This window comes from Theobroma cacao, chromosome 9 (assembly GCF_053813885.1).
Source record: "Theobroma cacao isolate CCN51 chromosome 9, ASM5381388v1, whole genome shotgun sequence".
In the NCBI taxonomy this organism is placed as follows: Eukaryota; Viridiplantae; Streptophyta; class Magnoliopsida; order Malvales; family Malvaceae; genus Theobroma; species Theobroma cacao.
Window position 1 is genome coordinate 44,024,612 of NC_142647.1, and position 121,896 is coordinate 44,146,507.

At 32.9% G+C, this 121,896-nt stretch overlaps 11 protein-coding genes and 1 long non-coding RNA gene across 14 annotated transcripts; 7 read left to right on the forward strand and 5 right to left on the reverse strand.

Moving 5' to 3' along the window:
• Positions 1–18,415: 18,415 nt before the first annotated feature.
• Positions 18,416–21,156, reverse strand: LOC18590109 (Cysteine proteinases superfamily protein). Its single transcript, XM_018127479.2, has 2 exons — positions 21,007–21,156; positions 18,416–19,614 (listed from the first exon to the last, which is right to left on the reverse strand). Exon 2 carries the CDS (start codon positions 19,589–19,591, stop codon positions 18,905–18,907), a length of 687 nt encoding a protein of 228 aa, XP_017982968.1. The 5' UTR covers positions 19,592–19,614; positions 21,007–21,156; the 3' UTR covers positions 18,416–18,904.
• A 332-nt stretch (positions 21,157–21,488) lies between these two features.
• On the reverse strand, positions 21,489–24,683 carry LOC18590110 (NADH-ubiquinone oxidoreductase B8 subunit). The gene is made up of 3 exons (XM_007015444.3): positions 24,417–24,683; positions 24,223–24,329; positions 21,489–21,787 (listed from the first exon to the last, which is right to left on the reverse strand). Exons 1-3 carry the CDS (start codon positions 24,500–24,502, stop codon positions 21,684–21,686), a joined length of 297 nt encoding a protein of 98 aa, XP_007015506.1. The 5' UTR covers positions 24,503–24,683; the 3' UTR covers positions 21,489–21,683.
• Positions 24,684–38,300: 13,617 nt separating this feature from the next.
• VHA-A1 (vacuolar proton ATPase A1) lies at positions 38,301–50,851 on the forward strand. Of its 3 annotated transcripts, none has more exons than XM_018127413.2 (18): positions 38,307–38,812; positions 40,561–40,605; positions 41,640–41,762; positions 41,931–42,038; positions 42,595–42,708; positions 42,809–42,976; positions 43,166–43,303; positions 43,683–43,790; positions 43,971–44,078; positions 44,207–44,355; positions 44,844–44,997; positions 45,673–45,833; positions 46,451–46,657; positions 46,753–46,936; positions 47,032–47,115; positions 49,113–49,306; positions 49,393–49,452; positions 50,051–50,851. In XM_018127413.2, exons 1-18 carry the CDS (start codon positions 38,660–38,662, stop codon positions 50,253–50,255), a joined length of 2,463 nt encoding a protein of 820 aa, XP_017982902.2. In that variant the 5' UTR covers positions 38,307–38,659; the 3' UTR covers positions 50,256–50,851. The 3 variants fall into 3 exon arrangements, with proteins under 3 accessions (XP_088666029.1, XP_017982902.2, XP_088666028.1); XM_088809902.1 differs by having other exon boundaries at positions 38,674–38,783; XM_088809903.1 differs by lacking the exons at positions 49,113–49,306; positions 49,393–49,452; positions 50,051–50,851 and adding an exon at positions 48,020–49,046 and having other exon boundaries at positions 38,301–38,812.
• Positions 50,852–51,318: 467 nt separating this feature from the next.
• On the forward strand, positions 51,319–61,866 carry LOC18590112 (Transducin/WD40 repeat-like superfamily protein). The gene is given in 7 exon segments (XM_088810153.1): positions 51,319–51,497; positions 51,907–52,158; positions 52,391–52,534; positions 52,923–53,012; positions 53,014–53,607; positions 53,687–53,949; positions 61,789–61,866. Coding segments are annotated over 6 exon segments (1,449 nt in total). The 5' UTR covers positions 51,319–51,374; the 3' UTR covers positions 53,933–53,949; positions 61,789–61,866.
• Positions 61,867–62,770: 904 nt separating this feature from the next.
• On the forward strand, positions 62,771–69,447 carry LOC18590114 (uncharacterized). The gene is made up of 12 exons (XM_018126902.2): positions 62,771–63,053; positions 63,143–63,328; positions 63,438–63,679; positions 63,781–63,866; positions 63,997–64,157; positions 64,428–64,564; positions 64,693–64,956; positions 65,067–67,690; positions 67,817–67,978; positions 68,122–68,230; positions 68,491–68,571; positions 69,105–69,447. Exons 1-12 carry the CDS (start codon positions 62,906–62,908, stop codon positions 69,186–69,188), a joined length of 4,284 nt encoding a protein of 1,427 aa, XP_017982391.2. The 5' UTR covers positions 62,771–62,905; the 3' UTR covers positions 69,189–69,447.
• Positions 69,163–71,086, forward strand: LOC18590115 (uncharacterized). Its single transcript, XM_018127464.2, has 2 exons — positions 69,163–69,271; positions 69,958–71,086. Exon 2 carries the CDS (start codon positions 69,978–69,980, stop codon positions 70,842–70,844), a length of 867 nt encoding a protein of 288 aa, XP_017982953.1. The 5' UTR covers positions 69,163–69,271; positions 69,958–69,977; the 3' UTR covers positions 70,845–71,086.
• Positions 71,087–71,565: 479 nt separating this feature from the next.
• LOC18590116 (protein NRT1/ PTR FAMILY 2.3-like) lies at positions 71,566–75,065 on the reverse strand. The gene is made up of 4 exons (XM_018127431.2): positions 74,595–75,065; positions 74,286–74,503; positions 72,951–73,489; positions 71,566–72,641 (listed from the first exon to the last, which is right to left on the reverse strand). Exons 1-4 carry the CDS (start codon positions 74,686–74,688, stop codon positions 71,792–71,794), a joined length of 1,701 nt encoding a protein of 566 aa, XP_017982920.2. The 5' UTR covers positions 74,689–75,065; the 3' UTR covers positions 71,566–71,791.
• A 3,169-nt stretch (positions 75,066–78,234) lies between these two features.
• On the reverse strand, positions 78,235–82,287 carry LOC18590117 (protein NRT1/ PTR FAMILY 2.7-like). Its single transcript, XM_018127491.2, has 4 exons — positions 82,033–82,287; positions 81,713–81,930; positions 80,656–81,200; positions 78,235–79,071 (listed from the first exon to the last, which is right to left on the reverse strand). The coding sequence occupies exons 1-4, from the start codon at positions 82,115–82,117 to the stop codon at positions 78,240–78,242; spliced, it is 1,680 nt and encodes a 559-aa protein (XP_017982980.2). The 5' UTR covers positions 82,118–82,287; the 3' UTR covers positions 78,235–78,239.
• A 10,797-nt stretch (positions 82,288–93,084) lies between these two features.
• On the forward strand, positions 93,085–95,441 carry LOC148761006 (uncharacterized). The gene is made up of 3 exons (XR_016028259.1): positions 93,085–93,253; positions 94,096–94,188; positions 95,197–95,441. It is a non-coding gene; the product is annotated as an uncharacterized LOC148761006 (long non-coding RNA).
• Positions 95,442–107,457: 12,016 nt separating this feature from the next.
• On the forward strand, positions 107,458–110,865 carry LOC18590119 (non-specific lipid transfer protein GPI-anchored 12-like). Its single transcript, XM_007015460.3, has 3 exons — positions 107,458–108,096; positions 109,891–109,947; positions 110,492–110,865. The coding sequence occupies exons 1-3, from the start codon at positions 107,730–107,732 to the stop codon at positions 110,623–110,625; spliced, it is 558 nt and encodes a 185-aa protein (XP_007015522.3). The 5' UTR covers positions 107,458–107,729; the 3' UTR covers positions 110,626–110,865.
• Positions 110,866–119,043: 8,178 nt separating this feature from the next.
• LOC148761007 (uncharacterized) lies at positions 119,044–119,484 on the forward strand. Its single transcript, XM_088809727.1, has one exon. The coding sequence runs from the start codon at positions 119,044–119,046 to the stop codon at positions 119,482–119,484; it is 441 nt and encodes a 146-aa protein (XP_088665853.1).
• A 1,053-nt stretch (positions 119,485–120,537) lies between these two features.
• On the reverse strand, positions 120,538–121,629 carry LOC18590121 (hyccin). The gene has a single exon (XM_018127453.2). It carries the CDS (start codon positions 121,627–121,629, stop codon positions 120,538–120,540), a length of 1,092 nt encoding a protein of 363 aa, XP_017982942.1.
• Between the last annotated feature and the right edge of the window lie 267 nt (positions 121,630–121,896).

Below are 121,896 nucleotides of genomic sequence, written 5' to 3' on the forward strand. Positions count from 1 at the left end.
TATGCCGTATCCCATGGATCTCTTTAGCGTTTTAATACAATTAAAACAAATCAAATATTTTGAAAATAATATTACCTAACAACACATGTTGGCAATATCATTCAATTATAATTTAAGTGACCTTAAGATCACTAATTGAATACTATAGACTATAAGCGGTATCCAACAACACATCATTGCCACCTAATTGTTAGGAGAGTCAAAAGGTTTTTTGACAATCTTTCAATGTACAGTCTATTAGTGTAATTCATTCATTCATCATGTATATCCTAGAAGGAATAAGAGCCTAATACAGTGTCTATTCTCATATCATTTTATGTTACTTCTCTTAGGCTTCACCACCAGTTCTATTTAAAACTTGGAAAACTTCTTTCCTAAGCTCCAAGTCGCCTTGGCCAAAGTCTTCATATGGCTAGTGTGAACAAAGAACAAGTAGGATATGTCCCCTAAATCACTTAAGGTAATGATTATTATCTTGACCACTCATTTGTCTTCATGTGCTTGATGCTATATCTAATGTTCATCCCTTTTAGGCATTTTTTGTTAGGATTCTAAGAGGTGAAGTCAAAGCAAAACACTCCATATATAAGATGACCAAATTTCTTAAGTCTAGGAAGTACTTACACGACTGATGCATGAGAAATGCTCCACAGATACTACAGTGAGTTACCAAATAGATTTCATATGGCGAGTCATATTTAGTGAATTTGCATTCTATGTAAACATCCACATGTTAGCTCCAAGTGTCTCTACATTTTAACCTATGAGATTGGTTGCTTATTTTACAAGTAAGAAGCATAACATGTGCCAACCTTTAAGCATTATAAATGTCTTGTCTTGATAATATAAAGGCTAAGAACTGTTTTAGAATGTTTTAATGCATAAAGATATTACAATTATAACTCACTTATAATTCCTTTGAAAGTGTGACACCCAGTACCCTCGTATAGAAATCAATATGACCTTATCAACGAGACAAAGGGTCAATAGATGCTGATTTAAGTGCCAAATGATGGAGACGGGTGAAAAGAGTATTTTAAGATAAAATATTTCGCAAGCGAAGAAATAATAATATTTCTATCGAGGAAAAATTTACGAGATAAAATGTGATTCGGATGTGAATCGAGGCAAAGTAAGATGTTTTGGAGCCTTAGAAGGCTACTGGAAAATTTTCAAATAAAATAATATTAAAATATTGATATTTTATTCGATGTCGAAATTTTTCATGAAGGAGAAATATATGGTCAATCTAAGTGGGGGAGAAGAAGAACGAGAAAATTTTAGAGAAAAATGACGTTAATGGGGCCCATGTATCTTTATTAAATAAAGCTAATACGGGGTAAATAAATATTTAAATATTACAGTGTTATTGCGTTGAATCATAAATTTGATATTTTATTGAAACAAGTGTTAAGGGAGAAAAATGGATAGAAATTGGAATTAAAAGATTATGAGAGGATACAATTAAAAATGATGAAAACCTTATAGGGCAAAACGGTAATTTCTCATAAAGCTTGGTCAAAGCTTCCTTTGGAAGCTTTGACTCTCCATCCTTATCCCATGGCCGGCCATTGTGTCCAAGGCATCTTCTTCCTCCTTCATCTCTTCCCAAGCCATTTTTGTTCATCCACCATAAAAATCAAGATTTTCATTTTCTTTTCCTTGTTTTCTTTTCTTTCCTTTTCTTTTCTTACTTCTTTCTTCTCCTAACTTTTTAGGCATCAAACTTGCAGCTTCTAACCCCAATTTCCAGTACAGCTAAACCTTAAGAGAGAGAAAAAAAAATATCTCTTCCTTTCCTTTATTTTCTATTTCTACTCCACTTTCAACAACACTTAGATTTTTGGCTTCAAATTTTCATTTTTAAGGCTAAAAGGTATATATTTTCAACCCTTGAATTTTTGAATTTATGGGTTTGTAATTTTTAGACTTTATTTTCTAAGTTTCTTCAAATTTTCTTTCCTTGAAATTGCTAGGTTTGGTTGATCTTTATACTTTCAAGCACCAAGGTAAAGAAACTTCAAACTTGAACAATTAGTTTAATGGGTTTGTGAATTAGACTAGAATTCTTGGTTAAAAGTTGGGTTAGAGTGTAGATTGTAAAGTGTATATTTATTAGAATTATTAAATTCAAATTATGACTTGATGGAGGTTATTATGGCTTATTGGTAAATATAAGTTTTAACGGTATTTCGGGACTACCTAGATTAAGACTTTACGGGCACTAGTCTTGTAAGGTGACATTAAGGTGAGTGAATTTGCATTAAATTGTTTTGGGATAAATGCATATGTGTTTGGTTGAATCATTTGAAATATTTTACTGAACTTTTCTCAAAATATGCATGAGAACAAGCCCTTGATGAAACGTTGTATGCTGTGAATGTGTAATATGATGAATCCTTGTGCTCCTATATTATGTTGATATATATATATATATGTTTTGTATTGATAGTTAATATTGTGTGATAATTATAACTGCGCATGTGCGGTGTGGGAGTGCACATGCCGGCGATGATGGGGTGCGGGAGTGTGAATGATGATATTGCCTGTGCGCAATGTAGGGGTGCACACAATGGCATTAGTTGTGAGCGATGTGGGGGTGCACACGATGGTATTAGCTGTGCGCGATATGGGGGTGCACACGATGACTTTGGCTATGTGCGGTGTGAGAGTACACATGAGCTAGGTGAGACGGTGGTGGCATACGTGTATATATACATATATATATATATATATTTACTATATAGAGAGGTTTGGAATTAATATGTGATTGCATTGATTGTTGAAACTTGATTATTGTCAAATGTGTTTAATTTGATTTTTGTTGCAACAAGATTTTATTTTTATAGTAATGAAAATTCCCTAAATTCCATACCCAAAAATTTCGTTGCAACAAAAATGCCTTTTCGTTGAGCGAGAAACTTTCAAGTGGATGGCCTTAACCCTTGCTTTGGATTTCGCTGTAGCGAAAATGCATTCTCGCTGCAGCTAGAAACTCTCGGGTTGTTGGTTCAAAATTTACCCTGAAGTTCCCTGTAGCGAGAATGCCTTTTCGCTGCAACGAGATTCGCTCTGCTAGGCTTGCCTTGCTGGAACTTCCTAAATGTTTTAAAATGAGTTGAAAAATAGCTTGTCATCGAGTTTGTTCATAATATACGAAAAAAAATTACATTGTTTTTAAACAAGTGCATCATGTTTTCTAATAAAAGCTCTCCGTATCATTTGCTTGTTTCCTTCCTATATTCACTCACTGGGTTTATACTCATCCTTTTCAACTTCATGTTTTAGTTTTCAAGTTCAAAGATAGTTGGATCTTAGGTAGAGGCGTTTTCTCCTGTTCATCTTATGGTAGGTTTGCCAGAACACTCCATGATATTATCCACGCAAATGAGTATGAGATGTGATTAATTAAATGTAATTCCTGAAATTTGTTGTAAACACTGTATGTTTGGTTTGCATGATAATGTCACCACAAGTTGGCATATGGTAATATTATTTTGTGAATGGTATTGTTCAGTTGTCATGATTTATTTTTGAAAGGAAATTATTTTTGAAAACAATGAATTAAGAACTTTAGAGGTAAAAAAAGGACAGGTGGTCTAATAAACAAGTTTTCGTAGAAAGGTTTGCTTGGGCTTAATGGGCCACACCTATTGGGTCCTTGCGCAGGTCATGGCTTGGGAATTGGGCTGTGACAGTAAGGCACATTTGTTCTAAGGGTTTTATCTTTATAAGTTAAGGTAACTAATTACAAGGCAATTTATGGATAAAGAAATATCTTTTATTATATTAATAAAATATCATAATATATTAATTAACAAGGAATACCCTTTATAATCTATGTGATTGGCTTTTAGGCTCATTCCAACATGCAGTAGGTCTAACAAATAGAGGCCTCCTTGCAAGTGAAGCTCCCTATGCACCACCATAAGTAGGGACACATCTAGCACCAGCACCAGCACCACCACCAAGTCCTGAAGCAACAGTAGCAGTAAGTCTTCCTTGCACTTCAGCAGGTCCTCTTGAAGTTCTTGATACAACATCTTTTGATGAAGACCCAATAGCTCTTAATAAAGACCCAAGCAAGGTATTTTGCTTCAATTTAAAACGCAAAGAATGTATTAGATTCATTAAATTGCATGTTTACAAAGAATACCTAAATGCAACCAAACATAAGATTAGTAAACCCTAAAATATGCAATCAATCATTGTATACATGAAATATGTTGAGACACCTTTACATGAAATATTCCAAACACCAAATGGACAAGTTACCCTACTCACCCTCAAGCTGACAGTATATATCCTACCACCTTAAAACATACTCAACTCAGAATTTGAGGCAGGCACAACCTTACAAAACCTGCCACTATACTTGGCAAAAACCAACTTCTTCTTAATTTTAAGTGTCACATACCTTTCCCATGTGCTGGCTTTCTTTGACCGATCATAAAGCCTATTATTATCTTGACTCTAATTTCTTCAAATAAAGATAGAATAAGTTTAGTCCTCACAAGCCTAATCCAATGGTTAAAGCTCTTGGCCATGTTGTTGGTCACATGGTCACTCTTCACAGTTAGGACAAAGGTATGCCTTGTGAAGGGAGAAGGCTAGCCATGCATCTCAATGAAACAAAAATAAAACAATGCAGCGAAAACAAAATAAAACGTAAAAAACCAGCCTCACCCACCCAAGGTCACTTTCAATGGCCTTTTGAATGTCATTAAGTAATTTTGCAACAAGCATATAATTATAATTCATTACCATAAAGATAAAGGAAGATAGATTTTTTATCTAAACACCCAAACAACCTTTTGATTGACCTCACACTGAGCTCGGCTGTAGCAAACCAAAACTGTTCAATAGGTTCTTGTGCAGCCTCTAATGAAAGTCCACACCAATGATTTTTGAAAATCCTTCACAAGGATTGGGATTACTCTGGCCACTACAAAGTGCTAGCTAGGTTGATTACTATTAGATAGTTTGTAATATTAGAAGTCTTATTCAGATGTGACTGTTCAAAATTAAATATAACTCTTAAAATAAGAGAAGTGTTTCAACAAACACAAATATTGAAAATTGTTTAGTCGACACGTTTGTTGAAACACAACAGACACATCAATAAACACATCTATTGAAAAAACACAGACACAACTTTTCAGTGTCTATAAAAGAAACATACTTTCAAGATAAACTTCATTTTTCAAAAACATACCACAATAGTTTTGTTGTATCCTAAAGAGTCTTTATTTGTAAATCCCCATAATAGGCAACAACTCTTTAAAAGTGGTGTATTATAGCACGCCTCAAGCTTTTCTCTTTTTCTTTTACACTATTTTTCTAACAATTTTAAAGAATTGTTGTCAATGGAGTCTAATCCAAATTTGAGATTTCAATCCATGAATCAAGAATTCATCAAACTTGACTAATTTGATAGGATCAATTTCACCCACTAAAGGGATAAAATGTTGTTTTTGCTCATAGCCTTGAAGATTTATTATGTTCTAGATCTGAATCTTACTACACTTTCAAAACCAACTAATGAGGATATTGATGCATAAAAGATAAAAAGGAAAAAACATGAAGAAGAAGAATTGATATGTTGTGTACATATCCTAAACACTTTGACAAATCGTCTATATGACTTTTACTTTAATCTTAAGTTCCTTTTAGAGCCTCGAAGACTACCTATAAGAACAAAAAATAAGGTACTGACAAATTTTGGTCCTTCAAATATTTTGAGTTTAAGATAAGTGACAATCTCCCTATAATGGATCAAGTACATGAATTATAAGTTTTGGTTTCAAAACTAAAAGACCTTGAGGTTAAGGTTCTTGATACACTATAAATAAGTACAATTATTTCTGAACTGCTTCAATCTTGGAATAATTACCAAAAAACGGTTCTGCATTCTGTTACTTCTAGATTAATAGAACAATTCATGACTCAGATGCAGTAGAATGTGAAGCACACACACGTGATGCACTATTTCAGCCATCTAATTCTAATGTGCATCTTGTGAGTCAAAATTTCAATAATTTGGAAAGAATCAAAACTCTAACAATTCTATGAAATGTAAGTCATTTGCACTGAAAGTTTTAAGAAAGGCCTTTAAGAAAAAAGATAAGAAAAATATAAATTGTTTTCGCTATGAAAAGAAAGGCCATATGATTAGTGAGTGCAAATCAAGGAAGGTAGGAAAGAATTATGGTTCTAAAAATCCTAAAAAAATAAACTTAGTAGAAGAGGTTATCAAGAAATTGGTTGCATGGTTTTTGCAATGAATATTAGAATGATAATAGAATTGAATATGATTGATTGTTCCAATAAAAGTAAATATTGGTGGTTGGATTCTGGTCCTATAATTCATGTATGCAATGATTGAAAATTGTTCAAGGCTTATATGGAAGTTAATAAAGTAGAAGATATTTTAATGGGAAATCATGTTACAGCCAAAGTTGAAGGAAAAGGAACTGTTGAGTTGAATTTCACTTTTGGACAGAAGCTGACATTACTAAATGTATTCCATGTTCTTGAAATTTGGAAGCATTTAGTTTCTACTAATTTGCTTAGAGAGAAATAATTTAAAATTGAAATAGAATTTGACAATGTAATAGTATTCAAAAGTGACCTATTTGTAGGAAAATGATACTTTTGTGTTGCCATGTACAAGGTTAGCATTAATGAAATAAATTTGATTTCTAGTTGTATTGTTGAGTTTAATTCTTTATTATGGAATGCTAGACTAGGACATTTAAATTTTGGTTTCATTAGATTTATGTTAAAAAATGGTTATATTGCATGCAAATATGAGTACTTAGAAAAATGTGAAATATGCATATATGCAAAAATGACAAAGAAATCTTTTCATAGTATAGAAAGAAACTCACAATTATTAGATCTTGTGTATTCTGATATATGTGAATTAAATGAAAAATTAACTAGAAGAGGAAAAAGATATTTTATAACTTTCATAAATGATTATTTTAGGTTTTCTTATGTTTATTTAATTAAAACAAAAGATTAAGCTTTTCATATATTTAAAGAATACAAATTTGTTGCAGAAAATCAAAAATTTATAAGAAGTGATAGAATAGGAGAATATTTTCCTATAGAATTTGATCATTTCTGTGAAGAACATGGTTTAATACATCAAAAAAGTGCTTTTTATTCACACAACAAAATGGTTTGCACATCTATCTCATGATTTATGGGGTGACACTGTTGGTATGAGCCTTGTAACAAATTGAGATTGGTTAAGACTTGATTCTAATCATGCAATAATATCATTCATGTTGAATGGTTAGACGTTTTCCTTCGTTAATAAGACGTTAGTTATAATAGGTTGTATGTCTAATTAGATGAAGTTCATGAGATTAATATGACTTGCAAGGGAACTGTAATAGGTTATAGTTATGAGATCCTTATGCATTAAAGCATAATCTTTAAATATTCCTGGTCGATGTATCATTGAAATTGGACATCAATGATACATAAAGACTAGTACATTATATGTTCCTTACTTGAGAAGTAAATAACTGATTTCATAGGTTAAAGTGTAGAGATACTTGGAACTAGAATGTAGGTGCTTGCCTAGAAGAGCAAGTTCACTGACTATGACCCGCCATGAGAAGTACATTTGGTATTTCACTCAAGTGTTTATATAATATTTCTCATGTGTTAGTTGTGTAAATACTTTCTAGACTTGAGACACTAGGTTATCTTATGTGTGGAGTACTATATTTTGATTTCATCCTTAGGGTGCCTAACCAAGGATGCCAAAACAATATGCTTTTAAATATAACATAAAGCATGTGAACGCAAATAAATGGTCAAAAAAAGAGTCATCACCCCAAGTGATTTAGGAGACATATCCTAACAGTTCTTGGTTGATATTAGCTTGTTGAAGTCCTTGGCCAATGCAACTTAGAGATTATGAAATAGAGTTTCATAAGTCTCTATAAAATTAATGATATAACTTTAAGAACGACTATGGAGATAAACAAGAGTAGACATTGCACCATGCTTTTATCATTTTTGAAATAGATGATGAAGGAATGAATTATACTGATAGATTGTACATTAAAAGATTGTCAAAGAACCATTTGACTCTCCTAACAATTGGGTAGCCATGATGCTTTACTAGATGCCAATCTCGATCCATAGAATTACATAAATTAATTTACTGAAAAATATAATTCAATTATATTACCAACATGTTAAGAACCTAATAGGTTGCATACAATAAGTTGTATTATGAATTAAATTGGGAGTATGATGATTTAAGTTAGACTTAAATCATACACTAGGTTTTTAACTTTTAAGAACTTAATTAAAATAGTTTAATTTAGTATAAGGTTAAAATTATAATTAGTTATAATATTAAAGCCTTAATTACAAACAAATAAAGTAAATTAAATTAAATTTTAATTTACAATGACTTAATTAAAAAGGTTTAATTAAATGTTGGGCTAATATTATAAGGGGTTATAATATTGAGGCCTTATTTACAATTTAAGAAGTTAATTAACCTAGATATAAATATCACTTTTCAGCTACTTCTTGTAGACACCCATTCAAAATCAGTCAAAAATAAAAATAAAACAATAATAAATCATAAATCATAAAAAAAAGGAAATAGAAGAAAATAGGGAGAAGACTGAGCGTGTACTCAGCCCCCCTCTCCGATACGTCATTACGGGGCACTTAAGTCCCCTAGAAAGTAGCCAAATTTTGAGGAATATTTACCTCCACAATTAGCCCCCATTTATGCCCGAGCCTTGTAAAATCATGCTCTTCTGACATGATTTCATCGTTGGATTGTCAAAATTTTTGGACAATCCAGCTCTTAAAAGAGGGTCGACAGTAGGCAAAAAGGGGGAGGCTTTTTGGGTAGCTGAAAGGAGAGAAAGGATAGGTGTTTGCTACCGGTGCAAAAAAGAGAGAGAGATCGGTAAAAAGGGAAAGTGGGAGAATAAGTAGAGTTTGGAACCTAAAACTATGGTGAGAGAGAGCCGGAGAAGAAGCAGAAAAGTGGACGCTTTTTAGAGAAAGGGGGGTTGGTTTTAGAAGGGAAAGAGGAAGAAAAAAAGTTAAAAAAATCAGTTTATATAATTAGAAGGAGAGTTTCCAAACGGCGTCACATTAGCTGGAGAGGGCTTTTTCTTTTCTCCCAAGCGGTGCAGCAAGAGCAGACTTACCTTTATTACACCATACAGTGCGTTTCACGAGGCTTAAGCACCTGAAAGTGGAGCAGATTGGTGCTGCCCCCTTGGAGCTATAGTAAGCTTGTAGCTTACTTGGAAAAATCAGCTTTTGGGCATTTGGTTGGAGCCCATCAAACCAAAGGTCTTTGGGCTTGTTTTGGCCCGTTAGGTAATGGACCTTTTCTTTAAATGTTGATTGGACTTATTCTTAGCCTTGGCATTTTTTGATTTGCATGTTTATGATTTTTCCCTTTGTTTAGAAATTATGCAATAGTTTCCATTTTATTAATATATTTACACATATGTGTTATAAGCACAAGATAGAACTTTGAAATAGTATGAGTCATAAAAAATAGACCAAGTAAGATAACAATAATAAAACATATAACCACATAGAAAGGAATTAAATAAATAGAAGAGAAAATATATCTAATAAGAATAAATTAATTATATAATAAATAAAAAATACATGATGTAAATACAATTATTATAAAAATGAAATAATTATTTTGAGTGATCCGATGATAGAATTTCACCTAAAAAGGGTAAAGAATTGCCTCTTTTGAGTGAATTTCTTAAGTGCGAAGTTCGAGATGAATTTTTATCAAAGTATCGGGATAAGTCCAAACTCCATACTCCAATATTCATTAACTCAAATAATCGTTGTTAAAAAATAATATATATTTTAAAAATAAATTTACATGAAGTTCGAGATGAATTCTCACCGAAGCGTCAAGATGAATTCGAATTCTATACTCTAATACCCATTAACTCAAATAATCATTGTAAAAAATAATATACATTAAAAAAATCATAAATAATAATAACTATATAAATAAAGTAATAAATCACCTTAAATTATTAAACATATTATTGTGTGAGTAATGAACCAACTAAATTAATAAACGTGTTCATATAGATATTATCTCTTTATCCCGTCATAGCATACCACATTTATTTTGTTGTTAAGGTGATAATTTCGATGATGGGATTCCTTCGAAGAGCTCGTAGAGACGAGTTCTTTCGAGGATATCCTTAGGTGAGGAAAACTTCGAGACTTCACCAAAGAGTTGGGATGGTTTACGGATGATTTTTCAATAAAAGATTGTCACTCTCATTATTTAAAATTGAATAAATCATGACGTCATTTTTACGATTGCATCACGTGCATCCGTGAAATCAAATAAAAGACTCAATCAACCGACATAATAAAGAATTAATTAATAAGTAAGGATTAAGGAAACATAAGAATAAAATCAATGGTAGGCTGCAATAGGATAACTTAAGATTAAATGGTACCGTTGGTGGAACGGGCGCCACGGAGGTGCTAACCCTTCTCCGTGCGTAACTACACTCCCGAACCCATCTCTAAAAAATGTAGATTAGTTCTCGTTTTTTCGACAGATTTAAAATTAATTTAGGACTTCGTTGATTAGTATCGGATTAATAGGTGGCCAATCACACCTAAATAAAAAAAGATTGGTGGCGACTCTCAAATATTTTATTTTCGCCAGCGTCTAGCGATCGGGTTCTCGGACCCGCACGTTACGACACTTCTCATAATACGAGTGAAACACAAAAGTTAGTTTTTTGAGTCGTTAGAAAACTAACAAGAAAGCCTAGCTGCACACTTTTTTGAGTAACTTGAAAAATAATTTTTCAACTTTGTGATTAGGCTAAAAGGAGTGTCATTGTGTGGAGAGGACAAGTTGTTGTCCACCTTGCTAGCACCAAGGCATAATTGAGAAAGCTCCCTTATTGTGAAGGTTCAAGTACAACTGTGTGTGCAATCATTAGAGGTCAAACGTTTAGGTGGCTTGGGTTTTTTCTCTCTTTGTGGTGTACACAAGCTTGAGTAGAAATAAGAATAGTGTTGTATTTTCTCTCAATCAAGAGGATTTGCCATCGTGATTACGACATCACTTGGCTAGGTAATAATTTTTATTACTCTTTATTGTGTTTGTATTAAAATCACCAAGGTAATCCATAAGTGGCGGCATGGTATGATATGTTTAAAATTTTTATTTTCTATTGCGTATGATAATTGTTATCTATGAGTTTCATACCATTCCAACAAACACTTTATTAATAGCATGTCATATAATTAATAGAGTTCTTTTCAAGAGTAATAACATTACACCTTATGAATTTCAGAATGAAAGAAAACCAAACTTTGAATATTTAAAATCTTCAAAATTGGGGAATTAGGATTTGGTTCGAGAATTGGGAATTTAAGGAATGGTTGTTGTCTTTTGTTGATGTGGTGAAGGCCCGAACCCAAACACTATCCCTAAATCCCCATTTCCCAAAACCAAACCTTGATTCTCCAATTTAAGGATTTAGGGTTATGGGCCTAGGTTACAACCCAACCTTCAACTCGAACCTTAATCCAAACCCTATTCCCTACCACATCAACAAAAGACAACAACCCTAAACCACAAAACCCAAACCCTAACCTTGGACACAACAACAAAGGGATTTAAATTTCTAGGTTTGGGTTACAACCTAGCTTTCAACCCAAACCTTAATCCAAACCCATTATTGAACTTTCACCACATCAGCAAAAGATAGCAACCCTAAACCACAAAACCTTAACCCTAACTTTGGATACAATAGCAAAACACCACAATACTTACCACTGGTTGATGATCGATGAACCTTAATCCTTCACTCTCTTAGTTTCGATCGTGGTTTAAAGAGTTTAAAACAAGGATTTGGTTTAGGGTTATTTCGTTGTAGGATGATGTTTTTCATAAGAGCAAAAGGTTAAAAAAAACCATAATCCATCAATAAGAAGAAGTGATTGAAGAGAAGAGAACGAGAAGAGATAAAGAGAGCAGCTCTAATAGTGATTAGGGTACACTACCACGTGATTAAGCTTTATTTATGCATGGGTAATTTAGAAATTTCACATTTGCCGTTAACGTCATTTACACATTTGGGGTAAAATATCAATTTTGAATACTGATGGACCCGCGTGGAATTATGAACAAAACTTACGAGGTTAGGGTATTTTACCATATATTTTTTAATATGAAAAGTTATAGCCATTCAAAAGTCACATCAATGAAAAGGTTATGTTACATAGTATGACATAGTTTAACTATTGGATTGTATATGGTTTTTAATGTGAATAGTTATGTCTCTTGATAAAATAATATTTTAGGAAAACATATCTAACTTCAAAAGTTATGAGACAATTAAAAACACCATAACTTAAAAGTTTAGATATGAAAAGTGATGTTTTTATATTGTAGCTTAAAAGTTATGTCTTCTAGAATGAATAGTTGTCTTTTCATATGGTAATTATTGAAATAATACCTTTATCAAAAGATTGTATCTTATAATATATAAAGGAGTCTTTAAGACATAGAGGTGTCTTGATGAAAAGGTTGTATCCTTAAAGAAAAGACACTTACAAGTTTATATAAAGAACTTGTTGCCAACCATTTTTACACATCAAAAACAAATAAGACGAGATCAAAAAAATTAAGAGAAATGTTATATTCTAAAAATAAATATTAGCACTTGAGTTCCTATCATTTACCAAAAGAGTCTAAATTCTTTCTAATCAACTTGTAGAGAATAGGTTTTAAGGCCAAACAACTTTGCAAACCTTCGATATGTGTCTAGCGGTCTACTCTCGTAAAAGTCTTAAATGAAGTTAGACGTTAGCTTCATTTAAGACTATTCGCATAATTTTCCTTTGCATACTGAGTGGTAGGAGCAAAATAAGTCTTAAAAATAGCGTCAATTAAAAGGCACATCTTGAAATCAATTTTGCTGGTTTCTTTGAATTCCAACTAAACCCCATTTGTATCAACACAAATAAGCCTTTATAACTAACAATTAACTAATTGTCATTAGTAAAAATGTCACTTATCATTTTATACTCACATGGTAGGTGAAATGTCTCATGACCATGACATCATGCCACATCAGCATGACATGTCATCATCCATTATGACATGTTAGCAATGCCACGGCAGTGTCACATGGCATAAAATAACAAGTGACATTTTGACTAAGTTAACCATTAGTTATATAGGCTTATTTGATTTGAAATAAAACATAAGGATTCATTTAACTCCAAATAAAAGTACCAAAGCTTGATTGAACGTAATAAAAAAAAACCTTATTTGAATTTTTCTAAATAGTGTACATATTTTTTCAGATATTTTGCCTAAATATATTAATCATTAATGTATTGATCATTAATTCCAATATACATGAATGTTTTTGAAAAGTCAATATACTTGAACATGATTAATGCAACAATAATTAATGTATTAATTAATTCCCGTGATAACATGCATGAAATTACCATTTACCAACATTAATATTAATTCCACAAATTATACAATCAAAAGTCAAAATCATGAAATTAATGCAAAGGAAAAAGCATAAAATAATTTAAATTAGAGTCATTATAGTGCAATAAATGAAGAAATTACCAAATGGGAAATTTATGGGGAAGTTAGGTTTCAGCCAACAAGGGGAAGGGAATGCCAAAACAGGTGCAAGAAAAAAAAAAGGCAAGTTAGTTGGCAACAATAGTCGTCGATTGATTGGCAACAAAATTGAAGGTAGCAAGTGCGCAAGGCAATGGGAAGAAAAAGGGGCTTAGCGCTGAAGAGTGAATAAAATAAATTAAGAAAAAGAAGAAGGAAAAGGCAATGAAGTTGGAGAGATCGATCGGTGGCAAGATAGTGATGCTAATAGGGGCTTAGGGGTTATTGGTTACTAGGAGTTAGTGCTTAATTGGTAAGGAGCTTAGGTTGAAAGTGAGAAAAAAAACATCTTGAAGAAAGAATGAGGAAATGTCGGGTAGCTTAAGGTAAAACACTAAAACTCTTAAAATTAGAACAATAAAAAATAACTATAATATATATAATCAGATATTTAGTCGAGTTGGTTAAAAAATTTTCCCATCAACAATCAACTGAATAAACTAAAGAAACCAAGGTCCCTAAATAGGATACCCGAATACTCAAATACCTTATTAGCTTGACTCATTTGACTCGAATTGAATTTGTGGGTCTTGCTCACCCCCACTCATATTTTTCTATCTCTAAGAGAAAAGGATATACTCATAAAAATTAGTAATCAAGTAATACCAAATACAATTCAAATAATTCTTTTAAGAAAATAGTAGTGGTCAAAAGTTTTTCATGAAATAGAATAAAATGCAACACATCTTAATCTTAATCAAATAGTTTAATTACATTACATAATTTTTTTATGTGTGCACATGAATATTGTTTATTTATTTATTTTTTAATAATAACACTAATAATGAATAAAAATAAATATTTTTAAAATATAAAAGTTGAAGTATAGATAATTAAAAATTTATAATATTAATCTATAAATAATTCAATGCCATCAAAATTAAGAAAAATATTTTTTAATAAACATCATTTAATCCAATTACCATTTTTATTTACAAATATGATAAATCTTATTAATATTTATTTAAAAATATTTAAAATGAAAATTTAGAAATATAATAAATATTTATCTTTTTCATTGATCAAAAAGTTTATCAACACTCATGCTTTACGTATGTTATAGATAATAAATTTTAGATTATAGATAGTTTGATAAATTTATTATTTTTTTATGAAATTTTAATTAAAAATAAATGATCATGTCTCCTATAAACAAATATCATGTCAAGTAAAATTGATATTTGGTTTTAAAGTCTATTTTTTCATACAAAAAGAAAAGTATGAGGTTTTAAAGGTGTATAAAATAATTTTGGGTACATAATGGTGTGTTAAAAAATTGATATTAGTTAAACAAATTTTTGTAAAATATAATAGTTGAAAAAATAATTTAAATTTGATTGGATTCGTGATACACATTATTGATACGAACTTGTCATTTTTTCTTTAAGAGATTTTTAATAACTAAAGTCAAATTGGAATTAGCATTTGATTTATATGTTTCCATTTGATTCACCTGTACAGCGATTTTTCTATCTATAGCAAAGATAACCTTACAACATCTCTCATTTCATGCCATCGGCAATCCTCAATAAACACCCCAAAATTTTGCTTGATATGCAAAAAATCTTCCAAGTTTGACCAAGAAACAGTGTTTCCAATTCTCAAAAGGGTCACGAAAGACACTTCCCACAGGAGATTGATGGCATTAGGTTTAATGAGCTCCATTAATGTTGAATAGCAACCAATCTTAAGGCAATGGAGACCATCAGATCATCAACTTTACACTGGATTTATTAAGACCAACATTTATGGGAAAAGCATGACCAAGAATGAATAGTATCTTCAAGATACTTTTTAATTAAGATGATTTTTTCGGAAGTAACTATGTTGTGGTGGTTAAATATCATTTCATTCCTCCACTTCTAAAAAAACCACACAACAATACCAAACAGCACACTCAATGGGTTTTGCATGACGAGAAAATCTTATTAGTATAAATAGAGTTTAGTTGGAATTCAAAGAAACCGACAAAATTAATTACAAGGCATGCCTTCATAGATATTATCTTTAAAACTTATTTCACCTCCATCACTTGATATGCAAAAGGGAAATTATGCTAATAGTCTTAGGGATACAATGGAACCAACTTATAACTTCGTCTTGCACTTATGAGAATAGATCACTAGATACACCTAAAGGTCGTAAAGTTATTTAACCTTAGAGTTTACTTTCTACAGCAAGTAGTTATAAGGAATTTGAACACTTTTGATAAACGAAGGGAACTCAAAATGTTTATGTTTTTTTCTAAATTTTTTATTCAAAACATAGCACTTCTTTTACTCTTTCTGCTCTTTTCTTGTTTGTTTGATGTGTTGAAATGATTAGCAACAAGTTCTTTATATAAACTTGCAAATGTCTTTTTGCCTTAAACGCACATTTGTATGTTACAAGACATAACCTTTGGATAAAAATATTATTCCAATAATTACTTTAAGAAATGACAACTATTCGTACAATAATACATAACCTTTAAGCAACAATATGAAAAGGTAATTTTTCATATCATAACCTATTAATTGTGGTGTTTTTCAACTGTCTCATAACCTTTAGATTTAAAGGTGTTTTTTCAATATATCACTTTACAGAAGACATAACTTTTTATATGAAAAACTACTAACAATTCAACATTCACACTATGTGATATAATCTTTCAATTGATATCTCTTTCCAATAATCACAACTTTTCATTTTGAAAATACACAACAAACCTCTATTGAGATTCTAATTAAACCACACTTAAGTGAATATCTTTTATTATAGAAATTCATTCTTAAATTTAAAAATTGTATAATATCTTAAAAAGTCCCTAACTATTTAGAAAAATTCAAATAATCCCTTATCTTTTAATTGCATTCAATTAAACATTTATACTTTTATTTTAAGCCAAACAAACCCTTATATTTTTATTTGAGTCAAATAAACTCCTATAATTAATTATTAACTTAGTCAAAATACTATTTGTCATTCTATATCATATGGACATGACATATTAGTATGTTATAATGCATGTTGGTGTGACATAGTGACATGATCATATTGCATTTCTCATCTTCTACATCAGTGCCTTGTGAGTATAAAATAATACGATATGTTTTGATTAATAACAATTAATCAACCATTAGTTATAAGAGTTTGTTTGATTCAAAATAAAATATAAGAGCTTAATTGAACACAATAAAAAATAAAAACTTATTTAAATTTTCTTGAATAGTTAGAAATTTTTTCGAGCATTACAACTTTAAAAATTTTACTTATGAGTGTACAATGTAGTAATCTTTATTTTTTTAGGTAAAATATATTGACCCTCTAACTTTTGATTGTAATTACATATAGGTCCATTAGTATTCAAAATAGACATCTACCCTAAACGTATAAACAACATTAATATCTAAATGTAAAATGTTTAAAATACTCTTCTTTTTTCTCCACTCTTTTCCTTTCTCTCAAGTTGGCTAAAGGCACTCCCTTATACCAACGGGCCACCCCACGGTTGGATTTGGCTATAGAATGTCAAATTCAGCTGGATCTCCCAAAGGGAAAGTGAGAGTCGGATCTCCCAAAGGGAAAGTGAGATCTGACAGTGCAACCCAGATTTCATGCTCCCTTGAGGAGCGTTGGTCTGGTGCTCCCTTCGATTTGGCTAGATTTGGCGCTTTTTAGCTGAATCCGACCTCAAGGCGACAATCAAGAGAGATTTTTTTTTAATAAGAGAGATAAAATTTTAAAAATAAAAACTTGTAATTTATATAGTGATAATTTTTAAAATTAATAAATGATAAAATTATCTTAAAAATATTACCATGTCTTCAAACTAACAAAAATATTGACAGTAAATAAACAGTAAGATTTATGTATTCAACGAAAGATTTTTTTTTGAGATGGATTATCCATTTTAAATACTAATGAACTTGCATGTAATTATAGTTAAACGTTAAGAATCAGTATATTTTACTCTTATTTTTTATATATCATGAAAGATAAAGATAATAATTTTTTAAAAGTGTTGGATTATACATAATCATCAGTTAAAAAAATGACATAGCTTGAATAGTCCAAACCTAAATGATTCAAATTCATAATAATTCAAATTTGAAAATAACTTGATCTTATTCATCCTATTGCCATTTCTATTCAATAAAAACTCTTTTTTGAGTTTTATTGACTTATTCACTTTCTCATCTTAAGATATATAAAATTTAATTAAAATTAATCATTTTAAATTAAAATCTCAAATTCTAACTACTAATCGTGAATTGTGGTGATACGATAATAATTACCTATGCTAAACTGCATAATAAATGAGTCAATGCTAAACTGTATAATAAATGAGTCACTTGATCAAAAAATATAATTCGTTATTATCTTTCTTGTTTTAGTAGATAATAATAAGGCATAATTACCTTGTTTAGCCTATTAGATTGGATTTTGGAAGTAGAAACTTCCAAAATTATATTTAGAAAATCATAAACATAATGTTTAAAAAAATCATTAAAAAAATTCAAATAAATTTCTTTTTTATTACATTATATTAAATTTTTGTACCTTTATTTTGAATAAAATACACCTTTAATTAATCTATTAATCAAAATGTTACTCATCATTTTATGCTCACGTGACATTAACATAAAAAGTAATAGATTATAACATGCCAATATCATATCAACATTACAAAATATAAAATTATAAATAACATTTCAATGAAAAAATATTAGTCAACTATTAATTATAAAAATATAAAAACTTGATTGAAATAATAAAATAATAAATACTTGAAACTTTTTTAAATATTTAATAATTTTTTTAAAAATATTACTCCAAAGTTGTGTTTTGTATGGTTATCTTGGACAAATGGTTCATCCCTTACCTTCTTACATTCCTCTTAAGGGTGCACTGCTACATGAATGTCATCTTCAAGAATTCAACAATCGAGAACAAATGAATCAAATAGGCCACGCATATGACTGCCATCAGTTGCTGCTTAATTAGCAGATCAAATAGGCTATGCATATGGCTGCCATCATTTACTGCTTAATTTGCAGTCAGTCACTGCTTAATCCGCTGTCCAGAAAACACACCAGGTCTCCGATATTGAAAGGGAACCTGAAATTCAAATAAGATCTCTGGAATGAACTTCATCTTCTTGCATGGTGATCCCATTTTTTGGTTTTAACTTATGAATTAGATATCTTATTTCTTCGCCATTAGATCCTTAATCAGCCCCAGTATCTCCTTTCTCATCTCACTGACCACTGATGGAGTTACCTGCTCCTTTACAGCAGACAACCACAAATCAGTAGCATCTTTGTTTTCACTGCTTTCATGCCAGCAGTGTATTGTTCTTGCAGTCACTGTAACGTATAAGCCACAATCATAACCATTAACTTGCTGTGGCGTGCCAATGCATTCCAGATACTTGGCATTACATGCTGAACTGGAGTCCCCGACAAAACCAACAACAGATTTAAACAGCCTCATGGCATGCCTCTTATTCATCTGCCCATTGCTATCATGATGAACAAAGACATTAGCACTTCTGCAGTATGCAAGTAAGCTCCAGTGACTTCCACCTTCAGCTACGCTCACATCATCATTATTATTGACAGGAAATATCACCAATTTCTTATCTGGCAGTTTAAGGGGTTCCAAAAAATCTTTGAGACCACCAACATCAGGACAGTTAGCTATCCAGAAAGCAATTGATGGTGAAAGCAATAGGATGTCCTGTGAAGGATGACTTGAAGATAGGAGACTGAAATAAAACTCAATGATTCTATCATTCAAATAATATGGACCACTGAGGATTTCCAAGTCTGATTGCCTGAGCACAACATCATTGTAACTGAGAATCTTTTCATCTGCAGCTGATTTTCCCATGCTCTAGATATCAATCTGTATTCCTGAAAAATAAACAAACATGATGATTTAATTTACTTAAAAAGAAAAGAAGGAAGAAGAAGAAGAAGAAGATTCTACAAACATAATAAGAAACCAAAAATTATATCTTAAATTTTTTATCTAGAAAGTAGGGAACATCAGCAGCAATGAATACAACGAAGAGACTTATTAGCTAATCAAGAGCCAAAATTGGTTCAACTCTAAGTCCTGATCAGTAATATGTAACCCAGTAATCTTCAAAAAGACACATCAACCCTAAACATCCAGCAACTCGTAATGAATCTTAACTTTTTCCTTATACTTTTCTTGCATTATAGTAGCTTTAGAGTTGTCCAAGCACAAAAAAGGGGGGAAATAGGAAAAGACAAGACCCTCCATCCCTTAAGTTCATCAATTTGTCTCTAAATTATATTTTCAGCAGAAAGCACCTTCTTCCTCAAAGACTTTGCAATAGAGTTACTAAAATAGAATAGGACTGAAGCAAGATTTTCTAACTGAACGTGCACACACAAGAATATATGATGAACAAAACCAACCCTAGTAAAAACTGTAGTTCAGTTCCACATTACTTGTTTTATCTAGAGCAAAATAAGCATGGCCTATGCTAAACCAATGCTACAATTTACTTGTTTTATCTAGAGCAAAATAAGCATGGCCTATGCTAAACCAATGCTACATTTTACTTGTTTTATCTAGAGCAAAATAATCATGGCCTATGCTAAACCAATGCTACATTTTACTTGTTTTATCTAGAGCAAAATAAGCATGGCCTATGCTAAACCAATGCTACATTCTACTGATGACATATTGTAATACAAGTTAGACAACCAAGTAAAGTAATCCAGATATTACCATTCAAAGGCAGACCCAATTAAGGTCAGCTCTATATGGACTGCAACAATTTATTCAGGCCAAAGGCAGCTCTCAGAATGAGAAGCCTTTCCCTTGTTAACCAGTATACCCCTTTGGAATAGACCTACCTTTCTGTACTTCAACCCTTAATGTAAAATGATCAAATGAAATCCACCAAACAACAAACCCAATCAATCCACTTGCGGAAGACTAAAGAGACAAAATGAAGTAATCCTTAATTCTCACCAAGAAACAGAAACAAAAATCACCCAAACGCTGTTTTCTGGTTTATTGATAGTTAAAGGGTAAGAATCCCTTGTACAATAATCTTGTATCCTCAGTTTAAACTCTAAAGATATCTAATCATAGGTAATTTTCCCTCACTAATTCATTCACGTCGGATTAAACCTTCTGGTCCGTCTAAAGAGTAGATAAAGCATTATTATTAGTATCATTCGATGCAGAAGAGGAAAGAAAACCTTAAGAAAAAAAAAAAGAGCCAAAACAAATTGAAAACTTAAAAATGAACACAACCCACTTACCCAAAACGACGCCTGAGGGTAAAGCGTACGCGTTATTCCCTTCTTAGATTATCACCGCCGACAGAACTATGAACATCAAGCACAGATGATTTTCCCCGTTTCTAGAAATGGACCAAGAAAGAAGAAAAAACCTTAGAGTTAGAGGCAGATCTAAAGCCCAAAACCATAAACAAACTAAATGGGCTTTTGAGGTTTTATTGGGGCTTCGTTAACCTCGGAATGGGTTTGGGTTGGGCTTTGGGAGTAGCCCAACTGCTTCAATTATTTGTTTACGTTTCCCTTTTTTTTTTGGTCCAAGGTGTTGGCAGCCACTACTTATTATCTTTATTATGTTTGGTAGAAGTAGCATGTATATCTCGCACTTAAAACACATATAAATATAGATTCTGAAATACAAATGCCACCTTCATTTATACTATTGGTTACTGATGATGATTTTCATAATAAACATGTAAGATGAGAGGAGAAAGGGAAATAACAGAAGCATTCAAAGGGTAGTTTCTGCTGTGTTTGAACCTCAAAATGGCAAGAGAACAACACAAAAGTACTAAATTTTTAACAACCATCCTTCAACATCAGCATGATAGCTGGAAAATAGAGGAACAACAACGAAGGAAGCAATTTCTGGTGGATGTCAATTTATTTCACAACCATTCGATTCAATAGCAGCAATATTATTAGGCTTTGAGGGATGCCCCTGCTTTCACAAGGTCTTCTAGTGCCTTCAAAATCTGAGGCTCGGTCAAACCTTCCAAGCGAATGCCCCTCTCCACGCCCATATCTGCAAAGAAACCAAATTGCATCAGCTGGATCTGATGCCACAAACTTATCTACGTCACTACATGCAGACAGCTTAGAACAACAGCATGGGGAAGAAAATAAGCTGTGTGGCACCCATGACACTCCCTTAGCTAGCTAGGGTCTTGCACAGACACTTAGGATAAATAAATACAAAGCAAGACAGATTTCACACCAAGATTCTGCAATCATTAAAGTAGTAAACAATTAAACTTTATTACTGCTACTATATGCTAATAATAAATAAAAAATTTATCCAATCGCATTTAGGCCTAGATGCTTAAATATATAATCTTTAATGTATGTGTGTAAAGAAAAGGCTATAAGAAAATGGATAACAATGAACTAAAAGGTATTTGTCGACTAGTATTAGTTTTGTTATCGTCGGCACAGAGAACAGTATTTCAGATAATCTCACTGCACAAAGACAATAATGGTACCAAGTAGAAGATCATAAAATACAACATAAACTAAATAGATACAAAAGCAAGCAACAAACATCATTGCCTAACATGAATATGTTCTACAAACACTTCCCCTTGGCCGGTGGCTGAGCTACACAATGAAGTCAAAACCCCCTCATTCTAGAACGCCACAAAAGTTAATGTTGAGAATAATAAAATATAGTGAGTAAGTAATTTGAGTCTGATTCTTGTGTCCATGACCAAATGAACTTACTAGGCAAGCTTGCAACATCATGCAACATTCGAGGATAATCTTACGGGGGAAGAAAAAAGAGAAGAAAGAGAATTGAGTTCACCAGTCTACCACAAATTCACATCATAGAAATCTTGAAGTACCTTCTAAATCAAGCAGTTTAACCAAGCATGCAAAGCAATAACTATGTAAAAATTCTAGATTTGACAAACCATACATATTTGAAGTACTTTATAGCATGTTTTCTCTCTTTAATGAGTGATCACCCTCATTCATAGATTACCAATAGCTTGTTTGGATAAGGAGGGCTCTTCCAACAAAAAAAGTTTGCACCCGAGCATTTGGCTCATTAGTTGGTGCATGATCCCCTGTCTAAAAAGCAAGATTCGAATCCCCTTTCCCCCAATTATTAAAAAAAAAAAAAAAAAGTCTTTTTGGTCCATCAATTTTGGGCACTAAAGCATCTTTTTAATTGCATTCACTTGTTCAAATTTAGCAAATTGTCTGTTCTGATCATCTGGTAGAAAGGGGCCCTGATTGTGGGCCATTGGGACGTATTTAGTATATAATTGTCTACATGCAGTGCAACGTGGAAGAAAGAGAAATTTGTGGGCGGATCTGTTTGACAATGAGAAACAAGGAGGTAGGTAGTTGGTGTTGTGTGGGGGTTTTATTACAAATAGGACATAGCAGAGAGATTGGGATGTGTCTCGGCAGGGTTGGGAATTGGATTGTGGTGTTAAATCTGCATTGTCCATCCTGCATTGTGAGTCTCACATGTCGATGGGGAGCTTCATGATATTTGATTTGGTTCCAGCATGGGGCGTTTACATCTGGGTAATGGCAGTTTGTTGATTGCAGTGTACTGTGCACAGAAACCAAATAAGCACATGTAAACAACCCTAGATTATTGCCCTTCCTTCTCTTATTCATGTTTAAACCTTATCCATTATATAAACTCTTTCACAAACCTTAATTCTACATGCTTTCTAATGCATTTCCCCCTAAAATCACTCAGCCAAAATTGATTCAAAACTCACATCTCGCAGCTGTCAGGAAATTATTAACCTCAGGCCCAGTTTTCAGCCACTATTTTGTGGTCATATCCTTACCAACCTAAACGCAAACCCCACTTTCGACCATAACTAATTTTCCTAAACCAACTAAGGCAGGTTATCTCAAATTCGCTGTACATTACCCATTGAACATTAAATTTTGGAGCATATCACTTTGAATGATGATAGAAACCAAAATTGATTATAAACAGAAATCAGTCCCAACCAAGCAATTTATTGTGGTTTTACAACAATTGACAAGAGCACAACATTTCTCTATTCAAAGGGCCATTACATTAGTAATCATTTCAATTAAAGTTTTCCCTTGTTTCTAGTTCCTGCATACCCAGTATTCCCTGAAGCTCATTTTTTCAATTATCATTAGAACTGAAACCACCTTTGATACAAGTAAAGTAGCATATAATAGCATCTTATGCTAGTAATGCTTCGAATACCTTGACCAACATTACATTGCAAACAGATGATGGCACGAAAAGACAGCAGGGAAATGCCGCTAAGGCGATGATTTAAGAAGTGTTATAATAGATATTCTCGTTATTTTGAACTATACTTAAAGTCAAAAACACTAGTTATTTACCAACAGTCCTCTTAAATTCCTAAATCAAAATTGGAAAAGCCAGCTTCGAAAAGAAAAACTTTAAAGATTGAAAAGGAAACCAAGAGAAACGGAGAGCAGAAGATATACCATATCTAGCCCACATCTGGGGCTCAATCCCACTGCATTCACGGACAAGGATTGGGAATTTCGGGTTTAACGTCTTGAGATCCTTGTAATTTTTCTCCACGAATGACCTATTACCAATAAAAAGAAATTTATTATATAAATTTAAAAAAAAAAAAGAAATGTTCAGTTAGATTGAGGAAAATAGGAAAATAAACCTAGCGGAGGCACTCGAATCGGATTTTTGGCAAAACAGAATTCGTAGTTCTTTGAGGTTTCGAGATAATTGGCCTCTCCACGCCATTCTTTCTTTTCTGTACTATCTGATAACAAACTTAACACTTGGGTTCGAACTACCTTGAAAAGGTGGTGGAGCGTTTGAGAGCAGAGATAGAGGAGACTCGGGAAGAAGAAGAAGCGCTCAAGATGACAGAGAGGGTGTGGGGATAAATATGTAATTTCAACCTAATTAATCTAAGCAAGTGAGGGACACGAGAGTAGTGTAAATTTTTAACAAATATAAATAAAGAATAGTAACTTCCATTTTTTTTTTTTTTATAAAAGTTAGCCATCAATACGTAAATATATAATATTTAAAAGTTAAAAAAATTAAGTATTTATTATTATTATTTATGTTATTTCTATTTTGAATATAACAAATTAATATTTGTGTGAGTTTTAAAAATTAAATTTTCTTCAAATGCTATTAAGTTTATTCATTTATGTTCATCAGACACAATTGAATTGGATTTAAAACTTGTATATAATTATGGCACTTCTTACCTAATTTATGCCACATATTATATTTATTTACAATTAATATAATTTTATATATTAGAATTTTTTTAATTTAAACTTTACATTAAGTTTTATTTATTAAAGAGATGTGTTAAGTTTTTTTTTTATCATTGTTCTTAACATTTATGTTAAGATTTTATGAAAATTGATTTGAACTTTACATTGATTTCCTACTTGTTTACGTAAACCTATTATCAACTTATATGTACTTATTTTTACCTTCCATTATGTTTATAATTAGCATAATTTATTTTAAATTATTACGATATTATTTACTCATGTTATAGTAAATGTGACATGTTTTTATCTTTATTGTCACATGTTTATTATAATATTTGAAATAGTTTAATGTTTATAATTATAAGTATTTATCTTAAGTTAATTATAACACTTCTTACTCATTTTTATATTAAATGCTATGTACTTTTACTTTATTCTCATATATTTATATTAATATTTTTTAGAATATTATTCTTTAACATTAATATTTTATTTAAATACGTAAAATTATATTTTGTTTGTAAGAATTCTTAATAGCTAGTTTGAGGGATACAATTTTTTTTTTAATTTTTGAAAAAATTAACTATTAAAATTTCCTATTTTACATTGAATGAGATAACATTTTTACTTTTATTATTATATATTTACGTTAAGTTTTTTAAAAAGTTAATTTCAATTTTATGATTCATCTTATGTATATACGTCAAATGTTACAGTTTTTTATTTTTATTCCCAAACATTTACATTAAACTTTTAAAACTATTATTTTTTTAACATTAACATTTTATTTAATTGCATTAAATTATAATTTTTGTGTAAGAATATTTGGTTACTAGTTTGAGAAATATATACAAACTATTTTTATTATTTTACAATAAACTAAATATTAGATTTTTTTATTTTATAATAAATTATATGTTTTTTTAGTGTTATTATTTTAAAAAAGCTAATTTAACTTTACAGTGTGTGTTACTTATTTACATTAAACGACAATTAGGTTATACTTCTTATTACATTTCATTACATTTAAAATCATTATAGTTTTACCTAAAATTGATTACAACACTTTTCAACCATGCATTTCACATAAGATGTTACATATGCTTATCCTTATTCTCATATGTTTATATTAAATTTTTAAGAAAAATGTTTTTTTAAAATAATATTTTATGTAATTACATGAAATTACTTATTTATTTTATAATAATTCTTTGTAGTTAGTTTGAGAGATACAAAGTACTTTAAAGTTTTTTTTTAAAAAATCTAAATATTTAATTTTTTGTTTTACCATAAATGATAAGATTTGATAAGATTTTTTCTTTTATTCTTGCACATATACCTTAGAATCTTGGGAAAGTTAATTTCAATATTATGGTGCATCTTACTTATTTACATTAAACTATAATTATGTTATACTTACTCTTACTTCCATTACATTTAAAATCATTATAATCTAAAACAGATTTGTTAAAATTTGGTGATGCTAATTCTAATTTTTTCCATATTCGTGTTGCTCATAAAAGAAATAAGTATAAGATATTGAGATTGCGATATTCGGAAGGGAATTGGTGTGATGACCAATTGTTACTTCAAGATCATGTAGTTTCATTTTTTTAAATAGTTGAATTCAAAAAAGAATGGTGATGTGTCGTGTTATCCTATTAGGGATAGTTTCCTAATCTTTCTATGAATAATTAATTGAATTTACTAAGATCGATTAATGAGCAAGAAGTTCATATTGCTTTGTTTGAAATGAAACCAATGAAGGCCCCTAGACTAGATGTCTTGCATGTGGCATTTTTTTAATCTCAATGTGTTGTAGTAGGTTGGAGTTTGATTATGTGTCTAATGTGTTTGAGGGGTGTGAAATTGGTGAAGGTATGTGTAGTTCTCTTATTGTTTTGATTTCGAAAATAATTGCTTCAAAATTCATATCTTAGTTTCAACCGATCAATTTATTATTTGTTGTTTTCAAAGTGTTAATGAAAGTTATCACCAACAAATTGAAACTTGTGATGAGTTCGATAGTGGCAAGTACACAAGCCAGTTTCATTCCTAGTAGGCAAATCATTGACAATATTATTGTTGCTTAAGAAGTGATGCACTCATTTTGGAAGAAGCGAGGTAAGATTGGTGATGCTTAAAATCAATTTAGAAAAAGCATGTGATAGATTGAGTTAGGATTTTCTATATGCTACTTTGTTAGATGCCAAAATTTCAGATAAGATTGTGGACTTACTGGTACGTGGTTGGAGAGGTAGCAGTACTAAACTATTATGGAATGGTTCTCATTCACCTGCTTTTACACCTTCATGAGGAGTACGTCAAGGTGACCTGTTGTCTCCATATTTATTTGTACTCTATTGCATACGGGATTAATGCAGTTGTTGCACAGGGTTTGTGCAAGTCGATTAAACTAAGCCCCAGATGTCCATCTTTAACTTATTTGTTTTTTTGCAAATGACTTGTTGTTGTTTATCGAAGCCTTGTTGATCAAATAAAGGTTAGCAGATTTTTGTGCATGTTTTAGACAAAAAATGAGTGCGGATAAATCATTTTTTATTATTTAAAAATGTGATCATTGCTTGTGTAAATAATATGCAGAATTGTTCCGGCTTCCATTACTCAAATGATTTAGGTAAATACCTTGGGGTTCTATTATGCAGTGTCCGAAAAGGAAATAGCACTTTTTCATATTTGATTGATAAAGTGAAGAACAAACTTACTGCGTGGAAGGCATCAACACTTTCATTGGCAGGATGTTTGATTCTAATTAAATCAATACTTCTGGCTATTCCCACTTATGTTATGTAGACTACTTTTATTTCTTAAGAGTTTGTAAAAGGATTGAAATGTTGCGTAGATGTTTTTTGTGGGGTATGTATGACAATAAACCCAAAGTATATTTAATTGGGTATAATGACTTGTGTAAGCCAAAGGATGAAGGCGGTTTGGGCATTAGACATTTGAAGTAGATGAACGGTGCTTTTCTTTGTAAAATACTCTAGCAATTGATAAAAAGAAAAGAATCTCTCGAGGTACAATTGTTAATGGGCAAATATAATAGTGATTTATCTAGGCGTCCCATGTCTTTTTACAGAACTGGTGCTTTTAATTTATGGAGTACTATAAGCAAATTATGGTTGGCGTTTAATTCTAACGTTAGATGGGTTTTAGGGTATGGAATTTCAATAAATTCTGGATGGATATTTGGTTGGGAGACACTTTGTTGACTACATAAGAGTCTATACTAGAACAGTTGTAGTTGGAGACGGATACTATTCGTGATTATATTCAACAAAATGCTGAATGGAACAGAGCACGAGTGGCAAAGTATTTATTTGAGGAATTGGTCTTGAAAATGGTAAATTCTTTCCCACCTTTGTTATTGCTTAAACATGATATCCCATATTGCGCGTTAACTCCATATGGTATTTTTACCATATCATCTGCCTATCATTTTTTAAGTCATGTTCCTCCAATGAGTTCTACTTGAGTCAGTGGGTTATGGAGTTGTGCTTGGAAATGCCAAGGTGCCTATCAAATTAAGATGTTTCTATTGCAATATTTGCATGGGAAATTATTAACTAATGTAGAGAAATAAATCCGACAATTAACAAAGGATCCTAGGTGTGTGCAGTGTGAGTTAGAAACTGAATTAGTTTTTCATGTTTTAAGGGATTATTTTGTGGCAATAATGGTGTGGTCTCGACTTGTTCCTTCCCAAGATAGAAGATTCTTTTTTACACTACCATTAACGGATTAGTTGTTTGCAAATTTAAATGACAACAATGTGATGATGTTTGATTGACAGTGGGCCATCATCTTTGGTATTACTGGCTGGCTTATGTGGAAGTGGCATAATATCTTTATCTTTCAAGAAAAGTTGTTTCTATGGTGAATCATTTGCATTTGATTCAAAGTATGTCATTTCAACACATATCTTTTTTATTGAGTTAAACAGTTTAACTAGATCTTTGGTAAATAAGAAAGAGACTTTTGTTGGCCAGCAAACTCTCTCTTCTAGATAGGTAACTCTAAACACAAATGGGGCGTTTCGACACTCAATCTATAAAGCCACTGCTAGTGGGGTTATTCGGTGTCATGAGGGTTTTTGGATAAATGGATTTGCAGGAAATCTAGGTTCATGCTCTTTTTATAGAGCAGAACTATGGAGAGTTTCTTACGGGTTGAAATTAGTTAGGGAGTTAGGGATTTGTAAACTTTAGCTCCAAGTGGATAACAAGATGGTTGTGAATGCTATTTCAATGCTTGTTGTTACTCTGTGTGTTAATATGGACTTATTCATAGCAATTCAAGAGATGTTATAGAGACAATGGGAGGTTAAAGTCACCTACATATATCGTGAAGCTAATATGGTTGTTGATTTCTTAGCCAGTTTGGGATTTTTTTCTAATATTTCTTATGTTACTCATAATAATCTACCGATAGGAGTTAGAAACTTATTATTGTATGATATGATAAGAATATGTTTTCCTAGAATGATTCCAACTTAATATTATAGCTTCTCCATTAAAAAGAAAAAAAGTAATTATAATTTATTTAAAGTTGATTACGCCATACTACAAAATTAATGGGCTTTTCCAAGGAAATCAATTTTGTTGGAAACATTCTGTTAGAGTTTTGATAGAATAAAGACTTCAACCTTTTCAATTGAATTTTGATGAAGTTTTCCAATGAAAGAATGTTGGTCGAAAACTAGTTGAAATCATAAATGACACCAAATAATTGAATATGACATTAAGATTTTCGACGGATATTTCATTGAAAGTTGGAAATTTTCATCAATTTTCGACAAAATAATCTGTCAAAGATTTTTGTGGCCAAATGCTTTTATTTTAATATTTATATTTTTCTAGACAAAATTTTCGATGAAATATCCATCGAGAATATCAAATATTTTTTATAATCTTATAAGTTAAGGAGGATAAGTAATCATTTTAAAATAAGAAGGATTTTTTATTTTATCCCTGAATCATGTGGCTATAATATCTAATATGATACTAAATGGTACAAATCAAGTTGAAATTGTTGCAAGATACAACATAAAATTTGATATACAACACACAATTTAAAAAAAGATGCATTTCATGTCATGGCAACTTACATATAACTAATCATTATTCCAACTCTTATAACTGACACGTAAATAATAGCATTAGGCTTGAAATTGCTTATAAAATAAAAGCATCCTCGAGAGTGTTCACATCAGCAATCTCTTTAAAAAGATCTTGGTAAAAGGAAAACCAGCTAACATTTTATCCTCAATGCCACATACTCATGTCTACCCCTTATAATCTTGAAGTAATCCTCTTATAATTCAAATCATATGAAAATTGATAATTAAGCAAACTCCTAAAGACAATTTTTGCTAAATGTAAATGGAGATGCTTGAAATTTGCAGTTCATTTGTTAATATAAATGGTTTCATCTTGCTTTATTTTTTTTTCATGTTATGTTTTGTAAGGTTTTATAAGAGAAGAACTTAGCTAAATTAAAGGTTGTTGTGACTTTGACATCATTAGTTGATTACATATCTTCAACATCAACATTGAAATTGTTCTTATCTCTTGTAAGTGGGTGAATCCAAAAACAAAAAAGAAAAGAAGAAAATAAAGAAAGAAAGAGAAGAAAGAGGGTGGAAAATACAGTGGGGACAGAAGATGTGAAAACCCAAAGAGAGAAGAAAGAATCCGGAAGCATAGGGAGAAAATGACATAAATGCCATGCTAATTTTTTGAAAATTCTAAAAAAGCCTTTTGCAAAAAAAAAATTGTAAAAATACTAAACATACACATGGCATTTAACCACCCTAGCCACGTGGTGTAAACTTGTACCTCTCTCAAGGCTTCTTTTAATATACAGATATTGATGTAAATTATTTAAAGGCTACTCAAACTATACAAATATTCTTAGAGAGATTAAATCAAGAGTAGTTATACCCATCTTCTTTTAATAAAAGTGGAGAGTGTGATTCATGTGCCATCCACTGCCAATGAAAAGTGAGGAAAAAGAATTTCATAAACGAAACAAGGCATAGGAATAATAATTAGGGTTGGTTGCTTGGAGGAATGAAGGCGCCCATAAAGGAATAAGGAGGAACGTGCACCTATTACAAGGAAAACACTAAAAGACAAAAAATAAATAAATAAAAGAAATCAGAAGACTATGGAGACTGCTCACTTCAATGAGTTTTGCTCGTTTTTTAAATAAATTTTAATTTAATTTTAGTTAAAAGATAAACAATCAATTTATATTTGTCAATTCTATAATAAAAATAAACTTAATAGATTACATAATGGTTACAAATTGAACAGTATTAATTAATGACTTTAAAGTAAGGTCATCAAAGTTAAACTTTGTCAATTCTATAATAAAAATAAAATCAATAGATTACATAATGGTTACAAAATTGAACAGTGATTAATTAATGACTTTAAAGTAAGGTTACCAAAGTTAAACTTAGTGTAGAAGTTTAAGAGGGAAGGAAATGATGGTGATTCCCCTCAATGCCCTTTGACTTGTAGTAGGTTTATCTTCATTTTTTTGAATAATAAAGGTTAAATGCTCAAATTGAAGTTAAACGTTTGGGTACTTTTTTAATTAAGGGCTAAATGTTTCAATTTTAACAATCAAGAGCCAAACGTTTTCGATTCCTTACAATTAAAGGCTAAGTTGATTGGTGGATAGGGTGTGTATTACATGCGATAAAAAATCGCATTGAAAATATAATTATTATACGTCGTGTTGAAAATTTAGTTATTACACATCATGTTAAAAAATGTAGTTGTTACACGTTATGTTGAAAATTTAGTTGTTACACACCATGTTGAAAAATGTAATTATTACACGTCATGTTGAAGATTTAGTTATTACACGCCATATAAAGATTTAGTTGTTACATGTCATGTTGAAAAATTTAATTATTTTACGCCATGATGAAAAAGTGGTTACATGTCATGTCATAATTTGAACTGTTTTGACTTTATAGAGAAAACTTTCTGATAAAACTATCCTTTTAAGTCAGCGTCCACATATGTGCTAATCCTACATTCACCAAACATCTCTCATCTTAGCTCTTAATTGTAAGGAACTGAAAACACTTAACCTTTAATTGTTACAATTAAAATGTTTAATCTTAATTTGACAAAAACTCAAAGATTTTGGTCCAAAATTGAGCATTTAGTCAATAATTAATAAAAAGGTAAACTTTACTTATGTTCTTTATAGTTTGAGATTTTCCCAATTAACATTTTTACATTTTTTTTTCATTTGACATTGATCTTATTTAATTTAATAATTCTTGTATGAGGTAATGACATTAACTTATTTAGAAAATGACACCAAAGTCAATTTCTTTAACTTAAATTTTAAAAGATTTAACATTGAACCTATGAAAATTGGAAAATTGAACATTAAATTCCAAAGAGTTTAAAATAGGAATAATACTTGAAAAAAATTTCTAAACTATTTAAAAAAAAATTAAATAAGCTCATATTGTTTTATTGTGTTCAGTCAATTCTCTATACTTTTGTTTTAGGTAAAATAAACCCATATAACTAACGATTAACAAATTGTTATTAGTCAAAATGTCACTTATCATTTTATATCTATTTGGAGTTGATATAACGTAAATGTGGAGGGTGAAAAATATCATATGATTATATAATCATACCACTTCATTATCCATCATTCCATATCAGCGTCACGTGACATAAAATGATAGGTAACATTTTGACTAACAATTAGACAATCATTAGTCATAAGAGCTTATTTGGCTTAAAATAAAAATATAAAAATTTGATTGATTGTAATAAATTTCAAAGTCTTAATAAAGTCTTAATATTTTCAAAGTCTTCCTAAAATAACTTTTATAGCGTAAGAGTAAAATAAATTTATTCATATAGTAATAAAGATAATTAAAGTATGAAATTTCATTTATAGTGACACGTGGGCCTCCAGCTGACTAAGCAGATGTAGAGCTACGAACCCTTACTTTCTAGGATGCAAATCCGAGATTAATTCTCGTCTTAATCAACTATCAACAAATTGTCCTGAGCCTGAAAAATGGATAGGAAGAGGGGTGAGATAAAATAATCCCAGTGAGTAAACAATTACCATCAAAAGCATCTAAAACCGAGTAGATGGAGACAATATAAAAACGTTATATCTCAATAATGTTCATAACACAAAATTCATTTCAATCTATACCAAATAATTTCTTTTCATCAAAATTTCCCGGCTTATGAATTTCTTAAACTTGACCTCTGCTCGAATCATTCTCGCAGGTACCTTCGTCAAGGTATCCCACTGAGACCGCCAAGGCTGTTTAATGACCCATACCCGTAAACATGTTTTCACATCTAACACACAGTCGTTCCTTGACGTTGGCTGAGTCTCACTCTCACGTGATGGCCCGAACGTGAGGTGCACTCAAATCATACATCAGGAGATACTTCACCCAACATCTCCCCCCGGAGGCAAGTATATAATTGAGTTACCGTACCCCTTTCATAGGTAGTCCACGAAAACCCCCACCACTGCAGTGACCATGAGGTGCATTCAAATCTTACCTCAGAAGATACTTCATCCAACATCTCCCCCCGGAGGTAAGTATATAATTGAGTTACCGTGCCCTTCTCATAGACAGTCAATGAAAACCCCCACCACTACAGTGACCGTTTAATATACCAATAGACTCATAAAATTTTCAGTAGCATAATATGATGAATAAAATTTAATACAATCTACCGAGACCAATCCAAAACTGTTCATATATTTCATGTCAACCCCAAAAATTTAGCCATCATGCTATCATAGTGTCATAAGCCTCAATTTCAATAACATATAAAATCATAAATTTCAACACAGTCTCCATATACTCAATTTTCCCAAAACAATATTTGATTTCAAAACCAATATAAATCTCATTTTTATTAAAAAAATATTTTAATTAGAAAACATTATATTTTATAATTTAAGCTCATCATTCAATAAAAATATCAAACAAGTATAATTACTCTAGATATTTAAGACGATAAATTGTCCACTCACAGTTCTAGGAGTCGATGTACTCCTAATCCCAGTCTTCAAGCACAATCTCTGTACTTTTACTAGTGTAATTTGCTCACCACCTACCCACAATGTACAATACATAAATCACCACATCAATGCTTGACAATTATAAAATTAATTCAAGCTCAGTATATATGCATGATATGACATGCAACTTATCCGACTACCGCTTAAATGCGGTGCTGACCTAATTCGACCTATTACCCGATTAAATTACTAACGCGTCCAATTTAATCTCAAATTAGTTATTTTCAGTTTCTATACCTCAATTGCACCCAAATTGACTTAATGTTCCTCAGTGTGATGCAAATTATCAGTCTCGATAGCAAATTACGAAAATACCCCTAGTGGGTAAAAATTCGTATTTTTGCTCCAAAAATTCCCATTGTTTTTCTAGGCTCATAATTTATCATTATTCATCATAATTCCTCAAATAAACATCAAGATCAACAGCCAATATTCCCCTAAAAAATTCAGCCAATAATGGTAATGGAGGAAAATAAATTCTTTTCTTGTTGTTTTGTTCATAAATATGCTAAACTAACTTAAAACACTAACATAACTTAGAATCAAATTAATCTAACAAGTTTCTCTCTCCTAACCCATTTTTTTCAGAATTGAATTCATTCTCAAATCACATGATTCAACCATGAAAAATGATGGAAAATGCATGGAAATGATAAATCTTAAGCGAAGCTTAAAAAATCATACCTTTAAACACTTGATTCCTTGAAAAATCACACTTTTTCTTTGAATTTTCTCACTCTAGGGTTTGTTCTTATTTCTCTCTCTCTCCGGCTGGTTTTGGCTGACCATCCCAATGAAGAATTCTGGAATTTTCAAGCCTTTTAATAGGTTTAATAAAATATTATTATTTTATTTACCTTTTGAATATTTTATTATTTTATTTTTTTCTAGCTATCTTTTTGACTTTTTTTTTCTACCACTCAATCCTCTTCACTTATCCATGTCTTCCATGAAATTTCTAGACTTTTCCAAAGTTTTGGTGGAGCAAATTTTTAAAAATTGCACTTTTGCCCCCGTAAAGTGAAAAATTACATTTTTACCCCAAAAACTGAAAAATTGCCCATAGACATATTTTTCATCCCTTATACTCATACCATTATCCAATTTGTCAAATGTGATCTAAATTCTCTTAAAATCTCAAATTTTATCCGCGAGTGGAAAAATTACAATTTTGCCCCTAGATAGTGAAAATTCCGGTTTGACTCCGAATTGATCCTCGAACTCCTAATTACCATTTTGAGTCATCCCTAAACTGTGAAACTCTTAATTTCACCTTAAAATTCCTATTTGAACTAGTTCGAGGGTTAATCGACTTAATAATACCATTAGGAGCAACATCGTCTTTTAACGATTTCTCGAACTTCCTAAATATACAAACATTCTATCGAGCATGTGAATGACATTATAATTATTTTACAAAGCAGGGTTTGACAATGTCACTTATCATTTTATATTTATTTGGAGTTGATATAACGTAAATGTGGAGGGTGAAAAATATCATATGATTATATAATCATACCACTTCATTATCCATCATTCCATATCAGCGTCACGTGACATAAAATGATAGGTAACATTTTGACTAATAATTAGACAATCATTAGTCATAAGAGCTTATTTGGCTTAAAATAAAGTATAAGAATTTGATTGATTGTAATAAAAAAAATAAGGATTTATTTGAATTTTTTTAAATAATTCATAATTTTTTTAAGTATTATACATTTAGGTGGCATTTGGTATTTTATAGGGAATATGATTGTTGGGAATGTGATTGTTGAGAAGATAACTTTACAGCGTTTAGTATAAACATGAAAAAATAATGATTATAGAGAATGTGATTGTTGAGAAGATTAGATTGGGAATGTAATATAAATTTACACAACTACTCTTATATATGAAATATAAAATTGAATAAATTAACATTCTTTTTTTAAAAATTTTTGACTTCAATTTATTCCTTAAAATAATAAATAATGTGAAATTACTAAATATTTATTTTTAATAAATTAATTAAGTTTTAAAGAATTAAATTAATTAATTTATAAACATTTAATTTTTTTTGGTTTACTCAACAATTAGAATTAATTTATAAACATAGAATTTAATTAATTTATAAATATTTACTCCTATGTTTTGCTCTTTGTACAATGGGCTTGAGTATTAGTATTGGAAATTTTTTGTGAGCCAATACGCCATGGATGAGCCATTCACAATCATGGATGTTCATCCTTCTTTTGTAACCAAGGAAACTTGCTATTTTTGGATATGAAATCTACCATCGTAATTTTCAAAAAGAAAAATAACTCCACTTTCCCTTTTTTTTTTTTTTTTCCTTCTTCTCCTATCTTTTTTCCCTCACCTTCCTCCTTGCACCCATCTTTTTTGGCAAACATTGGCTTAAAGAAAGGTCAAAAAAGAAAAAGAAAAAAGAAGAAGAGGAAGTTCAAGATACCTTGCAAAAAAATAATTAAAACTTTATTACAAATTTTCTTTAATTGAGGAAAAGTAACATTTTCCCCGTGAATTAAGGGAATGATATTCCTTTAGCTAATTGTAATGGCATTTTCTTTGTAAACATATTCTCTTTCATTAGGACAAACCAAATGCTGCAAAATCATTACAACCATTTAAATTGTAAGCAATGTCTTTCACTTTTCTTAAACCAAACATCTTTTTAAAATATAATTATCAAATCACAAATTTAATATACAAAACAATTAACATAAGCCATGATGTCATTCGAACAGGAAAACAAAATTAATAAAATTAAATCTAAACATTTTAGAACAACTTTTTGTTTTGAAAAGCAAGCTGACTTTATTAATTTGAAAAAGTAAACCAGGTAATACATTATTAATCCGTAATTGTATAAAACAAAATTGTCGTCACAAAACCCATTGTGAAAAATTAATTACCAACAATATATTTTGGGAGCCTGTTTAGTTTGACTTTTTTCTAATTTAAAAGTTATTATGAAGTTCTTGTAAAAAATAATAGTTTTTAAAATTAAGCTAAAATTATTTGGTAAATTTCTTTTTATAAGTTATAATTTTGATTAAAATTATCGTAAAGGGTATTTTTTTTAGAGGGTAATATTATAATTATTTTTAACAGATGAGGTTATTTTTAGAACAAAAATAAAAATTCTTTTGCATTTTTAAAAAAAGAGAAGAAAAAACTCCTCACAAGAACTTTTCTTGAAGTTTTTTTTCAAATTTTTATTCTTTAAAAATAAGTTACTTTTTTTTTAAAGAACTTTTCAAAATTTTATGTTTGGTTTCGTTTTTACTTCTAAGAAATAAATAAGCTGAAAAAAAACTAATTCAAACAAGCACTAAATTTGTTTGATGTGTCAATTTTGGCGAAATCATCTCTCAAATTACTCATCATTCTTGGAATGCGTTTGATTTGCCATTTTCGATTACATTAATATTATAATAATAATAATAATAATTTATTATATTATTATTATAATAATTTTTATGACATAAAAGATTAGATTAAATTTGAAATCACGATCAAATTGGATAAGAGTCAATGAACTGTAGTTCGAAATTAGAGTGAAGACAGTTGATCGAATAAGGATGCTTGTAAAAAGAAATAAGATAGTAATTTTGGTTAATTTACTGTAAATTTAATTATATTTAATTAGGGAATAATCAATTTAATTAAATTTAAATTAAAAACATAATTGATTCTATTTAATTGGAGTTAAAAAATTGAGTCACTTTACATTTTAAAATTTGAAAACTAAAGCCAAATATTATAATCATTTGATTGCTTGTGTAATTATTGAAAATTTTAAAACTTTTCAAATTGGTAATGCTTTTTTTCGATGGTGTTTATTTGAAACTTAAACGAAAAAATTAATTTTAAAAATTATAAAAAATTAAAGATATATATTCATCGATGGTAACTTTGATTATGTTCCATTAGAATTAATTGAAATGAATATTTTTAATAAAGACATTTAAGAGACTAATCGAATTAAATAATTTATTCATTATTAAATGAAAAAGATTTAATTAAATACTAGAATTTGATTTAATTTTTCAATTTTTGAATTTTTTTAACCTTGAAAGAATACGGAAGAACGTTGAATTTTTTTACTCAAATCCTGTGCGAACCATTAGAAAATTCAATTGCTTTAAGTTTTAAGGATCCAAAAATCACGCAATATTGGGCCATGAGAACTTCTTTGTGGACGCTGACCTAAAATTAGCTTCCACTAATTAAATAACTAATTTTTTTTAAAAAAAGAGAAAAAACTTCTTGTTTTGATTTTGGTATTGGAAAGAAAAAAGTTTTTATTTTTTATTTTTTTAATTCCACTTGAAAAAGAAAGCGAATTTCCCGATTCTGAAATTCCAATTTTTTCAATGGCAGTTGCGATGGGGAAACTGAAACCAAACGCACTCACTCCCTCGTAGACCGAACCAAAAAAGAAGACAAGATAAAACTACAAGCTGTCTTAGATCTAGAAAGTCAGATCCAAACTTCATATATTTCCGTTTGATTCTCGAGAAAGAGAGAGGGAAAAATGGAAAGAATGGAGAAGTTCATAGATAACTTGCCTCCGATGGATCTGATGCGGTCGGAGAAAATGACGCTTGTTCAACTAATTATTCCCGTCGAGTCCGCTCACCGAGCCATTTCTTATCTCGGTGAGCTCGGTCTGCTTCAGTTTCGTGATGTATGTCTTTCTGTACTCAGATCCGATTTTTCCTTTTATTCACTTTGCTTTAATTTTAAGCATTTGTTAAATAATTCTTTTTGTTTGTTTGGCATTAATTGGAAATGGAATTTCACGTTTTGAGTAGTCAAATTTTTTGTTCAGTTGCAGTAAGATAGCTTGTTATTCGATTTTTAGTTGCTATTGTTTTCCTGCATTTGGAACATTTGTTGGAATTGATTAAGTTTTGTTTCTGTGGTTGAATTTGACGAGGATGTGAGATCTTTCCTGAATTAATTTTGTGTATCAGTTTTTTTGTTTGAATTGAGATGTGTTGGAGTTGCTGGATCTAGTTAGGATACGAAACACTTTAGACTCTGAGCAAGGAAGTTATACTTTTTCTAATGATGGTTTTCTCCTTTAATAAGGAGTTTTTGATGCTGATAATTGCGTGGTTTGCTTGAAGAGTTTTTGGAATCTGAGTGTAATTCGGAGTTGGCTAGAACTTATTGAAGGAAGTTGAATTTTATGCTTTTTCGTAGGTAATACTGTAATAACCTTAGACTTAGCTTTAAGTTTCCCTCTAAAGCAAAGTTACATTTAGTACTTTCAATGAGCTTGCTGTTTTTGGAAATTGAAAATGTAATATGTATTCGTACATGTCTTAAGTTGACAGGTGCTAGAAGCTGAATCATGTAGAGGAGCAATTTCATGCCAAAATATTGAGGGATTGTGATTAGATAATGAATCTGAGCTTTCTAACGGGTGTACTATACTAAGTTAATTTGAACCACTGTATTAGCTGCAAATTTGTGTTGGGATTTAAAATGATCTTTTAACATTTCAATTCAAGTTATTCTGATTTCATCATGCATGCAGGGTAAACCTGAAATGGTTTCATTTTTTTTGGCTTTATGTGTTATATTATTGATAATGACTGTTAAAAGATACTGTTTATACTATCATTTAAAATGGAGGTTTTTTAAGAGTTGGGACCATGATCCACCTAACTATAAGCACTATTAACTGAATTGGTTATAATCCAGGTGAATAAAAGGAAGTGTTTTAATGATTTTGTATGAATTTGGCATGGGATGTAAAAATATGTTACTTTGGCTAGAAGAAATGCTTCTATTATGAATCAGTGGTCAAGACTGAAAAGGTTCTCTTGAAAATATGCATAGTGGTTCTGAAATTATAATCTGCTGGTTTCATGGATATAAGGATGAGCATAGGAGTAGGGATTCAGGTGATAAATGGTCAAGGGTTGAGACTTGCTGCAAAGGGGCTATGGGGTGGGACCAAATTGCCTTCTGAAAGGTTCTGCTTTATTGAGACCATAATTTGGAAATAATCCAATTTTCAGGAGTTTTCATAGTATTGCATAAGATCTTATGCAATCTATCCAGTCTTAAGTAGAAAAAGATAGTTTCCCATGGAACTAGGTGCTCTGATATCAAGGGGTTTCTCTTGGGAATGAAAAACATGTCCAAATGTCTAATGATCTTGAATATTCTAAAGTCCTGAGTGAGTTTTGGCTTTGTATTCTCAGCATATATGTTCTGGTAGATGATGGCTAACTTGTTATGTTTTTGCTTTACAACGTGTTAAGTCTGTTTTTTGTTCATCTCCTTATTCTGGTAAAAGAGGCCTATGGTATTATATTTGTAGAGATATCTGCTAATTGGTAAATAAATTTAGTACTTTGCTTAGAAATCATCAATTGAATATGCTAATGGTTATATTTCTTTTTGTCTCCCCTGTGGCAGCTAAATGCTGAGAAAAGTCCTTTTCAACGAACATTTGTTAATCAGGTATCTACTTAAGCCTTGATTTAATTTTGTGCTATAAGTTGTGGCCTATTTCAATTGTTAATATGTAGCTTAATAATCAGAATGTCAAGTATTAATCAATGTCTGTGCAAGGTCAGTTGATATAAGAGAATCTGCCAATTTTTTATATATTCTTTCCTTGTATAAATGATTGTATGTACAGCTTAGTCTGTGAGTGAATCAAACTGAATATAATAGCCTCTTTGGATGTTCATTTTGTGGTTGTTATATCAGTGAATAGTCAGGATGAATAAACTGATGGTTGCTGATAATTTACATATTAAGCATCAATTTTACTTTCTAAATGCTTTTCCTTGTAATCATGAGAGGAGAAAACCCTCAAGGCAACAATTTTGTTATATCCTGTGGCTGGGCTATAACAATAGGGGTGAGCCCTTCCCTTTCCTTGAGTTAACCTCCCAATCCTTAGTAAAGGCTGGATTTGACCCTGGTTCTTGGTGTAGCAACCAAATGACTTTACTGGCCACAAAAGCTGGCACCATTTTCAAAGGTGACATTATGAGAAGTGATGGAGTATTTTTTTTTCCTATGGTGCAATTGAGCCCTTCCCTTCCCTTGAATTAACCTCCCAATCCTTAGTAAAGGCTGGATTTGACCCTGGTTCTTGGTGTAGCAGCCAATGACTTTACTGGCTGCAAAAGCTGGCACCATTTTCAAAGGTGACATTATGAGAAGTGATGGAGTTTTTTTTTTTTTTCTATGGTGCAATCTGACCCACCTGAATCTTATCTACTTTGCATTTGTGGATTGTTAATTTTGTTATGCTTGGAGTAACACCTGTTTATCAGAGCACCTTTTGCTTCTGACATGGCAGAAGTTGGAATGTGATTGGCATGGGCTTATGTTCAATTTTTACCAAGACAGAAGGAAATTGCTAATCATGCCTCATTGACGTCTAAACTTCATTTCTGATTTCTCTCTATCGAGAATGACATTAACCACAGTTGCTGATTATCAATGTTGTAGATGCTTTAATTTCTGAGAAGTCTTAACAGGTAAAGCGTTGTGGAGAAATGTCAAGAAAGCTACGCTTTTTCAAAGATCAAATTAGTAAAGCGGGTCTACTATCTTCATTACACCCTGTTGTGGAGCCAGATGTAGAATTGGAGGAATTAGAGGTTCATTTGCTCTACTCCCACCAAAATAATCATTTCTTTCCCCCTTTGACTTGCCTTGCATTTTTGTTTTTCCAGCAGTCACATAAAGTAATAGTTTATTTAAAGTAAGCATTAGTGGTCTTTTCCAGAATCAAGTGTGCATCATTTTTTGCGTTTGTTCAATTTCAGATACAACTTGCCGAACATGAGCATGAGCTAATTGAAATGAACTCAAACAGTGAAAAACTTCGACAAACATACAATGAACTTCTGGAGTTCAAGATTGTTTTGCAAAAGGTGAATTTCTTGGCTCATTTCTTTCAATTATAGACTTATCTTTAGGTTCTAGGGACCATTAATTGCATTTGTTTCTGGATTTCTTTCCCATCTAAGGCAGTCATTTGAGCGTTTACTTTTCTTGTCTTTTTTTCCCCCTTAAATGCCCTTTAATCTTAATTGTTCCACCATTTGGTTGATTTTACTGTAGCCAATGTCCTTTAATCCATGGTTTAGAAATTAGTACCTGTATATTTGTATCAAGTTGGTTGTCAAGCCATTGTTCTTAAACAATTAAGCTCTTTGATGATTCTGGTGTGCTTTGCTCATTGAAACATGATATGAAAGTACTAGGCAAACCAGAAGGGAAGAATTAAAAGGAAGAATAGTAAGATAACAAGGGAAATAACAATATGAAGTGAATAAATTTCTCTCAGTATTGATATGTAACCTTATCAACTCCATGTGACCATTTTGAATGCTGCATTTTTGGAAAGATTTGGGTTGAAAAACCTTTTTACCCAAATGTTACTGTTAAATGTTGAATGCCTTCTCATACATACTGCTCAAATTCCAGGCAGGTGGTTTTCTTGTGTCAAGTAATAACCATGCAGTTGACGAGGAAAGGGAATTAAGTGAGAATGTATACTCAAATGATGGTTATGTTGAGACAGCATCATTACTTGAACAGGTATTTGTTGATCCTGCAATTGAACTGCTTTTTCCTTTTTTGTCTTTTTTGCAAACCTGTTTCTTTGGTTCCATCTATCATATGGTTATTCACTGTACAGGAAATGAGGCCTGCAGACCAGTCTGGGTTGAGATTCATCAGTGGCATCATTTGTAAATCCAAGGCTCTTAGATTTGAGAGGATGTTGTTTCGTGCTACCAGAGGCAATATGCTTTTTAATCACGCACCAGCTGGTGAAGAAATCATGGATCCTGTATCTGCTGAAATGGTTTATTTCCCTACTCATCACCATCAATTCTTTTGCTAAATCTTGCTTCAGTTATCTTTTCATTTGGAAATTGTTGCTGTCATTTGGTAACATGCCATCTCTGCCTGTGGCCCGTCTACATCCAAAGATGTTTATGGTATATCTTTTATATAAGTAGATTGTTACAAATCTTTCTGTCGATCTTTTCAGGTTGAGAAAACGGTATTTGTAGTTTTTTTCTCCGGGGAGCAGGCAAAAACAAAGATTTTGAAAATTTGTGAAGCATTTGGAGCCAATTGCTATCCTGTACCTGATGACATTAGTAAACAGAGGCAAATAACCAGAGAAGTAAGTGCAGGGTCATGGAGGTTAACTATTTTATATTTCCTTGCATCTAGAAAATTGGAAGCACAATTATGTCAACTGCCATTTATATGGCAGGTGTCCATTGTACTGATTGAATCATGTTTTGTACACATTTGTTAATGGTCATTTGATCTTCACAACTGGGCTAATATGACATGCTCTTGATTCTTCGAAGACATGACCTAATAGTTATGGTTTTTTTTAATTTTGGTCTGGAGAGCAGATACAAACTTTAATTTGATTCAGCTCTCTTTTTATCTTCCTCACTTGTGTGTCAATATGCCTTGCACACTTGTTATTAGTTGGAGCTATGATGGAAATATCTATTCTACTGGCTAAAAGTTTTTGTTTTTGGTCACAGGTTTTGTCACGTCTTTCTGAATTGGAAACCACGTTGGATGCCGGTATTCGCCATCGGAATAAAGCTTTGACTTCGGTTGGATACCATCTAACACATTGGATGAGCATGGTAAGATGCACCTAATGCATGTATCTTTTCCTGTATATTTGTTGCCTTTGCTGTGGCAATGAACATCACGATGTGCAAAAATATCTAATCTAGCATATCAACATCCCATAAGTGTGGTTTTTGTGATGCTATGATATTATCATCTAAGACCCTTTTGATTTCGTTTTTCTTTTAAACCAGGTACGAAGGGAGAAAGCTGTATATGATACATTGAATATGTTGAATTTTGATGTTACAAAGAAATGTCTCGTTGGGGAGGGATGGTGTCCTATATTTGCAAAAGCTCAGGTATATTGTTATGCATCATTACTCTAAATTCTTGTAACTAACATTCCTCAGTTTTTTCTCTGCACTGTTGATCTTCTGTTAGAATTTTGAAGCCTTAGAATTGAGGACCAGGTTTCTTTGCTTAACAGATTCAAGAGGCATTGCAACGCGCAACATTTGATAGCAATTCCCAAGTGGGTATAATATTTCATGTGATGGATGCTGTGGAATCACCTCCTACGTATTTCAGAACAAACCGTTTCACAAATGCATATCAGGAGATTGTTGATGCATATGGGTGAGTTCTAGCATGAAGCTATGCTGCTTTAGCTTATGGCTGGCATGCTTAGCATTGATACTTTTGAGGAAAATGTATAAACTACTCATTTTTTAGGATGGCTTTCCTGTATCAAGAATCTTGTTCTATTTATCTATATCATAGTACACACTTTGAAGTATATGGGTGGTTTATGTTTTAGATGGTAAAAATAAGATGCAAGTGGGGAATGACACCTTCTGTTTCTTGGCCAACATGATTTGTTTTTTAACAGTTAAGCTACTTGTTAGAAGCTGTGTGTAGTTGAAAGGTACTCCATGGCGAGACGACACTATGATTTGTCAAAGTTCAAGTTTCTCCTCCATATCCTAAGAGCCTGTTTATGCGTTCTTGAACAATTAAACTAATCATTTTGACTTTAGGATAAGCTTTTTATATTATTAGTGGTGAAATTTTTTTGTTACCTATATAACTTACTAGAATATTGACATGAGACGCTTTTTTTTCAGTGTTGCTAGATATCAGGAGTCAAATCCTGCCGTTTACACTGTTATCACTTTTCCGTTTCTTTTTGCGGTGATGTTTGGTGATTGGGGTCATGGAATATGCTTGTTATTGGGAGCATTGGTCCTCATAGCTCGAGAAAGCAGGCTAAGCACTCAGGCATGTCTGCAAACATTTTGTCTACACTTGAAACTAACATGCTAATGTTATATGTGCATAACACAGAAACTTTTATCATTATAATAGGAATTCTGGACAGGATATTGTTCTTAAGGGGTTGGATTTCTTATTGGGACTGTTAAGCAAGGCTTTAACACTGAATATCTACATACAAGTTTATGAATATCTTCTAAATGGATTTTCCACATTTCTGATGTTTTCCTATCTTCTATTTTGGTGTAAATAATTTTGCAACATATCATTTCCTCTCATTAATGTTTGGCCTAATGATTAAACTACCCTAGTCAAGGATCCTGCTACATGTGGGTTCTTAGGAGAACATAGGACAATAGGATTTCATTTTACTTTTCAGTGAAAAAGAAACGTGTTTGATTCAAAGTGAGAAATGACTTGGAATGGGACTGATGCGGCTGACACTAATAAGTCGATGTGGACTTTATAGTATGATAATTATTTTTTTTTTCTTCTCTTGCCATGCGTAGATCACTCGAGAAATTCTGTATATACTATGTGTGATTTCTTGATATGAAAACATTGTATTCTCTATAATTTTGCTGCAAAATGGGTATAGTGGTTGTGTCTTGTAGCCCTGGGTAAATTTTATGTTTAGCATGTTATTATTGTAATCTAATTTGCACATTTGATGCCTTACAGAAACTTGGAAGCTTTATGGAGATGCTATTTGGGGGGCGCTATGTACTCCTTTTAATGTCACTTTTTTCCATTTATTGTGGGTTAATTTACAATGAATTCTTTTCTGTTCCCTTTCACATATTTGGTGGTTCTGCTTACAAATGCCGAGATGCTACCTGCAGGTTTGTATTACTACTTTTAGATCTTTAAATAAAAGTAGAATCTCATTACCCAGTGTTTACTAGAAAGATGAAAAATGTGTTCTATTTTCATCTGATGTCTTCCTCTGTCCTACAATTTTCTCAGAAGCACCTCCTTTATAATTTTTATAACAACTATTGTGGATGTAAATTCTTTGTTGGTTTTGAGTTCTCAATTGCTTTATATTTCTTTCTGTTCTGTAAGTATTTGGGTACATAGTATTTGCAGCCATCTTTGCACTACAGTTGAAAGAGAATTTGACTTTTACTTATATGTTTCTGCACCATTGAATCAAATCTATGTAGATCTTAATAGACCAAATTAGGTTTTATTCATTTTTTCTTTAAGGCATTGATCAACCTTAAATTAGTATTTCTAAGTTCGTGCATCTATCTTCTTTGTAACTCTAACATGTTAACAAAGGGAGACTAGCCTAGTTTCCACCTGCTAGCTTAAAGCATTGGTTTTGAGTTAAGGTTAGAGGTTCAAATTTGCAATAGTTGTGCAGACTAAAAATATCTCATATACTGAAAAAAGAACATTCTGTTTCTTCAACTAATTTTACTCTACTGTTATTATGTATGTTTGTTTTGGTCAGAGATGCACAGTCAGCTGGTTTAATCAAATTTCGTGATCCGTACCCATTTGGTGTGGATCCTAGCTGGCGTGGAAGTCGTTCGGAGTTGCCTTTTCTGAACTCTCTTAAAATGAAGATGTCAATTTTGCTGGGTGTGGCCCAGATGAACCTAGGAATCATATTAAGTTATTTCAATGCACGTTTTTTTCGCAACTCTCTGGATATTAGGTGTGTTTTTCCTCTGACTTTATACCCTGTTTTAGTGTTTTCCACTTGCTTTATTTAAGTGATGAAACTAGAACATATTTTCATCTTGATGTTAGGTATCAGTTTGTGCCACAGATGATATTTCTCAACTCCCTTTTTGGGTATCTTTCACTTCTCATCATAATTAAGTGGTGCACCGGTTCTCAAGCAGACCTTTATCATGTGATGATCTATATGTTTTTGAGTCCCACCGATGATCTTGGTGATAATGAGTTGTTCTGGGGCCAGAGACCACTTCAGGTATGATTTTCTCTCTTCTGGCTACTGTTGCAGACTGTTATATGCCATGTTTTTTCGTGTCAGGTCTTCATTGTGATCGATTGTTGCTTGTGCAGATCGTACTGCTGCTTTTGGCATTAGTTGCAGTTCCATGGATGCTCTTTCCTAAACCTTTTATTTTGAAGAAGCTTCATTCTGAGGTGCTATGTTGTTGACTTTTCTTGCTTCATGCTTTACTAAATTTATTTTGCTAATCTTTTAGCTTCTATGACTAACATTTACTGTTTATGGTACTTATCATTTGAAAACAGTATATTTAGAAGAATTCATTGTGCAAAAAAAGAGAAATCCTTTAAATGAGCCAACTAGATTGTCTAACTGAATGCATATCCCATTTTGCCTTTGTCATGTGAATCTTGTTGACTTATCTTCTGGTCCTGAAAAATGTTTTGTTATTTCTCACACATTAGATAATGGTTTAAACACGAATGAGTGATAAGAATTGTATCTATGCAGGGCAATCGAACCACCTGTGGTGTAGACATTCTCATCTATGTGTGGCATGTGCATTCCACATGTTAATAATGTGTTTGTTAGTTTAATTATAAATTACATCTGGTGTAAAAGAAGCGATGGATGTGCTCCTCAAATCACCATTTTTGGAACCAAGCATTTGGATGACCACAACCCTTTCCAGCATGTTCAAGCCTCTGGTCCAACATTAATATAGTTATAAATTAGAACAGAAAACTTTAGTTTATGGACAAAACATGATTTGAACTGCTCTGACTTCAACTTACTCTTTGATGAGTGATACCTATGAGGCTATAATGTGGACAACAGAACCTTGTTTTAAAAAATTGGGAGTGTAAGATGGATCCAATTAATTGTTGAGTAGTGTTGTAGATATTCTGTTAGAAAACTGGTTGTCTGGTCCTTCCTCTATACTCTGAGATTATAACAGGCTTCTGATTTGGGGCTGCATGATGACAACTATGACTTTTCATGTTCCTTTTTTGCATTTTTGAATTGTTTTTTGGATGCTTTTTGTGCTTTATTATTGCACTACTAAACCTTTTATTGTTTTCAATTTTTGCTATAAAGAGGAAATATGAAAGCTTAGTAACCAGCAATCCATATTCTTGCTTGATGTCAAAATGATCTCTCTTCTATGGGAAGTATGGTGCTGTTCCCATACTTTGAAGAGCTAAGTATTTAATCACTCAAGATACTTGTTTGAAAGCTCTTATTTTTCTATTTTCTAAAATGCTGAACAGTTTGGGTACCCTTGGAATATATTGTAGGCCCTTTCCCATTGTTGTCTAGTATACTAGTAGGCCTTTTTTTTTTCAATCATTAGAATATATTTAGAAGAGTTCATAAGCAATCCATAGTCTTGCTTGATGTCAAGATGATCTCTCTTCTGTGGGAAGTATGGTGCTATTTCATACTTTGAAGAGCTAAGCATTTATTCACTCAAGATACTTGTTTGAAAGCTCTTATTTTGCTATTATCTAAAATGCTGAACACTTTGGGTACCCTTGGAATATATTGTAGGCCCTTTCCCATTGTTGTCTAGTATACTAGTAGGCCTTTTTTTTTTTCAATCATTAGAATATATTTAGAAGAGTTCATAAGCAATCCATATTCTTGCTTGATGTCAAGATGATCTCTCTTCTGTGGGAAGTATGGTGCTATTCCCATACTTTGAAGAGCTAAGCATTTATTCACTCAAGATAATTGTTTGAAAGCTCTTATTTTGCTATTATCTAAAATGCTGAACACTTTGGGTACCCTTGGAATATATTGTAGGCCCTTTCCCATTGTTGTCTAGTATACTAGTAGGCCTTTTTTTTTTCAATCATTAGAATATATTTAGAAGAGTTCATAAGCAGTCCATATTCTTGCTTGATGTCAAAATGATCTCTCTTCTGTGGGAAGTATGGTGCTATTCCCATACTTAGAAGAGCTAAGCATTTAATCACTCAAGATACTTGTTTGAAAGCTATTAGTTTGCTATTATTTAAAATGCTGAACACTTTGGGTACCCTTGGAATATATTGTAGGCCCTTTCCCATTGTTGTCTAGAATACTAGTAGGCTTTTTTTTTTTTTTTCAATTATTAGAATATATTGAGAAGAGTTCATATGAATATATTGTTATTTATTTGATCTTATTTCCTTCCAATATGTTTTAGAGATTTCAAGGTCGCACCTATGGCATGCTTGGTACCTCTGAGTTTGATCTTGATGTGGAACCTGATTCTGCACGGCAACATCATGAGGAGTTCAACTTTAGTGAGGTTTTTGTGCACCAAATGATACACTCCATTGAGTTTGTTCTAGGTGCTGTCTCAAACACAGCATCGTATCTTCGACTTTGGGCTTTAAGGTAGAGCTATGGTTTTCTCAGTTTGAAAGTTTTCACGCTGTCTCTTAAATAAATGTTAGTTAATTTCTGCTTCTAATACATTTCAGCTTGGCACATTCTGAATTATCGACCGTTTTCTACGAGAAAGTCCTACTACTTGCTTGGGGGTGAGTTTTGTTAATGTGCTACATGGTCCATGCTAGTCTTGTGTATATTCCAACTTCTTCCTGTCTGTTCATGTTCTCTTCCTGGCTTATGGTTTATATTTAAATGTTGGATGCATGACATGAAACTAAACCACTGTACGAGGCCATAAAATAAAATAAAAAGAAATGCTGTTGTAGTGTTTTTTGTTATGTAACAAATTTCAAGCTATTGCTAGACCAATTGCTACTTAGTCAAGCTGCTAAAACATATTACAACACATATATGGGCTTTGAGTCCGAGCTGAACCACTTCATTGGGTAACTTCAAAATAACTTCTCTAGTTGTAGATTTGCTTAGTATGTTAATGTTATATGGACAATATTAATTTATTGGCATTTAAACCAGAAGACATTGTGCATAATTTTCAGTTAAGAATCCTAGATGAGGGACTTTGGCTAAGAAATTTGTTTGATCCTAGAAGCAAGATTAATCCTGCCAATATGCTATCATGTGCCATGCTTTCATGTGTCTAATGCTTATAAGCGGTTCTCTTAGATAATGCTTATGTACTTCTCTATTGTTAAATGGTAATGACTCCTTGAGGAATGATTATTACAGGTATGACAACATTGTCATTCGATTAGTTGGGCTAGCGGTTTTTGCCTTTGCAACGGCTTTCATACTACTCATGATGGAGACACTTAGCGCTTTCCTTCATGCCTTGCGTCTTCACTGGGTGGAATTTCAAAATAAATTCTACCATGGTGATGGCTACAAGTTCAAACCTTTCGCATTTGCCTTGATAACAGAGGACGATGATTAGTTAAACGATAATCCTGTTTTTTGTTTTTAGATTAAGTTTGCAAGAGAGAAGATGAGAACTATTTTGATGATGAAGGCTACACAAAGATGGATTTATTTGGCAGACGTCACAATTTGGCTGGTGGGAGTTTGCTCTTCTTAACCCAGCTTTTGTGCTACACAAATTTGACTTAGGAATGTGAAACCCTGGCAACACATTTTTTCTAATGTATTGATATACCAAGAGCACATTAAGAGGTAAGTGCAATTTTTTCTTTTAATTTTGTTTCATCAAAATAGGAGAAATGGGTTGGTTAGGAGGGAGGAGGGGGTGTTGGAGCTAGTTGTAAAGAGGAGCTCTGGATTCATTATACCATTTACCTTTGCCTGGATTTTAATTTTTTGTCTTCAATTGGGGAGAAGGCGGGGTAGAATTGGAAGGGTTGGATTTTATAAAATCTTATACACACACAAAATAGTGTGGATTTTGCAGGTACATAGCCTTTTGTCATATTCTTAATGTAATGATTAATCATATTCTTATAGAATTCAAAATTTTTTTTGGCCTGGATATGGTTATATAGAGAGAATTCCAAGAATAAATTTATTTGCCTCTTACTATTTCTGTGGATATCTTACTATCTTCGTTTTAAATATTTTAAGTGTTCACAATTTGTCGTGGAGAATCTGCAGATTTTTATACATTGAAAGTCGAAATCCTGGCCTATATACTTGGTTGCGGGAATTCATTTTTTTTTTTTAAATTGTTTGAGTGAGGAGACTTGAAGGTGCTTGAAATATAAAAATAAATATAAATATTTATTATTTAGTCAAATGCTTGGATTTTTTGAGATATTTATAAGATTTGAATTTCGTCTTTCTTAAAACGTGCTGAAATAATTCAAAATGTAATAGAAGAAACTTCCAATTAAGGTCATTGAAATCCCAGTAATCATAAAATTACCAGTCATTGAATTTATTTGACACTATTCAAACTTACTGGATTTAAATCGATCTCTTCCTCAACAGTATATATATATATATATATATATAGATAGATACGCACACACACTAAAGGGCGACGTAGTCACTCTCTCACCACTTTGCTGCATTGTCCAAGCGAACTGCATTTCTGCTCAAAATGGAGACAAGTTCCAAGAGAATCAAACGTGGTTTTACTGAGATCATCAACCGAGAAATGGACGTCTCTCCCCCTAAAAGCTTTTCCCGCCACTTCTCTGCTTCTGAGATTCCAAACTCTATGGTTTTTTTCTTTTAAAATGTTAAAATCTTTTGTTTTTTCTTGTTTCCAATTCCTTGCCATTAGTTTTACTACCTTAACCAAAAGCTGGATCCTATTCCTAGCTCATTTTGGCATGTTGGTACTTTCTATAAGGCCGATGGAAATACCTTCTTTTTTTTTTTTTGTTATGAAAATGTTGCTAGCTTGATCAAAGTATCAAATAAATTAATTAGGATAACATGAAAAGCAAGAACTGGGTGCTGGGTAGTAATAGTATATACGATAGTTAACTAGACTGGGGGTTCTCCTCTTTATTTGTTTTCGTACTGCATGAACTGAAATTTGCTCTAAACAAGCCATAACTAGGTCGCTAGTTTTCTATTCTGCATGAGGTATATTTAAAGTCTTAATTGTCTGCATTTTGATACAGCTTCTGGTTGACAAAATCAACCTTTATGGGGAGCTAAATGGCCATGAGGAATGTGTGAACACTGTAGAATTCAACTCCACTGGTGACCTCCTGGTATCAGGTTCGGATGACAAACATGTTGTGTTATGGAACTGGGCAACTAAAAGCAAAACGCTTTCGTATGCTTCTGGCCACTTAGACAACATATTTCAGGCCCGAATTATTCCCTTCGCAGATGAGAAGAAGATAGTCACTTCTCCTGCTGATGGCCAGGTGAAAATCCTGTGCATAAATTTATCCCTGCTTTGATTCTTGATGCTAATAGGTTATTGTTCTCATTCACAATAAATTTTCAAACATAACTAAAGAATCTCCTAATCAGATCGACCTCATTATAATCTATAGTTCACTTTCCCTTACATAGTTATGCTTCTGGCCCATACAGGTAGAGAAATTAATTTATGGATCTGGCCAAGACAAATTTTTATCTTCCTTCTCCTTTCAGGTAAGGCTTGGTGAGATTTTGGAGAATGGTCAAGTTAGAACAAGAAAGTTGGGAGAACACCAAGGTCGCGTGCACAATCTTGCTGTGGATCCGGGAAGTCCGCACATATTCTATAGCAGTGGTGAAGATGGCTTAGTTCAACATGTTAGTTAAATTCATAAAACCTGCACCTTATTTTAAGATTTAGTTGTGTAATCTTCTTGTCGTAAGTGAGTGGGATTGAATGTAAATCTGGGAGGGTCTAGGATGTGAGTAACACGGGACTGCATATCAGGGGGTTTTTGGGACTGTATAGCAGACTGTTGCTCTGATATTTTTGTGTGACAGAGCTCTAGCCTTTTTGTATGGGAAGGTTTTTATGCGAGTGGGTTTTACATCAAAACTCATTGGCTAAAAATCGTCCCATGCCTCGCTGGAATGCTTATCCAGACCTTATTAATGAATCAGTTAATTTTCAAAAAAATTATAAGATTCAGCTGCAATCTTTGTCATTTGGTTTGTTGTTTGTTACTCTTGTTATTATATTTTGCAGTTTGATCTGCGAAGTAGTTCCGCAACAAAGCTATTCCATTGCTTCTCTTTCGAAGAAACTAACAGGCAGGCACAGCCTTTAAAAAGTAGGTCTAAATTCCATTGTAATTGATCCGAGGAATCCAAATTACTTTGCTCTGGGAGGTTCTGACGATTATGCCCGCATTTATGATATCAGAAGGTGTCAGCTGGATGCATTGAATATTTCAGACACACCAGTGAACGTGTTTTGCCCCCGTCACCTGGTTGGCTCTATAGATTTTCATATCACAGGATTAACTTATTATAGCACAAGTGAACTACTTGTCTCTAACAGTGATGAGCTGATTTATTTATTCCAAAAGAACATGGAGCTGGGCCTCTCCCCCTTATCTCTCAATTCTGAAGCTCGACAGGAGCCACATGTTAATGTGGGTCACGGAAATTCGCAGACAGTCCAAGGAGTGAGCTTTTTTGGGCCCAATGATGAATATGTGATGAGTGCTTCTGATTGTGGCCCTATATTCATTTGGAAGAAGAAGGATGCTAAACTGGTTCGTTTAATGGTAGGCGATCCACATATAGTAAATAATCTTGAGCCTCATCCCTGTATGCCTTTTTTAGCCACTTGTGGACTTGATAAGAATGTGAAACTCTGGGCTCCCATGGCAAGTGATGCCCCTGCACTGCCTAACAAGCTGGAAAAGGTATCATCTTATATTTGATGGTTAATGAGAATCATGTTATGGATGCATGTGCCCTCATACTTAAATTCTCTATGAACAGATTATGGAGTTTAACAGGCAGCGTCAAGCAGACCAGCCACGGGTTAGTTCTGATGTTTTTTTAATGCATGTTTCCCGCGAGCAGAGGCGGCAAACGTTTGCATTTTTTGAAAGGAGGTACGGTAGAGCTGATCTTGACAGTGACGAAGATGGAGGGGAAGATTATAATAATTCACTGCTCTTAAATGACACTGCATTTTATGAAGACGATTCTTCAAAGAACTCAGGAGAGTGTAAGATCAGCTAAGGTCTTGTAACTTACAAGTAAGCAACTGTATAAGTTGTTTCAGTTTTCTTTCCTCTAGGGACATGCCAAATATAATCTGTCATAGCATTCTTTGCAGGACCAACATGATATAGAATCAGATATCGATCTTTCAAGTTCTGATCATATTATCATTGGGGTGATCCTTTGTTTTTTTTTTTTTTAATAATGTTCATACGAAAGCTAACTCTGATGAAATTCACTTCCAGAATGGAGTGGGCCCTGGAAACTGTTAGTGTAAAATAAGGCTTAAAATAGAGGATATGAAAGAATAAGAGAAGAAAGAAAAGATGATAACATTTGATCATATGTTTCATTAAAATAAAACAAGGCTTATATACCTTGTATACATGCGGAACACTTGTAAATATGTTTAACGAGTGTAAGTGTAGATTATATGCAAACTAACACGTAAGGGACATCACAAAAACAACATTAAACCTATCAGCTAGTATTATAGTACAATGAAGCAAACTGACATTAACTAAGAAAATAAACTTAGTTGAGAGAAAAGCTCTTGCTGCATGCATGCAAGTATTACTTCTTAACAGTCCTCCATAATACTTGCATCTTAAACATTCATTTTGCTTCTCAAGTACTCAAATCTTGGCTTTTCCAAAGTCTTAGTCATTATATCAGCTAGCTGCAGCTCAGAACAGCAATATTGAGTATTAACTTCACCTAACCTCTTAGCATCTCTAATGGCATGAAATTTCACTTGGATGTGCTTGGTCTTTCCATGGAAAATAGGGTTCTTGGTGATAGCAATAGCTGATTTGTTATCTACCATCAAGGGAGTAGGATGATTTTGTGGAAACTGCAAATTAGTGAGCATTTTTCTCAACCAAATTGCTTGGTTGGAAGTTGCAGTAGCAAATATGTACTCCACCTCAGCAAAGGATTGAGCAACAATGGATGGTTTCTGAAAGTTCCATGAGAAAACTCCATTACCAAGAGCAAAGATATAGCCTGAAGTACTCTTGGAATCATCTACATTTCTAGCCCAATCACTGTCAAAGTAGGTAGTGAGCGAAAAATTTGGATTTCTGGTATAATAAATTCCAAAGTTTAGAGTGCCCTTCAAACACTTGAGCACACGTTTCCCAACTGCAAGATGAAGATTAGTAAGCTCTTTCATAAACTTGGACAATAAGCTCACAGAAAACATAATGTCAGGTCATGTTAAGCATATATATATAAGAGGCTTCCAATCAAACTTCTATATTAAGAAGGATCCTTTAGCTTGCTTTCACTATTCATTGAAAACTTTTCATTTGCTGCAAGTGGTGTAGCTACAAATTTGCAATTAAGCATGTGGAACCTTTTTAGAACTTCATTGATGTATTTTTGTTGAGACAGAAATAAGCCTGCAATAGATTACTTAATTTCTAGACTAAGAAAAAAACTCATTAATCCCAAGTCAGACATTTCAAACTCATTTTGCTTCTGCTTCTTGAACAATTGAAAAGTAATATCTCTCTTCCAGTAATCATTAAGTCATCCACATAAAGTGAAACAAACAATGGAGATTGACATTTAGACTTGAGTATATACAATGTAGCTTCATTGTTGCTTTTTGTAAACCTTTTAGAAACCAGATATGCATCAATCTTGCTATACCAGGATCGTAGGGCTTGCTTTAAGCCATATAGAGCCTTATGAATCTTGTATACTTTGTCTGGTTCATCCTTTACTTTAAATCCCTCAAGTTGATCTACATAGATTTCCTCTTTAAGAATTCCATTAAGAAAAGTAGATTTTACTTCGAGATGGAACACAGTCCATCCCAAGGCAACTAACAAAGCTAATAATAGTTGAATTGTATCATACCTTGCAACTAGAGTAAATGTATCCCAGTAATCTACACCAGGTTGTGAACTGTAGCCTTTCGCCACCAATTGAGCCTTTTGTCTGTTGAGAGAGCCATCAGAATTCAGCTTCTTTTTGTAAATTCATTTAACTCCAATTTTGTTTCTTCTTGAAGGTTAATCAACTAGTAACCATGTACCGCTTTTGTTGATAATAGTAAGCTCTTCATTCTTCATTTTAGATTTCTTGCTGCATCGGCATAAGAAGCAAGCTTTTCAATTGCTACCAAACTCTTATGATATATATCACCAAGTGATTGAGTACCTCTGACAGGTTCATCATCAATATTTTGATCACCATCAAAATCAATTTTTGGAAGAGAAAGGCTTATCCTTGGTTTTTGAGACTTTAAAGTGTCTTGTACATCCCAATTCCAACTTGCAGCTTCATCAAAGGACAAGTTTCTGCTGACTATCATTTTTCTAGTTTCAGGAAAGTAAGCTCTATAAGCTTTGGATTGAGTGCTATAGCCAATAAAGATGGCTTTCTGAGCTTTATATTGTAATTTATCTCTCAAAGCTTTTGGAATATGTACATAGCAGACACAACCAAACACTCTTAAGTGCTCTTTGAAGGTCTTTGATCAAACCAGACCTCATATGGTGATTTGCCATCCAATACTTGAGTTGAAAGTATATTTTGTAGGTATACTATAGTATTACAAGCTTTAACCCAAAGTTTAGTGGGAAGATTTTTTTCAAATAGAAAATTCTTGCCATTTTAAGAATAGTTTTATTTTTTCTCTCACTTACACCATTTTGTTGAGGGGAGTAAGGTGCTAAAAATTGATGAGTAATGCCTGCAATTGCAAAAAACTCAATGAACTCATTTGAAACATATTTTCCTCTATTATCAGTTCTAAGAACCTTAATTTTGAAACCTATTTCCATTGCCACCTTACCTTTGAATCTCTAAAATAACTCAAAGACTTTAGATTTAACTTTCATAAACTATATCCAGCACCAACGAGGTCTGTCATCAACAAAAATCAGATAAAATCTGCTGCCATTCAAGGATTCTACTTTCATTGGTCCTATTACATATGAATGGATCAAATTAAGTTTGTTTTTAGCTCTATTGCTACTTGCAAATGGAAAAGGCTTTCTTGAAAGCTTACCATATTGACAAGCACTACATACAGATCCTTCACCAATCAACTAAAGTAAGTTCTTTAAAGAACTAGAAGCACTAACCTGTTTGAGACCTCTGTAATTGAGATGGCCAAAGTGTTTGTGCCACAAATTTGTTAGATTTGAATCTGATTCACTTGCTTGCGGGCATAGCTGATCAACAAACATAGTGAAACACCTTTTTACATTGGTTTTGTTGTTAAATAAGAACCAGAGGCATCAAATATAACACAAGCATTATTTTTAAATAGTAGTGCATAATGATTTTCAACTAACTGTCCAACACTCAACAGATAAAAAGTAATTGAAGGTACTAAGATAACTTCATATATGTACCTGAGACCTGTGGAAGTATGAACTTGAATTGTACCTTTGCCAACAATAGGAAGATAAACTCTATTCCTTATTTTGACCCTTGATTGGTAGTTCTTGTCTAAGTTGACAAAAACAGCTTCAGTTGGAGTAACATGGTTAAAACTCCCACTGTCCAGTAACTATTCATGATTGTCAACATCATTCACTGAATTTTCAAGAGCTATGAATAGAGAGTTTTCGGGTTTATTAGCAATCTCAAATGTATGAAGAGCTTTATCTATAGTAGAGGATTTCTTCTTAGATATCTTCTCTACATGCCCTATTCATTACAAGCTTGACACTTAGCATTTGATCTAAAACCAACACTGTTCTTTAGGGTGATTTCTTTTTTTTTGTAGTAAGTACACATTTTGAACTTACTTTTCTTGGTTGAAGATTGACTAACATGTGAAGACTTCTTTTGTTTATTACTAGTGATCTTCTTGCTATGAGAATCTGCATTTGTTTTCCCTTTGTTTGTAGCAGACAATGTATTCTCCACATTAGATTCCAATCGAACTGACCTTTTTTGCTGAGTGGCTAGAAGTGCACTTATCAACTCAGATACTGTAAGGTCTAATAAGATCTTAGTTTGTTTTATTGAAGTGACTATAACTTCAAACTTCTTAGGTAGGCTGATGAGAATTTTTTGAACAAAATGAGTCTTAGTCAAGTCATCTCCAAACAGTCTCATTTGATTTACCAGGTGATTGACTTGATTAATATAGTCTTCAACAGATTGTGACTTTTTCATCTTGATAAGTTCAAACTCTCTTTGAAGATTTTGAGCTTGCATTTGATTGGTTTTAGTTGTCCCCACATAATCTTCCTCAAGGTTAGTCCATGCTTTTTTTTACAGTTTTGCAACTCATGATCTTGTTGAATGCTTTCTCAAACACAACAGCTTGAATAAAGGATAAAGCCTTGTATCGATTTATAATTTCTTCAACGTACTGTTTAATTTGATTTATTATTGCATTATCCTCAATGGAGCAGGTTCTTTTTTAGTTTCAATGGGTGTCCGAAGGTCATAACTTTTGAGAAAAGCTTCCATCTTGGTGGTCCAAACTTGATAATTTTTGCCATCAAATATAGGTGAAGACACATAAAAAGCTCAAAATGAAGACATGTTGAAAATGTTGGGATATGAAACAATAAAGAATGAAAAAAGATTCTTGGTTTTTCAAGTCTAATAAGATCTTAAAAGTACTCTGATACCATGCTAGTGTAAAGTAAGGCTTAAAACAGAGGATATGAAAGAATAAGAGAAGAAAGAAAAAAATGATGGGATCTGATCATATGTTTCATTAAGATAAAACAAGGCTTATATACCTTGTGTACATATGGAACACTTGTAAACAGGTTTAACAAGTGTAAGTGTAGATTATATGTAAATTAACATCTAAGGAACAACATAAAAACAATATTAAAACTATAATTATAGCACAATGAAGCAAACTAACATTAACTAAGAAAATAAACTTAGTTGAGAGAAAAACTCTTGCTACATGCATATAAGTATTACTTTTTAACAGAATCTAGTTTTGCATGGGTGAATGAATTGAAGTAAGATAGAACCAACTGTTCATAGTTATTCCTAATATTATTACTCCCACTTGATGTGCTCAATTTACAAGCAGTTCATCATCTTATGAGTTAATGTAAGACTTCTTGAGAATATGAGTAGTCATTATATTCATGATATTTGTAACATCCCATCCCTGGGATGTTAACCTAATGAAAAATTATTTTGCTAATTAAGGTGAATTATGGATGTTGGTATGTAAGAAGATATATGGAATTGAAGGTGGTGACATAGGAAGTAAAATAATATCTTAACAATACAAATGATATTAATTTTATGTTAAGTGACAAAAGACAACATAATGTTGGATGACGATTTTGAGGAGTTGAGCTTGGTCAAAGTGGGGGAGACTAAGAAGAATTTTAAGGAACGGAGCATTGTTGGGAGTCCACGTGTTGTTATTAAATAAGGTACAAAAGTAAATATATATTTAAATATTATGGATATAATTTTGTGGAATGTGAATTTGATACTTTATTTGTATATGAGTTAAAGAGGAATAATAGAAGGAAATTTAAGTTAAAGAAGTAGTTGAAGGATTTAATTGCAAGGAAATAACAAGTAGAGAAATGAAATTTAGATTAGTTAAAGTAAGAGAGCCTTTGTACAAATAAACCATTTGCAACGTTAAATAAATATATTAAAGATAAAACTTGAATTTTTACATATGCAATTGGACTAAAGCATGAAACCATGGGTTAATACCCATCAGAAACTTATTTAAACCAACAAATATGGGTTAGCAGGGGACATATGGGGTCCCCCATCATGTGATGGGATTTAACATGCAAATAAATCCACGGGATGGAGGCATAGAAATTGACTAATACACAGAGCTTGAGACTTGGGTAATTTCGCCTGCCTTGAAGGTGCATTGCATGGCTTTCCTTCCATTTTTCTATCGACTCGGGAGCCCCCACATCCATTTCTTCAAGGCTTTCGCCACTAACATTTTTGGAAAAAAACCTAAGAGTAGTTTTGTAAAGTTGGTGTCAAAGAGAGAATAAAGATGGAGGCAGGAAGGACTAAGAGGAACTTTGACATTTTTAAAACTTGAGGCCTCCATTGAATGGGAGCAAGTGAAGAACGGTAAAGCTAGGCAAGCCCCAAGTTGTGACTGCCACTATATTTTGAAGAAATTCAAGCTTTCCATATTCAAGCTTGAAGTTGAAATTTTAGTAAATTTTGGAGTTTTGTTGGAGCAGTGCATAAATTGTTTTTTGAACGAGATTAATCCATATTAAGGTGAAGCAATTAGGATTTTATTCTTAAATTGATTACTTAGGTACTTATGGGTTGAAGATGATGATTGTGTGGCTAAACTTACAATTTTAATATACATGCATAATGTTGTTAAGGTGTCGCAAGGAGGTGTAGAAATGTTGCTAGAAATTTGTCAAACCGAGGCATAGAATTGAACAATTATTAAGTTGATATATATATATAAATTGAAGTTTGATTTGTAGCTTACTGTTGGATAGAATGTACAAGTTCAGCAGCACTAGAAATGTGCCAAGCTAATGTGTAATGTGAACATTTCTAGGGACTGTTGAAATGATGTTTTTATTGCTAAACAAGGTTGCTGGACGAATGGTAATTAGCATAGGTCAAGGCTAAGGGATTCTTTTAAAGTTTGGATGCTAGTATTTTAAAAGTGCAGCCGTTTTTGGTCGAATCAAGCTTAAGTTAAGGAAAATTGCTTAGTGATATTGGTGAGAAATCCCACCATTCAAGGTGAGTGGGCGGTAAATTTCAAAACTATATTCCTATAAATATTATATATGTTACATTTGATAGTTGACGAAATTATAGAAAGTATGAGTTGGTAGAAAACCCTATGTTGTTTATGATTGTGACAAGGATTTTAAATCCCTTTTTCTCTATATTATTCATAGGTATATATCTACCTACTTTAAAATACGAGAAAACAAACTTTTGACTAGCTTTTCACTTCAAAATCATGCATTGCAAGCTTATGTGATGTGCAGGCCAATAACCATTACTTGATTCATGAGATTTGATAATAAATTATTGATTTCACTTGGCATGCTGATTTGATAGATATGTCATGCCTTGAAATAAATTATGCACAACATTCGATTTATGATTATATTGTTTTGATATATCATGTTTTGCAAATGCATTAAATTGCAATGATTTTCATTTTAACGTGATTAAGATACTCAGGGGTAGGACCTGTTACCACACCAGTTTAAGTGTGGTCTTTGTGCACAAAATAGTGATTGTTGATTATCGATATTTGATTGTAAAAGCAGACCTAAAGCCCTGATTCATATAGGGTGACGTGAGCAGTTTCCATGAATAGGTAAAGAAAGACCTGAAGCCCTAGTTAGTATTAGGTGGCATAGGTAGTTCCCAAGAGTAGGTGATTATGTTTTAGAAAGTAAGCCTAAGGGCCATATTAAACTTACTTGAGGATGATGCCGACTTTGTTGATTTTATAAAACATGGCATGACATTAACGTTTGAAATTTATTTTTAAATGGCGAGTGAAATTTACTTATCATTGGTGACTACTTATTTTGCATTATATGTTTGAGATTTCTCATTTATACTTGCCATTGAATTTATTGTTGAAAGGATATAGAGGCTGAAAGATTTTTCCTACATGCTAAATATAATTATTTTCATATGTATTTACTTATGATTCATTATTCTTAAGATTTGCAAGGTATAAAAATCTCTCAGTTTAATGGAGTATGTTTTTGACGCTTATTCTTGAAATCATAAATATTTCATCCTTAAGTTTATTTTCACTCTCCGCTTGCTTACGGAGCTGATGATCACTGAGTCTGTGAGACTCACCAACGTTATTTAAGGTGCAGATAAATAGATAGTTGGGAACATTGTTGGCGATGAATCTTTTTGCAACTGTGTAGGTAATGGCATCTCCTAGCTTTCTTTGCGTCGCTCCACTGTCTAGTCGCCGAGTCGTTTTAAAATTATAATAAATAATGTGTCTAGAACTATTTTGAATCTAAGATCTTTAAATATTGTAAATTAAAAATGTGGAGTTGTGTCATCGAAACACTTTGAACTATTACTTGGTTATTATTATTTCGATGTGAATTATGGATAAGATAATGATATTGATGATTGACAAATTTAATTGGAGTAATAATGAAAATGTGAGGAAAATAAATATAGGCAAACTAAAATGCTTAGAAGGCTAGCTGGGTTGTCTAAGCTTGCTTATATGACCTGTGCGTCGATAATGGCCGAGTGAGTGGGTCGTTATAATATTGCTGTATAAAGATTATCTTCCTATAGCAATTTCTATTCATGCTTGCTGTTTTAGTACATAGCTTGTTTTTATGTTAACATATTAACTACATTTTAAAGAATTCTAGTTTTACATGTAAATAATATTTTTTATCAAATTAAATTCAGGTTGAGCTCAAGGTTAAAATATAAAACTCAATTCAACATGAATCAAATTTGACATTCAAGTGTACAATCAAGTTCCAGTATGAGTATGTTACCGTATTTACTTGATTTGATTCAATTATACCCTTAATGCAAAAAATCAAAGAGTTAAATAAAAAGGAATAGTGGTTGATTTGGATGGAGTTACTCTCCCAAAAATCCCATGGCATTGGCAGGTAGAAGTAGTACTAAGTAGTAAATAGGTAAGTTGAAAGAAGAAGAAAACGTTGTCGTACAAGTAATAGCAGCCCAGGTCCAAGATGCAGTCTAGGCCGTTGATCTGTGTACTCTCTATGGGTATTTACGTAATTTAGCAAAAAGCCCAGTCACGTGATCATCCGTGATCCTCTTTGTTTTTCCCCTTCCCGCCTGGCCAGTTCACTTTCAAACTAAACTCAGAAAACGGTCGTCCCAACTTAGAATCATTTTCCTTTTCTCCCGATACACTTGACTTTGAGACTTTCAGTTGAACTTTAACCGTCAAATCTTCGTAGACCCCATCCAATCATTACCTTCCACAGTTCCACCCCCGACCCAAATACCGTAAAGTTTGAGGAAGAAATTAGACAAATGGAGAGCGATCTCTTGGAAATCTCTGGAGAAGACGACGATTCGTTGCTTTTACAGCACGCTCAAGCCCAAACTGACGACGTTTTGGCCTTCAACACTTCCTATTTCTCTTGCTCCCCTCTCCATTTCCCCAGATCTAATCCCCCAGGTTAATTCCTTTTTTTTTTTTTTTTGCTTTAAGGTTTGGTTACTCTTTGTTTATAGATTGAAAATGGCCCTAATTTTTTTTTTTTGCAGATGAGAAAGCCAAAAACCCTAGTTTTTCGTCGAGTATTGGCAAAGAGAATATTAACAATAATGCGAGTAAATCAGAACTTCCAAAGCTAAGCTTGGATCCACAGCAAATGAAGAGGAAGAAAAAAGGTGGAGGTTATAATTTGAGGAAAAGCTTAGCTTGGGACCGCGCTTTCTTTACTGAAGAAGGTAATGATTCAACTTTTTTGGATTTTTGTTGGTTTTGTTACTTAAAACAAATGAATTGAATATATATATATATATATATATATATTTATGAATTTTTCTTTTGTGTTAGGTGTTTTGAATTCGACGGAATTATCTTTGATTAGTGGGGATTTTGGTAATTTGAGCGGGGAGAAATTGTCGGTTATAGAAGAAGAGAGGATAGAATCGTTATCCGGTGATTCACCTGATTTGCAGGCACTAGAGAATAATTTATTTAAAGAGTTGCCTTTAAATAATAGTAATAAGAATGAGCAGAAGAAGATTGGTAGCAGCTTATTGCAGAAGAGTTCGGGTTCAGCCCCTCGTTCTGCGGTTAGTTAGTTCTCCATAAATTTACATGTATAAGTACGTTTGGTTTCCTTCTTTCTGAAATGAAAGTAATTTGTGATTCTGTTAAATATGAATTTGCTCAGGTGAAACAAAATGTTCTTTCAGTTCATGATGTTAATAGAAGTGGTTCCAAGCGTAGCGGTTGTCCAAGGCCTGTTATATCATCTGCATATCCTTCTTCTTAGTTATGGTTTCGTTGAATTGTTCAGTAGTGGCATATTTTTGTGAAGGCTTATTTTGTTTACTTGTATCTTTATGTATATGCCTTTATAGAAGAGTTTACCTTGACTTTTTCAAACTCTTAAAAGACCTGCAAATGTGAGAACAACAAAGACAGCAGCAAAAGAGCCAATAATTTCTAAAATACCTGTCCCAAAGCCAGATTCCTTAGTGCTTTCTACAACTGCCAAGAGCGCCTCGAACATAAATAAAGCAAAGGGGAATCAGAGTGCTCAAGCAGGTAACTGGCACATATAAAGCTTTTTGGAAGTCCTGCTTGGTTTCTATTTGTATGTTGCATTAAATTCTTGGGGGTTAAATCAAACTACATTTTATAAATTTGTATTGGTTAAAGTTTGGCATGAGTTCTTGACATGAATATCTTTGTTTGTTTTCATTTTCATTATGCTTTTATAGTCTGGTATAACAATTATTTTTTAATTTAAATTTCACATTAGTGTAAGATGCATTTTGATATATTTGTATCTGGTTGGTTTCTTTTCTCTTACAGCAGTCAATGCCCACAGAAACATTGGATTGTCGGGTTCCAAGAGAAGTGCTAGAAGCACTCAAAATGATGCAAAGTCTAGTCTTTCTAGTAGACCTCAAAACACAAAGTCCTCTGCTCAACAGGCTAAAAGAAATTTGGTGAGACTAAAGCTTTTGGAAGTCATAGGAATTAAAAGATGATAAACAATTTTGTGCTTCATTAGTGTTTCTTTTGAAACTAAGAAAAATGTTCTTTTTATCTTCTATTTTTTCTTTTCTATGTACAGGGAAGCTCAGCATTGGCAAGTCATTTATCAACCTATTTACAGCATCCATCAGTTACCAAGGCAGATAATGGCTTAAAGGGCAACCAAGATCCTGTTGTGGCTGCTGGTCATGGATGTACTAATCATGAAGCTGGTTCCAGCAAAATTACTTCTCTTCCTCAAAGTGGTTGCCGTATTGGTGGAAACACTCAATATGCACAGCCACGAATAGCAAAACCATCTGGTTTACGGATGCCTTCACCATCGTTGGGATTTTTTTCTCAGGTATGTTAACCATACTTAAATTCCAGTAAAGTTTTATGTATTTAGGAATGCTTAAAAGCATCACCGGGGTTCTTCCCTCTCTCTTGTTGATTCATGATCTTGTTTTGCAGTCAAAGTCTAATGCTTCACAGAATCCACAGAGTAGTACTCAACCATGCAATAACCCAAAGTCTAATATTCCTAATCTGCGGAAGCTTGGTGTCTTCAATTCTATTTGTGAGAGCCCCACTCCACCTATGAAAGTACCTGTAGTGAATAATGGGGTAGCAGCAACAAAAAATGGAAGTATGTCAAGTGCAGAATCCTTTGTTCCATCAAGTGTTAATTCTTTATGTGAAAATATCAGACCCAACTTACAAATGCCAAGGGTGGAAGTGAAGGGTATCTGCAATTCTGACAACCATGAATTGATGAATAATCAGCAACAATTGCACGCTATTGACAGTGGTCTTAATCAGCAAATTCAAAATGCAGGATTGCAGTGTACTGATAACAAGTTACTCTTGCAAAGTCAATCCTCTGAACAAGTGAACTTAGATTATAAGAGGAGTGAAGATCTGGTTGTCCCCCAAAGTCCAGATCAGCATGGGGATGCATCTAAAGATCCCCATTTTATCTCTCATTGTAGCCTGCAAATAAAAGGAGCCTTGAAGACTGATGTTGGCAACCAACTTTCAGGAAAGAAACAGCATAATTCATTGACGGAGGATTTTGATCTCTTTCCACAGTTGCATTCTAGTGATATGAATAGTAGTAATATACATGGTTCTTCAAAAGTAAAAGGTGATCAAATAAGCAGCATGCCTGATAGTCATGGGCAACCAAGCGAACAAGTTGAACAGGCAAAAGCTTGCACCTTTCATGATGATCAGATAATTAATGAGATTGAGAGGCCGCATATTAATGATAGTGATATGCTCAAGGAGGGTGAAGATTCAGAAGAATTTCTTAGTTACAATAGTGTGCAGAGTAATGGTATTTGTCAAAAAGTCGGAGATTGCAGTGCCAGTGAATTAGAACTGTCCAATGGTCTATCTCACTATAGAGAGAGAATCCAAGGAAAAGATGGTTCTGGTGAGTCTGTTGATTTTAATCTGAAATCAAATGCGGGAGATGCACAAATGCATTCTTTCAAGTGTGACCTATCTCTTGAAAGCAGCAGTAGTCTCCTGAATGATTCAGAGGCAGATAATCAGCAGTTACTTGTAGATGATGTAAATGAAAAACTAGTTGAACAGCCACCTCTTCCAGATCCAGGCATTGTAGTGGAAAGAGTCTTTCAGGGTAAGTATGGATCACATTCAACTGATTGCTTATCACATGGGGAAATCTTCTCTTCTGAAGAGGTTTTAGCTGAAAGCAATCTTCAAAGTGTTAAAGATGTAGCATCAGAACTAGCTGATGCCTTTCAAAGTGAATCAGGAAATTCAGGTGCTCCTTGTTTGATACCGCCTGCATTGCAGAAGGGTGGTCATGAGATGACTGATGTGGTTGAGTGCCTATATGTGGAGCATGCGGTCTCAGTTTCTACTGATACACAGTGCAACTGTGACATTAATCTCCTTTGTGAACCCACATCTGAGGGAATAGAAAGGATCAGTGAAGATCAAGTAACTGGATCAATAACTGCTTGTGATATTGGTGTCAGTAATGACTGCCAAAGCAGTGCAGATCTTAATGGTAGTGAAATTGATAATTACCAGTCAATAGTACATCTTAGTCCAGTAGTGCAATTTAAAGGTTATTCTGCAATAGATGATATCATTGACCTTAAAAGTGTTGAAAGCAAGCGATACGATTCGTCTGCAAAATATAATTCTGCCATTTGTGAGCCTGAAGAAAAAATCACTTCTTGTCATATTGATGCATCATCTATGCTCACTAACTCATTGCTTGATAAACAAAATGACCATGAAAAGTCTATGGCCCAAGCTGAGGTGATACAGTCCTCCTTTGAAGCTTGCAAAGCATCCCAAGAGAATCAAATTCCAGAGGCATATCACGGCCTTAAGTCTGTGGAGGGAAAATTTGTTGAAGAGTCCCATAATTTGGACAGTGATAAGCTTGTAGATGTCAGTCCCAAAGATAAAGGTTCTGTTGGATTAGTAGTGGAAGGTCCTTTTGATCTGTCTCAGGTAGAATGCATAGATGAAACAAATGAATTATGTGCTGCCGTAGCTAATGAGATGACTACGAGATCTTTTGAGGAACATGCACATTCGCAGTCCTTTGATAGTATTCGACTTGAGAGCTGCAAAAGTAACCTTTTCACTTCTGCAGAAATTAACAATTACGCAATGGTTGTTGAGGATTTAAATGAACCTCCTGAGCTTCGAAATGTTGTCATTGTTGAACAAATTTTGTCAGACAAAATTGGATTGTCTGTGAATGAGGAAGTGTCAAGCTCTGTCAAGATTAAGGTGTCGGATGACAATCATGATTGTTATAATGATATGATCTTCAGGCCTGACAGTGAACAAAGTGGCCAAGCAACCTCGTTGAATTTTGATTTGTCTTCGTTGAGTGAAGATCAAAATTCTGGGGCAGGAAATACCTGCAATTCACAGGCATTTTTCTCTTTGAATGAGGAATCAACATCGTCAATCAATGCAAATCAGACCTCTTCAAGTGGAATTGTCTTACAGGAAGAAGTGAATAGATTGGAGACAAGTGTGCCACAGGAATTAAACAGTGCTATGATCCCCATGGAAGCTGAGGGTGGAACAACTTTTAAGTAAGCACCATTCTTTATTTGCACTGTATTTGTCTATGGTTTCAGCTGACTCCTATGCTTTTTGAGAACTTTTAAATGTCATTAGAGTTTCAGAAAAGTGCTCAAGTCTGACTTGTTTTATGGCAGTGAGAAAACCAGGAATGACAAAAAACAAGATTCTCCCATAGTGAAGCCTCCTCTGAGTGCTGTTCCATCTTCTGATGAATGGTTAGCTGCATTTGAAGCTGCTGGAGAGGAATTAAACACTGCTGTGATCCCTGTGGAAGCTAAGGGTAGAACAACTTCTAAGTAAGCATCTTACTTAGTTCAACCTCAAAACACATTTTGCACTGTATTTGTCTATGGTTTCATCTAACTCCTATGCTTTTTGAGAATTTTTAAATGTCATAAGAGTTTCAGAAAAATGCTCAGGTCTGACTTGTTTATGGCAGTGAGAAAACTGGGAATGAAAAAAAACAAGATGCTTCTGAAGTGAAGCCTCCTCCGAATGCTGTTCCATTTTCAGATGAATGGTTAGCTGCATTTGAAGCTGCTGGAGAGGTATTTTATTTATTTATTTTTTCCTTTTACCCCATGAAGCTGAAGGCTCATGTTGATGAGCGTAGCATTAAGCAGGAAACCAATAGAGAGTAGCATTAAGCTGTTTAGTTGAATAACTATACCTAAATTGTAAGTTGAGTATAGACTTGAAAGAAAATCTGTTTATGTTGTACCACTTCTAGTTTCATTGAAAACTCATTGCAAAAATACTTTTTAAAAATGTGTTTAGCCATATTTAATAATGCCTTTTCTTCACTCAGGAAATTTTAACAATGAAAAGTGGTGCTGTACAACATTCACCCAAGGACAAGTCTCTGCCTGAGCCTGGTCCATGGTCCCCGGTATGGTTCTACTTCCTGTACAAGATTTGAATTGCTATATAATGTTGTCTTTTTTCTGGTTGTGAAAGCTGAACCAACTGATCAAATATAAAGGCGTTTCTTTTAAGTATCAAGTTGCCAAAATGTAATGAAAGTATCAGACTCATCTCATTGGTCCAAAGGCTACGTCTCTGTTGATTGTTGCTACCTCCTTTTTCATTCTTCCGATTTTTCTATTTCTTGCAGAAGAATTTCATTTTTGCTGCCCCTAATTCTTCCTATTTTTCATATTCTTTTGCTCCTCTACAGCATTTTGTTCCAACCGGGCCCCCTGGGGTAACTGCTAGGATTATACTATAAACATGCACCAAGAGTTTAATCTTGACATGGACCAATTGGGATTATTGATGTAGTAAAGATGTTATGAACTCATTTAAACTGATGCTTTTCGCATTGTTTAGTGATATCAGTCATTGTTGAAAGTCCTGGCTTGGGACCTAAAATTTTTTCACCTGTAATGTGCAACTAATGCTGAAAGATGATGCGATTTTCAGGTGAGAAGGAAGAACAATCAAGGGATTGGACCATTTGATTGCACAAAATTTACAAACACAAACATCCCACCTGGTCCTGAGTAGAGGAGGCTGAGGCTCACCTAATCATCCGGTTTTTTACGGCTAACAAAAGTGACAATTCTACTATCACGCAACACCTAACCAAGGTTTGAGCAAATATATAAATATAAATGCCACAATTCTGGCATATTTCAAACTTCTTTTGTATATGTATTATTTCAGTTAGATCAGTTTTCAACTAGACTTAACTGTAAATTTGTACTGCTGACCAATCAAATTTTCCTATGATCTCCAGGTGAGGGATTGACAACTTCACCATTCTTTTCTTTGGCCCTCTGCCTTTTTGATTTTTTTATAAAAGTCTTACTAATTAATATGGATTCTCTAAAAGCAATTTGTTTCTAATAATAATTGCATTAGAGTCTTTTTTTGAAAATAAAAAAAAAATTGGGTTGAATATTTCGTTTTTCAAGTGAAAAAAAAATTATTAGGTATAAAGATTAAAGTTTTGTTGTGATTTGATTTATGTTTAAGTCTGATTAATGAAACGTTTGTAAAAAAGAAAATAAAACCTTGGCTTGCATTCTTGGTAGTTTATGCAGTCTTCCTCGGTATTTTTCTTCAACTTTTCGGTAGCTTACTGTTTACCATAAAGAAAATTGGAATATGAACGTCCTCTTCATATAGGAAAGTGCACCGCTTTTCTACATAAAATAACAGGTTTTCTTGATTTATTTCTTTCTATTTAAATATTTTAGTCTCTTCAGTTGATCCTTGCCACGCAAGTCTTTCAGTCTTCCTTTCTTGATTTCACTGTTATCTCTTTTCCCAGCATCCAAGGCTGTTTGTGCCATGGCACTGGCTTCAGAGCTTACCCTTAAACAACTTCAAGACTTTCACAATATCGACCGCCTGGCATATACTAGACTGGTAATAGGCCTAGGCTTCGACCTTTTCCCATCCATGAAAATCGTTGCCTTTTGGAATTTTCTTGAAAGAAGAGGCTTCAAGCATTTCGTCAAGAACCTCCAACAATTACCTGATCCATTGCTGTTTTCTTTAGCCAAAGAGGCCATAATGTTCTTACACTGCTTATACCTTTCTACTCAAGAAATCTTTCCAAGAGTCCATAGGGATTTCCCTGTTACGAGTAAACTCGTTGGTCAACATATCTCGTTGGCTTATCTTCTTAAGAACAGGGAATGCGCCAAAAGAATGATTGAGGATTTCGTGGAAGATGTGTGCCGATTAGCATTTTGCGATATTGTTCTAACACGTTTGGCTCGCAAGAAATCTTCAAAATCTAACAGTGCATTACAATGCCAAACTCCTCATGGGGGAAAAATGCAACAGAAAGTGGCTACTGTGACAAAGGACAAGGCTAGCGTTGGTTCAGAAGATCGAACATTGTTCATGACCTTCTCCAGGGGACATCCTGTTATAAACCAAGATCTTCATGGTTTCATTGTCAGGAAATTTGGCGAATGTGTGGAGGCAATCTATATGGATAAAAGCCCGCTCCCTCTGTTTGCTTGTGTTGTTCTGAAGTCACTCTCGGACATGTCGATGATTCTTGGGGGCAAGAAGTTGGTGAAATTCTTCATTAATGGGAAACAAGTTAGGGCTAGAAGATTTGTCTCAAAAAGTGTGGAGCAGTCTCGATGCACAACAGCGAGAGCAACAGGTATTCCTGAAAGGCGACTTAGCAGTTTTTGCTAGACGGAAGATCATACTGTATTGTACTAATTTACTGCTAATTACTAATAGGTGTTTTCCGATAGAAGAAACTGTTTAGACAATTGCTAATCTACGTCAAGGTTTCTAAAATGAGGAAAAAAAAAAAACCGAGAACATTCTTTTGTAACTTGTTTGGTTTCTGATAGAAGAGCCGACATACCAATATCCACTGATTCAATGGATATATACGAAAGGGCCAATCGTGCAGAGTTGCTTTAGTAAGGTTACACTTAAAGGAGTATTATGATTTTGTTGTGTGTTTCTTTCTTGGTATAACACCATGTCCCTGGAAACCCCCAGCCCTCTGTTTCTTTGCACTGTAATGGCTTATGGCTTGATGGCAATAATATAAGACAATCCCGAAGCTGATAATGTTAACCAAGACAGGCATTGTACTCAACAGACAGTTGCCCTTCAATTGTCTAGCCTAGTATACAATTTTAGACACCCTTACCACAAGTAATCTTCAATACATGTTATCTAGCCTCCAGTTATTCCTGTGTCCAAATTACTATAAAAACAGCTTAAGCTAGACTAGCTTGAATCTATTTGCTACTCAACAGGAGGACATCCAATAACCAGTTTCATAGTAGTCAAAGAAAGAGGAAAATCATGATATGAATCAATGCAGTTTTGACTTGGGAAATGAAATAGCAGCAGAAATATCCACAAACCCAACATTGGCACTGTGGATGTTGTGTATATTTGGATAAGATTACCATTACACATTTCTAATTGCATTTAGTATTTCATTTTCTTCCACATCATCATTGCTTTTAAATTGTCATTCCCATTCCCCTCCATTACTGTTTGATGGCCTAGAAAAAATTGAAATGCTTCTCCAATTCCAACAAAAATCTAGGGAGAGCCCGACATAGACTTACACATGACCATGTTCCAAGCTCTCATCAGTCGCTTCACCTTCAGCATCATTTCTCAGCGTTACAACTCTCATTGTTGCCTTTATTCCCTTCTTCCAAACTCTGATACTTATAACACTTGGCACAGATAAGAAAATAAAGAAAGTTAAACATTTGCATGACGGCAAACATCAGATAGACATTTCCCAGCCTTCCCTTGTTTATATCGTCTGGTAACCATGCAGTGACCGTGCGAACTAGATCAATTACGGCAGTGCTTAAATAATAGGCAATTCCCACCACTACTGAAATCATTGCAGTTGCTGTGCTCCTCAGTGGCTTTGGAAATTCTTGATAGTACAGTGTGACTTGTCCTGGATAATGGAATGCTTCTCCAACTCCAACCAACACTAGCTGTGGCACCAACCACAGGACCAACATAGGAACAATGGACCCTGGATGGTCTGAAACATGGTGGATTTGAGCAAATTTTAACCTTTTTGATTCGATCAGGGCAGCAACAGCCATCCCTGTCATGTTAAACACGTGGCCAAGTCCTATCCGTTGAAGGGGCATCAGTGATCTGTGAGTTATCTTCTGCCACATTGGAAAAAGGAACCGGTCGATGAAAGTGAGATTGATGGCAGTTGAGGTTAGTATGAATACTATCATGGATCCTGCTGGGACTTTTAAATTTGGTCCAAGATGGCGGTCCAGGGTTAGAGCTTGGAGGATTGTCAAGGTACTTACAACTGGTAATGTGGTGCACAAAATAATGCCACTTGACAACAATGGGAAAATTCTTAACTGGGTTTTCAGATCCTCAACTTGTTGTACTGAGCACAACCTCCATGATTTTGCAATTGATCCATCCACCTTGGTGTCTCCTTCAGTTTCCAATGCGGCGTGGTTTAGAAACCTGCATTGCTTAATTGGTGCCATGTCATCAAATAATGTAATAAAGTCACTTCCTAGACTTAGGTGAATTGGTATATTAAATGATAATTTAAAGACAGATTTGAGAATTTTGGCATAGGTTTAGAATTAATTTAACATTCCCATCAGTGTATATCTTCCTTATACAATAGAAGAATCTATAGCTTGGAATTGGCATTGAAATCAAGATTTGCTTAAGATATTTTAAATGAATAATTAGCATCTTTGGTCAATCTTTAACTTTTAACAGGGAAATGTTCAAAATGAATATATGTATAAGAAAAAATCATACCCGAAGCTTTTAGTAGGCATTGAATATCTCTTGTCCATTTGTCCATCTTTGTGATGGTAGTAATCTTCAGCTCTGGATGAAAGAGGAACCTTCCTCTTGAGAAAGGTTGAAACAATGACACGAGCCAAGCTTGTAAAAGGGCTCCCCTGAGGCTTCACATGTCGATAATAACGTTTTCCTAACAAGAAAATGGCTAATCCAACAACGTTGACTGCAACACATAGGCAGTATCCTAATGCCCAACTTACATTTTCCTCAATATAAACAATTACTGTGGCACCTAATACCATTGAGGTATACAAAGTGACAGCAAACCAATTGAAGAAAACCCTTTGATCCTTGGGATTCTCAAATTGATTAGCCCCCATAGCTGCAATGGTAAAGCGAGTGCCTGCCACCCCTATAGATGCTAGTGCTATGCCTGAATAAAGGACAGAAAATTGAACTTTTGACGGGGTTGGGCACATGCTTGATCCATTTTGACATGGTTGAGGCTTCAAGGGTTCAAGCATAGCTGTTAAGGCAATGAGGATAATCCCCTGCAAATGCAGTGGCAATTGATATTAGGAAAGCTGCTTCAACAAAGGATAACTCCTTTTCACAGTTGAAATCAATTTAACAACCATAGCATCTTAGAAAGTTTTATCGTTATCTTCATTATTAGATAACAATAGAACTTTCTAATAAATATTCCTACAGGCTACAGCAACAATTTTGAACCATCTTTAGCTATTAATTGCAAATCACCCTACTGTGAGCCTATTCCAACAGAAATGGTATAGTCCTGTAGGTTTGTTCTAAAAGGTTCCAGTTGTTATGTGGCTTATGATTCACACCTATTTAATAGACCAGGTGAACTGGCTAATTATGGAAAGGATTCAAAGATGCCAAGGCAAGAAACATGACATCCATAAATATCAAAGTTGATAAGCTCCATCTTGTCAACAGAAAAGAATAAACAAAAGACAAACTCTTAACATATTGTCAGATTAACAAATTTAGTCAAAAGATGAGTTAAAAACTTTTCCATCCAATTTTTCAAGAGAACCAGTAGCATACATCACTATATTAGTATCTAACATTCGAAGCCGGCTTGTGTTCTGTTTTCATGCTTTAACTGTAAGTATTTTACTACTTACATAACAGAAGCCAAAAGGCAACACAATTCTCTTTTCTTCATTTCTACCAGTATTTAATATCATGATATGCATTTGAAATTGTGTAATGACTGATATATAGCATCAGTATGGTTAGCCACATAGTAGAGAAAGGCATTGTCATTCTTGTTTATTGTTCAATTAGTTTAACTGTTTTGGTGTCAAGGAAGGCTATTACCAGGACAGAGACGAGAGAAGACATCCAGATGACAGAATAGCATCCTAAAATGGAATCAGCAAGGATTGCTGCAATCACTGGAAGTAGACTAGTGGAAGCAGCTGCCATGTTAAAAGTTTGAGTAGCATCAATGCTTCTTACATGGAATTTTTCTATCATATACACAATTAAGCTGTTTGCCCATCCTGATACAGCTATGCTCGATCCCATCAGGGTCCCTGGTTTTAGTGAAAAAAAAAAAAAGCAAACATGATGTACTAACTTGTCAGTCCAAGATTGCATGACACAATGAGAGAGAAAGAGACAAACCAGCAATTAAGGGGAAAGTAGTCCAGCCGCCTTGTTTGGGAGCAGAATCAGGCAATACTTGTGCTTCTTCATTGCCAGAGAGTTCATCTCCCATGTTGCTGCTGAACAATACTTGCTGCAAACTTTTTAGCTATGTTAGTGTTCTACCCATGAAAGTCTTTATATAGAATGCAAGAATGCTGTTACATATTCTCCACCAGTTGAGTTACCAGCTTCTCTCCTTGTCAGTGAAAAGATAACGTCCTTCATGGACTCCTATGGTTACGCATCAAGCGAAGATATGCGGGCATAAAAATCCAAGGATCATGGTGACTCACAACCTCAACAGTGAGCAGTAGAAGTTGCAATTGGAAAGGTGGTCTTCTTTATGGTTGACGATAGAATTTTGTTGGATTTCACTTATCAGAATATATGTGACAACTATCATACAATTAGCTCACCATTTTCTAACCAAGCACAAAGGGATGCCACTGCAAGTTATAGAATCAGATGCCTCTCAAAGCAACTTAGTTTATTCTCCATTTCTCCAGGAACCTTTTATTATTTTCACAAATTAAAAACGTTTCAGTGATGTCAATTCAAGATGCAGTCAGAAATGTGCTACGAAAAGATAAAATAAAAAAAGATTTCCTTTTGACATCTTATCAGCTTAAATATGGATTCAACTTTTAATTTTTCAAAAGAAGGAACACTAAGCAGACACGCTTCACTAGGATGTTGCAGCCCACAGCTGTGCACATTTGTTGATGTGAGGACTTCAAAAGTGAAGAGCACTGTGAAGATAGGAAGCAGAAAGGTCATATGCTAAATTGCTGTCTGTTGCAAATCCTGCTGGATTTCACTTATGTTCAACCTAGTAAAAGATAGTCAAACATTGATGTGTAACCCGTAACTAAAGAAAATAGTACAAGTATAAGAAGCAGTAAGATTTTACATTGAAGTTTCTTTGCTGTCGAACAGATATTTTGTTGGTGCAAATGTTCATATGGAATCTAATGAATTGGTAAAATTGATTTCAAGAAGAGTTTTTTAATAGATGTTATTTTTAATATTTATTTTGCACTCACCGTTTAGGGATACAATGAAACAAACGTCTAATTTTATTTTTACATTTTATAAGAATAGACCGTTAGATATATCTGATGGCTGGTAAAGTTATTTGGCCTTAAAATTTTCTTTTTGCAACAAAATATATGTTTGATAGCAAAAAAATTTTAATTTCTTTTATAGATGATGGGAACTTAAGTGCTTATGTTTATTTTCAGAATATAACACTTCTATTGCTTTTACTTTTCTATTTTTTGTTTTATTTGTTTTGGTGTTTCAAAATGGTTGGCATCTTTATATAGGCTCGTAAATATCTCTTTTTTAAAGATACAACATTTTCATCTAGATACCTTTTTCTTAAAAGACGATTTTTTTAACCCTAAAAAATAAAGTATTTTCCAAAACTAACTTTTTTAAAAAAATTTTAACGGTTTTTACCTAAGAGAAAAGATTTTTAAACAAAATTATTCTTAATGAAACGTCTTCATATTCAAGTACATGTATTGAAAAAAATGTTGTTACACGTTATGTTGAAAAAAAAAGTTGTCATATGTCATTTTTTTTTATAATCACAGGAAATGTAACAAATAAAATAACTCCAAAAGCTATTTATCCAAATTTGGGGATTTTGGATAATATCTTTTTGTTCAAATTCATTTCATCTCTGCAGTAACTTGAGGTTGAATAACTTTTCAATATATCTTCATTTTCATGCCAAATTCCTTTTCGATTTTAAACTTTATCTCCATCATGAATGTATTTAACTTTAAGAGTTTATGTTTTAGTAAAATATAAAGATAGAGACCAAGCTACAAGTCATGTTTAAAAGATATCGTTATTATATGCCATGTTCAAAAAAAGTTATCACATGACATGTTGAAAAAAAAAGTTGTTACACGCCATGCTTAAGGTCTTTAACTCTAAGAGTTTATGTTCTAATGAAATATAAAAGAGCAAATTACACGTCATGTTTAAAAAATGTTGTTGTTACACATTATGTTCAAAAAATTTTATTATATGTTATTTTGAGAAAAATGTTGTTACATACAGACATGTACAAAATCATGTTATTACAGGCCATGCCATATTCCATAGATTTGTTACACTCCAAGTGCATTAGAGTTGTTACATGTAAACATGGTGTGTAACAATATGTTTGCATGTAACAACTCTGCGTGGTGTTCTAATTTACAAATTCTATTTCACTTATAACTTCAACCCATCAACTTCGAGTTTTATAAATATAAATCATTATTGATTTTTCAAGAAAATTTTATAGAAAACTAAAAACTCTAAAAATTTTCAAAAAGGAAGAAGATCAACAAAGTAAGGGATTAACAACTTTGGAGGAAAAAACTTTCTCTCACCTTCATTTAGATTCTTTATATATATATATATATATATATATATATATGTATATTTAACTACAAAATATCAAATATTACTAATCTGTAGATGTAGTCTCAAAAAATAAAAGAATCCAAAACGTTAGTGGAGTGCACAACAAAAACTTAGTTTACTGTGCTCTACAATAGCTAAAAATAACGAAAAAGAAAAACAAAACGACATTACAAGCCTATGTAGATGTTACACACCAAAGTTTTAACAGTAGATGTTACATACTAAAACCAAAGCTTTAGCATCAAATGTTACACACCAAAGCCAAAGCTTCAGCACTAGATATTATAGGCAAAAACTTTCTTCTTTTTATTGATGTTATATGTCAAGGCATGGATCATTTTGTTACGCGCAAAGGCATGTTTTACCAGACTTGAATCACTGAAAAGCTCAACACCAATAAATCCAAGAAGATGTTGTTACTGGCTATACCATACTCTTTGATTTGTAGATCGATGATGATATGACGAGATTACGAGAGATAGACACAGAGAGGGTTTTGTGCATGTAACCCAATAAACTTAAGAACATGTCGTTACCGGCCATGTCATACTCTTTGGTTTATAGATTAACAACAATATGGTGAGATGGTGAAAGATAGATAGAGAGAGATGGTGATGGTGATAAAATTAGATAGAACTTGATGGCGATAGAGAAAAATGGAGAGCACAGTAGATGGATGAAGGGAGAGAGAAATTGAAAACATTTAATTTGTCTGAAATAGTTTTAAAGGGATTTTTGTTAAGTCATGGCAAAAGTTGGGTAAAAACCGTTGACTTGAATGCTATTTTTAAAATGGGCTTATCAAGTTGGCTATTTTTCACTATTTGCTCATCTTAAATATACTTTTGCATTTTGTAAAATCCAATCATTAGACAAAAGTATTGTTTCAATAATTACTTTATGAAAAGATAAATATTTATTTTATAAGACATAATTTTTAAGCTATAATATGAAAAGATAACTTTACATATTCAAATTTTTGAGTTGTAATGTTTTTTCAATTGTCTCATAACCTTTGGATTTAGAAGTGTTTTTCTAACATATCATTTTACTAAGAGATATAACTATTTACATAAAAACCCCACTTACAATCTAATAATCACACTATATTACTATATGTGACATAACCTTTGAGCTAAGATAACCTTCTATTATGTGAGACAACTTCTCATTTTGAAAATACATTAACATATTTTCTTAAGCAGAACTATCATCAACTTCCTTTTCAGCATTTTGATACTTATACAAGCTGGCACAAGCAAGGAAATAACCAAAGTTGAGCACCCCCACCACAGTTAAGGTCCAATAAACAGTATCTAGCCTTCCATTGTTTATGTTATCAGGTAACCAGCTTGTAACCCTCCTAAGTAAATCAATTATTGCAGTGCTTAAGTAGTAAGCGATCCCAAGAATCATAGCAATCATAGCAGTTGCTGTGCTTCTCAGAGATGCAGGGAATTCTTGATAATATAGTGCAACTTGTCCTGGGAAATGAAAGGCTTCTCCAACTCCAACCAAAACTAGTTGGGGAAATAGCCACAAAGCCGACATAGGTACTATGGAACTTGGTTGAGACCGGAGGTTGTGGGCATGGACCATTTTGAGCCGTTTTGACTCCACCAATGCTGACACGGCCATGCCAAGCACGTTTAACACGTGGCCTACACCTATTCGCTGGAGGGCTGATGGAGGCTTCCGAGTCAGCTTCTGCCACATAGGACACAAGAACCGATCAATCAGGGTCAGGAAAATGGATGTGGAAATCAACACTATGACTGGGACAGAGCCAGCTGGGATTTTGAAATGTTGCCCAAGGTGACGATCCGTGCTTAGAGCTTGGAGTATTGTCAGGCTGCCCTGGATTGCTATTGGAATGCTTAAAAATATACTCGAAGACCATAGTGGGAAAATTCTGATCAAGCTTTTCAGATCTTCTACATGTTGCACAGTGCAAAGACTCCATGGTTTCGCAATTGAGCCATCGGATCCAATGTCTCCTTCAGCTTTTAATGATGCACGGTTGAGGAACCTACAACAAAAAGAGTCCAAAGTGCATTATAATTAACTCATAATTGTTTAGCCATGATTTCGGTTATGCTTAGCTTAATGAACAAAAGTTTAAAGGTTGTTTTCGATTAATGCTGAGAAACATGCAAGTGTTTTTCTAATTAAACAAAAGAGTTCAATGGACAGATACATTTAACAAGCAAACACTTCATTAATAAACTTTTATTTCTTGGACATGTGATATAATATTATAAAAAGAGCAAAAAATAGACGCTCATTCGGGACGAGAAATTTTCATTCATAAACGTGACAATAAAAATACAAATTTGACATGAAAAATAATTATTGAGCATTGTATCTATTTAAAAATTATATTAAATCATATAGTAGTAGTGTCCAATAATTTTCCAAATAGGGAATCAATGAATCTGATGTGGGTGAGTCAAGAATCCGTATCCTTGTTTTTATCCTCAAATTCAGTACGATTTAAGATCGTTGGTCCCAGTGTTACAAGCATGCTTAGCTTAGCAATCATGCATAAGTAGATGAGGTGCGCCACCTTGGACTCTGATATATTTCCACTGGTCTGCCACAAATATTTTAAGCGCACCCAACCAACACCACAACCAGACCCAGCACTCTAGTTTGATTGCAATCAATATATATATATATATAGATATAGATATAGATATTTGTACATACTATGAAATCATGAGGATCAAAGACTTAGCCCACTCAAAACGATACGAGATAAAAGTAATTAGACAAGAAAGCTATGTCAACAGCAAAATGAAAAGAAAAGAATAAGTCTAGAGAAACAGCAAACCCAATAAAGATTTGATGGGTTCAATTGTTCAAAGGTACGTGGTGGGGCTCTCCACTGACTGAATGCCCACTTTTTGGAAGGAAAAGATGGAACCCTTGACTATGTGTTTTAAAGTGAACATTGTCCCTATACCGTACACTTCCTCTCAAGACTTCTGATTAATTTATCAACTTTTTCCAGGGAGATGGATAGGAAATTTAGAATATGTGACACCTAAATGTGCCATGTTTGATTGCGATTTTTGACAAGTAAATAGAGTAAATTCCATGTTGCCGACACTAAACACGTTTCTTATAGGCAAATACTATGTAGGGAGAGAGTTTATTTATTGTGTTTTCTATGAGCTAGGAGGGAAGGAGAAAGATGTATCGGGATTTCTTTGTTTCCTCTAAGATCTAATTCCTATCAACTCTCCCGAATTATTATTTCAACATAATTTAATAGATTAACACCTTCAATGAAATTTTTGTATGAAAAAATATGATTTAATTTCATATCATATCATAATATTTTATTTATTGGATACGTTAAATAGTTTAAACTTAAAATTAAAAAGCAAGATTTAATGAACGTCTTTATTCTGATTATTTAGACTATTGTTCTTTTCTTTTTAAAAATAAAAAAATAAACTTTAGCATTTCCCGTTATTTTTTAGTCATCATTCTATTATTATATAGTACAAGCAAAGGAACCTAGGAAATTTGCTTCTAATTTTGATGCATAAAAGTAGACTTGGCTTATGACTAAGTTTAGAGGTAGTAGTATCTATGATATATATACCTGAAACCTTTTTTAGGTGCTGCAGCCTCCACATTCGTGGGTTGATTGGTAGGTTCGTTGTAATAGTCGTGGCTCGTGGATGAGAGTGGCAAATTTCTTTTCTTAAAAGCAGCCACTGGAACACGAACTATGTTCATGAATGGACTCCCTTGAGGCTTGTCATGTAAATAGAACCGGTTTCCCAACAAGAAAATTGCTAAGCCGATGAAATTAGCAGCAACGCATACTCCAAAACCCAAACCCCAACTCACATTGTCCTCAATGTAGACTATCGCTGTGGAACTGACTACGGAGGCAGTGTATAGAGTGAAAAAGTACCAATTGAAGAAACTCCCTTGCTCTTGGGGCTTATGGAATTGGTTTGCTCCCATTGTTGCTAAACTAAAACGCGTGCCTCCCAGACCAATAGTTGCCAGAGCTATTCCTGCATAAAGGACAAGGAATTGAATCTTTAAGGGGGCTTTGCAAAAGCTGATCCCTCCATCGTTACAGGGTTGAGGCCTCAATGAATTGAGTGTAGCGGTTAAGGCAAGAAAACCCGTGCCCTGCAAACGTGGAAAGAAAACATATCGGATAACAGCAAAGTGGCTCAACTTGGAGAGGTAGGCAGAGGTGACCTTGGTGACAGTTAACCTCCACTCTTCTTTAATGATGATTATCCACAGTAATCTACCTAGATTAAAATAAATTAACAACGAGAAAGAATAATCTAGAATCACAATTTGCAGCCTTGCTTTCATACTATTCTGGTAATTAACAAATAACAAGCAAGTCGAGAACTTGATCAAAGCTTTAATGCAACTGCATGTTTTTGTTTGAGCCTCAACATGATTACTCTTTGCTCAAATCATGCTTTTGAGTCTAAAAGAAAATGACAACAAAATTCACATTGTTGAGCACGGTAATAATTAACTTAAAAATGATATAAATAGATCAATTTTCTCTCCAAGATAACCCAGGAATACACCCTGATCAGGTCCTGAACCTAATGTATGATGATAGAAAATACATGCATGAAGGAAAGTTAGGTATTGTCAAAGGGTTGAAAGGTGGATACCAGCAAAGAGATGCACGAAAATATTGAGACTACAGAGAAACAGCCCAAGAAAGAATCAGCTATGATAGCTCCAACTATGGGAAACAGACTTGAGCCTCCATTCACTATATTTGAAACCTGAGCAGCATCAATGCTCTTTAAATTGAATTCTTGAATGAGATAGACGATGAGGTTGGCCACCCATCCTCCACCCGCAAGTGTTAAGCCTGCCAATGTCCCTGGATTGACAAAATATAACAAAAGTCATGCATTGGAGGAAATGATACATCCGCATGTTGGTGTAACAGAGTTGATTAGGCACGAGAGAGAAATAAAGCGACCAATAATGAAGGGGAAGGTGATCCAGCCGCCTCCTTGTCTGCGACCTGAATTTGGAGTTTGGATTTCTCTATGGAGGGTATCCATTCGTAGTAGTTGAAGTCTAAGAGTTGGAACAGATTGGTCTGAGGGGTCAGGGCAGGGAGCTCAAAACTAGTAATCTGAGTCCTGTCTGTGTATAACAATATCGAGTGTCCCCGTCGGCGTTAAAGTCTAAAATCTAGGTTTCGCTACTTATGGGTGTAATTATTATAAATTTCATTGCCCACCCTTGAGAGAGACAGAAAGTTGATAGGCTTCGGCAGAATCAGAGTTCGCTTAATGGAACGCCTTCATGGAAAATGTTTACTTTTACTCAACTCTTGGGTCTGATTGTTGGCCACGTGGCATAGTCAATTGAGTCATTGGACATAGTTACCCTTTTTAACAAAGTCAAGATTTTTTTGTAGTTTTTGTATTTTTGGAGGTCATGGTACTTCCGACTTTTCCTAATGTCATAGGTTTTGGAATTTTCTTCTCTTCGTGGAAGTGTTCTCTTACTTTCTCTCTTGATCAGAGGAAGAATCTGGAGAAAAAAATTGAGAGAATTGGGTGAGGAAAGAGGAGAGAGAGAGGAGAGAACAAGCATTAGAGAGAGTTAAGGGTACGAACAAAGACAAGCAAAATAAATATAAATTTAAATTTGTGATTTTTTCAATTGATTGAACAAAATCTCTCTTATTTTTTTCTTTTCTTCTCCATCTTATTTCCTTGTCCACTGTTTTATCTTTTAATTATTTATTTTATTTTAATCTATGCATTAATTTAAATTTATGAAATTAGTTTAAAAAATGGTAAGAATAAAAAAATAAATAATTGAAAATTAATTTCATAATTTTTTGTTTATCCTATTTTTATTATTTAGGTTTTTATTTTTTTATAATATTATTACTTCCATACAGAAACCAGAAACTTTGATGTAAGGTAGCGTTTTGTACAAGGGAAGTGAAAGCACATTCTTGTCCAATTAAATTACATTGTAATGTTTGTTTTGTAACAGACGACTGTAATGTAAGATTGCAATATAATCACATTACAGCCAAGGGATGTAATGTAATTACAGTTCAAAACTAATACAATCACATTACATTACACTCTGCAGTATTATTAAAAACATTTTTAACCTTCAACTTTATTACTTTGTTAAAAATATTTTATAATATTATAATTAAAATAAAATATATTAAAATAAAATATATAATATAAAAATTAGAAATTAAAATAAAATAAAATAAAAAAATTAAATTTTATATAATATAGGTAAAAGAAATTAAAATATAATATATAATATAAAAAATTATATTAAAAAATAAAAATAAAAATATAATACTATAATAAAAAATGAAAATAAAATATATGACATTAAAAATATATTTAAGAGATGATATTATATAAAAATTAACAATAAAAAATACTAGTATATTAAACTTGTATTTTAATAAATATGAGTAATTTTGAAAATTAATATTACATTTTCAGTAAAGTACTTATAAACTAAACGCTGTAATGTTATTTTCTTTACATTTTAATCATTATTTTGTCTGTATACCAAATACTGTAATGTTATTTTTCCTGCAATCACATTACCTTTAATCACATTGCATTGTAAAGTACCAAACGCCACCTAAGTTTCTAATTTCCTTTCTTTTTATCTCAGTTGATTTGTTTATTCAAACTTTTACTATTTGGATTCTTTATTATTTTTATTTTTATAATGTTATTGCTTTCATACATAAATAAAAAACTTTTCAAGTAAGTTTCTAAATTTTTCTTTCTTTTTATCTCATTTGATTAAGTATGTGGCTATACTTCTCTATTGTAGACAACAATCTACTTAAACTTTTGTGAGATTGAGTTTAGTTTTTTTTTTTTTTTTTTTGTTATTCTTTCAAGGTTTTATAGAGGATGGCATGCTTATTATCATTATTGGGAAAGAAGCTCCACAGAGACCAAATGTTAAAATCATTGAAATATTAGTCACTTATCATGTATTTTATGTGTTCTTAAATTGTTTACTGCAGCCTACATTCACAACTTTTAAAATAGATTACCACTAAATAATTATGTAATTTTTGACCCTTTTTATATACATTACAATTGACAAATAACTTCATAATTGCTTATGTAAAGTGAGCACTATATGATTATTGAAATATAAATATATTTGAATAAACATTATTTCTCTATCTCACACAATTACATCGCACAAGCATATTCTAATATATATTAAAGTGAGTATAAATTGGGAGTATTCCAATTGGTGTCTAATTGACTGACAAGCGTCATTCAATTGAGCCCACTACAAGTTTTTTTTTTTTGGTTATTATAGGATGGCTTTTTTGATGATTGTGGGTTTTTTTGGGCTTTTTCTGTCTTTTCACAATCATTTTTTCTTTTGTCTTGAGGGTGATTTTGGATTTTTAATATATGTACATGTTATTTTGGTCTTTTTAATTACCGTGATTCTAGAGTTTTTCCTCCCTTAGCCTCTTCGCCCTTTCTCATTTCTTACTTTCTTAGTTGATTTCATCTTCTTCTCCTCTTTTTCCAGTGCTTCTTTTTTATTTATTTTGTTTTGTTTTCTTTATTTCTTTTGGCGCTTTTTTGTTCATTTTCTTTGCTCTTTGATTTGCTGAGGTGTTGTTTTTTTTTTTTTTTACTTTTTTGTATTTTTTTCTTTTTTCCTGTCGTTTGGTGTTGTTTTTGACTTTTATGATTTTAACGTTGGTTTTTGCTTAGCAGGTTGGTTTGGTTTGTTATTTGTTTTGGCTTGGTTGTTTACTCAGTGTTTCAAATTTGGTTTATTTTGGTTTGTTCTTTTGCGTTGTTGGTTTACTCTGGTTGTATGTATAAGGAATTATTGTTCCTTGATTAAAAAAATCGACACCCACTAAAGTGGGGGCACCACTCTAGTGTGTGTTTGTGTGGATATAAGATTTTCATTTTTGGTGAATGAAATAAATGTAGTCCTTCAAAGAGAAGAATGTTAGAGCTAAAAAGTCTCAACAGCACAACTTGTCAAAGCAAAGAAACCTCGTTAACAAACAGAAAAAAAATTAAGAGCTGTTGCTCAATCTTGCAAAATCAATCACTTTCATAGATACAATGTTCATTTTCATTTGAAAATCAGCTACTACTCTTCTTTAGACCACCCTTTTCTCAGTATTAAACCTTGACCTGTGAGGGAGGATGTCTCGACCCAAACCCCAAGGGCCAAGACCGACACACGAGTCACATAGGCAAAGCCCACAATTCTCAAGCAAGCCTCGTATAGATATGGCAAGCACATAGACATAATCAATATTTCACAAGTCTATAGTGATGCATTTCATCACACAAATCCAAGCATAGTACTAACACACTACCCATAATATATATATCACTTAGCAGAAGTACACTCGTGTACTAGTTACAAGAGCCATACACTAACCAACATTAGTGGGTCGAAGCTCATACACAACAATCCATAGATTATAAATTACAATGGCATTACAATGCCATCAAAATAAAACAACTAGTACTTGTACCAAAACTAGCAGAGTGGACTCGTAGATCAAAGATATTGCTTTTACCTTCGTTCTGAAATGGTGAGTTTGTATGCTTTTACCTTTGCAAAAAGGACTGATTTGTGCTTACGCAGAAAGGATATTTGCAAATAAACAATTCACTTATAATAAACAACGACAAGTGTAACCTTCACATATCATAAGTTTGAGAACTGATGACAATCTTAATTCATGAATATAATTTTTTTTTGTATGAAACTTTATGCAAATTAACATATTAACTACTGAAATGATCTTGCAACATCATTAGGATACATGTATATGTCTATATTCTAACATAACTATGATGATATAAGTCTTACAATATGAAAGAACCCATAATTCATGAATTGAAATTTCTGGATAGCAATCAATATATATGTATATGTATATATATAAAGGGCATTTTTATTTTGTATTCTTATGAAAATATTATTAAAATATAGTCAAGGCTAATTTTATTTTTTTGGTATAAATATGTGATTAAATTATAGTCAAGGGTAATTTAATCTTTCGGTATAAATATTTTATTATATTTTAGTTAAGGGTATTTTGTCTTTTGGTATAAGCATTTTCCCCTTTTGATAAAAAATAATTCAAATATTATAATAATGGGTAGTTTTAATCATTTTATCATTTATTCTTTGATTGTTTTAAAGTTATTTTTATTAATCAAATATTGGAATAAATCATAATAACAATTTTTATCTTATTTCATTAAATGAACCAAACCACATAATAATTATACCATTTTATTTTTATTTTATTCTATTCACACATAATAATTATTTTATTTTATTTTATTTCATTTCACGAACCAAATGTGTCGTGGTGCAGGGAGATGTTTGTGGTCTGATGATTTGGCTGAATTTAAAGGCTGATTTGGCTTTTTGACTCCTGAATGTTTTACGTGTACAGAATGTGGTTTTGTATGGCTCTCTAGCTTAACCTTTTGGTGCAGGTTGTGGGTTGGGTAGCTGGGTGGTTTTTGTACATGTGTATAGGATACTGTTTTTTCTCCTGTATGTTTTTTGTGGTTACAGGAGTGAGGACTTTGGGTTCTTTTTGTGTCTGTTCCTTGTTCTGGAGAGGTTGATATCGATTTGGAATGTTGTGCCATAGGATATTGGGAGGTATACCTAGGTGTCAATGGGCATATCTCCCAATATTTGTGGTTTGGTCCTGTTTAGGGTGTCGTAAAGTGCAGGTCCAGGAACCCGACCGTCAGACGCGATAGTGAAAAACTCTTAAAAGTTAAAAAATTAAGAGTCGCCACCAATCTTTTTTATTAGGTGCGATTGACCACCTATTGACTCGATTCTAATCGATGAAACCTTAAATTAATTTTAAACCCACCGAAAAGAGCCTTAAACTGGTTTACGATTTTCTAGATATAGGCTCGGGAGTATGGTTACGCCCGGGGAAGGATTAGCACCTCCGGAATACCCGTTTCATGAACGGTACCATTTTTAGATTATCCTATTAGGCTTTTATTATATTTCCTTAGTTATGATTCTCTTATTTTATCTCTTATTTATCATAAAATGGAATGCAAATGTGAAGTAAGATGAAATGCATGGCGTGAGATAAATATGCCGGACGAATAACCTTTTATCAAGGATATTTTCCTGAATCTGCCATCATACTGGTGGGACTCGAGTATTCTCTCACCTAGGGAATTATCCGAGAAATTCACTTTCGCAAATTCGACGAATAATTCCCGTCATCGAAGTCATCGTACGTTTTCTTTTTAAAATAATATTTTTGTGCATAATGAACCTAATTCGGGCAAAAACTTTTTATTAAAGATGCTTCTCGAGCCCTCCCATCATACTGGTGGGACCCGAAGACATCTTTTCACCTAGAGAACTATCCGAAAAATATTTGTCTTCGCAAGATCCTCGGAAGATCCCATCATCGGGGCTTAAACTCGAAAACAGAAATATTTATATGCAATGATATGCATGATGCAATATATATGTATGTCATGCTAATGCAATTATCTATTTTTTTATTTATTATTATTTAATTATTATTTTTATTTTATGATTTTTTTCATTATTATATTTTTTATTTTATTCCTTATTATCCTTTTTTTGTATACCTTATATTTTTATCCAAAATTTCTCCTATATTTTCCTTTTATAATTAGATAAATTATTTATGATTCTATGTTATTTTTAATGAACTGAGAAACTTATTTATTATCATTTTTTATTATTAATATTTTTATATTTTTTATTATTTTTTTATGTTATTATTTATTATTATTATATTATTATATATACATTTTTTGTAAGCAATCTTTTATTCAAATCTAATGTCTAAAGTTATATATATATGTTCAATTCCATTTTTTACTTTCTATTTTATTTCTTTTATATAATATTTTTTTATCCCTAATTTATATCACTAGATATTTAATGTTTAACTTTGAAAATATTTATTGTTTTGGAACTTTCTTGTTGATAGTTTATACTACTTGTCTATTTATTTAATGCCATGGATATTATCTTTTCATACAATTATTATATCTATACATTTGAATCATTATTTATTATTATTATTATTATTATTATTATTATTATTATTATTTTATATATTTTAATATGATTTTCGTATAGTTAAATTTTCATTTATAAAAATTTCGGGATCTTAAAATCAAGGCTCTCCCATCGTACTGGTGAAGCCTTAATTCAGATTCCGAGCCTAAGGAACATAAGCCCGAGATTGCGACTTCTCTCGTCCCGACTGATCATCCCATCATCGGCATTATACTTGTAGTCAATATCATGATATTTATTATTATTTTACCTTTTTTATTACCATTATTTTATTTATTATTTTATTTATAATTTTATTATATATTTGTAACAAATATTTTCCTAAACATAAGTTCTTTGTATAACTAAACATTTTCTAAAATATTTTTTTATTTATTTTTTTCCATGCTCTATTAGTTTCTATATTCTTCTATTTATATTAATTTCCTAAGTTTAAACTGTCATCTAAAAAATTTAAAATGTTATACTAAAATAATTTAGAACAAATAAAATGGACCAATCTAAGTCATAACAGATCTACAAAAAAAATAAAGCCTTTACTTGACTTGGGCTTAAGTAGTGACCTAAGAAGACCAGTCCAAGGAAAGATCGCCCTCGAGCCTGCTTTGTTGGCCCACTAGGTGCCCCTCCAAACGCACCGTTTTGGTGCACCAGTCTCCCTCAAACGACGCCATTTAGGCTCTAAGCCTTAGTATATAAACCCTTTTTTTTTTCTCTCTTCTCTTATTTTCCCTTATTATTTTCTCTCTCTAGTCTGCCAAATGCTCTCCCTTCTCTCTAAAAATGTTTCACCTCTCTCTCCTTTTACTGGTTTCTCTCTCTCCTGCCTCCTTGCTCGACAGTCGCCCAAACCAACTCTTTAATCGACAGCGCTGCCGGCTACCTTGACCGGCCTTCTCTCTCTCCTCTAATCGGGGCCGATCAGGCTTCCTCTCTCTCACTCTTCTCCTGTCGGAGCAAACCCAAGCCCCCAAAACTCTCTAAATATCGACGCCGATCGGGCTTCCTCTCTCTCACTCTTCTCTTTTCGACGCAAAATCGAGCCCTCAAAACTCTCTCAATATTGGCACCGGTCAAGCTTCCTCTCTCTCACTCTTCTCTTACCGACGCAAAATCGAGCCCTCAAAACTCTCTCAATATCAATGCCGATCGGGCTTCCTCTCTCTCACTCTTCTCCTGCCGACGCAAACTCGAGCCCCCAACTCTCTCTCCTAATCAAAGCTGGTCGGACTTCCTCTCTCACTCTTCTCTTGTCGGTGCAAACCCGAGCCCCTTTTCACTCTCTCTCTCTACCGATCCATTTTCCCCTTCTCTCATTACGCATTTTTTTTGATTTTTTGGTATCTCTTTTTGATGTATTTTTCTTGATTTTTTTTTTGGTGGATTGTTGTGGCTGCTAGAGACTTAGGAATTTTGGTTGTGCTTGTTTTCTTTGACTTGCAGGATCCCCCGATTGCTATAGTGTCCCCTCTCCTTTATACCCGGTTCTTGACCTTTGGAGGGGGCACATTCCACGACCCTGCCAAGCCCGAGTTTTTCGCATCTGGCACTGTAGTGGTAGTAGTACGGGTACTGGTAGGGGCGTTCACGCCCTGTCAGTACTCCTCTATTTTTTTATTATTATTTATATATTTTATTTATTTTTTAGTGTCTACACAGGGTCTGCTTTTGTATAGGAGAATTTCTCTCCCCCTTGTTTCTTAATGAAACCTTCTAATGACTTTTAAAAAAAAAAAAAAGTCTTTTGTCAGTCAAGCTAAAGATTTATCAAGACATAAACTGATAATGGAGGAATAAAATACGTTTAAAAAAAAAACAGTAGAACATGATTTGGTTTGGTAGAAAAATCAAATAGAGACTTGAATTAAATTGGAATGAAAAGAGTACGGTAAGCTTTCGTTGGATTATAATCGTTTACCCATAGCTATATGCAGCAAGGATGTACACAGGCATAAGCTTGATTAGTTTTAAGTACCATATATACTATACAACAATGAAGAAGGATTTAGTTACACATTGTGAACGATTATATATATTATCACAATTTGAATTTAAAATCTTTATTCATTTTCGAATATGTTAGTGACAAAATTCTTTATTCAACTTCTAGCCAAGTTTTAGTGCCATACATAGAGGAATTAAGAAATAGAAACCAATAAATGCATGCAGCATATCCTATATATATTTTTTACGCTGGTGGAGTAGACTAGCTAGACATTTCAAGTTTGGATAGGAATCTATCTTACAATTTAATGAGTAGAATAGCTTGTTTTACTTTGTTTGTGTGGAACAAGGTTGAAATCCCACGTCTCTAGGGATACATTGGAACTTAAAACTGATAGTTTGTGATGAAGTTCATTCATTGATTCATGCTTGATGTTGCATTTCAGCTAGGATTGAACATAGAATAGTTGATTATTGACCAAACCACATTAACATTTCATTTAATTTTTGTCTACCGATTTTGTTTTCAATAAAATCTAGTGCCTCTCGAGTAGTTTTCATTCTAGCAAATTTAATAGTTGTTTATTGAATTTTTTTCGCATAATTTTGTGGGCCTAAGTGGGCTGGCACGTTATGGAGCGAGTCTTGCTATGAAACTTGGACTGGCTCATGAACATCTTTATTCATGGGCCGTGGTTAGGTTGGTACGGTGGCTTCTCAACTGACTTCAAGCAAGTGTGCTCTCCGCTTTTGCAAAAGTCTTTTATTTTTGCTTTGGCCTTCATTTATCGGACTCTTTCGAACCTTAAAAACTTTTTTCTTTCATTTTGCCATTATTTGGCTCTCTTACTTTTATTGGATTAACTTTTTTTTAACTCAATTTCAGAAGAATGAAAGAAACTTGTAACGACCCAAGTGTAAGTACCACTAAAAAAAAACAAGTTTTTTCTACGAAAAAAATTTTGTTGAAAAATTTTGTTAAAAATTTTCAACGAATTTCCAAAAGATATTAATAAAAAATTGTCATTATTTTTTTGACAGATTTTCGATGGATTTTTAACCGAATATTTTCGTCGAAAATTCGTTGGAAAATTGGTTAGCGCTAAAAAAAAATTTCTCCCACCAAATTTTCCAACAGAATTTCCAACGGAAACTTTTCCGTTGGAAATCCTTTGAAAATTTAAAGAACCCAAAAAATTTTGAAAACCCACTAAATTTTCTAAACAAAATTTTCGTTGGTAATAGTATTTTTTTAATTTATTTTCTTAAAATATTTTAAACTTTTTATAAATTTTATTAATCTTTTATAAAAAATAAGATATTAATAAAAGCAAATATATTCATATGTGAAGTTTATAATATTTAAAAGTTTAATTATATTTTCTTTTGCTTATTTTTTTACATTTTTGAAAACTTTCTTGAGTCATAAATTATAAATTAATAATTCCAAATTCATTAATTCTATAACATTAAAAAATTGATAAAAAGAACAAAATAAATTTTTAAATTTTAAAAAAACACATGATAAGATCTAATAAGAAATTTTAAAAAAATACTAATACTTTATGTATGTTATAATATTAATTAGTTAATATATATAAATTAAGAAGATAGATATATAATAAACTTATTAATTTAATATATTTAAAATATATTAGTTTATTATATCTATGTATACAAATTAGAATCATAGCTATATTAGACTATAGATATAAACCTGCATTATTAAAAAAAACTTATTGTATTAATATGAAATTACAAGTTATATTCTTTAATTGATATAACTTTATAAGTTAATATATATATATATATATGTATGTATATGAGATATTTAAATATCCTACATACATATATATATTAATATGTTTTATATGTAAACTTATAGTAATTTTATTTATATGATTACAGTTATTAGTTTTATTAGTTATTATCATACTTTTTACAAAATTATATTGATAAGCAATTATACAAATTTTGTAATATATATCAAATTATATTACATAATATTTGTGTCATTAATATATATAATAAATTTAGTAATATACCATTATGTTTTATATTGAGTAATTTTTAAACATAAATTATTAATAAAATTCAAAATATTAAAATTTGTGTTGCTATGGTGACTTAAATTTTTAATAGGAAATATCAAAATATATATCAAATTATATTACATAATCTTTAATAGGAAATATATTAATAAAATTAAATATATACATACTGGATTTTAGAATATTAAAAATATAAAAATGTTTTCTTTCATAAAAATCGGGTATAAAATTAAATAATATATTAAACAAAAACTAATAATAGTTTATTAGTAATTATAACCTTTATTAGTAACTTTATTAACTTTATTTATATGATTATATTTTAATAACTTTATTAGTAATTATTATCTCATTTTTTTATAACATATTAGTTTTTATAACATATATATAATAATAAAGTAATACGTATAAATATATATTATATAAAATTAACATATTAGTGATTGGTGATGGATAAAGATTGTAGATATCAGAATTTGTGTTGAGTTTAATTATCTTGCGAGTTATGTATGAGTGGGACTCTTTGGTTTAATTAGGAAAAAGTCTTAAGTTAAGTGGATCATTGAAGTTTATGATTGAATAGGACACAGACAGTAAAGAAATACTTTAAATAACTGTTGGTTGTGACGGGTTAGCTTTGGGTAATAGACAAAAAACCGTGGATTAAAAGTTGCTATAAATGGTTGCTATAAATAATATTAAATATTATTTTATACATTAATATTTAATATATTATAAATATCTAAAGATATTATTTACTTTTACAATGTTTATAGTTTATAAAGTAAAGTTTAATATACATATATTAAAAATTATTACTATTAATAATTATTCATTTATTAATAAAATATAAAATATTTAACTCTGCAACCCGTTCAACTTAGATAAAAAATTTACCAACTTAGTCTAAATCTAAACCAAAGCAAGGACTCAAATACTAAGCCTTAACCCATGTGGGTCAATCACTTTACCAAATTATCATTTCTGCAATTGATCCCTACCCCGTTCCCTGCTTTGCTCTCCGAACTCTTCACTTCCTCTGCGGTTCCGCGATTTCGATCTATAGCTTTGGAGCTTAAGGTCTTCTTCTTCTTCTCTCTCTCTCCCTTTTTCTTGTTCTTTCTCTCTTTATTTTTTTCCTGTTTGGTTGTAAAGAAATATGGAGGAAAACTAACCCTAAATTTATTTATTTTTTGTTTGTAACTTGCAATTTCAACGATTGAATGTGTTTTTCTGTGATTTTTGTTTGTTTTGTTTTTTTTTTTTTGTATGTTTTGGATTGTTTTGTCTTAATTGTTGCTTGTCTGCTGGGTCTGTTTATCACTGGTTAACAAACGCTTATCATTATTTTTGCTGGAGTTGTTATGCTAGATTTCTTTTCTTGTTTCTGGTTTTGGAATCTTTGAAGTATAAAGAGTTATGTCTTTATTGTGGCCGAGTCTTTACTATTTGGTTTTGGAGCCTTTATTGAAATATTTTACATTGATAGCATTAAAAACAATGACTGTCATAATGCCTATGGAACTAACTGACTTACTTACGTAATGGGCTTGCTTTTGTTGGCAAGTGTGAAGCTATTGACTTCTTCATTTTGCCAATTTTTTCCCTATAAATATTGCCTTGTTTGGGAGTTTTATTTCTTTAAAGTATTTTAGTTTATGAAATTGGGGTTTAGGGGCATGGGTGACTGCACTTTGCAAGAAACTTGCCATGTGGTGGCCATGGGTGAGGCAAATTTTTGCTATTGGATATGCCACCTTCATTGTAATCTGGATGACTTTATGATTTGTATACTCTCACTGCTTGTAATGGATATTAATGACAATACTCTCATTGTTTTAGCTAAATCTGTGCTTTATCCTTGATGTCAAATCAAGCTTTTAATGAGGCTGTTTTACTTTGTCATTTCATTTCATTGGTAGGATAAACTCTTGACTAGCAAGATTGTAGCAGAAGTTGCTATTCGCAAGACTATTAATACTAATGCCATTTCTGTTGTGGAGAAATTTCAAAAGGTAAGGTTGAAATTCCCTTTTTCCATCCTCTGGTAAAATCTTGGTGTAGCACATTGTGTCATGTGCTTTTGTTTTATTTATTGTATCTTTTAGTAAACTCATTCACTTTATTGTGCATCTACAATTGATATAATCCAATGGTGTGTCATAGTTTCTTGATGAATTTCAACTTTTGACTATAAACTTGTGTATGTGGTTCTATCTTTGTTCAGTTTAATAGCTTCCTTTCAACATGCTCACTAGAAAATTCACATTGATTGACTTATGATCTGTTTTGTCATGTAAAATATGTGACAGAACTGATTTTTAAATGCTTGAATTTTGCATTTGTAAGAAAGGTTGTTATTATTGCTGATGAATATAGGAATTCTTTAGTTTTTTTTCTTTGACTCAATTTGCTTTCAATATAACTTATGCATTTATGGTAAGAAAGTTTCATTTACTTTGAGATTTTAATATGTAGATGAATATGACCATGCCATTGATGAGGCTATAGAACTACCAAAGTAAGATTTGTTTATTCTTATTACATTGATTGTTTATTTTTATCTTCTCAACTATCTTTATTGATATAATCATATATACTTCAGAAATGTAATTTTTGGAATGTGCACAAATATCCTTCAATAATTTTACTTATGCAAAAGTTTGCAAATAATAGGTTCTCTAGCCCCATCAAAATATAAGAAGTGATTTAATTTGGCAAAACTATTAAAACTGTTGGGTTGTTAATGTTTGTTACCTTTTTCTGAACTTTTAATATTTGCTCAATGTATAGTTGTTGTGTATGGTTGTGGTTCCACTTCAACTAAAATTGAAACATGGAGTTAAACAAACTCTTAAGATAGAAGATTAACACCAAACTGTTACTTCTATTTCAACTGAAATAGCCTTTACTTAAGAATTTCCTTTTCAGATGGGAGGTTACACTAAATAGCCAATTTAGTCTGAGTGTTTTGCTTTCATGGTTTAACCATTTATTGGTTGTGGCTTCAAATTGTGGTACAGGAGGAGGAAGACTGTTAAGGAGTAAAGGTGGGGATAGAACCTTGCGAGGCCAACATTTGCATTCAATGGAGGTTCATATGTGGAGGGCTTAGTCTTAGAAGGCAGTTCAAATGGGGTAGAGGGCCTGGTTTATGATTACAATAGCATATTTAGTTTTATGTTTATATTTATTTGACAATTTTAGGTGTTACGTGTTTACGATGATTTTTAATAGCATGAACTCAATTTTGAATTTTCGATTTTAATGCGTATTTTTCTTATAAATTTTGAAAGTGAATTAGGGATTCAATTGATAATTTATTACTGAAATTTTGGTTAGTAATTTTCATTGGAAAGGCATATTACTAATGGAATTTTCAATGATATTTTTTATTGAAAAAGTATTTCCAACAGAATTTTCCGTTGGGAATGCTTTTCCAACGGAATGTATTACCGATTGAAAATTTCGTTGGAAAAACGTATTTCTAATCAAATTTTACCTTTTTCCAACGAAAAATTCTGTTGGAAAAGCCTTGTTTTTTGGTAGTGTACCTGCTCAGCAACTTTTCGGGCTTAAATCATGTGACCCTCTAAAGCTCAAACTCAAGTTGCTAGTAATAATGGACTTAGATTGTTATATATGTCTTAGCAATCACATACATATTATATGTGGGGTATCGGAATCCTTCCCACTCAAATCTTTGATGTCTTCATCAATGCCACAAATCATTCACAAGACTATAATTTCACTAGAGCAATGTGGAAGTCTACATCGGACTAGCGCAGGCTTTGTTACCACTTGTAATAACCCAAGTCCAACCGGCCTAGTAATTTCTTGAGTCTAAATCACGTAGTCTTCAAAAGTTCAAGCTTAAGTTGCTAGTAGTAATGGACTTGAATTGTTATATATGTATAAACAATCACATTCACATCATATATAAGGTATCATAAAACCCATTAACTTAATTGCAATTTCAATCAAAACCCACTTCGAGGAAAGTGAAGAAGAGTTGAATTTTCATCCTAAAAAGAGTAATCTAATGATACCATTGATATTGATGAAGTGCGTATATTTTAGGTCAGATTATATAAAAAAAAACAATGAAAAAAAATTGATCTTACCCAAACCCAAAAGGAGCAAGAAGCGAAGGAGTAACTGAGAAGCATTTCAAGTGAATGGGGTAAAAAGGAGATGATATCCACAGTTTAAAAATTTTAATCAAAGAAGGAGATATATTGATGTATTGAGGAGATGTAAACCTAATTTGAAAGGATGTATCATGTATGTGTCTTATGTTTTTTTGGAATGTTGACAAGTAAATTAAATTAGAAAGATTTTTGAATATGGATATTAACTTCAATTACAATTGAGGTTTTGCTCTAACAATCTGTTGTTAGACATATAGTAATATTTCATAAGGTTTCTATCCCACATTGCTTAGGTACAAAGATAGTGCTTTATATAAGCAAACTCATTATGAACTTATTGTAAGCAAGAAAAGAAAATAGACTCACGTGTACACGAGATTGGGTTAAGTTTTGAAAAAATGTGGATTTTTCCCCGCCTAAGTGATATTTTTGTATCTTTGCTATGTTTTTTATTTCCTTAACCAAGCCTCTTTACCAAAATTTGATTTGGTCTCTGATTTTTTCAGTAACTTTAAAGTATCTTTCAAAATATTCTTTATAACATCTTAGCTTTGTTAGGTTCTTTCTTCTTTATTTTCTGTTGTTCTTGTATCCCTGATATTTTGTGCAAACTAATCAGGAAGAGTTTGTTAAATATCGAGAGATAATCGCTTTAATCCTTTTGCCCCGAGTTTCATACAATCAGCGAAGAGTCTGTTAAATCTTAAGAGATAATCGTTTCAATCCTTTTGCACCTAGTTTTATACTCTGAATGGGCAAAAATTATCCTTGAGGATAGTGTATCACGCCTCAAACTAGTTTAAGTTGTCATTTGCTTCGATCTTTATCCAACAATCTTAAGGATAATAGATTCTCATACTGATAATGTTGTTGTCGCTGTTGCTACTTCCACCACCACTGTCAAAGGTTCTACCTTGGCAAGCGCTGCCATCATTGTAAATGTTGTCAATTTGGTGCAAGATAGAATCTAGCATAGTCAACAAAGTTATGATAATAAAAAAGTGATGTTCTTAATTGTAATAATATTGTTGAATAAAAAAATGTTGAATTTTTTAAACATATTTTTTGATTGAGAACTGTTACAATTTCTTATACTCCTTTTAGTAATAATGTTTTTAAAATACTAAATGATGATCTGAGGAGTAAAAGACCAAGGAAAGAAAATTTTTTGGTAATGATTTTTATGCTTATTTTATAGATAATGATCCTTTAACTTATACTAATACAATTTCTTCTAAAGAAAGTCTATTTTAGAAAGAAGTTATAAAAAATGAGATTAATTCTATTTTACAAAATCAAACTTGGGAATTAGTTGATTTCCACTTGGAGTTAAACCAATTGTTTGTGAATATATTTTTAAGAGAAAATTTAATCTTGATGGTTCTATTAATAAATGCAAAGCTAGATTAGTTGCTAAAGGTTTTACTCAAAAACAAAATATTAACTATTTTGATACTTTTGCTCCAATAACAAGAATTTCATCTATCCATGTTTTAATTGCCTTAGCTTATATTTATAAACTTGTTGTTCATTAGATGGATGTTAAAATAACTTTTTTAAATGGTAATTTAGAAGAAAAAATTTACATGGTACAACCCAAGGGATATGTTCTTCTTGGTCAAGAAAACAAAGTTTGTAAATTGATTAAATCTTTATATGGCTTAAAACAAGCACCAAAATAATGTCATGAGAAATTTGATTAACTTCTTTTAGTAATGGATTGTAAAGCCCGACCTTATAAAATACTTGTCATGACATACATGTGATGGATAACATGTTTGCATGTTAGAAGAGTATCGAAGAATTTACAAAAGTCGATATTGTACTTAGAGGTACAACAAAGTTGATTTAAGACTCGAACTAGAACAAATAGAGATTTTAGGGTGGAATTGAAAATTTTAAAATCTGAGAATGACTTAGAATGATGATTCGGAGTTTGAGGACCAATTTGGAGTCAAATTGAAAATTTCACTATCTAGGGGTAAAATGGTAATTTTGCCACTCAAGGACAAGATGAGAATTTTTTTTGAAAGATTTTGATGATATTTGACTTATTGGAGTATGATTTGAGGTTGAGAACTGAAAATTTGTAATCTCGATATTTTTTCGAAGCATAGGGGTAAAATGGTAATTTTGCCACCCCAAGGCCAAAACAATAATTTTTCACCACCAGGACACTTGTCCAGCACATGGATTTTATCCAATATTATCATGAATAATTGAAGGAATTTATATGGTGGAGAGAGAAAGCTTAATAGTTAAAAAATAAAAATAGACCAATGAAATTGTGACATATGGCATATTTATAACTATTAAATATTTGGCTTATAAATTAACACAAATCAGCCCATTTTCTCTTCATATGGTCGGCCAAACCAAGAGCAAAGGAAGAACAAAGGGAGAAAAGAAAAACAAGAACCCTAGGTGGGAAAATTCAAAGGAAAATTGGTGGATTTCAAGGAATCAAGCAATCAAAGGTAAAATTTTGTGATTTTGACTTGTGATCTACCTTTCCCATGCATTTCTCCTTATTTTTCATGGTTAGATTTCATGTTTTCATGGTGAATTCATGGCTGGTCAAAATGGTTATGGAGAGAGAAAGATGTTGGATTGATTTGATTTTAAGTTATGTTAGTGTTTTTAATTAGTTTAGCATATTTAGAAACAAAACAATAAGAAAAGAATTCATTTTCCCCATCAACCATCAATGGCCGAATTTCCTAGGGAGGATATTGTGACTGAAATTGATGATATTTTATGATATTTTAGTGATATTTGATGTTTGATGAGGTTAGAAATTAAATGAGAAATTTTGGTGTGAAAATCTGAATTTTTACCTAATGTATAGACATGTGTGATTATTGGCCCGAGATTGATAAATTGAATCTCATTCACAGTCACTGAGGTAATTTAGGTATAATTGGAGTGTAGAAAGTGAAAGAAATTGATTTGGAGTTAAATTGGAGGTTTTAGCCAATTTCACCGAGAATAGTGCGAATTAGGTCGAATACCGTATTTAAATGGCTATTCGGACATTTTGCATCACATTTCGTGCATTCATATAGATTTATAGAGCCTGAAATAGTTTATGATAAATTGACACAATTTATTGAAATTCGTGTCATGTATGATGTATAGGTAGTGAGCCCTTTAACAAGGGTAAAGAGATTGTGCCTGAAGATCGAGAATAGGAGTATATCGAACTCTTAGTACTGTGAGTAACCTTACCATCATTTTAATTATCTAAAGTATGTTTTTAATCGGTTTTGGTGAAATTTTATGAAAATGAGTTTAAATGGTAAATCTTTGTGTTTTGTAAACAAAATGTGTTTACAGGAAAAGATTTTATAAATTGTCTTGAAATTGAATAATGATTTTGAAAAATAGAGTAATTGGAGACCACTTGTTATGTTGTAAAATTTATGATTTGAATCGAAGGGCTTATGACAATATTTGCATGAATGGTTGAATTAACATTTGTGTTCAAATATATGAAATGTGTATTTAGCCTTGAAAGGCTGTGAATTACAATAATTGCCATATCATGTTATTGAATTTTATTGATTGGTGGGATAATTATTAGCTTACTGCAGTAGACGGGTTTCCGTGGACTAGCCTATTATAGGGGCACGGTAAATCCTATTATATTTTGCCTCAGTTGGAGAGGCGAGTAGGGTAACTCTCGATGTATAACTTTTAGAGTTCACTTCATGCCAAACCACCACTTAAGGGGGAGCTCGACCAACTCCAAGGAACGACTATGTTTTCAAAATAAAACATGACTTTCTAATAACCTTGACGGACTCAGTTGGGATAGCCCTAGGCCAAGGTATCCCAAATAACTGAGTATGATAATAATTGTTGGCATGAGCCAAGCTTTTAAGAAATTCAGAAGCCATACTGATTACTTGATTTAAATAAATTGATTTCATTTGGTTGAAATAAGTTGAAAGATGATAAATTACAGTTTGATGAAATGTTTTAATAGTCTCCTTTTACTCGCCTTTAGATATTTTAAATGATATTTGTTTACTCACTAGGATTTTATAATCCCACCACCCTCATTTCCACCCATTTTAGGTTTAGAATAAATTGTAGATAACTGATATCGGCGAGGACTATAGTTGGACTTGCCACATCCAAAAATTGTAGGTTCATTTCTTTTGATACTTTTAGTCATTCGTCGGCCTACGTGTCATTGTAAATTAAATTTTATACTTTTGGTTATCTGTATTACAGCATGTATGAATTTATTTTGCTTTTACTCTGTAAAAATTATTTACACAGTGTTATAAAAATATTATTTTATTAGAAAATTAAATATTTTATTCTATATTTTTATTTTATTCTAATAGTCATAATTTCATTTTAAATGAATGTTTTAGACATCCAAATTTATTTTGATTTTGAATTATGTGTTTTGTACTTGTATATTACAATTCAGCCAGTTTCGAAATTTTCAAGGAAAAATGATCAAAATACCTTTGTGAGACGAAAATTATTATTTTGTTTGTTTTAAGTTGGAAACAATTTAAAATATTTTAGAACGTGGTATTTGGTAATAGTTGCTCACAGGGAAAATGAGAAGTTGATATTAAAACCTTACGAGATTCTGGTTGACATTCTGGGTAATGAGTGTCGATCGGGACGTCGAGGCGGTTGTCACGGGCTCAAGGGGAGTATCGGGTCGTGACATGGATTTTCTACTGTTAGAGTTGATAAATGTCTGTATACAAAAACTATTGATTGTAAATGTGTGATTGTTAGTTTATATGTTGATGATATGCTTATTTTTGATACATGCATTGATGTTGTCAATAAAACAAAATGTTTTTTAACTTCTAAATTTGATATGAAAGATTAGGAAGAAACCAATGTTATTTTGGGTGTGTCATAATATATGAGTCCTAAAACTCAGACGTTTGACATAAAAAGAATCATCATCAATTTTTTTTTTGTTTAAGTGCGATTAACCACCTAATTGAATTTATTTTTCTAATGATGTCTTAAGCTTAACTTAAGTTAATTAAAAAAATAGGTTCCGATCTACAAAACTGATTAGGTTTAGAAGCACAATTACATGTAAGGAAAAGATTAGCACCCTTACGACACCCATTCAAAGGTACCTAATTAATTATGTGTTTTCTTTTTAGCCTTAATAAATTAATTTATTTTGATATCCTAGTTTTTATCCCTTAATTATTTCTACAATTCATTTTTATAAATAAAATGTCCTTTAATATTGAAAATTCTTCATAAATTCCGTAACACTTTTGGTAAATTTTGGAAAGATTTTCTCACCTAAAATTTTTAAGAAAGTTATCCCTTATAACATTATCAAAATTCCATCATCAGAAGACTTCTATTTATTTTGTATTAAACATTCAGTATGAAATTATATTTAAAAAATATAAAGTATTTATTTATTTATGTTTTTATTAATTATTTATAAATAAACTTTTTTGGTAAAAATATATGGAATTACCCCCTAACCTTTATGACAAGGTCCCATAATTATTTACTCTAAATTTTTTTTAAAAAAAATTACCCTTTACAACTTTCCTTAAAAATTCCATTTAAAAGATTTAATTTTAAATTATTACAAATCTTTATTATTTTTATTTTTATAATTTTATTCTGCCAATTATGGTGATACAAATTTCATTTTAACCTAATTATGGCCTAAAACAAAAATTTATTTTTATTATTTTATGTATTTTATTTATAACAAAAGCAAAATAAATAACAAAAAAATAAACATAAATAAAGTAAGATGAAAGTTTAAGCCACACCTAGTAGATGGAACAAAAATTGAATGGGATTGGGCCTTGTCGAATGCTATCCACAACAAGTAATCCAAAGATTTAACTGAAATGGGTTTGGACAATAAACTAACCAACCCAACAACCAAAGCAAGCCTAAATAAGTTGGCCCACAACCAAAACCAAGCCTAAATATTTGAGCTTCCTTCCTCTCTCTCTCTCAAACTTTTATTTATTTATTTTTATAATTGAAGGGGGGGGGGGGGGGGGGTTCGAACCCTACTCTTTAAGTAGGGGGATCATGCACCAACCAATGAGCCAAATGCTCGGGTGTAAACTTTTATCTTTTACTTTCACCAAGACATCATCGGCTGCTGCACTTTCCATAATCGGTCGCCGTTAATTGGTGTCGAAATCTCATCGAGATTCACCCCCCAAAACCCTTTCAAGTCGATCTATCTTTTAATCAGACTCATTTTCTCTAAAACTTCTCCAAAATTCCTAGATCTAAATCTAAAAATTTCAAAGCCTAAAAAAACCAAGAACACTATTTTTGCTCACTTTTCTTCTGTAATTTTTTTTCTATTGTTTTTCTTCCCTTCTTGTTGCCATGTTTTCTTGGGGTTTTTATGGGTGTTTTCTTAGAATCTTGATTTCATTGTGAATCTTTGATTTTATTTTTCCTGATTTTATTTTATTTCGTGGGATGGTTTTTTTGCATAAAATTTTTCGATTTGTGGGATGATTTTAAGGATTCCATTGATCTTTTTCCTTTTTTAATTAATCTTTTTTTCTTTTAATTTCTTTTCAATCTTAGTATAATCAAATTATTGGGAGTTTGATGCATTTGATAAATTATACTCGACTTGATGTAGCTTATGCTATGTGTAGACTGAGTTGATATGGACAGTCTTAATTAATATCATTGGACTGCTTTGTGCAGAGTAATGAAACATCTGAGAGGTACCATGAACTATGGTATTTTCGATAATAGATTTTTACTGTATCAGAATGATACAATGATGTTAATTGGATCTCAGATTCAAATGAGATAAAATCTACAAGTGGATATGTATTCACCCTTGGTAAGTGTGCTGTAACTTGAAAACAGCCAAACAACAATAATTGCTAAATTTACAATGGAATTAGAATTTATAGTTTTGGAGTTGGCTGGTAACGAGGCTGAGTGGTTAAAAAACCTTTTAGTAGATATTTTGTTAGGAATGAAATCAACACCTTCGATATCTATGCATTGTGATTGCCAAGTGATAATAGTCATTGTAAAGAATAAAACTTTCAATAGTATGAATAGACACATTCATTTAAGACATGATGTGGTAAAATAGCTGTTTGGAGATGAAATAATGTCCATTATTTATGTGAAGTTAGAACTGATTTGGTTGATCCTTTAACTAAACCCGTGAGAAGAAAATTAATTAATGATACATCGAAGGGAATGAGACTTAAGACAATTGAGAAAAATCAACAATAATGGCAACCCAACCTATATAAGTGACAATCCTATAAATTAGGTTCATATGGGTAATAAGAAGTTATTTGTTGATAAATTGATGTACTATTAAAATTATTGTTTCTCCCATAATGTGTAAATAGTGCAAATATTGTAATGAAAGAGAGGTTGAGTTAAACTCTTAATGAATTCCATATTCCTTATGGATAGTTTATTAAATTGCAGTATACACTTGATAGAATCACCTATGTAAGTGTGGAGTGGGCGCTCTTACGAGAATTGTGGCAAATTCTCTGAAGCACTTATAAATAACCAAGCATGAACATGGCCTATTTGCACAAAATTGTGTTGAACAACAAAAATTGTGGGGGTGTAATGTGATTGATGAAAATAATATTTCACATAAAGAATTTTTTGTTCATATAAGTTATAAACTTCACTAAAATTCTGTCATTTATATTTTATTATTTCTAAGCCTAGTTCATAACTCAAAAAGCATCAGTCTCGATGTATTACATTCGAGTGAGATTAGACCTAGCAAAAACTTCCTATTATGAAAGCTTATGAAATATGTGGGGTATTATTGAAAATATAGTGATATTTCATAAGGTTTCTATCTCATATTGCCTAGGTACAAAATATGTTAATGCTTTATTTAAGCAAACTCATTGTATGCTTGTTGTAAGTAAGAAAAGAAAGTGGGCTCGCGCACATACGAGATCAAGCCAAGCCCTAAGAAAATGTGAATTCCCCCCTGTGCACAAATGTATATGCGGGTTAAGCCTAAGTGATATTTCTTTAACTGTTTGATTCTGATAACGTTATAAAGATGTGGTCTTTGATTTTTTAGTAATGTTAAAATATCTTTCAGAATATTTTTTATAATGTCTTTGTCGTTATTCTCTATAAATACCAACATTCACGTTCATTCTCAACACACCACAGTTCTCACTGCTTCCTTTTCTCTGCTTTCTTCTCTACTTAGCCTTGTTGGGATCTTTCTTCTTTATTTTCTATTGCTTCCATATCTTTGATAGTTTATGCAAACTAATCAAAAAGAATCTATTGAATCCTGAGGATAATCGCTTTAATCCTTTTGCATTGAATTTCAGACTCTGAAGGAACGAAAATTATCTTTAAAGACAATGTATCACTCCTCAAACTAGTTTGAGTTGTCGTCTGCTTTGATCTTTACCCAACATGTGTATACAAGTATCAAACTATTTGGCTGGGTTCTTTAATTTGACAAGTGTGAATTATTTTAGCTCCTCGGCCTGCCAAACTCCATACTTGATGACTACTATAACTTAGAATAGGGTTAGGAAGAATTGTCGATTTAGCCTCCTACTCACACCCACATTGGCAATATATTCCTCATAGTCTTAGAGGACAAGAACCATACAATAACAGCTCAACATTTGATATTGTGGATGTGATAGCTTATGGCTTGTTAACAAAGTTAGGTAAGACCTTCCTAATCCGATATACATCATAAATGCATTTTGCCTTTGTTCAAATTTCAAACCCATCTGCGTCCAAAAAAAAAAAATTTCAAACCCATCAACTTCCAACTCCCATGAATTATAATCATATATCCCACAACGCCGACAAATATCAGTCCTTAGGGACCCCATAGATAGACCCTTTTTGGTTTCTTTCTTTTTCCTCTTCCTCACTATTTTTACAAGAATTTTTTGGATTGGAAAAGGAGGAAAGTGCGAATTTCGTATAGAAGTTTTCTCATTAGAAAACGGAAATAGAATATTATTATAAAAAGTACAAGAGGGAACATATAACCTCTTCTTGTGATGTTCATTAATGATTGGGTAGTCTTATCAAGTAATCAATTGTGGAGGGAATTGACAGGTTGTAAAACACAGTTTCCACAAACATTTGCCTTTGGCTATTTATTGGCTCTTTCCATGTAAAGTCCACTATTAAGTTTCCCCACGTTACAGAAAAGAAAAGTGCGTTTAACCTTACTCTATTATTTAATTTCTCATGCTTTTATTTGTAAATTAAGGCAATCATTTGAAGAAAAAAGTTAGGAATTTTAGTTACCTTTAAGAGAATTAGGCAAGAATATCAGACATTGACAGATAATAAAGTCTCTCTTCACGGAAAGTGAATGATCAGTTCTTGCTGTTGATGCTTTAAGGTTTGGATATTATTCATATCATATATTTACAGTTTGTTTCTGCAATAAGCTTTCGGTTTTACCTCATAGTCATTGGTGGAATTGATACATATTAACCCTAATTTTAAATAGCAATCACAATTTTGAGTTCTGGGTTCTCCTGATCAGCACTTCGATTTTGTATTTTTTACCTTCATTCAATGCTATAAGTTACACATTAATAAGTTGCTTTTGTAGTTAGCATTTATTGAGTTGTGCTCAAGCTGTATGTCACAAGTTCATGTTTTCAATCTAAAAAATATATTTGAAATAAGTCTTTTACTTATTATCCTAAAACACACCTCATATCTTATTGATGTGAAATTCATAACATTTTACTCTATTCATATGTGCAATTCCTATATTAGGATTTGAATTTGCTTATGAAAGTCCCACATCAGTGAAGATTTGAATTTATTATGATACACTTGTTAGGGCTCATCTTTTCAACTTAACATTTATCTTAGATGGATTCCTTATTTATTGATTCAATATCCATCCATCTCTTGTTGATGAGGACCTATTACATGTGCACAAGCTTAATGCTAATTATGATATATGACACCTTCTCAATAAATGTCTGATTTTCGTTTTTGAGAAAAAAAAAAAAAAACTTGAACTCGACATTTGTCATTTGGAGGCCACCTATCCATCACTTTAACAAGAATTTATAACTAAATTTGATTTTTTTTTTCATTATAATATCAGAAAAATTAATTTTTTAACACATTTGTATGCGTATTAATAAAAACAAAGATCTACAGATATGTGGATCAGATCTCTAATTTTTTGAAATCAAAAAATTAATTAATTTGATGCGGGATAAAATGTTATATCGAGACAAAACTTAGCTTTGAAATTATTTGTAAAACTTAATGAGTAATCAAAAAGGAAGTCAGCAAGGCATGAAGCCAAAATCATTTTGGTTGATCCATAACCACAAGAAAAAAGTCTAGTTTTTGGTCTTCCGCCTTTTTTGTTTGTCATATTCATCTTTGAGATTTTGACGTCATTTTCAGTGTTTCTAAATTCATCACTAGCTGTTTTTTATGACCCATCCCTCACCTCTCTAGCCGACCTCAATCCAAGCTCGCCTCATCCGCCCCAACCCCCGCCTTAACGACAAAAAAAAAAAATGGTAATTAAATTGATTTTTCAGATTTTTTGTTAAATTAATTAATGAGTTTTGACCATGAGTGGTATTAATTTGTACTCATAGCGATCTGCCATATTGTGAACGTGTTGTCTTTGTTAGTATATGCCAATTTTAATAAATTCTTTTTTATTCAAAATGTTATTAAAGGCATAAAAAAACATATTGCTAAGAAGGTTGTCAAACGATATTATCAAATTTGTAAAATCAAACACATGCGTATATGTCACATAAATTCCCTACCTTGGCTCCTACTTTGATGGTACTAGAGAATTATGTTATTGCAAATTCATGTGATAAATCATTAATATACAATAAAATGAAATGTTCATTATTCATAACAGTATTTCATTGTGATTTTACAAGATTATATGGTTCTTCTATAATCATGATACATTATCCTAGAAAATCAAATATAAAGTGACATTTCAGCAAATTAGATTAGTTCCTATAATATTATGGTTTGCCTTCCTTGGTCAGCTTTTTTTGGCAGTCTGTTCCTCTTTGTAGCACAAGTTCCTGCTTGCTTTGGACAATACATTAATTAAATATTAGTAATTAGTATTGGACTAGAAAATGCCTTCCCCTTTGGACTCTAGGGCGGTGAGAGAAAATGTTGAGCAAAGCCCCGAAAAAACTTGGCTGGTAGTTACAATACATTTATTGATCTCGGCTAACCATTGCCTGGGGTTTCTTTCTCTCTGTTTCCCACTCTAGCTATACCCTCCATATAACCACCAACACCCACCTCTCTCTCTCTCTCTCTCACCGTTAACAATCTTTTGTCAATCTTCCTTGTTTTATTTCCTACTCTTGATTAGCCTTCACCCTTGACCCACAAAAATGGCAGCTAAGCAGATCGTTGCCGCCGTTGTTGCCACCATCTTTGTACTGACGTTCTGCAGCGGCACCATGGCACAGGCGCCGGCACCTGAGCCAACCGCTGAGGCACCGGGCCCGGACTGTTTCACCAACTTGTTGAGCTTGTCGGACTGCTTGACGTACGTGGAGGCTGGTAGCAATTTAACAAAGCCTGAAAAGCCTTGCTGCCCAGAGCTGGCGGGGCTTGTAGAAAGCACTCCCCAATGTTTGTGTTATCTGCTGGATAAGAATGCCACTTCTAGCTATGGGTTCAACATTGACATGAACAGGGCTCTGAATCTTCCCACTGTCTGCAAAGTTTCTACTCCTCCTGTTAGTCTTTGCTCAGGTAATTTCTTTTGCCCTTTAATGAGCTAATTCCTTAATTTCTTTTGCAATTCAGTACCTTTTATTTGGGAAAATCTTATCAATTATACGATAGAAAATATACAACAAGTTGGTCTAAGTAAATTTGTTGTCGCGAGGCTAAAATACAAACAAAGGTTTGAATAATTAATTATCCAACTATAAAAAAAAAAAAAACAAAACAAGTGGTTGAATTGGGATTCTTCTCTGCTTTGTTCACGAGGCTACACATATATTACCTTTTCTGTGTAAAATTTTCATATAAGGTCTCATTTATTTCTCCAATGTTTTAGATATTGATGATGTTAATTATTCTTTTGTTGAGCAAGAACTTAAAAGCTCTTTCTTCTTTGTTTTTGCCGATTCTTGTTACTCTTTTTTAGTACCCCTCCTCCTTCATTTGCTGTATTAAGCCAAAGTAATAAAAACAACACATTATGGACATTGCACATGGGTGGGCTATGCATTGTGTAGTTAATATAGATCTCAACTTTTAGTATGGCAAAACAACATCTAGTCATTATTTGGCAAAACCACCTTCTAGATTTAGATCCGAATTATGAAATATGTGAAAGGTACAGCGAAAATTACCAAAAAGAAAATCCTAGGGAAATACGGTATTTTTCTGAGGGAATTTAGTATGCATCTGTCTGGATTGGTACCACACCTGTGACCATATATAGCCCATATCATAACTCTCCACAACCAATCCTAACGTTGGCAGCAAATGCACGTTGTTTCTGCATCTTCCACTCTCTCATCATTCATTTTGGGTCCAAATTGTATCCACACTTTAGGGGCCTTATTTATTTAACACCTTCCACTCAACCATTTTTTTGGCTTCTTCACTTTAATTTTGCGTCTGGGTTCCTTGCTTATAAACGTATAGCTACTCCTCATTTATTAGACCTAGACTAGCTACAACAGTATAGATGTGGGCAGCTTAATTGAAAGCTCATTACTCAAGTCCAAAAAGTCAAATTTCGTTCCTACTGGTTGAATTAAAACAGATATACATGTCTATCATTATTATAAGTAATTAATCTATTGTCAAATGAAATCAATTGTTTAATTGTTTGTACCCAAGGAAAAGGCAAAATCGAAGTGAGAAAAAAGAGGAAAGAATTATTATTTTTAAACACCAAACCAGAAATATGTTTAAACAGCACTGACTGAGCACATGGGAAGGCGAGACGCCAGCTTTGCCTGATCGGGGATTTGGGGTTTTGCCTACTTCTTTGCCGCTCATTTATGGCCATTCAAGGATTCTGGGTTTGCTCTCACCGAATTCACGTGCACTGTCCTTTTTATTATAAATTTGAAATATAAATAAATGAATCACGTGCTCAGTTATTGGCCTTTAAGATTTGGATACACCAAACCCTTCAACAGAATCACTCCGTTTGTCACCAAAGTTTTTTATATTATTTTTTTTTTGCCATTTATATTTTTTCCAGTATTGTAGTAATCTCTTCATTCCATAAATATTCTTTTATTTACATATTTTTAGTTACCTTAAATTAATGTCTCCTTCAATTTTTTTATTTTTAAAAAAATCATTTTTACTTTCCATTATCATTTTCAACTACATAATTACTCGTCAATGTGATATTATCTGGATGATAAGGAAGAGATGGAAGTTTTAAGTCTTACGTGGGTTTAATCCAATTATATGTTACTTTAAATTGACATTTAAATATTTAATTTTGTTAGATATATATCGTAGCACATACCATTCCCTGTTTAACTATAACATTACTTTCGTTTCGTTCTACAGTCATCACTGGCGCCCCAGCTGAAAGTCCAACCGGAAATGGAGGATCTATGTCACCGGGTAATTAATTTTTTTTTCAAGTTCTAATTTCTAAGTTGCTTTACAACAAAATTGGCTAATCTTAGCAAAATTAAACAAGATTAATGTATATGTTTGATCTCTAATGCAAGAAAGAAAGTATATTTTCAATATTGAAATGGAGCAGCATCTGGATTTTCAAATGGTAAAGGTAAAGTTATTGGATTTGGTTAGATGTATTTTGAAATAGAATATATTAAAGAAGATTATCCAAATGTCGAATTAAGTCTGCAATCATTACTGTTACAGACTCAGTGCGACATTACAGTTTAAACTCAGCACAGAATAGGACTTAACAAATGGAACATATATATATATATCCTGAATAATAATAGAAATAAAGTTTACCTTTAGTTTGTCAAATTCCTAGTTCATCCAAGATTAATTTTGATCTAAGTTGGAGTTAGTCATGGCTATCTTGAATTCTATCTGTCTAGATTGATAACTAAATATGGTTTAAAATTAACTACTTATGTATTTTTAATATTTAACTAATCACTTTGGAAAACGAATTGAAAATGGCCAGGTTTTGCCCCGCAAGGATTAGCTGCCAGCCCTTCAAGTGGAAACAACAGTGGAGCTTCAAACATTGCAGTCTCTGGTCTAGCTTCCCTTGTTGCCTTGGCAATTGCCTTTCTGCCCACACTTTTTGGGATTTAAATTCTTTTGCCATAGTTGAACTTAGTTTCCTCCATTATTTATATACTGCATTGTTCAGATATTCTGTGTCAAGTATTATTATTATTATATATTTTTTTGAGAGAGAGACTGTGTCTAGTACGTAAGTTACCAATAACTTGAAGGAGTTTGTTATGACATTTATTTCTTGAAGGCTGTACCATTGTTCTTGGCAAACACCTTTATGGCTCTAGCGCTCTATTACCCATTCAATATGTTAAATCCAATCTTTCAATTAACCAATGCCATTGTCACAAGCTGAATTTTTCTTTAAAATTTTTTCTTTTTTATGTATTATAAAGTTATCACTCTCTCTGTTCTATTATATTTATTCTTTATTTACTTTTTTTTAAAAGAAACTCAATTTTGACCATTTCTTTCAACAAAAACATAAACTTATAACATTTTTAAAGGTAAATTTTACCTACACCTCTTGTGATTTTAAATTCTTATCGAAGGACATATTGTGGTTTTTTTCTAATTAATTCCTTATGAATATCTTTGTTTTCTCCATTAACACTTTACAAATAAAATTTTGTTTATGAATGGGTTAGGATGTTAAATTTACCTAATATAATTAAAAAAATATCTTTAAAAGTGAAAATTAAGTTAATTTTTAATTCAAGATATTTTGGCAATTTTATTGGAGAAAATTAATAATTTGACCCTTTGTGGGAAGTTATTCATAAGATACTAATTGAGCAGAAGAATCCAAATTCTCTGCCCTTAATCTGTGCCCTTCTTTGGCAAAGTGAAACGTGTTTATTTTTTTAATTACTAATTAATACATGTTTGGATTTAATCTTTTTATCTCTTTTTTTTTTTTCTCACATTTCCTATTTTCTCTCACAAAACAATTGTTCCTCCATATCAGTAAGAAGATAATGCCTTTTTGCAAAAAATTTACTAGTTGATATTGCAAAAAATTTACTAGTTGATATTGCAATAAAAGATACAATTGGGTATCAATTGGATCTGCGAATTAAACCGACAATAGTAGGCAATTATATCATCATCTCTCCCTGCTAATCTCTCTTACGACCACCCAATTTGAGATTCATGAACTGAAAATAAAACTGTTTGGAAGAGATAGGTGTGGAGAATTAGGATAGGAGAGAAGAAAGAATTTATTTATTTAGGATTTATAAGCAGCAGAATAAAAGAGAAAGTGGAAAGAGAAAGGGATCACTAAGCCTGAGAGCAGAATTTGGGTTTTGCCTCTTTTTTTTTTTTTATTGATCTTTTAACAAAATTTGATCCCTTTCTTTGTTTTACTGAAAGCAGAATTTGGGTTTTACCCTTTCTTTATTTTCCTTCTTTTTTATTGGTCTCACAATAAAATCCGATCCCTTCTTTTGTTATTCTGAGAGCAAAATTTGGATTTTTGTAATTTGTTTCACAACAAAAGAAAATCTTATCTTGCATCGATGAAGGTAGGAAAAGACAAGTTCATGTTTTTTTTTGTCGGAGCAAACAAGCAGAAGATCACCATTTTATGAACCATCTGCTGATAGAGGAAGAAAAGAGGAAATAAGAGATAAAAAAGATTAAAGCTAAACATGTATTAATTAGTAATTAAAAAGATAGACACGTGTTATTTTGTCAAAAAAGGGGCACAAAATGGGGCACGGATTGGGGGCAAAGGATTTAGATTCATAAGAAAAAAAGTATCACAATGTGCTAATTAGGAAAAAAAATGGCAAATGTCATATGAGAAAAGTTAAACCACAAGAAGCTTGTATGGAGTTTACCTACTTCTTAATAATAACATGAGTAAGTTTTGAATTTCAAAATTTTGGAAACATACATTTTAAAATTTTAATTTTATATAATATTTTAGAAGATAACCCATAACTAAAAAAAAATGAAGAGAAAGATAACTCATTAGCTTCGGCATTGCTCCTCATAAGGTCGAAATTTTTGTTTTGCAACTTGTCCGTGGCAAGCTTCTGGTCAAGGATACCTTTGTGTCTCTTGGTATTATTGGTGAAGCAGCAAATATTTGTATGGTTGATAGTGGAACATAAATATGGAACTGATAGACATAAAGATTAGTGTTTGAACTTGTACATGGCACAGAGAATTTGGGAGGAGATGTAGTGATGGATATCCATGAACTGATAGTGGAAGGTTGGACACATGAGAGAAATGAGAGAGTATTATCCAAGTGCTTATATGGAAACCTACTTTCATAAAAAATAACATGGTGAGATACATAGGTTTTATAAGAGACAGGATCATAGCAAAGATAAACACTTTGATGTAAAGAATACCCAACAAAGACACACTCTTTCAACTTTGGTTGCATTTTGTCTGTAGAAACACTTTGCTGAGGTTGAAGGGGATTCGGTTTCTAACTTTAAACATAATTTCAAGTAACTGACAGTTGAAATAGCTGAGTGGCTGAAGAGACCTTTTATAGAGGAGAAAGTGTGGGATACAATCAAAGGGTGCGAAGGGAATAAGGCACAGAGGCCGGATGGTTTTAACATGGATTTCTTTAAGAAGCAATGGACAATCATTATAGGGGAAGTGATGAAGTACTTTGAGGAATTTTACCAAGTGGGAGGTTTATTGATAAAGGGATTAATACTTCATTTATCACATTAATTCCAAAAGTGGCAAATCCGGTGGAGTTAGGGGAGTTTAGGCCAATTAACTTAGTCGGTAGTTGCTACAAAATTTTAGCAAAGCTCATTGCTAACCGATTGAAGCAAGTCATTGGTGATGTCATTGGTGAGAACCAATTTGCTTTTATCAAGGGAATACAGCTGATTGATTGTGTGTTAGTGGCAAATGAAATGGTGAATTTGCTGAAAAAAAGAAAAAGTGGGGGTGTGATTATGAAAGTGGATTATGAAAAGGTTAACGATAATGTCCGGTGGGATTTTTTGAACTTAATTATGAGGAAAATGGGTTTTCGAGGCCGATGGAGGAAATGGATAATGCAGTGTATTACCACAGCTTCGATTTTAGTTTTGGTTAATGGAACACTTACGAGGCAGCTTAAGATGAAAAAAAGCTTAAGGCAAGGGTGCCTTCTATCTCCCTTCTTGTTCAACATTGTGGGAGAAGCTTTTAGTGCTATGATGGAGAAAGCTGTAACTAAAGGGTTGTTTAAGGGGATTAAAGTCGGGAATGATAAGCTTAGCATCGCGGATCTCCAATACACCGACGACACTATGGTATTTTGTGATCCTCGCCGTGAGAGCATTATTAATTTAAAAAGGGTCCTTAGGTGCTTTCAACTTACCTCAGAAATGAAAATTAATTTTAATAAAAGCTATCTATTAAGAGTTGGTGTTGTGGAAAACCAGTTGAGGAAATGGGCTGGTAAAATTGCATGTAAGCTGGACAGCCTTCCAACGACTTACCTTGGGATGCCACTTGAGGCAAGACATAATTCCATCGCGGTATGGAGACCAGTTATCGATAAGTTCAAATCAAGACTGGCTGGATGGAAGACCAAGCTGTTGTTTCTAGGGGGCCGGATAACCTTGTTAAGGTATGTCTTGTCTAGTCTCCCTGTTTTTTACATGTTAGTGTTCCAAATGGCAATAGGGGTAAGAATGGAATTAAAAAAAATTCAAATGAGGTTTTTGTGGTGTGGTGCGGAAAATAAAAAGAAAATACATTATGTGGAGTGGAATAAAGTGTGTAATTATAAAGAGTGTGGAGGGATTGAAATGGTTAGTATGGACATCAGAAATTCTACCCTTTTAACGAAATGGATTTGGAGGTTCGGACAAGAAAAGGAAAGTCTATGGCCAAAGGTTTGGGTGGAAAAAGAGGATGGTGATCACTTGAGCTTGATTCCAAGAGGGAAGAGCAGCCGTAATGCTTCCATACTATGGAAGAATATTATCTCACCCCTTTCCTCGACTAACATTTTTTTTCTGCAAGTTAATTCTAATATAGGGATGGTCATTGGAAATGGATGTAATGTGCTATTTTGGACTGATGAGTGGGTGGAGGGTGGTGTCTTGAAAAATATGTTCCTTATAATCTATGCTCTAGCAGAAAATAAAGAAGGGAGAGTGGTTGAATTTGGTGAATGGGCTGGTAATGAGTGGAGGTGGGATGTCTTTCTAAGGTGACAACTTTTTGGATGGGAAGAAGAGTAATGGAAAGAATTCAAAAACACAATTGAAAGCTACAATCTTAATCAACAACTAAAGGATGAAATTGTTTGGAAGGGTAATAGCAATGGGAAGTACACTGTTAGATCTTTTTGTGAGCAGGCCATCGATAAAAAAGGCAAGCAAGAAGGAATTTGGAGTCAGATCTGGGTCAACATGGCTCCACAAAGAGAGGAGGCCTTCGTGTGGCAAATGGTTCAAGGTAGGGTGGCTGTAAAATGAGAGCTACTGAGGAGAGGACTAATTAGTCATGATTCTGTAATATGTAGCTTGTGCAGTGGAAGTGTCAAAACGGTTGAGCATTTGTTCATGACTTGTTTTAAAGTTTGGGAAGTTTGGACAAAATGGTGCAACTATTGGAACTACACATGGATCACTCCTAATAACATTAAAGTTACTTTAGAGGCATGGAACGAAGCTTATGTTAGAAATAGTGATATGAGAATTTGGCAGATGGGGTTTTTTACAATTTCTTGGACTATTTGGCTAAGTAGAAATGAGCTCACTTTTAAAGGAAAAAGCTGGGATCCTGAGCAGATTTTTGATCTAGTGAAACTAAGAGTTGCAAGTTGGGCTGCTGCTAAATGGCCTGAGGAACATCTTAATGTGCTGAGCTTATTCTGTCAACCCAAGGTGCAGGTCACTAAGAAGGACAAGAAAAAAACAAGAGTAAGCATTGAATGGAAGAAACCAGAACATGGATGGATGAAGTTCAATGTTGATGGGGCTGCTAGAGGGTCACTAGGGGAAGCAAGTATTGGGGGTGTACTTCGGAATTGCCAAGGTGAGATCAAAGTTATTTTCTCTAAATTGATTGGGGTCAGTGATGCGAATACAGCAGAATTTCTAGCTATTAGAGAAGCGTTCTTGATTTTCTCAGCCACTGAGTGGAGGAAACAAATATCCTTGGTGGTTGAAAGTGACTCAGTGAATGCGGTTAACTGGACAAACCAACCTCAAACGGCCCCATGGAATTAAGAAAATTGGTTTTACAAATTAAGAAGCTAAAGGCGAAGGTTAGTAGATGGGAAATTATTCACACACGAAGAGAAGGCAACCAAGTTGCTGACAGGTTGGTAAAAGAGGTGGTTAATAGGCAGCGGGACCTCATGCAGATTCTAGGAATTGGTGAGGAAAACTTTTGCTAGTGAAGCATTCAATGTCTTGCAATCTGTGATCAGGAGGCTAAAGGTTATGATATTTCTTGAGGTTCTTTTGTGCTTCTAGATTGTTTGTAAAGATTTTGTGGTTGTCTAAGGGTAGGAGAGTCGTCTCCTATTGATCTATGCTGCCATGAATTAATGAGTTTTGTTTAGGCAGGAATGTGCAGGTCTCAGTTTTATGGGAGTGTATAGTTGTCTGATTTTTGTTCAGTAAGTTGTTATGGGTAGTTGTGAGGATGACTAGGGGATTACTTGCTTTTAGTGCCCAAACCTGATGAAAGAAGCTTTCGAGAAGATTTGCAAAAGAAGTGTTGCTGACATTTGCAGCAGTCACCGGGTGGCTGATGTTATGCTCTTGAATTGATGATTTTTGTTCTTCTTGATTGTCTGTTAAAGTTTTTGTGGTTTTTAAGGGTTAGAAGGGTCGGGTTCTATTTTGTTCTACTGCCATGACTTGATGTGTTGTGTATAGGTAGGATTGTGCATGTGTCAGTCATGGGAAGTGTATGGCTGTCAAATTTTTGTATAGCAAATTCTTGTGGGTAGCTATGAGTAAGATTTGGGGAATATACCTGCTTTTTGTGCCTAGGTATAACCCACAAATCACTGGTTCTTTACTGATGTATTTTGAAGGGGATTATTCCACCCTTCTTTGCAATGAAACTCTAATCTTTCAAAAAAAAAAATTAGGACGTATGCAAGGATAACATAAGCAACCAAAGGTGTGAAGCTTATTGTAATTAGGTAATTTGCCAAATAAAGCTTGAAAAGGAGAAACTGAATTCAATACTAGAGTAGGCAAGCGATTAAATTAAATATACAACAGTTTTAAAGGCAAAAGTCCAAAATGATAAAGGCATGAAAGCTTGATGAAGAAGTGTAAGCTTTGTCTCAACAGTATGATGATGTTTTCTCTCAGTTATTCCATTATGTTGTGGGGTGTGAGAAAGAGTTTGAAGATGTGATATACCAAAGGTGTGGAAGTCTGGAAGTAATTTTTTATATTCACCCCCTCCATCTGTATAAATAAACACAATTAAAATGTAAAGATTTTTTTCAATAACATATTTGAATTTAAGGAACACAGTAGACAAATGAGACTTGCATTGCATAGGAAATAACCATGTATAACAAGTGAAGCGATCAACAGAAATTACAAAGTATCGAAAACAATCATATGAAAGCATTGGGGCTGGTCCCCAAACATCAAAATAAATTAATTCAAGAGGCCTTTTACCAGTCAAAGACGAATCATTAAGAAGGAGCCTATGGCTCTTATTACAAACACAGGAATGACAGATAGAGGATTTAGGTAACTTGCTGTCAAAAGGTGGAGAACATCATTTAAGTTAAAAATCTAAGATGCGAACAGATGGATGTCCTAAGCGATTGTACCAATTTACTTGAGAAGTTTAACACTAATCTGAACCATGGGCTGCTGCACAGACGTAGAGATTGCAGTTGATTGTGGCCATTCATATACCCCATGCTTGTTCAGGCCTTTGAAGAGTGTTGCTCTCGTGCGTAAATCCTTTACAAGAAAACAATGAGGAAAAAATTCAATGGAGGTGTTGTTAGTTTTACAAAATTTAGAAATAGAAAGTAGGCTTTTATGAATTGATGGAACATGCAAAATATTGGAAAGAGAAAAGGTTCTCGATGAAATGCATAAAGTGGTGATTCCAGTGTGAGTAATTGGCAAACCTGAACCATCTCTAATAACAATTTGATCAGTACCATCATAGATTGACTGGATTGAATGATTACTCAGGTCACTTGTAACATGGTGGGATGCACCTGTGTCAACTAACCAGTTGGATGACTGAGTTTGAGGAGCAGCAGTGAAATTTGCCATTATAGGATCTTGTGAGTGTAAGGCCCGAAATTGAGGACACTCTTTAGCAACATGGCTAGGTTGAGTACAAATTGGCAGAAAAAGTGATTGAAGGGACGTCATTGTTTCTGCGATAAGCGAAATGATTGTTGCTGTCAAGAATTGTTGTTTCGCTTATAGTAGTTTGAATAGTTACTTGTCTGATGATGTGGAGGTTGATTCTTGAATGAAGCTTTGATGTTACCTTTGTTGTAATTATTTTGTCCTTGTTAAGAGCGATTATTAAAGTTAGTGCGTCCTCCTTGATTTGAATTATAAGAACGAGATGCAGCATTTCCAGTGATGAGGGCAGAACGATTTTCCTTTCGCTTAAGATAATCTTCGTATTCAACAAGCTTATCATAAAGTTCTTCAAAAGAAATAGTGGTTTCACGAGCTCGGACAGCAGCAGAAATTTCGCAATACTCGGGGCCTACACCATTCAAAACATGGAGCACAAGATCATCATTAGATACCAATGACCCAATTAACGCAAGTTCATTTGCCATAGTTTGGGGATTTTGCATATATTCTACAACAGATTTATTGTCCCTTGGAACACGAAGCTTATCTTTCAACGTCATTACTCTGGATCGAGAACTGTTAGCATAAAGCCGTGAAAGCTTCTGCCAAGTCTCAGAAGAAGTTTTGGATGAGGCCATGAGGCGAATAAAGGGCTCTGAAACTGAAGCAACAATGGCATGAAGCAATAATTGATCCTGCCGTGACCAATAAAGAAAGGCAGAATTTGGCTCCTCTTTGTTATCTTTAGTGATTGTTGATGGTGGACAAGGTTTTGAACTATCAAGAAACCCCATGAGAACGTATCCAAATAACAGAGAATTAACAGTTGCATTTATGGATATCAAGGAATTTGAATCATTGAGAGTAGGAGTAAGTGACAAAGTTTTAAAGCTGTTGGCCATAATAGAACGTGCTTGTTAAAGCCTTTAAACGCTCTGATACCATAAAAGATAATAATAATATCAGTTGTATTTTTCTATATTAATTTGTACAATAGAAGTATTATATTTATAGACCTCTATCGGATTACAAGATAAAGAGATATTTAAAATGTTCAAACAACTAGATTAGAAGGTAAGATTTATTTAAAATTTAAATACTAATTATTCTATCTCCTATTCAAGTGCCGTTATCCTTTACAATTACGAGGTCGCCTAATGAAGCTAGGACTCCCTCAGCTCACGGTAGAGTAGGGAGACTTATGGATTGGGCAAGACCGGAGGAAGAGTCACGCGGTAACCCAGGCAATGCTGGCATTGGGGTAATCCTTAGAAACTCTAGAGGGTCTATTCTTGCTCTCTTTTCTAAAGATGTGGGGGTAATTGATTCCAATATGGTCGAAGCTTTGGCTGTGAAAAAAGCTGTTGTCATTTTTTCTGTGTCAACTTGGAAAGGCTGTAATTTTGAGATTGAATCTGATTCTGCTAATGTGGTCAAATGGATCCTAAATTCCCATGAAGTCCCCTGGAGAATGAGACAACTTTTCATGCTGATAACTAACCTGCTCAGTCTGCTTACAAGGGGGAAGATCAGACATATACCCAGATCAACTAACAGTGAAGCTGATAGTCTTTCAAAAAGACGAGCACTGAGGCCACTTGATTTTATTTGGATTAACCATGACTATGAACCGCTCCCTTAGGAAACTGAAAATGTATAGCTGGTTCCCCCTCTGTATAGTGCGCATATGTTTAATTTTGATTTTTTGTTGTCAAGGGAAGGTTTGCTGGGTTTTCCTGACCTACCGTTTGATTGGGATGTCTATGTTTTTTTAAGGAGTTTGTAATCTGTGTTGTCTGGTACCAGCAGGTCTGGATGAGAGGGTGGTGCCGACCCTATGTGTTAGACTTGCTGGGGACAGACAACAGTTCATGGGGGCCGGGTCGATCTGTATATTGGATTTTGTTTAAGGTATAAAGGTATAGCACTAATTTCAAAAAAATAAAAGATAACTCATAAGCAAAAGAAAATATTTGATTACGCTTATAAATTCGTCAAACAAAATGGTACGACTTTTGATTACCTAAAAATGATTTTCTTTTTCTTTTCTATCCCATAACTATGAAGATTCCACTACTACAGAATCTTTCCGATGATTCGTTCAGATCTCCCAAATCTCTCTCTTTCTCACCGTTGGTTAATTCCATTTCTAGCAAAAATATAACTGCAAAGCTTAGCAGGTTTGGTTAGAGTGTTTGAGGGAAACATAAGCTAAGAAATGAAAGACTTTAAACCTCTCGAATTCTATTGAATTGGTTACTGAGAAAGAAAAAGAAAAAGAAAATTTACCAAATACAAATTTGGTCGATGGATTATGAACCTCTAAATTTCATCAGCAGCAACGTAAAAATTCTTGACTCTACGTACAATACTTCTCCTTTTCGATTATAAATCTGGCGTTTCAAATCCAGTTTTTTTGTTCAATCAACGGATACATACTCAAATATTCTGGTGCGGCTTTATGATACTCGTCTATGAGATAACATGAGCAGTTAGATCAAAGCCTGCAGCTCACAGATAACCATTACATAATTTCTTGGGCAAGTCTTTTAAGCAAATAATAAATAATAGAAACAAAAAATTATATATGTTGAGAAATTGAGAAGAAAGGGAGAGATTGAGATTAAATTCATTGGAAAATTTGAAATTTAAAGTTATCCCAAAAAAGTAAATGAAATAATCTATGACTTTGATTTTACAAAGATATAACATTTGCCATTTCTATTTCACTGTAATCAATATTAGCCTTTGGATCCAAAGCCATTTTCTCAAGTCGAAGAAGACTACTAGTTGCCAAAATTGCCTTAGCATCAATGTCATGCAAAGACCTCGTATACAAACTGTTTATTGCTGAAGAAGCCGCATCAAATAGATCCTTACTACCGTGAGGACCCAAAAGGCAATGCCCCAAGATCCTCAAAGTAGGCTGCAATAGTTCCCATGGCAAGGGAATCCTTCCTTCTTTCTTCTTTACCTTATGCATCTCATTGCTACCATTATTCTCACCATGATCTTCTTCACCATCTTTGAAATTCTCCCTGTCTTGACCTGCCCAAATCTCGCAAAACTCACAAAACTCAATCTTGGAAGTCACTGGCATTTGAGATATCTTGCTATAATACAATTCTAATGCGACCCCAACTATCCTGGCTCTCCTTGTCGACCGCATTGTCCCATGAGGCTCCAAAGTGGAAGATGTGACCGCCAGGTTTAGCTCGGTTGCTTTGTTTTCGATAGACGGTTTGGCTTCATGATAAATGCTAGGTTGTGACAAATCCGGAACATGAACGGTCATCGGTTGGTCTCCACGAGCAGTAGTTTCATGTGCGTAAAGGGCTAATAAAATAGCCTCGAAACCAGCCAGGGCTTTACGTCGAGAGATGCGGGAGAGGTAGACTCCGGCGATGATGGGAATGAAACGAAGGACTACGAGTTGGAGTTCAGGGTCCGTTGTATGGAAGGTGTCATAGAGCCAGCGACATAGGTTGTTATCGCCCGAGCCAGAGTCAGGGTGGCGTAGGAGGGAGGAGATTTGGGAGGAGATGGTAGAGTCGTGTAGGAGCGAAAAGGAAGGGTTTGGGGAGGAAGAGAGAGAGGAAGGGACGGAGGAAATGATGGAGGAAAGCGACCGGATGGATGATTGTGTTTGGGAAGATGGTGGTGGTGGTGTTTCTGAGGTGGTGACACCGGTCGGGGCGATGGTGATGTTTGGGGCAGCGGTGGCTGTGGGGGAATCGGTGTTGGAGGAGGAGGAAGAGGAAGAGGAAGAAGAGGAGCCGTCAGACATTGGTTAAGAAGAATGGGGAGGAAGAGAGGAGAAGACTCGGCAAAGGGAACAAGGGAAATAAGTTAAGGTGGTAAAAGGAGAGCAGATAATTAAGGAGGAAAACTAGGATCATCTTTTACTTGCTAAATAAGATCCATCCATCTTTTATTCATGTGCACAGTCTGCTTTGATCCAATATCTACCCATAAAATTCAAATCAAATCCTACAATTCAATTTTTAACATTTTGAAAAAAAACTTAATTGCCAATTGTAATAAAAAAAAATCA

Coding starts and splice junctions, on each gene's coding strand:
- LOC18590109 (XM_018127479.2), bottom strand. CDS start 19,591: ATGGGAAAATCAGCTGCAGATGAAAAGATTCTCAGTTACAATGATGTT.
- LOC18590110 (XM_007015444.3), bottom strand. CDS start 24,502: ATGGCGTGGAGAGGCCAATTATCTCGAAACCTCAAAGAACTACGAATT. Junction 24,330..24,416: donor GATTCGAGTGCCTCCGCTAG/GTTTATTTTCCT, acceptor TATTGGTAATAG/GTCATTCGTGGAGAAAAATT. Junction 21,788..24,222: donor CCAGATGTGGGCTAGATATG/GTATATCTTCTG, acceptor GTTTCTTTGCAG/ATATGGGCGTGGAGAGGGGC.
- VHA-A1 (XM_018127413.2), top strand. CDS start 38,660: ATGGAAAGAATGGAGAAGTTCATAGATAACTTGCCTCCGATGGATCTG. Junction 46,658..46,752: donor CGCAACTCTCTGGATATTAG/GTGTGTTTTTCC, acceptor TCTTGATGTTAG/GTATCAGTTTGTGCCACAGA. Junction 49,453..50,050: donor GTCCTACTACTTGCTTGGGG/GTGAGTTTTGTT, acceptor TGATTATTACAG/GTATGACAACATTGTCATTC.
- LOC18590114 (XM_018126902.2), top strand. CDS start 62,906: ATGGAGAGCGATCTCTTGGAAATCTCTGGAGAAGACGACGATTCGTTG. Junction 63,680..63,780: donor GTTCAGCCCCTCGTTCTGCG/GTTAGTTAGTTC, acceptor GAATTTGCTCAG/GTGAAACAAAATGTTCTTTC. Junction 64,158..64,427: donor GAATCAGAGTGCTCAAGCAG/GTAACTGGCACA, acceptor TTTCTCTTACAG/CAGTCAATGCCCACAGAAAC.
- LOC18590115 (XM_018127464.2), top strand. CDS start 69,978: ATGGCACTGGCTTCAGAGCTTACCCTTAAACAACTTCAAGACTTTCAC.
- LOC18590116 (XM_018127431.2), bottom strand. CDS start 74,688: ATGGGAGATGAACTCTCTGGCAATGAAGAAGCACAAGTATTGCCTGAT. Junction 74,504..74,594: donor TACTTTCCCCTTAATTGCTG/GTTTGTCTCTTT, acceptor CACTAAAACCAG/GGACCCTGATGGGATCGAGC. Junction 73,490..74,285: donor CTTCTCTCGTCTCTGTCCTG/GTAATAGCCTTC, acceptor CTGCATTTGCAG/GGGATTATCCTCATTGCCTT.
- LOC18590117 (XM_018127491.2), bottom strand. CDS start 82,117: ATGGATACCCTCCATAGAGAAATCCAAACTCCAAATTCAGGTCGCAGA. Junction 81,931..82,032: donor CACCTTCCCCTTCATTATTG/GTCGCTTTATTT, acceptor TTGTCAATCCAG/GGACATTGGCAGGCTTAACA. Junction 81,201..81,712: donor TTTCGTGCATCTCTTTGCTG/GTATCCACCTTT, acceptor CCACGTTTGCAG/GGCACGGGTTTTCTTGCCTT.
- LOC18590119 (XM_007015460.3), top strand. CDS start 107,730: ATGGCAGCTAAGCAGATCGTTGCCGCCGTTGTTGCCACCATCTTTGTA. Junction 108,097..109,890: donor TCCTGTTAGTCTTTGCTCAG/GTAATTTCTTTT, acceptor TTCGTTCTACAG/TCATCACTGGCGCCCCAGCT. Junction 109,948..110,491: donor TGGAGGATCTATGTCACCGG/GTAATTAATTTT, acceptor GAAAATGGCCAG/GTTTTGCCCCGCAAGGATTA.
- LOC148761007 (XM_088809727.1), top strand. CDS start 119,044: ATGGATTGGGCAAGACCGGAGGAAGAGTCACGCGGTAACCCAGGCAAT.
- LOC18590121 (XM_018127453.2), bottom strand. CDS start 121,629: ATGTCTGACGGCTCCTCTTCTTCCTCTTCCTCTTCCTCCTCCTCCAAC.